Here is a 115527-nt window from a genome sequence, read left to right on the forward strand (position 1 = left end):
CTTTGAACTCAGTACTACGTCCACCCTGGCCGGCTCTTACCTACTGTTACCCAGTTGAAACATGTCAGTTAAAGTGAGACCACTACGGTACATCGACTGATAATGGTCACGTGCTGTAGGTGTTAAAACCAAGTAACCAATGATATTCCCTATTAATTGCATGCTAATTCTACCTGTTTATTCCCACCTTATTCTGCATTGGTGTTCACACAGTCACACATACATAATAAAACAAACAGTATGTTTTCACACTCTTTTAAACTTTGCCATTTGTAACACTTCTATTTTGATGTTTCTTTGGTCTTCTTGTGAACAAAAGATTTGTTCAAAGGTGAAAATTCACACATTCGTTTACATTACTCTTTCAAGTTTTGCACCTTTCCCTCCATTTTGCAATATGAAAAATGGTGCCAGTACGTCGTATTGGTGCGTATAGTTTTAAAAAAGCCCTGAAACTACACATTACTGTTTCAGCTAGTTTCACTAAATGGTGTGTAATTTGAAGAATTTTTTTTAAACTTCAGTTAATAGTGATGTTATCTCTAGGAATGCACAATTATTCTTTCTAAAAATTTTCCCTATAGAGGTTTTGCGTGAACCTATTAGTGTCACGTGACCACAACGAGGTTTGTAAACATACCGCCATATTGGGTGGCAAGTGTCCCTCATGACTGAACGAGTTAACAACTGCTGTATTCACTACTATTCACATGTAAATGGCTGCCGCTGGCTTTTCATCACTTGTAGCACACCTGACAGGTGCTGATAAGGCCAGGTGTGATGAAAAGTGAAGAAACTGGGTGTAGGAGACCCGTATATGCTCCCGCCACGTGTATTTACGCCAGTAATATCCAGCCAAGACAACGTTGCTCAGAGTCAGACTGTTGCCGGAGTAGATCTGCCAAATATTACATATGGTGACATTTATATATATTTAAATATAAACAGGACTTCCACCTATACAAATGAAAGTCTAAAAGGTTACAAAAGCCTTGATGCGTACAAGTACTTTGTAGCAGGATTTGTACAGATAACCAGGGCAACGTCGGATAAAGTCATCATTACAGCAAAGGTTTGTACATCATGTTATATTACATACATGTATCATGTACTCTGTATGATAGATTTAACTACATTTTAGACGAAGACTAGATACTGAAGTAAAGTAGGGCCCCCATTTTAATAAATGGTTCAATATTATTGTACTACATGTGTACTGACTGTTTGTTGTCAAAGCTCTAGCCTAGGAGCACTTCTATACATGTTTGTATAATGATATTAAGACACCTAATTGTCTAGGCTGTTTCAAAACTTAATTTTTGATTTATGATTAATTTTTGGTAAGGAATCAATATATAGATAATAAATAGTACAAGTAGACATAGACCGTTAAAGCTGGTCAATAGCCATGTTAGGTTTCTGTAAAAATAATTTAATATTTAACTGTTCTATTATTTTGCTATACTTTTATAGTGGAGGACTTCATTCCGCAACTGTTGGCATTCAGATTCAAGTCTAACTAAGTCTGTGAATGATATTTCCGTCTGCATACATGTCTCAGTTGTATATTGTGATGTACACAAGTCAAAATTATCACATGTAGCTTCAAGTTCATCAGCAGAATCAGTACAGCTGCTGTCAGTGGCAGCAGATTCTATGAAAGCAAGGTCAAGCAGCCCAGCAGCAGCTTCATGTCTCTTTTGTTGTTCTTTTCTCCTTTTGGTCACTTCTTTCTTGTTTTCATATTTACACAATTTAGCAGCTTTCCTTCTCTTCAGGGGAGAACGTGTAAAATGAAATATGGAAGATACATAGTCAGGTGATATGGGATCATCACTCTTCGTCCCTGAAACAGAGTACAATAATTTAGTTAAGATATAGATCTACAGGCATCATCAGATAATATTTATATATATAACAGATACACTGTACACTTTTAACTGAATATATATATATATATATATACTGAATATGCTGAACATTGTTTAACAACTGAATGTACAGCCAACAAAGTAATTATTTGCACACTTTTTAATCTTGTGCCAGTTGTGGTTTTCTGATGAATCACTTAAATTGGTCCTTTAAGAGATATTAACATTTTGTCTTAATGTACAAATGGCTATATAACCTATTCATCATGGATGATATCGTTCCTTTAGTAAATTTACTATTCAGTTATTTAAAAGTAAAAGAAAAGTGTGCAAAACATTTCTTTGACTGGTGCTGCAGTGTGTTCTGCTATACATATATCATGCATGTAAGTTTCAATTTATTCAGCCTGGCTATAGATGAATTATAGATACCTGATACAAAATGTTTATTACAAAGTCTGGTGTGCTCTGTGGGTGTCCAGTTTTTCCTATTGACAGCTGCAATCCATCGTCTTCTTCGGTTGGGATCTTTAGGAAATCTCTAGTATGACACATTTTCCACCTGTCCATGTCGATTTGAACAGTTAAATGCACAACATCACGCACTTTTGACTATGAATCAAACTCAAACTAACGTGGCAGGGGGTTTAGTTTAGAGAGAGAGAAATCAGAAGAGTTCTCTCTCCAACTGGGGTGTTCAGGAACGTTATGGTTCCTCTTCTTCCCCTTTCGTGAATTGTTATCAGGAATAAGTTGTTTTTTTGTTTTTGTTTTTTAAATTAATTATTATTATTTTTAACTCTTTGGGTGGAGGATGTCTCTCTAAATGTTGTCATGGGTGGAGGCAAAGGCAGCACCGGAAAGAAAGGCCGAGACCTGTCCCGAAAGAAAGAAGTCAAGCAAATGTGAACATGAATACAATTCATGAATAGAATTCAAATCAAATCAAACGGCGCGATTCAGGGTCTGGCAATAAAGTTACCTGGGATCTAGAAATCCAATGCCTAAGTTTTTTGCTGTGGGGGGAAACGGGAGTGCCCCGAGAAAACCCACTTTCACAGGACAGGCGCCGAAAGTTTTGCCTGTCGTGTGCCCGGTATCTGAAAAAAAAAGGAATACATGTTAATGACATGGATTTATTTATTTACATTCTTTGTTGAGTAATTTGTGATTCTTGAAATATGTTGTAAGGTGAAATGTATTTTGTTGGTGCACTGGATAATTTGTGTAGTGATGCCGTTAGTTTGTTTCTATTTTCTGCTTTTAGATAATATTTAAGTGATATTTCCGTTATTCTATCTCTTATTGTTGGTAAATTGCTAATTTGATGTATATAATTCGTTGGCGTGAATGATGGTAGGCTGAATGCAGATTTTAATATTCTGTTCTTTTGAACTTGGATTTTCTGGAGTGTGTTGTTTGACATATTGTATGTTACTTGACATCCGTACTCTATTAGTGGACGGATGTAAGCCTTGTATATTTGTATAATGGTGTTTGGTGAGCATTTCGATTGTTTACCGGTTATAGTCATTAGATGTGAAATCCTTTTTTCTGATTGATGAGTGTATATTGTTTATATGTTTTTTCCATGTTAGTTTTGTGTCAAAAGTGATGCCAAGGAATGTGATGTTTTTGCTCATGTTAATGGTTGTGTTTCCGAGTGATAGTTTTATTTTTTCTAGATTTTTTCTTTGCTTCTTTAATTTCCTATAGAAATTGATTGCTTGTGTTTTCGTTGGATTTAACACGACTCTCCACTTGTTGCTCCATGTTGAGACGTTATTTAGTGATTCTTGTATGCGAGACATGGCCATTACTGGATTTCTGGAAGTGCTCCAGATAGCGATGTCGTCTGCGTATTGTGAATTGTGTGTGTATGTTAGATTTGGAAAAGGTATGTCACTGACGAAAATTATGTATAGAAGTGGAGAGAGGACTGATCCTTGGGGCACTCCTGCAGTTATATTAAATGATTTGAATATATTTTTATTGACTTTTACTTGTGCTGTTCTATTGGTTAAGAAATTTGAAATCCATTTAATTATCGTGGGATTTTTTTGCAGGTGATTTAGTTTGTATTTGATGGCATTGTGCTATACGCTGTCGAATGCTTTTTTGACATCTAGGAATACCCCAATGGTTACTTGATTGTTGTTGAAAGTTTTGTAGATTGATTCAGTGAGTCGTGTGAGGTGATCTGTTGTTTGCCTATTTTTTTCTGGAGGCATTTTGAGATTCTGGAAGGATGTTATTCGATTCGCAAAAATGGAGGAGACGGTTGGAGATAATTCTCTTCATCAGTTTGCCAAGGCAGCTTAACAGACTGATGGGGCGGAAATTATCTGGATTTGTTCTATTAGTTTGTTTCTTAGGGATCGTTGTTATGATGGCTTTTTTCCACTTTTCAGGGTAGTATCCGGTCGCTAGTGAAATGTTCATGATATTTGTGAGGTGTTGTAATAGGAGAGTGGAGCTTTTTTTCAGAATAGTATTTGGTAATGTCCGGGGGAAGTGTTCTTCAAGTTTTTGATATTAATTTTTAGTTCGGTTATGGTTATTTTTCTATTGATTGAACTTGAGTATGCTTCTAGTGTCTCGCCAGGGAATCCTGGTATGAAGTTGTTGACATGATGTTGGTGTTGTGTGTCGAAATCTACTGAGTTTAGGTCGCTAAATGAGGATTTGTAGTCAGCTAATAGTCAGCTTTCTCTACGTCTGTCCTTGCGATTTTATTGTTGTGTGTGATGTGTTGTAGCATATGATTTGTGTTTTTGTCTGAAGCAATACTCTTGAATTTTTTCCAGAATTCTTTTGGATTGTTCTTGGTTTTTTCTAAGTTTTCACAGAAGTTTTGCCAATTGTTTTATCTTGCTTTTTTAATTTCTTGTTTAATTTTTGTATTTGTTCTATTGATTTCTGTTTTAATGTGTGGATCGCGTGTAACGTAGTGTGTTCGTCTTAATTGTCTGCGTTTGATTATTAGTGCGTGAATTTCTGGTGTTAGAGTCCATTGAATAAGTGATTGCTTTTTATTTGTTTTAGGAATTGTGTTTTTTATGGCTTTCTTTATGGCTTCTGTAATTTGATCAACATAATTGTCTAGTTCTGTTTTGTTGTTAGCATGTTCAATTGGATGGGGTAGGTATGAGTCCAGAGAGGCATTAAAAGTGAGCCAGTCTGTTTTAGTGTAGGTGTATGCGGAGGGAGTCACGTACGCCACGGCAGGGTGGCGCGTGTGAATCATACATGACATGGGGAAGTGGTCACTAGTGATTTCATCAAGTACTTTAAAGTTAGATATTCTGTTTACCATGTCCTTGGGTGCGATGATGAAATCGAGTACATCGTATGAGCCGTTGGCGGCTGAGAAGTGTGTAGGTGTATGGTCATTAATTAGGTGCATTTTATTACTAGAGATAAAATTTTTTATGCACGATCCTCTGCGTGTGTCTCTGTTACCCCTTAATTCTGTAAGCGGTGAATTAAAAACCCCAATAATAATTGGTTTGGGTTTACGATTAACACATTTGTGAAGGAAGTTATTGTCGATATCTTTGGTTGGTGAGCAATATATGGCTAGAATCGGAATAGTTAGCCGGTTGTTAAAGTGTATATTACAAAAAATGGTTTCATTAATGTTAGATTTAAAGGAATCTTCTATCGAGATTAAATGCGATATTTTCGTACTAAAGTAAGCTATTATACCTCTGTTGTTTTCTGAGTGAGGTATGCTGTGCGTGATGAATCCGGGGATTGTGGTGTTTTGTTTCTCTGTGCAAAGTGTTTCTGAAACGATGATTATGTTGGCGTTTATATGTTTGTTTATGTTTAATATTTCTATCCTTTTGTGTTTGAGATTTCCTTGGCAGTTGATGTGTAAGATTTTAATGTGTTGTATCATTGTGTTGTTTTATTTCCCTTGCATGAATTTTGAGTGAAAGGTGGTGTGGTTTGAGGTGAGGAAGGTTAAAATAATAACTTTCAAGGCTACAAACAACCTTGAGTGACTCGTGCCTCGATTCGAATGAGGGGAGATCACTCAATTCTATTAGCATTGCTAGTAAGTTTGTGGTGAAATCTGTGGGGTTGAATGCTTGTGTTGTTTTCGAGCATGTTACGTCCGCGTAAGTACGTGTTGGTTGAGGTTGAGAGTGTTTGATTTGCGAGTCTGCTGGAGTTTGTAGTAAAGGTTGTTTGGTGATGTGGGTGCCGTGGGATTGATTTTTATTGTTCGTGGTTTTGAAAATAAATCTATTACGTATTTGGGGCAGCCTTTGTAACTGGCTGCGTGAGGGCCCTGACAGTTTGCGCATCTCACTTGGTTACGCTCGTTGACTATGAATCACCCTTGTGTTGGAATATAAACACGCCGAGAGTGCCACCCATCATGGCGGTCAGCAGTAACTAGGTCAAGAGTGACGTCACACGCAAAATCTCTATACAGTTGGTCAAACTGATCAATCTAACTTTCTGGTTTATTTGTTGATTTTCTTCCTTTGAAAACAAAAGAAGGTTTGCTTGCTTCCAAGAAGCTGGTCCCTCGATATATCTGTGAACTCAAATTGTGAGACACCCGGTTTCGATACCGGTGATGGGAAGAGCACAGATAGCCTATTTGTGTAACTTTGCGCATAATTCCAAATAAATAGTCGACCAAAATGCTGGGATATAACTTGAATTTAAGAATACGTTACACAATGCTGTTAAATGAGCAGAAAATTGACGAGTGCCTTCTTAAAAAAGAGATTAGCTTATTTGTTTCTTTTGAATTTCGCGTAAAGCTACATGAGGGTTATCTGCGCTGACCATTCCTAATTTAGCAGTGACAAACAAGATGGAAGGCACCTAGTCATCATCACTCATCGCGAACTCTTGGGCTACTCTTTTACCAACGGATAGTGGTATTGATCATCACATTATAATGCCACCACGGCTGAACGGGCAAGTATGTTTGTTGTGATGGAGATTCGAGACGTTGACCTTCAGATAACGAGTCGAGCGCCCTAACCACTTGCCCATCCCGGCAAAAATTAGTTTGTATCTTAATTTCGCCTGGTGTTTTCTTTTATGTGTATATTTTACTGATATAATTGCTTCTATTTGAGTGATTGTTTTTATAATTGCAGTTGCCAAAATATTATTATTTGTTTGTTGTGAATTTTGATAGAATAATCAGAAAAGTTGGAGTGTGAATGTATTTGTTGAACTCAATGAATTGATCTACTACATTAAAATAATGGGTGTTCGTGTCTGGTTCATCATATGTTTTACCTGTTTTCCTCAATTGTTTTTTTTTTGAAAATTTCTGCTACCCTTAGCTCGTTTGCTTGATTTTGAATTTCGCGCAAAGATACTCGAGGGCTATCTGCACTAGCCGTCCCTAATTTAGCAGTGTAAGACTAGAGGGAAGGCAACTAGTCATCATCACCCACCGCCAACTTTTGGGCTATTCTTTTACCAACGAATAGTGGGATTGACCGTTACATTATAACGCCCTCACGGCTAAAATGGGCGAGCATGTTTGGCGCGACGGGGATACCCTTAGCTAAGCGTTTGATGTGTTTGTCTTGAATTGTCCCACCTCATCAGCGAATTGCGGCTCTTTGTACGAGTCTGGAATACCTCCAACGATTACAGTGAACTTAGGAAGTTCTTTACTTTTACTGCTTTGTGTTATTATTTTTATTAGTGTTTTACGTTGTTTTTTATAGACCACTATTATAAAACCATACGTCCTTTGTTTTTGTCTTGTGGTTTCTGTGTATGTTCTTCATTCAAAGTAGCGTTATTTTTTTTCTCGTTTCTTATATTAAGGTCCTGATATATTTTTCTGTTATTATCACTATAATATACTTTTTAGTTTTCCACTTTGTTTTAGTTATTGTTTTGCCACAACTAACAAGATGTCTAAAGTAGGTCTTAAGTCTAATTTAGAATTTTCATCACTATTACTGGTGCCACCTATACTAGACTACTGTAAATTGGCCTTGAATTTGAAGGTGCTGAACAGAAGAATCGTTGTTGTTTTTTGTTTAGTTTCCGAAGGCGTGATGTTGTCGTGCAAAACTTCTAACACGCACCACACCGTATATTTATGTCGTAACGTATAAGAGGGCTGCAGAAAATGCCCATGGTTTTCCTCTAGACTTAAATGGATTAACGATGTTTTAGCGGTTTTCAGAGAGAAGAAAACTATACGTCTTACTTTTTCTGAAGGCAGAGCGCGATCTGCTTTCAATTGTTTTCCTTCATTTGGTCGTTGTTTGATCATGTGATCCTGGAGGATCAGGTACATTTGCACCTCTACCCCTCCTATTTGATTATCGGTTTGGTTCTTGAGTGTTAGATGAGGTACACATTAATTCTCCAGTGGAAACTGTCCGGTAAGTAAGGAAAACACGTTCGTACATCCTGCACTCGCTGCATGCGCATAGTGATGTTTATTCGCACACGGGTGTAACGCTAATCGTATCATGCACATGAATGTATGACGTGAATATTTAGTTTTTGTGATATACACTTTTTTTTTCTTTGCCAACATAAAGTTTTGTTTACACAAACAGTTCCATAAATATAAATTTGCAAATATATAACATTAATTCTGTTTTCACACAAATAAACCCTTTTAAAATAAAATTAGCACTATATCTAATTACGGGTTTTCTACGGTGTATGTGGTCGTAGGTTACATGAGGCGTTTGCTCGATGTACTGGTAAGACCTATTATCATCATTTATGATAAAGGTTTCCAATATTTGTAGTAATTTACTTTGTTAGATTTTTTACGAAAGTAATCTATTGAAATATGACTTACAACATAGGGAATGCTTGCATAATTGTATAAGGTTGTGTATGAGCTGTGCATGTTTTAGTGATTATTGAATTTTGTTTTGTTTGTATCTTATGTGTGATTTGGTTACAATTCACTATGCAAAGCAGATATATGTTTTATATATTTTGAGCATGTTTTCTGCTGTTATTGCCAGTCATAGATCGCGAGTAATTCGCTCTTTGCCAGATTTTATATCTTATTTCATGTATGTGTTAGTCCAATTTAATTTCGAGTAGTAGATTAAATACAGGAATTTGGCTTATGTGGCTACCTGTACAAGTGTTCCATAATAAGGTAGTTTTGAGAAGTTTTGTGTGTGTGTGTGTGTGAATAATATAATTTGTATTACAGGGGGTTTATCCTGATTTTCCATTTATTACACCATTTTTCAGTTTCATTTAACCATGATTGTAGATTTGTCGCTGCTATAGTTAGAGTGTAGAAGCTCTTCCAGATAGCCACATCATAAGCAAAGTGAAAGCAGAAGTATAAATTTGAATGAAACATTGATGAATAGGGCTAACTATCCCTCCTTGCGGGACATCTGCCTTCGGGGTAAAATATACCATAGAAGATGCCTTGATATATTAATTCTAGCTTTACTGTTGTCAAGAAAGTTGGAGACCCAAAGAATAATACCTTGTGTTTAGTTCATTTGTGAAAATCATTATATTCGTTTATTATGACATACAGTGTCGAAGGCATTAATTTTGATTAAAACTGTCAACTGTTGTTTTCGTTAGTCTTACTATATGGTAATTTTTTTTGTCTGGTTTTCCTAAATACATTTTGTATTTCCGAAAATTTGAATGTCAGCTAGAGATATGTCAAAAGTCTTTATCTTATGATGTTTCCTAATAATTTTCAAGCAGTCAGTATGTATCCACATTTTAGGGACAGAATAAATATAAAAGCTAAATGTTCATACAGTCTCGATGTGCCTTTTTATAAGTATATGTTGTATCTTGTCATGTTCAAGATCCCTGCTTTTAGTTATGTTGAGAATGTCTTGTGTTGCTGGCACTGTTATTAGCTTTTTCAGTTGTTGAATTGCGTTTTCTTTTTCATGATCGTTACTGTTTCCTGATTGGGCCTCTAACGGATCCGATAGGAAGGAAATTGAGTATGAGATTTTGTTTCTTTGTGTTAAAATAGTTATCAACTTTGTTGTATTGCGATACGTTCACTGTAGATTCGTATTGTGTTTTATAAGTGTTTTCTAAACGTTTCTGCTTATTGTATTTTGTCTTGGTAGCGATGTTAATATACTTTAGCGTGGGATATGTGTTTGCGTTGTTTATGGTAAATCTTTAAATTAAACTAAAATCTTTTGGGGTCAGTGTGTATTTCGTTTTGAGCAATTTTCTTCCGAACTACCTATTGTAAAGGATATAATGTTATTTAATATGTCTGTTTGTTTCAATGTGATATATATTTAGGTGTGTTGTATTGTTTAACGCTCGGCAGTTTTGTAACTTTGTAGAAGATTCTCGAGTGTAAGAATCAGTAAAGAATCCTCTAAAAGGTATAAAAGTTAGTCATCGCAACACGCGGAGAGAGTTTTAAAATATTGATTGGTCTCTACAGTCAGTATACTATAAGTTTCGTAATCAGTATTTTTTTTTTTTTTAATTTCGCGCAAAGCTACACGAGGGCTATTTGCGTTAGCCGTTTTCAGCTAACCGTTCGTGTCTGGTTCATCATATGTTTTACCTGTTTTCCTCAATTGTTTTTTTTTTGAAAATTTCTGCTACCCTTAGCTCGTTTGCTTGTTTTTGAATTTCGCGCACTAGCCGTCCCTAATTTAGCGGTGTAAGACTAGAGGGAAGGCAACTAGTCATCATCACCCACCGCCAACTTTTGGGCTACTCTTTTACCAACGAATAGTGGGATTGACCGTCACATTATAACGCCCTCACGGCTAAAATGGGCGAGCATGTTTGGTGCGATAAGGATTCGAACCTGCGACCCTCGGATCACGAGTCGAGTGCCTTAACTACGTGGCCATGCCGGGCCTGTTGGTATATTAAAATATATTCGTGTTAAGAAAAAAATATCTGTGTATCAATCTTGTTGATAAATATATTTAATACATCTCGACATTTACTTAACTTCTAAATTAAAATGAAGTTTTCCGGCTATTTGAAATAGGCGGTCCGGCATTGCCAGGTGGGTTACGGCTATCGACTCGCAACCTGAGAGTTCCGTGTTCGAATCCCGTCACACCAAATATGCTCGCCGTTTCAGCAGTGGGGGCGTTATAATGTGACGGTGAATTACACTATTCGTTGGTAAAAGAGTAGCACAAGAGTTGGCGGCGGGTCGTGATGACTGCTGCCTTCCCCCTAGCTTTACACTGCTAAATTATGGACTGTTAGCGTAGATAGCCCTCGTGTAGCTTTGCACGAAATTCAAAACAAACAAACAAAAAGCCCTTTTCCCTATCACCAGTACACGCCCACAAGGATGAGCTGTACAGTTTGAAAAACATTGCTCTTAATGAAATCAGTTTTAACTGATAATATCACAAAAGTATAGCTAAAAAAATTCATAAACGTTAAACTAAATATAATTAAAATATAAAATAGAATTGCTACCTCACGAATTTGTAATGATTTGTATAAATTTAATTTTTATCATTAATATAAACTATTTTTGAATTTTCTGTTAAAAAATGAGTATGCAACAAATGGACTCTTCTCAAATAAGTATTATTTTTCAATGTAAATGCTTCCCAGTATCTCAGCGTCAAGTCTGGTGGCTTACAACACTGAAAATCGAGCTTCAATACCCGTTGTAAGCACACCACATACAGCCCATTGTATAGCCTTGTGCTCAGTTAACATTAAACCAAAGTACTAATTAAACTTTTTTCAGATTAAAATAAATACTTATGTGCTTTCATATGGTATTTATTCTATTTGTGAAATCACGTGTTTTGTTTGTAATAAAAAATTGTTTTTGAAAAGAGAAACTGTTGGAGGAAAGAGATGATTTGACGACAGTATGGTAAACATTTAATTCGTTTAATGTGAAAGGTTACAATTACGCGTGAAGCAGGAGTATAAAAGCAAGTACCTAAAATTCTGTCAACCAAATAGAGTAAAGGTAATAAGTTTATTTTACGTTTTAATTTATTTATAATATAAATTTTAATATACATAAATTATTAAATAATAATTTAATATTTATTAATGTAAAAGTTGAAACTGAAAGTAAATTATTAGTACTAGTAAAGAAAAATTTACTTCAATGCAGTTGCAAGGTCCGATGATTAAAACATGTTTAACTTGGGTAAAAACGCTAGACACTTAGAATTTTTTTTTTAATTTTTGGCAACTAGTAAAGTTGTTATAACCTGTTGGGCAGATTGTGAGGAAGACTAAAAAAAAGTTACTCAATTAGGTTATGCTATCCAGGGGCTGGGGTGGAGAGCTAATGATATAGTGAAGAGTGCCGGTAGTTGTAGGGAATTAATCTTTCCAGTTCACATAGGGGCGAATGATGTAGGAAAAACTAGATTAGAGAAGTGAATATTTATTTGGGTTCTGTTAACGGTTATAAGGAGATCAGGTTTCTTGTTAGAATTTCTGACATACCATGAGGCGAAACTGATGAAGGCAACGAAAAACTAGAGGAAAATAAAGAATTCAACTGTAAATTAAATTATAATTATGTGATCTTCTGATTTCAGACATGTAAATTGGGAAATGTTAAAAGTAAAATCATGAGGCAGATAGATTTTTATAAACTGCTCAGGATAGTTTTATTCAACAGCTGGGTAGGAAATCTGTTAGGAACAGTGTAATTATGTATTTATTGTTAAATTCTAATCATAGAGTCAATAGACAATATGTGTGGATAGCCGAGATGCTCAGTAGACATAATATAAATATGCACACTGAAAAAACAACAGTTTTACTTTAAAAAACTGAATGCCACTCATTTTCTTTTGTTTCTTTACCCAAAAAGGTAAAACCAATGCCAAGATACTGGACCAGAAACTGATCAACCCACTAATTTATTTATCTTTCTTCTTGTTTCAATAAAAATAACCCTATCACTAATAGCAATTTAACCCTAAATCTGCTTTATGTTTTCTTGGGCAGTGCACAATGTTGTACTTGATTGTAATATCTACAATAAAACTTGCCTAAGGCTTAGACTGTGAACATGCGTTTCCTTAATTATATATAATGTTTGAGCAGAACGTTACACTTACTTGACTCAGACGTTTGTGAATAAAGTAATTATACTGTTTATACTATATTTATTAGAATAAGAAGAAAAAATAGACATTCAAAATATACATAACTGCAAAAAAATCTGAAATTTATTTGAAGAAAGTGTCAAATTTCAACCGTTTCGTTTTTTTAATGGCTTTCTCATGGAGTTGAAAGACAACGCCAATCCTAGGGCCTATTCATGAAGTTCATTTTTTCATACAATTTGGTATCGTTAATATAACTTAACACTTGCGATGAAGTAGGAATTAATACTTCCATTTTGTTCATCTTCTGAATCTTTTATACTGCTACCATCTTGTCATTCTATTATAGATTTCATATCGATTTCATCAATTTCTGTTAAAACATTCTTGTCAACGTTCACGAAACTTTCCATGTTCACAGAATCATTTGCATCAATCTTCTCAATCATAGTTTGGATTTCACTAGAATCGTCATAACAAACAACTTCAAAAAAATGAGGGTATTTAGTAGCTTTTTTAAAAAAAATGAGGGTAGTAAGTAAATTTTCCCTACATTTTAAAATTATGGAAGATAGGAATTTATTTTTTCATGATAATTATTTAAAGAGAATTTTGCAATTAAAAAGATAAGTATATTTCTACAAATCATGAATCTTATTTATCTGTAAAAATAGTGACGGCAGAAAAAGAACAGAATATATTTAACCAATACTTACTGTAACAAAATGTCAAGAATTTATTAATATTTAAACAAATTATTAATTAAACAAGAATTTATTAATATTTAAAGAAATTATTAATTAAATAAGAAATTAATATTTAATCAAAAACATTTTTTCCGCCTAACGTTCTAATCTACTTATTGTGGCACGGCATGGCCAAGCGTGTTAAGGCGTGCGACTCGTAATCTGAGGGTCGCGGGTTCGCATCCCCGTCGCACCAAACATGCTCGCCCTTTCTATCCCACTATTCGTTGGTAAAAGAGTAGCCCAAGAGTTGGCGGTGGGTGGTGATGACTAGCTGCCTTCCCTCTAGTCTTACACTACTAAATTAGGGACGGCTAGCACAGATAGCTCTCGAGTAGCTTTGGGCGAAATTCAAAAACATACAAACAAACAAATGTACTTATTGATTGATAAGGTAGGTGAAAGATAGTTTTCGTTCGCGTTACGTTGGTTCTGCCTTATAGAGGGCCTTTTATAAGAGAAATCTCAAGATAGTAATGCAAATTTTGATATTTCTGACGTGTACAGGTTTACGCCAGATTGCACTTTCCGGTTTAGACAGGTTTTATTGTAGTACTGTGTTTCTCCGATAATAAGACCTACCCATAAAATAAGACCTAGTGTGATTTTTGGGGATAGTTTTAATATAAGCCCTACCCTTAAAATAAGCCCTAGTTAAGAGTGGTAGGAAGAGGAAAGAAATTTAAAAAAAAATATTAATTAGTTTAATAGTTAGTTAATTAGTTTGTTTAAGTATTAATCAGTTAGTTTAATAGTTTAATAATAGTTTATTTTAAATGGTTAGTTTAATAGTTTTACTTTGTAACTTCATTTTTTTAATATATCAAAATAAGACATCCCCGGAAAATAAGTCCTAGTGTCATATTTTGGAGTGAAAATTAATATAAGCCCTGTCTTATTTTCGGAGAAACACTGTAGTAATCCGAAATAAATGAAAAATCACGATTCGAGTGTAAATGATGTTAATACCAACCATTGAAGGTAGCTTTGTTACAGAATTCAGTGTTCCTTTAAATAAATAACTGTAATCGCCATCTAATAATAGATGAACATCCGATGACTGTAGCATGTAGAATATACTCAGTGATTTTTATGATGTATAATAAGGTGTGTGTAGAGAGCTAACCCAAATCTATTACGCATGAAGTGAAGAAGAAGAAAGGAAATCAGTATACGTAATATTAAATTTTATTACACGCAGTCACAGAATACATTAACTTTCAGCTGGGGGGATCACAAACTTAGTAATAAAAAAACAATTGTAAATGTAAAAATAATGTAGGGATGGCAGTGCAAAAATGAATATAGGGATGATACAGCGGTACGTATATAATCCTTACATGACTTTCAATATTAAAATTTAATGTTATTCCTTAAAATGCATACTTGACTTTAGCACTACTGCTGCAGTTTAAAGTTATGTGTATATTCCTGATCGTTGGTATGTAGTTTGTTTATCATAATATCATGGTCATCATGGTAGGTGACACTGCAGTGGAATTGAAGGTTTAGGATGTGTGTAAAAAGAAAACACAGATGAGTCAAAAGCTGTCTTGTTTATTACAGACCATCTATACAAGGTTTATCAAATTGACCTACCTCATAACCATTCAGTACTCTTATATTTTACACTGTAATACTAAATTTCAATACTGAAAGTCATGTAGGGGCTACTTTTTTATAGCTTTATCATCCCTGTATCATGCTTTTTTATTATTACTGCCATCTCGACATCATTTTAATCTTATAAAATATTTCTATTACTTATATAGAAATTGTTGATAGGGTAAAGGTTTAGGAATATCTGGGTGCAAGTAATCATTACTGAATTAGATATTTTTTTGTATATGGAGTTAAGGAATAATAAGATTAAAAAAAGCAAAATTGGAAGAGATGAGACATTAAATTCATTGCATTCAACTTGTAATCTGAGTGTCACACCAATCATGCTTGCCCTTTCAGCCATGGGAGTATTATAATGTTATGATTAATCCAACTATTTGTTGGTAAAAAAAGTAGCCCAAGAGTTGGCAGTGGGTGGTGATGACTAGCTGCCTTCCCTCTAGTCTTACACTGCTAAATTAGGGATGGCTAGTGCAGATAGCTCTCATGTAGTTTTTCACAAAATTCAAAAACAAACAAACCTTAAATTCACCACAATGATAGGAGAGTTTAAGGATTGTGTAAGATTAAGAGAGTTGGTTAAATGAAAAATTGGGAAATTAAAAACTATATCAGAAACGACTTGCTGAAAACGTAAAAATAAATAGTAAGGATTTCTTCAAATACATTAAAGGAACCAAATGTTCGGCTTATACTTGACGATTGTGAAATAGCTGGGTTTTTAATTTAAGCAATATTTTTCAGCATAAACACCTGCTGGATGGAAACAAGGTTGCACAAGACAGTCACATAAATTCTGAGCTATTTAAAAACAGTTGTGAAGTTTAGAGAATGATAAAGCACCTGAGCCAAATAATAATTTCCTAAGGGTTTTGAAAATGGAAGCAGTTTGTAATTTATGAAATAGTGTGGAGTTGCTAGCAGATCAGAAGTTGGCTAATGTTACTCCTCTTTTCAAGGGAAATGATTAAAATTGTTCCAGTAATTACAGACTTAGTCATATGTTGAGTGGTGAGCAAAGGTTTATAAAGGCTAATAAAAGATGCTTTGTAAAATAATTTAATAAAGTTTAAACTTTTATGGATAGTGAACATAGTTTCACTGGGAGAAAATCTAGCTTTACTAATCTCATGACATTCTTTGAAGAGGTTAGTTACTTCTTATGTTGATGATGGTATGGATGTGTATCTAGATCTTCAGAAAGGATTTGACAATTTGTCATATAAACAACGTTAAAAATTATCTTTTTAGTTATGGCTTGTTGAACAAAAACTGAACAGATGGAAGAAAGAAGAGGGTTATTATTAAGGGAGTTCAGTAAACTATATTAATATTACATATGATTTACCTCAAGATTCAGTGTTAGCATCTATGTTCTGCCTTAAATCAATGACAAAGGTGAAGGAAGGGTTAATAGATTATATACGTTAGCTGATGACATCAAAGAATTGAGCATTGCCGTCTGTTTAAAAAATGTCACTACTTTACAAAAATGATGTGGATTATTGGGCGAGTTGGGAAGCTAAATGGTAGTTGACTTTTAATTATAATAAATGAAAGTGATGCATGTAGGATATGATAATTTTAATTTTATGGGAGTTACCTTGGTGCAGTTAGGGAATTATAGAAATATCTCAGTGTTCTGTTTGATCAATTTCTTAAGCCATCCAAATGATGTGCTATTTCTAGTAACAGGCTAAGTAGGATTTTAGGTTATATCTGTGGGAATATTTAGCACAAGTCAAAAGAAGTCATTGTTTAAGTTATTGGTCAGGCCACATTTGGAATATAATGATCAGTCTTGGGCTTCTTGCTTCAGGAACAACATTGAATTGCTGGAAAGGGTTCAGAGGAGGGTAACTAGGATGGAAATGTTATAGAAGGATAGGCTAAATCATTGAACTTGTCTTCTATTGAAAAAAAAATGTGAGAGGGGATCTAATTGCAGTATTTAAAATTGTTAAGGAAATTGATAGTGTTGATGCATTATCTTTTATCATAGTTAATAATGAGAATGATAAGACTAGAGGACAAAATTATAAATTTTGGTAGAGAAGTCATTATCTTTAGCTGAGACGTTTTATTCTTCTAACAAGTGTTTAGCCTTTTTAACAGGTTGCCTTCAGATGCAGTTGATGCAGTTAATTTAAGGGAGTCTTGATAAATATTTGAATGATAAGGACAAGGACTGGCTTTTTGTGTGTGTGTGTGTGGTTTAATTTACTTGATAGGATAGCATGGTTGGAACACAAGGCTACTTGTCTTTTAATAGTAAGTTATGTTATAATAAAGTAAAATTCTGTGGCCTAAGGTACAGTATTATTTTTCTTTATTTTTTCAAGCATTTATATAAAATTTTGAGGTTTATAAATGGTTTGATTAAAGAGAGACCTAAGAACTAATGATGACAACCAGAGGATAGATTAAACTTTGGATAGTTTGACTGAGAAATATTAAGTTGTGTAAATTAAAGATAAGAACAGTTTAATGCATTTGATAATACGAATATATCAAAACTATTAAACTAGAAACAAAAAACAAGAGTAATAAAATAAAATTTGGCTGTATAATTTTACTTTATACTGTTGTAACTTTTAACATCTGTGCACAATTGTAATAAATAAACCTGATTATAACAAAATATAATAATAAGTTGGCAACCAACAATTTTTAAGCATACTGAAGTGATTTATTTTGGAGAGAGTATGCAACTTGTTTTTAACAGAACATTGTTCTGTTTTCTGGTATGTTCTTTATCTAAGTTGTTGAGCTGGGTAACTAAATGGTAGATGGCTTTTAATTATAATAAATGTAAGATAATGCATGTGGGATATCACAATTTGAATTAGGAGTACATGTTCTGTGAGAGTAACCTTAACAGAGTTATGGAATTAAAGGTCTTGGTGTTCTATATGATCAGTCTCTTAAGCTATCCAAGCCTAATTTGCTTAACATGGAAAGAAAACGAGTGGCCATAGTTGGAGCAGGAATTATTGGGGTTACTTCAGCAGTGAGAGCCATTGAAACAGTACCAAATATAGAGGCTACAATAATTTCTGACAAGTTCACTCCAAATACTACAGGGGATGGTGCTGCAGGGTTTTGGAATCCCTATTTTCTACAAGGGTGTTCACCTGAAAAAGTTAAGTAAGTGGATTTATAACTATTATTCATGTAAAAAAATGCATGTGCAATGTAATTCTGGTTTTCTCTTAAGCTAGTTAAATGATTTCTGAAAATAGACAACACTTTTGTCCATGCTTATTTTGTACAGTTTTAATTCTAGATCACTGTAAAGGGTGTTAGTTATGTATAGGAACTTGTGTATTTGTTTGGTCACAGAGATTTTGAAGGCATTTAAGTCAACAGTGACATTTTTTATATATTTTCAGAGAGCAATAATTTAACAAGAGACAGGTAAAGTATGTGATAGGATGTAATGTCGGTAGGGTTTACAGCTATTTTATGTGAAATACATTTGTGTGATTTTTAAAAGTATTGGAGAAAGTAATGAAAGTATTTACTATGAGCTATTGTGGGTTTATATTTTTTACTAGTGTATTCCCATATGTCTGTGATGTGTGATTTCATTCTTAGCTCAGATATTTTTTCTGCCACGCGAAGTTCACACAATGAATGCCACGTGAAGTTCACACAATGAATGTCATGTGAAGTTCACACAATGAATGCCACGTGAAGTTCACACAATGAATGCCACGTGAAGTTCACACAAACTTAAGATCCCTAAAACTGTGGACATAAAGTAATAAATGTTTAGAGGCTTTAGTTTTCAGTTAGCTTTACTGTAGCTGATGACATATATTCATATGAAAGAAGTAATGATAGGTTTGTATTTTAGCTCATTCTTTTCAAACAAGCATGTTACTGGCACATATTGTAACAGTTTTACTTGTTTTTCAGTTTTTGGTGTGAAGAGACTTTCTCTTACTTGCTAAACCTTTTGCGGTCACCAGATTCAAGCACTTACGGTATAGGACTAGTTTCTGGCTATATTTTGTCCAAACAATTCATTGTAAGTCATAATCTAAAATAGCATAATTAACTAAAAATGTTGTTTGTGTAATTTTTCATTACATTTGTAACTGAGTAAGCAAAATGCTGCTATAACTAGTTAAAAACAAAACAAAAAAAGAGTCAAACAGTTAAAAACACTGTGATTGTATTTTAATGTAGGTGATGTAGAATTATAAGTTAAAAATTACAACCAAGTCATTTTTCGATAGTTTGCTTTGACCCAGCTCTGGAAACTTCTAAAGTCAGTCCAACAGCCAGCTTTTGCAGTTGATTGGTTGAAAAATTGGGTCAGAAGCAAGTGATGTCATTCAAGATTAAAAAAAGGTGGTCTCAATTGGCTTCTCTTTTGTGCTCCATTTTGTGTGTGGAAGATGGTCACTTTGTTTACATAAAATTATTAGGTTTTTCTAAACAGATTCCATTAGACAGTTATTTTGAATATGGTTAATTGTGAGTTGTTCCAGGACATAAGCAGCTATGGTTTTTTACTGTGTTGTTTATGGAGATGAGATAAGAAGATGAGATGTTTCTGCATACCTAAGTCATACAGAAAATAACACATGGCCTGGAGAAAGTTTGTATCAAAATCATGTATTCAGGAAACACTTTTTTTTCAATCAGACTTATAAAATAAACTAGAATTTAATATAGGATTTGCAGATATACTGATTCTAAAGAAAGATGCAGGCCCCAATGCTCACAGAGTGATAATTGTGATGATAGTCATGTTTGATTGGTTGTTCGAAAATGAGAAGCATACAGGATAAGCTCGAGTTTCAGTTAATGTTTTAACCACAAACGGAATTTTCAACAATCATTTAGGTGTTATAAACACACCAGGAGATGTGCTTAAACAAAGAATGTTGATGAAATTTCACTTTCAGCTATTATTTACCAAAAAAAAAATGGCATGGACAAACAGTTGTTTGTTTTATTTATTTATCATATTTATAGTGTTTTTTTAATGAAATTTCATTGGAAATGTGTTAAGATACAACATAAATAAGGCTAGACCTACAATATTTATTACTGAAATATGACCCAATCTATACTTGTTTTTTAGTTCTGATGTATACTTAGTCATTTGTATACAAGCTAGAGCATATGCAGAATACAGTATCAGGAGTCTTTCAGCTGATATTAGATCTGCATTTGGATAAAAATCCATCACTTGAAAAAATAAGTATTGATTAAAATTCACTTTTACATTTGGTACATTACTGCCTATGTGACCATACTGATGATTGTAAATTTCATCCCATTTTCATAACATTAACAGTGTAAACTAGTTTCTTATAACATTATTACATGCATCTGTTGAAACATTTCCATACTAAGAAAGATCAGACAATCACCAGCCTTCATTCACTTTATACCACATGCCAGCATTTACACATGAAATTATCTGCAACCTCTGATTCAAAAATATACAGTATGATTGACACATTATATCAATCTTCTTCTTCACCCACTGTCACAATATTTGTTTATTTTATGTGATGTACATTTGTCTTTCCAGTTTGGTAGTCTTTTTGGTCTAATTTGGTCTTAATGGATTTTATGTCTTAAGTTCTTGATGTTTTACCTTTATTCCATGAACAATCCTTCCAATCATTGGTTTTACCACACTTCCATGATATTGGGGTTTTTGTTGATCCATTGGCCTTGCAGTTACATGAGGGGACTTCTGCTTATTTTGCTTTTTAGTAACATCTTGCTGTCTATTCAGTTTCAGGTCAACAGTTGTTTAGTTACTTTTACCTATTTGGAGAAGGGGTCAGCTACCAAATTATATGTCTTATCTTCCACAAACCCTGTATTCTTGCTTGCTTCTTACTTTTACCAATTTCTAATGGCGTTTTTTTATATACATTTCTCTCTGAGGCTCTCTACGGAAATCCTATGGGATTTCTAGAGATACCCTTGTCCTTTTCTCTTCCACTTCAGTCAACATCTTGTCCTTGGCTCTGGCATTTAGTATGTGGTTTCCTTTGTTAAGACCTCATAGGTTGTGATACCATATTGGTTCAGGTCTGTTTACTATTGATTTTCCTTAGGGTTTTATGTATGGCTCCAATTCTGGAACATTATATATTGATACTGTTTTGGGTGTTATTGAACCCTAGGTTGACATTGGTTCACCGACATTCTTCCTTTCCACATATTGTAGTCTTTTGATTTCCATCAGAGCCTCATGTACCTACTATTCCCATTTTATCTCCACCTTTGGTTTCTCTTTCCTATGAGATCTCAGCATCTATTAGAATTGGTTCAAGTATTGCTCTTATATCTGACAGTTGTACTTACTCCCCATACTTCATGAGGTTTTATTCTTGTGTTTTTCATTGTCTCCAAGAAACCCTAAAATTTGTAACTGGCAGTTGATTAATTTTGCCTTAGCATCCTCATTTCACATTTCAGTTCCCAATTTAGCATGTAGTGTTTTTTCACCTTGAGATGAGCATATTCTTCTGGGTTGTGGATGATATCGAGGTATGACCTCAAATTTAATTACATGCACAGCTATTATCTCAGTCTTGTTCTTATCTTCATTTAGTACATCTCATGGTGATTTAACAGTTTTGGGCCCTTCCCTTTGGATTTGCCTTGTAACCTTACATGTTTGTTTGTTTTTTTGAATTATCCAAGCTTTTGCAAAGAATTTCTATATTCATGGACTGTGATTTCATTTTTGTATGGATTGCTAACTTTATTTGACTCATTCCTAAGAAGAATCTTGGCATCTATTTTCTGCAGTGGTTTGGGTGAGTTGGTGGTTCAACTTGGAGAAGTCCTTTCATGGACCCACTCAACACCTTGTCTGTTGGTGGCAGGATCCATTTCAACATGAAGATCAGTTAAGTAGTATCTTCTCCTTATGATCCAGTTCAAAGGAACTTTTGGTTCATGATACCTTTTTGGCTCCAACACATCATTTACTGCTTCTGTGATTTCATTGTCTTGGGAGATGTGGTTTTTCATGACATCACTAGACCTTCTTGACCATGACCATATGAGATCCCTTAAGTGGGCACTTCATGGAGTATGAGATCTTGATCAGGATCTTCTCCCTTCAATTTTCTTCCTATTTTCATGAGCAAAGATCTGCATTGGTGGCTAAACTAAGCCCATATTTATGCTGGGGAGCCTCTTCCTTCCCTGTGTCTGTGTCTATATCTTTTCATGGACACATTCTTTTGGAGATGGAGACCATGAATTGATACCTTTGTACCTTTGATCTGCAGACAAAAGTGATTTATGTAGCACTGTTCTTGAACTTCTGTATGTATATTGGGCCTTATGTTATTTTATTCTTCTCACCCAACATTGTCTGTGGCTAATTCCTTTGTCTGTTTCTATGGTGGTAGCACACACTGCATATTTAGGGTGAACCTGGTCTAGAGGTCCAAGTTTCTGGATGTTGGTTCTCTTATTCTGGAAGAAAGCACATCACATTCACCTTATTTCAGGTCATGTGCAGACTACTTTTAATCTATCTATAGATTGACTTTCACACTCAAATCTCATATATATCAAAGAATAAACAATCCAGCTCCTTGTTTTTTAGCATCTTTCAGTCAGTAGGCTCTCACCAAAGAGATGCTTTTGCTATGGGCCTGAACACTAAGTTGTCTCTCTTTCAGTCACTTGTGCCTCAGCCATTGTCTCTAGCAGTCAGTGCCTTCAATATGGATTGATCACACATCTTTATGTATGCACATGCATCAACTGCTTGCACCATTGCTCATCTTTTTCTTCCTCCCTTCTTTGTCAATTTTGATTACGTGTCCTACATCACAACCTTCACATTCTGCTTCTTCACATCTGACCTTCATACAGTCTTTGGAGAGAAGATCAGATTTCACACATTGAGCTACTTCCTTTCAGTTAGTTCCATCCATACATCTTCCATACAATAACGTTTTGCAACTTTTTCCAAATACTATTCTGATTATTTATAAGTTGTATTGTTTGTACTGTTTAATGAGTTTTCATTGATCATGAGATGCTTTTAGTGAGGTTTATGGAAATTTATTCTTGTATACTGATGTTTATGTTCAATATTTCTGCTTTTGTTATTTCTATTATTATACTTTTATTATAGAGTTTGTTTTGCATTGTAAATATATGAGTTTTATATTTATTTACTTAGGACCATCTTAAATTGCATAAGTTGGCCAAGTATTGTGAAAATATATTGGGTTTATGGCTGAAAACATTGTTAACAGTGAAGGTACTAAAAAGTACTGATGAAACAATAATTTAATCATTATTCTAAGTTTTATAGATAAGAATGTAATGAAAGTGTCTTATAGATTAGTTTTTAGTTTTGTATTGGTAATTTACTTTAATCAGAATTTAATATTACAAATTGGTGATAAAGAATTGTACTTTCACTAGAATGAAATGTAATATCATAAAAATATTGAACAATCTTTGTCTTCCAGGGAGGCCTTCTTATGCTCATGTTTTTCTGGAATATCGTGATTTGACAAAAAATGAACTGGAAATGTTTCCAAATAAATACAAGTAAGGTTTTTAATGTATCTCCTTGTCCTCTGGAGTTTGTAAATATATAAAAAATGCATTAAATTTTGTTTACTTGGTAATTTGCATAATATTAAAATAATACAGTGCTAAAACAGATACAGTTAAAACATTTTTAATACAGGTCAATTTACGGCCTTTAAAAAGTTGACTACATTTTTGACATTTAACTGCCATCATCAAAGCTTCCTATGTTATTTAGGGAATAAATATTAAATAAAACAAAATTTTAAAATCTATAAACAGTTAAAAATACTTTTTATTCAGGCCAATGTATAAGGAGAGTCAGCTTTTTGGAGGCTATAACTTAACCTGAATTTGAAATGTTCAGAAATTAATTTTTGTATTTAATTTCATTACCAGATATATGTTTCTAATTTATTAAAAAGTATAATATTTGGGACTTATTTTTCAAAATGTTGGTGTGTGTGTGTGTGTAATGATTTCCCCAAAAGTACTGAAACAAAATCTTTATAATCTTTTTACTTTTTATCCATTTTTCTCTCTCATAACTACAAGAAATATAAGAATGTAAACACAGATGTATTATATAGAGAATTATTATTAGTGGAGAAAACTGCTGTGAACACATTAGTAAAGATGCCTTGACAAGGAAAGAAAAATAGTTCAATTATGCTGCTGTACATCTGTACATGCAATAAAACATTTTTCTATAAATCACCATCTGAGTGACGTAAAATCTTATTTTTTAAACTGCTCTAGAAGATTCACACACACAGATATCTGGAGAATACCTTTTCTATAGTATTTCTCATGAATCACAAGTGCTATTACATTTTTTTATGTTTTCAAGTGTTATTGTGTTTCCTTGTGTTGTCTGTATTTAATTGTATGGTTTCTGTAACATGTAACTTCATGGTTTCTGATAGTGTATATTACCTCTTTTCTGAAAAATAGCTATTCTAGTTCAGTGCTGCCATCTGTATGCAAAAAATTACACATGTCATAAGCCTTTAATCTCAATCTCAGTTGAAAATGTCTTATTCCAGTATGTCTCATGCTAATAATCAGGCAACAACTGTTCACCAGTAAGGATGTGACATACTCTCTTGGTGCATGTGACTCACTGTGTTCAGCTTTGCTGAACTATTACTTCTTATTTGATAGTGCTCTTACTCTAACATTTATTTTGCACTCTATTTGAGTATTTTATTTAATTTTTCTCCCCATATCATTGTATTAATTTCTTTTAACAAGTTTATGTATTATACAGCAGTGATATTTGTAATTTGCCCAGTTGTTCCAAAATGGAATTATTTTATATTTCTACCTGGTTATAGAATTTATTACTTCATTATAAAACGTTTGTTTCTGTCAACATAGTTGTGTTTGGTTATTTGTTTCGTACTATGAATTCTATGTTACCACTTCAAATGTTATATGTTCCATTAGCACATTTACACAAGCTTCAGGGTGTAGTACTCTCTACAAGACTTTTAACTTTGTCAGGAGATTGGTTATGCTCTGTGATATCCTTTGTTCTGTATTGCTCAATTAGGCTTCACAGCTATTTTATTTTTGGCTTACTCATAGTTTTACTTATGGGTTAATTGATAATTAGATTAGGTAGCTTTTATTCAACACAAAATTATAGACATTGTTTATTTCACAATTTCTTAACAATTTCACTATAATAGCTACTTAACTCATCATTCTCTATAGTCTGTACTTCTTGTGATTAATTTCATTTAGTTTATAATTTATACATTTTACTATTAATTTTGTTTAATTTATAGTTTATGCTTACCATTAATTGCAAAACATATTTACCATCCATTGACACTATAACTACTTCTAGATCTTCAGGTTTCCAACTCTTTGCCCAGTTGAATACCTTAAGCAGTTCTAATTTGCAAATTTCTCCACCAGCTTCATTGCACCCTCTATTTAAGTACTATACATAAACACCTCATCCTGCTAATCACTTTTCATCAGCAGGGCATTTGGTATGGATTTCTAACAAAAGGAGTGTTGTGATTATTACTATTTACATTGTGATTTAGAATGTTGTTGGCCTTTTCAGGTTATCTTTTTGTTTATATTCGTACATTACTTAATAAACAAAATCCTTAATGATAGGTATGAATTTTCAACTTAACGTTTCTACTGCAGAGGTCAACCAGACCTCTTTTCTTTCACTTCTGCTATTTGGTGTGTGTTTATCAACAGCTAGGGGAGTGGTCACTTTCAGTCAAAGCTGCCTGTGATACGATCTGCTGTGAGATAGAGACAAGAAAACCAAGAGTATCTTTTGGGGGGTTCTGAGGCCACTTTTGCAAAGACTCTGGAATGACTGGCAAGAATGTATACTCTCTTTCTCCAGCTTTCTCTTTTTATGTCATCCTCAAATGAGGACTATTTTGATCAGCTATCCCCAATTATTTGACTTCAGTAGGTTACTCAGGTTTGTAAGGTTTTGAGGGTCTCTCCTATTGCATTTTACCCTACTCCTTCCTTCTTAGCAGAAACGATCAGAACTGACTACTTGTATGTTTTCTTTTCCTCCTAATATTGCTATTGATACTGGCAGATTTGCTGCTCAGTTACATGACAGGATTGCTGTGCATTATCTCCCACATTTATCAGATCAGCATACTTTTACTTATCACCACCAAGAGGAGACCTATTAAGATTCTTAAAGGATGGACCCAATTTTGGACTTGTGGGGATCTAGATTGAACATTATGATCACTTTAAACAGATCATAGTTTTCAGTGATGTTGAGAAAACCCACTTGTAGAGAAATATGTATACAAAAACAGCTCGTTTGAGTTGAGAAAATATTTTACGTAGAAGAGCAAAAAACGTTTTGACCTTCTTTGGTCATCGTCATGTTCGTTTTGTCTGAAGCTTATCACTGTTTCTCTCAGATATTTGAGTATTATGCTGACGTCTACCTCAGTCAGATTGTTGTTTTCTATTTTTTTGTATGTGATTTCGGCTAGTTTGTTGTTGGGATTTACTGGGCAGAGATGCTTTGTCAGAGAGTCTTCATTTACTATTTTCTATGCTCAGTGAGTTTTGGGTAAGCACCAGGGATCTATGGGTACTACTTGTTCTGGTTATAGGATTGATAATTCAGTTTGCATCACCTCCATCATTGTCTATTCAACTTGTTGCCTTTTCACCTCAAACAGATCCACAGCAAGTGGAAATTTGTTTCCAGGCCAAAAGAAAGCTATTATTAAAAAAGGCAGTAGAGAGAACTGATTCCATCCTTTGAGGTTTTATTCTTGTTTATTCACAATACTGAAGAAGATAGGATGTTATCATCCAATTTTTGATCTATCTTGTCTAAACCAGTGTTTAGATCCTCCCTGCTTCACAATTGAATTATTTCCCAACATATGATGGCACTTTTAACTATGGCTCTAGATGTAGCAGAATATTCCTGAAGGTTTGTGCACAAGGATTGGGTACTACATTTCTGGGCTCTACCTTTTTATCTTACATCAGCATCTTTTGTCTTTTGCAGAATTCTTCAATTTTATTCTCAGAACCATCATTTTTTTTAGGCCTGTTCACATTTTATATGGATGACTGGCTCCATCCTGTCAATTAGCAGAAGCCACAAGTGGGCTTCTTTATTACATTGGAGAAGTCTGTTTTTCTGCCAGTGTTTTTTAATGCTTACTTCAGTCATGCTAACCAATCCCTATCAAGCTATAAGCCATGGAAAGAGCCACAAGGCTTTTATTTTTGTCTGTCTCTTTTTCTTACCATGTGAATGTGATTATTCCTAGAGGCTCTCATTCTTTTGTGATGAGTAAATATGAGATCCCTTCACTGGTCACTGTGGAACAAATGGATCATCCTTTCTCAATACCTAGGAGCAATATTGTTGATTGAAGTAACACTACTATTGGGGTACCCATTTCACCACCTTATCCCAAGATCAATCTGCTCACAAACATATTTTTTCATGGATGGGGAGTTTATCTTCAAGCCAAGAAGTTCCAGAGTACCTGAACAAATGTCAAATCTACCCTATACATCAATATTTTCAAATTTATTGAAGTACATCAGGCAGTGATTCAAGGTCTGTCTCTTTTGAGAGTTAAAATTGTCATGATACATTCTGACACTTCCATGGCTCTATCTCACATTTGTTATTGAGGAGACACACATTTTCAAGACCTTTTGTTTTTTTTACATTATATCTTCTCTACTGGGCTCATTCTCATCATATTGTCCTTTAGCATTTCATATTCCAAGAGATATGAATTTAATTGCAGATCACTTGCCTCGATGTAACCAAATTCTTCCAATGCAATGGTTGCTACATTATGAAGTTCTTTAGTGGATTTGCTGTCAGTTGGTTTTTCAGTGTTTGATGCCTTTGTAACTCACTGGAATTCTCAACTGCAATTGTTTTGGTCTTTCAAGTGTTAACAGAATGTGCATTCAGTCTGGACTTGGCAGGTTTACATCTGTATGTCTTTCTCCTGATTTAACTATTGCCTTGGATTTTGATTATGGTTTGCTCTACTCCTGTCAAGTTCACCTGGTTGCACTTTATTGTATAGCTCAAGCATGGTTTATGCTTCTTCAAGTATCTGCAGGAATATTTACCTCTTCCAAATTGGCAGTTTCTGTTAAGACAACCTTGATCAGGCATTATCTACCCAAATGTTTGGAAACATGGTGTTTATGCTTGGAAGTTGTATGGTCCATTGCCTACCATAAGGGTTTAACTTCTAAGGTTTATCTGTATTTAATTAAATATCTGAGGGACAACCATGATTGTTTATCAAAAAAAATTGAATATTTATTGTCAGTGGTATATTAGTAGGAATTTAAACCCTCTTCATCCAGAAGTTGTTATCATATCCCATTTTTTAACTTGGATACTTGAGAAGGGCCTTGCTTATGAAAGATATCTTTATTTACTATTTTTAAGTGCTGGAAGGTTTTTGAATCTTCAGTTCTATCAGGTATATTGAAGTCTTTTTGTATTCTTCAGCCCTAAAACTTTCATATCTCATTTCTAACATGATGTGTCAATTTTCTCTTTTGAGAGTTTTTGACTACCTCCTGTAGCTATTTTTACCACCTCTGTTAGGTTATAACCAGTGATGAGTATTTTCCTCAACACATACTCTTTTATTTCCAGAGCCCCTTTATTTTTCACTGTATCCCACTCTGTGGGGAGTGTTACCCAAGCAGGTATACTTTCTCTTCTCAGTTTCATGCTAGTAACCACTTTCACTATAATTATCACAGGTTTCAACAGATTTGAAAATATAGGGTAATTGATTCACCTATTGTACAGCTTCCAGAGCACTGTTCCTTAGGAATTCCCAATGTGTCCATCACCCACCCCCACCTCCAGATACTACTAATGGAGCGTGGGAGTCCTTATCACTCCCTAGTTTTCATTCACTGGGGTGGTGGACAGAGGCTTTTTCTCCAGAGTGTTTGAGCATGTTCCTTCACTCTTGAAGAAGATGGCAAAGTTCAGGACTTTCCTACTGGGGCCCCTGGATGTTTCTCCCAGATGTCAGTAGGAGTGGCACCAGCCTCTGTGTTAAGTTACTCATAATTCTTGTTCAGGTCTGACACAAAGCTATCTGGGTTATGAGGTGTATGACTCTTCTCTTTTATCAATGTCAGTTTTGTATATTGTTCATGGAAGGTGGTCCACTATCTCCTCATAATTTGAACATGAAGTAGTCCTATCCTAGGTCCTTGATTGAACACAGTTTCCACATTCTCTCCATAATACAAGAGGAATGTCCATAATTCCAGACTGAATAAGTTCTGTTCCTTTGGTTGAGTATGGCTTACACAATCTGTCATTCCAAGCCTAGGGTATTGCCTTTTGGACTTCATCAAGTGGAGGAGAAAGTTTATCCACTTTACTAGTGCTTACTTTTTCATTGTGATCCAGTGTGTGTGTATGTATATGTATGCACATTTTCAATTTAGGAAAATGCTAACTTTCATTTATGAGAGCTTCTGGGGGCTGGGGTTCACCCTACCTTCTCCAAGTAGTGCTTTCTTTCCCCTTGTAATGGCTGAATCCATTTCCAGATGATCTAGTTTTTGTTTTAGCTTTATTTTACTCTATCAGTGGTACTAAAGTTGGTGTTTACTTTCCATCTCCTTTCTTTGTTGTTCCACTTGTATTTAGGGATTTTTGTGGGAGACCTCCTCCTTCTTCCCTCTATGCTGAGATGTGTGTCAGCTTTAGCTCATTCTATCCACATTTGGCTTTTTTGTTTTTAATATCTTCTAAGATAGTACACTGCTGTTTGTTTACTATCCACTTGATATAAGGTTTTACAGTTACTTCTTCATTGGTCTTTTTCTCAGGGGCTGTTCTTGTACATTTAGTGTCAAGTGTGGTATTTCCAATGCTATATTAAAATATTTTAGCTGTTTTTTTGTATTATTCTAAGATCTCACCTTTATTCATTTTATACATTTGGCACCTGCTCATCCTTTATCTGTGTTATCTGTGGGTTTTCTTCATTATTCTTGTTTGCTCAATGCTGATTGAGGTTCTGGATCAATTGGCCCCACCTCAGTTACTTCTTGGGTTTTCCCTGTTTTTTTAATATTTCATCTTTAATCTTATTTGGATAGGCTGTTTCTGTGAGGCTTTGAATGCTCATGGAACATTTTCTTAACTTGGATTTTTTTTCACTATATGATTAAGTACCACTTTCATGTTTTGATGTTTGGACTTGTTTTGGTTTCATATGTCTTTTATTGAGTAGTCTGTGTTTTACTTGACTTATACATTTTAGGAGATTTTATGGACACCATTCATTAGATGCCAATTTCGTTAACTTCTTTCAACTGGGGATAGTCTTTACATACAGGCTTGTGTAGTTAACATTTTCAGTTGTATGAGTTTTTTTCTGCTACATCACATTCTAGTCTCTTTGGGGTGTTTACTTTTAAGCATCCCCTTCAATCAAGACCATCCATTCTAAGATGTTTTCTGTTACCTGAGCTTTTACTTTGGGGTTTTCTCTTAATTTTCATCCTTTCTTCTTCATATGTATGTGTTGGTTCAACATGTATCCCTTAAGATGTCTAGTATGCTACTTCCTCTCCCTTTTCTGGATTGTTTCTCTTTCATGCTCATCTCCAGAGACAGAAGTGTGATTCTATCAGTGAAAGACTTCAAGATAATTGTCTTATTTCCTTCATACCTATACTCTTCTCCCATTCCAGGGTGCTTTAGTTTACATTCTTCTTCATGCATGGTTTGACTGGTCCTGTTTCATTTTGACTTTTAGACAATGGTAGCTTATATCACTAGCCAAATGGATGCTCCTTGTTCCTTTTGAGGTAAACAGTAGCTTTCCTTTTTTATAAACCATGCATGATATACATCTCCTGGAGGGTCATGTATCAAGTGCTTTGTCCTTGTTGTTAATTTGTTTTCCAGTTCTGATACTTTCTCCCAAGAAGTGACCTCTCAGTCCTAATGTTTGATGGTTCTGCTCCTTGTGGGGTACTCTTTTGTTTATAGTCTTTGGTTCATCACCCACTTAACCTGGCTGTTTTTTCTCATTCCATCAGTCTTTTTCTCAAATTTTGTGGACTCCAGTCCAAGTCTTTCTGAATGATCTTTCCTGGCCAACACTGCTTTGTTTTCTCAGCTGTTTGGGCTCAAGTTGTTTCTTTTGTTCTGCATTAATTTTATTAACCTACATTTTAGCATCTCATGTGGTATATTTTTTCCAACTTTTTGTTTCTTACCATCTTCCACATTTCTTATAAGAAGGATCCAGATGACATTCTCTGTCTGATACACATTGTGGGATTTTTCATTGTTTTCTTTGCTTCTTTCCCTTAAATACATTTGCTACATTTCCTCCCATTACTGCACTTTGTTTTTTCTCTTCCTTGTTTTCCCAGTGGGTTTGGATTGGCCTTGTCTCCTTCTTCTTAACACCACTTCCTGGTGTCTTCATGCTATTCATATATCATCCTTTGGATTGGCCTTGTCTCCTTCTTAACACCACTTCCTGGTGTCTTCATGCTATTCATATATCATCCTTTGGATTGGCCTTGTCTCCTTCTTCTTAACACCACTTCCTGGTGTCTTCATGCTATTTATATATCATCCTTTTTTAAAATAAGACTGACCACATGGTTAAAGCAGTAGAAATAGGTGGCCATCCCTACTGTGCCATGTAATGTATAAATTGGCATGGTCTGCTTTTCAAAATGGGTTTTGACCAATGTCAGGTGTTGTCATTCCTCCAGACTCTCCATCGTGCTCCCCCTTACTTACACACTTTTTCTTTTAGTAGAGGTTGAGAGTTCTTACCACTTTCCGTTTCCAAGCTGTGTGGGTGGTGAACCATTTTATCAACAAGTGCTGCATCTTGTGGTCCACTGTTTACGTCTTTTTGAAGTTTCCATTCTGTTATCTTTTTGAATTATCGTTATATCCAGTTTTAATGTTGCAGCAGCTGATGTTTAAGATTTTCTATACTATTCTATGAGCAAATTTATTATTACTCCTTGCTTGATTTTGAACCATGATTTTGTTCATTTTTTATGTATATTATCAAAACATATATAAAATCCACCTGTAGGTATGACTGACAAAACAATGGAATATCAGAGTATTCTTTTTTTTATTTCTTATTAATTTCTTCAATCAGTTTTGTGACTTCAAAAGTTAATCTTCAGGATATAATGTTATGGAAAATCTGTAAGGAAAACATTCAGTTACAATTTTTCCAACCAAGAAAATGGAAAAATTACAGTTTTAAGTTGGGTTAACTGACATCTGTTTAGTTAGGTTAATAAGCTAGATAGAATGTTATCCAGTTTAGTGGATTTTGTATGTCTTCAGATGAGAGAGACAGCTAGGTATAAATTTTATTTGCACAGTTTGTATATTTTATTTAAAAAGTTTGGTTGATCAAGGTTTCCAGTTTCATTTAATAATTTTTCTTTCTTTGTTTTTTAACTCAGTTTATTGCTTGAAATATTAGCTCTTATTTACTTCCCATTGGATGTAGTATTCTATAGTATCTGTTTTTAGAAAATGATATCCATGTTGTTGTAATGATGAATAACTTTCATAAAATACCAGCTTTTTATACCACAGTTATGTTTCACTGGCTTAGATTTGGTCCTCTTGTGAGTGCTTATATAAACTGAAAAGCTAATACACTGTTGCACTAGGCCATGTGACCTCATTGATCTTGACATATAAAGTCTGGTATTGTTTCTGTATACTGTTCACCATTTTTCTTTAAATGTTTCTCCTAAATTGATGTATGAGAATAATAGGACTGGACTATTTAAGCTCTTAAGCTATGTAGGAGGCTGAATATGAATTGTACCTAAATAAGTAATTATCATGTCTGTCTATTTTTGGACCGTGGAACTGTCATTGGGACTTCATACACTGTTTGTTTGTTTGTTTTCTGTCTTCTGTCTGTTCCTTGCATCTGAAACAGTTCCTTTGATTTTGTGTAGCCTGTTTCTTTATTTCAAGTTTCTCTGCTAGAGGTGGATCATTGTTCTATTTGTGTTGCTTATATTTTTTGTTTCAGCAAGGTTGGCATATAATATAAAAACAGTTTGATACTTGTTATTGATGAACTGAACTTTTTATAATTGTTCAAAAGTGATAGTTTACAAGACACATTATAGAATGATGACTAAAAAGGGATAAAGGAAAAGTACTATGTTTCAGTTCAACCAGAGATATGCAAGTAATTTTAATTTTAATTCTAAAAATGTAATCTATAATTTATCATTATAGTAGTAACCAGTTGGATTTCTGTTGTTTTACTGATTGCTGTTCTAGTTTATTCTCATTTCATATTTAATAGATACGGTGTGTTTGTAACATCAGTCTATGTTGAGTGCTCCAAGCTGCTACCCCAGTTAATGAAGAGGTAAGTAATAATTTCCCTGAGGTTAAGCACTTGAGTATTCTGTAGTTATGTTGAAACTTCTACACTATAGATGTAATAGCTTAAGATGTTTACTTCCATGGGCTGTAATTCAGACTTAGGATTCCTGACTTTAAACTGTAAGTTATCAATAACAATAACTGCATATGTTTGTGTGTCTATATGTATGTATATATTTTAAATTAACAAAACAGATTCAAACAATACAAAACTACATTAACCTGTTCAGTGCCGTAGACGAGATAACTTGTCCAAGCTGATCAGTAACACAGTGCCACAGACGAGTTATTGTTTCATGTTTTGTACATATTTCTTCATTTTGTGTATTACTATAAGTTGGGCTTAGAGAAAAAATAGTACTTGTTGCTTATTTCCTTTGTTTTAAAAATTACTCAATTTTGCTGAAAAAAACCCGTCTTAGGAGCTGCCATAGCAGCTAAAATACTTGGCAGTCAACAGGTTAAAGACACTGAATAAAGTAATAGGATTACCAGAGCTCAAGCTATAATGTGCCTTGAAATTTGGAGATTACTGGAACTAGGAGTCTTAACATCCATTCTTCATTCTCACATGTTAAACTAAAAAATTAATGTTAATACATGCATGAAAATAGTGCCAAGGTTTCTTGTTTAAAAAAAAAGAAAGATTTGAATTTTTTTCAAATTCTTACATCTGGATATTTTTGGGATATATTTTTATACTTGTTACAAAATATTTTGATAAGTTTATTTAATATTTGTGTATGAAGGCCATTAAGTTTTAATTTTTATATCAACAGTAGTAGAAAATACAACTTATTCCAGTTTTATAAAATCTGAGCAGTTGTCATGTTATAGTGCTTATTAAAAAAAAACAGAAAACAACAACAAATGTGGAACATTACCACTAGGAGTGGGGAAAGCTGTATATTAAAAGGAAGAATTTTTCTGTTTCTCAAATATATTTCAGTTGATGTCATTATTAAGTACATAATTTCCAGATGTAAATAATGTGCTTCTAATGTATAAATTGAAGTATTAACAACTTCTAATTTGATTGGATAAGTAGGGTTAATAAAATGAATTATTTCTGAATTACTTGTGCTAATTAAGTTGTCAGTATATCTAAGTTAAAGCAAAATCATCAGAATGTATAGATCTGACTCACATAAATGGATTGACATTTTTGTTGCTTTGTACCACTAAAATAAATTGCATTTTTCAACATAAAGGTATGAATTATTGAAATATAAACTCTTTCCCCCATTCAGCAAAGAAAGAGTAAGTAATAATAGTAGTTATGCCTGTATGCTACAGTAAATGATATAATTTTGTTGAGTTTACATTTGCCAAGTTTCTTATTGGCATTGTATAGATATATAATTAAAGTTATATCCCTATGAAAGACAAAAAATGTTAATATAAATATATACATTAGGTTATACATATATATATTATTCTTACTGTTTTTTAGTTTTCAAGCGAAGGGTGGTAAAGTGGTTCAAAGAAAGATAAATAAGTTAATTGAGGTAAGGAACATGTTCTTCTAGTTTTAGTATTTGTGTCTAAAGTTTTTTTATTTACAAAAATTTTGTTTTGGCTGTTTTTTTCCTCCCACAAAATTGTGGATACACCTTACACTTTTAAACAAGAAATGTGTGGAAACAACAAGGTTTTCCTCCTTTAACCTGCTGAAAGCTGGTTTGAATGTTAACCAATCATCACTATCATCATAGGTGATCTGGCTCTTAACTTCTGTGTTTATTGCATACATGTTGTAACTGGTCCATTCACTTATTTGTTAAAGTTTACTGCTTTTGGAACAACATTTTGTTTAGATGTGTTAATGCTAAAAGCAATATTCCATATTGGAAAGTTGTTAGTCAAGTCCAAAATTATTATTACTTACTCTAACCTTGTAGTATTAGTTTAAAAACTAAGTCATTACTTTTAAATATAAAATTTCAATGAGATCTAATGAATCTTTAGTTACTGTAAAAATAGAAAAGTGGTATCCTGGGGTATAACTCCTCTATTTATGTTTTTCAAATTGTGGCCAAAAGTCAAACTTACTCTTGGAATATTTGTTCATTTTATGTTGACCACCTGGGTAATTAAGTAAGAGAGAGAAGAGAATGGGTTTCAACATTGCATTAATCTTGTAATTAGACTTTGAATAATTTTATTGAAAAACCTGCATGCACACACACACACACACACACACACACACACACACACACACACACATATATATATATAACACTATCAATAATTTGTGGTAATATCTCAGAATGGCTGGTATTGGTATTAACACTTTTATTGATTAGAAGAGTACAATGTTTCAACCTTTCTAGGTCATCTTCAGGTTAAGAAAGAGAGAGTTCGAAAGTGACTGTTGCTGGACACGTCTTAGGGATGAGCGTATAAATGGGTTTGGGATTGTAGGGGTGTTGCAGATGCATTTTGAAAATATTCAGTTACTGAGTTTGTCCATTTCAAAGTATTGTTTATAATCTACAATTGAGTAGGATTTCTTTATTTGATTGCAAATTCTATTTTTTATTCAAGCATTGGTTGTGTAAGTCAACTTTTTGAATACACTATTAAGGCCACAATAACTGCCAATCGTAATCATATGTATATGTTATACCACTATTCACCTATAATACACCTTGTATAATGGAAGCATTACTGGTGGCTACTCTCTGGATTAAGATCTTGTGTGAGTCAGGCTTGCTAGTTTCTTAAAAGCATTAAGTCTTTTTAATACTGAACCTTGAGTCATTTGAGTTTTGCTGGGAGGACTCTTCTTCATTTTCCTCATTGCCTCAGTCCACAATGGAATCATGATTATCTCTCAGATGGGCCTTTCTTCCATAGCTTTGAATGATAAGTTTGACATGTCTGATGGCTACCTTCACATCCTTATTGCTAGGACCTCATGTCATTTTCTGTATTTCATTTATGAGGATCGTGTTTATAAATTTCATCAATTTGTGAATGACTGGCTCCATCCTTTGCAGAATCTCCTGTGTTCAATTCATATTTTATGGTGCTTTTTCATGGTTGTTTCATAAGGATCTGTCCATTTTAACTGTTGTGGGCTGTCGGGAGGCCTTGTTGTTTGCCTTTAATTTTCATATGCACTTTTCTCTACAATTATTTCCTCTCCTTTCATATACCATATTTACTTCTGTTTTTATCTGGTATGTCTCTTGTGTTCAATCCATGCTTTGTGGTATAGCATGTTGTGCCACAGCACCCTTCTGTAGCTCTTGCTATCTTTTGTTTTTCCATTGAATTCTGTCCAATGTTTAATATGATTCTCCTGTCACCCTTACTGGCTGCATTCATCAGGTTATGCTTACTATGTGTTCTTCTCTTTATCTTAAATCTTGCCACTTGTTCTGTATATCCCTTCTGATCTGTCATCTCCCAATATCCTTGGCTTCTTTGAAGGAGATTATCCAGGCTGCCATGTGGATAATTTTCTACACCTTTATATCTCACTGCTTGTATCATCTGGCAGTTTCCTACTCTACTAGATTGTCTTCTTGGAGCTATTCCCTGTACATTGGTATAACTTTGAGTAAGTAAGTTTCTGTTTGTTTCCAGAGTCCTACATAGCATATTATGGATTCCACACTGGTGAGTGACTTATCCAGGTATTCTAGGGTCCCAAATATACACCATGTGATATTTAAGGTCTGTCATGCTCACTGTTGAGATGGGGTGTTCCACACTGTCACTTTTAGGTTCTTCCTTATGGTATATTCCATCATACATATATTTGAGTAAAGTAGAAAGAGATTGCTGCCCTTTAGTGATATTCTCTAGATTGTCAGAATTGGAAATGGCCTGCTATTTGAAATAGGATTTCATGGTCACACATTGTACTTTTTCAGGTCTCTCCATTGCATTTCTTCCCTCTTTCTCTTATATGTGAGGAATGATGATAGACAGTGATATAGATGCTGGGTATGGAGACTGTTATAATGTGAAGTTATAGAACTCTCATATCTGAGGAATCAGGACATATAGTAGTATAGATACTAGGTATGGAGAATGTGATGTGAGGTTATAGAACACTCATGTGAGGAATCAAGACATGTATTAGTAGGTGTGAAGACTGTTATGTGATATAAGTGGAATCCTACTGAGTGTGCAAAGCTCTATTCAGATGAAAACCATGTGATTATGTTCTGATTGTATAGAAGGTGTGACTGTCTTCTTGCCACAGGTCTGTCGTTTTATTTGAGATGTCACCATTTTTGACTGGATTTTTCCATTTCTTTTGCATATTGACTCCTGGCTAGGAACTCTCTCTCCTACCACTGGCTAAATGTCAGTTCCTAGGTGACTGGTTTTTGTTGGAGCTGAAACAATTAACATAAATCCTTATATTTAAATGGGCTAGGAACTTCCTTCTACTCTGGACTGGAGGTTATATCCCCAACTCCAACTGCAATTGACCCTCCATGTTGCATTTCTACCTTCCAGCCATTGTCCAGATGTATATTTCTGGGGTTTATTTTTCAGGTTGTGTAGGATTTGCACATATGTTGGTTAAATTTTCCAGAATGGGGGCTTCTTTTCCCTTCTGTTTCATGCAGTTAATATGAATGGCTTAGGACTCTTCTTTTTCCAAGGACCAGTTGAGTTACTGATGGGTTTTACTGATTTGGACTGGAATTAATCTCCCTATTATGGTCTTATACATCCTATCCACTTTACATTTTCCTCCTCTTTTTGGATTTAGAATGGATCACTTGTTCTGCTCTCTGATTATGACATAACACCAGTTGGCTCCACTTGGATGAAGACTGTCTGGTTCAGATGTGGTGCAGTCTCTCTTGGGTGTGTTTCCTATACATAGAGGTGGCATGCTCAATGGGTGCTCTGCAGATAGTTTTGAAATGTGTTTCTCTAGTAATTTTACACTGGTTTCTCCATCTGATCACTTTGGGATTATAGCTGTAAATGTGAGGAGATGTAAGTAACCATATTGGTAGTTAATATTTTCCTGCACTTAAAATATATTTTCAATAGATGTTTACCTTTTTCCACACTTCTTACCTTTACATGATGTTTTAAATCATTTATATATCACATATTTATACAAGAAGTGAATGGGATGTCACTGACTCTGTAAGAATGTGTGGAAGTGATCAAATTGTGAGATTTGAAAATGTGGTAGTGCTCAATATTTGCACTATTCTGTATGGCAGAAAAGAAGACTCACAAAAATATAGCTTTTATATTTATCTCTGTTCTTTTAAACACTTGGCTGCTGAGTAATACAGAAAAATAAATTAGTATCATAAGTGTTACGTATTATTCAATTTCTATGTAAATATAGGTTCACAAAAGTTAACAAAAGGCAACTCAAAATACTGATAAAAATATTGTATAAGAGGGCTTTATAATGTATTGTAGATAAAAGGGTTGTGTCATGTGAGGTTTAAACTGTGAGTCACAGAACCCTATCCTTTGTAGCTCACGGAGAAGTAATATAATGTATAAGGTGTGTATTTTAGGTGAATAAGGTTATGAGATATTTATGACCTTAAGAGGTTGTTTGAAAGGTAAGACAATCAAATATTTATGCACATAAAGTGTGAAGTCTAGTTTTATGTGTGTTACCTAAGCACATCAATTTCTTATGTAATTGGACTGTATCATATTTGTAAGTGAAAAGACTGGTATATTCTTCAAGCAATGTTAATCGGACATACTGGTATATTCTTCAAGCAATGTTAATCGGACATACTAAGGGAAGTATAATGAATGTGAGGAAAAATGACAGACAGTGGTGTAGGTACTAGGTATGGGGACTGATGTAAAGTTAGCAAACTCCTGTATATGAAGAATGACAGCAGACAGTGATATAGGTACTACATATGGGGACTGTGATGTGAGGTTAAAGAACTTTTGTATATGAGGAATAAGAACAGACACTGGTATAGGTACTAGATATGGGGACTGTGTGAGATTAGGTGACTCAATTAGCTGTAACATTCAGGGGGGGGTATTAAAATTTGATTCAACAGCATAAAAGGAGTTGGCTGCAACAGGGATTTGTGTTGCACTCCTATTGATAGAGGGTTGTTGCATGCTAATTTGCATACAGTTGAACTACTATATAGGTACTGGGTATGGGGGCTGTGATGTGAGGTTAAATGGCAGTTATATATGAGGAGTGAGGACAGACAATGGTGTGGGTGCCAGGTAAGGGGACTGAGATACATGATGTGAGAGGACTTCCATGTTTGAGGTATGAGCTTGGTGATCTGTATGCTGGCTGTGGAGACTATGATAATTGCAAATGTGTAGCATTATGAAGTGAAAACAGTATAGCATATTTGTTAGCTACATAAATATTTTTGCAAGTAAATGTACTGTATGTGGTAATTTATATTTATTGTAAATTGGCCTAGCTTGCTGAAGAATATGACATTGTAATCAACTGCACTGGTGTGGAGGCTGCACATGTTGTTCCAGATCCTGACATTCAGCCAGTCAGGGGCCAGGTGTTCAGGGTACTGTATCTTATTAATTTATTTATTTTCTTCAGTTTGTCAGCACTTTTTTCTTAACTGAAGGAAATCCTTCTTTATACTTGGATAGTTAACAAAAGTTAACTTTTTGTTGAAATAATTGTTGTTGAAAAAATGATTAAAAATACACAAGTATTAAAAACTTATAATTATTATTCCCTGTAATATGTTAATGTATTATCAGTAAGGGATTTGTTGTGTGTTGTGTTAAAAGCTAAGAAATTACATTTTATTTAAATTCTGTAATTTGAATTCTTAAAATGTCAAATTCATCTTTTAAAAGTTAAAAATATGAAATCCATACAAGAAAAATAATACTTTATAGTATTTTCTATTCGTCTGTGAATTCATTAAGAATTTTTCATGTTTATTTAACTATCTTACAACCTTAAACATTTGTCACAGACATTAATCTGTATATCCTTATCAATAAATTGTAATTATCATAATAAACTTCTGTCATTGCAATTTATTATTCATTTTATATTCACTTTCTTTTTTGGGAGCTCTTTCAAAATAACAACCTCTCCATGCAAAATGATATAAGTCTACTCTCATTTTTTAAAATTGCTTTCATGTTCAACATTTTTATGATATTTGCATGTGAACTTTATGATTTTTGCATGTTATATATTTAAGACCATCTTAAATATATTTTTTAATATATTTTACAATTAATGTTTCTGGATTTTTTTTCAGTTCCTGTTTGTTTATTTACTTCTGGTAGCATTCTTTATTTTTTTTTGTATAATGTACAAGCTTATCCAATGTGGTCACAAGCATAAGGGTTCTTCACCTAAATTAAATGAAATTGATGAGGTTTTCATTCTAATTTGGATGACATTAAGGTGTTGATTGATTCCTATAATCCAATGTGTGTCTCTTCTTACAGGAAATATTCCTGCAGAAGCTGTTACCTTTTGACAGTTGTGTGGTGGATTAGTATATAGAGGGATAGCACTGCTGGTTGACCTACATATTGTATGTGCTACTCTAATTCCTGGGTAGCTGTAGCCCTCTTTAGCTCTAGAGGTTATACCATTACTGTTTGTTCTCTTTATCTGTCTTCCAGAGAGACTTGGAATCAACCAGACCTTGAAGCTCTCATAGAACAATTGCTGTGCCCCTTTTTATTCTTAGGAGACTTTAACTCTTTCAATGTGGGCTTGGTCAAATTGACCAATTGTGTGACCTCTTTGTACTCATTTAAAATCTTTATAGTTTTAATACTTATAATTTTCAATGCATTTTGTATATCTTGCAAAATCTGGCAGTCTTTCAGTTACATTATTAGTCTTTCACATACAAAAAAAAGTGAAGAATTTTAGCAAGCTAAAATAATGATTCGTCCATGAATATATTGAGTACTTGTTTCAAATAGTCCATGTGCAAAGTAATATTGATATTAAAATTAAAAATAATTTCTCTCATCTCAAAAATCTCATTTTTCTTTACGTAGTCCCTAAAAGCTTCTAAATGCACTTCAAACACGCTTTATTTTTTTAGAAAATTTTACAGTGTATCTCTTATTTTCTCTACCCTATCTCAAAATGGAATCAGTCAATTTTACTGACCTCATAACCATAAAAAAATCTAAATAAATCTAAATTACTCTTTTTCCTTTTTTTCTTTCTAGATTGACTTCAAATTGTAACAGGAAACTACATTTGTGGCTCTAAGTTTGTAAGATATACATCTATTTGCAATTACATTTTATTGCCCTATGAACCATGTATAACTACTATCCACATACCATCATTATAAGTTGTAAATCACTAAGGGAATGTTCAGCTTGTGTTTTGCTAAAGAATTATATTACCCATAAGTTACTACAAGATGCTTGCATGTATCTGGTGGAAGTTCTTATTTAGGCTACTTGTGGCTTTTATGACACTCAAGTCTCAGTTCCTGGTGTTTTACTTTTTTGCTATCCATAAAAGTATGAGATGTGGCACCATTTTATACATTTATTATCTAACTGTGTATCCCTCATGTTTGATAGTGTAATTTGTGACAGTAACACTGTCCAACTTGTTTTTGGCCATTGGCCTTTTAACTTCTATTTTGATTTTCGCACAATTTTTGGGCATTGTTTCATTTTTTAACTTAACTCATTTTTACTCTTTTCTGTTTTACTGGTTGTTTGGTGCAGATAGTCTGGTTGCCTTGCATCAGCAAATGCCAGATAATGAACCAATCAACTATAGAAACGTTTATGTAATTCAGCTACATAATAATTCCCTTCCTCTGTAACTCTGGATTTGTTGTCAGAAAAAATAATTTAAGAATGATAGTGGATGTGACTGTCATCCTAAGCTTATTTAAATAAATCACTGACAGATTTTAGAGACATTGTCTCACTCAGGTTAGGTTAGGTATGACACTCAAAATATTGCTGAAATTTATTTATACATTTATGAGATAGAGAACATGACCCTTATATGTATTAATCAACTAAAAATTGTTGTTCACTTTTATGCTGTTTAAGTGAGATTCTTTAAGGTTTTTAAAACTTCTAGGTTAAAGCTCCATGGGTCAAGCATATTTATATTGGAGGGAGTGAATTCTACATTTTACCAAAGTAAGTGTTTTTGTAAAAAGTAATATACCATTGCTAGTTGTATCTTAATCCTTTTAAATTGTCCCTGTGTGTTTTATTATTTAGTTCTAGTAGTAAATAACTATCTTGGCATTGTGAAATACAATACAAATATAATTAATTTAGCTTATTCCTGAGTGCAGTTTTGTTGTTTGTAGGTGATGATAGTTAGTGTGATCAGTTAAGACAAGTTAGCTTATATGATGTAATTTAATGATTATTGTAATAAACTATTAATAAATACAGTGTTCTAATTTAGAACCATTGGAATGTTCCCCAAGATTTGAATGCACATTTTATCAAATTGTTTGACCAAATTTCTAGTAATTTAAAAAGGCTTCCAAGAATGATCCTGAAAGAGGTATGAATGCCTTTTTTGTATATGTATATGTATATTAATAGTTAAATTATAAGTTGTATACATTTATACATGTATATAAGTTATATACATTTATATACAGTTAAGAATTCTCAGTTGATGACTTAGATTAGCTAGTCTTAGCATCTCACTCAACAACCTTGACTTTCTTTAATTCTAGTATTCATATTTGTGTGTAGATTTCATTGGTTTTATACTTACTCTAACCACTATAAAGCATATTTCAGTGCATTTGTCAAAATGTGTTCATCGAGTATATGCAGTATTAAATAAATGTTCGTAGAATATTTGTTTGGCATTCATTAAACATTAGGAAAGTAGCAAACCATAACATTTGATCAAGACGTTACTTTTGCTGCAATAGGCTACAACTCTTTATTAGGTTGTTGTAGTAATGGGTGAAATAATTAAATATTAGTATTACTCTGTGTGATATTAATGTTGAATGTCATTTACTTCAGATGTCTTACATCCTAAAAACAGTTAGTAATTTCTGAATATTGTACATTGGAAAGTAGACTTTATTTTATCATGTTTAACAAGGATTTAAATAAGTATTATTGTTTAAACTAGTGGTTTTCAAACTTTTGTGACCCAGAGGCTCCTTTTAATTAATTGTTTTCTGCAGACCCCCAAACCTGCTTGTTTTTTATTTTAAAAAATATATTCCATTTAATGTTATAAAAATCTTTTTTATTCTATAAATCATTTTTAAAATTATTTTTATGAAATTTAACACTATTTTCTGAAATGCTGTGTCTAAACTGTATTTTTTCTACTATGGTAAATGATATACAATATGATTGTATCCGAGCATGTTACAATTCAAATTTATCTAAAGAAATAAAAATTATTAATGAAAGTAAACAATCGTTAACACAGTAATAATGCACTGTGTATTAAGACCTTAAGTTTATTATTATTAAAACTTTTTTATTAGATGTGACTTAGTCAGTATCCCCAGTAGCACAGCAATATGTCTGCAGACTTAGATACAGGTGGTAGGCAGAGCACACAGATAGCCCATTGTGTTACTTTATCTTTATTGCAAGCAAGCAAAAACCATCATTCAGTAAAATACTACAATATTTTAAATGAAGGTGTTAAAATTTCCCAAAACAAACAGTTCTGAAAAGCCTCATGTGAAATATGGTAGGGGTGAGACAATAATATGAAAATTACTAAAAATAATCTATAATATCTTATTTTTATTGCAAAATTTTTGTATTTGTGAATAAAGAGTTAAATTCTAAAAATATTTAATGCACAACTGGTATAGCTATGTCACTGTGTATATAATTAGTGGAACTAATGTTTAGTGCAGACACAGTTGTTCTTGGAGGTTCTAGTCAGGTTGGAGACTGGAACAAAGATATTTACCCAGAGGACAGTCAGAGAATTTGGAAAGGCTGTTGTGAACTGTTGCCTAGCCTACAGGTACAGTGGATTTAAATTTTTAAAGACATTTTAAAACTACTCTTTATTTAACCCTTCATTAGTATCCCCGAGAGTAATTATTTTTTATAATATTTGTATATCTTTACAAAATTATGCAGGATATTTATAAACATTACACAGCTTTCGTACACAAAATATGAGGGTTCTAAATTAAGTGTTAACATTTTTTAATTAAAGATTTTCTCAGAAAAATTTCTCTTTCAGAATGTTGACTATCCAACATGCAAAGTAATTTTGATTTTAAGATTAAAAGTACTTTTTTGCATGGGAATTTTCAAATTTCACATGCAAAATCTGTATCACCTCTAGATAATTATAAAAAGTTTTAATGAAAAAAACTATTTTATCTGTTATTTTCTCTACTTTATATCTGTATGAGTTGGTTCAATTGACCAACTTTGTAACCTCAATAAATAAATTAGGAAATTAATATAAATTATGCTTTTTAGGTTCTAGAATGACTACATATTATAAAATTAAAACACAAATGTTTAGCCTAAAAACTTAAATTTCATAACATATATATTTATATTTAAATTTATTTTTATTTTTGGCCTTTTAGTCATGCCTGGCTAACATCACAGAAATTGCAGTGATGCAGCTTATGTGAACTCTTGTTACTGTATCCAAGAATATTAAACTGACTTTTACAAAGTGACCTGTATTGTGTAAAATACAATCACATTTCAGTTTGAATGGATTTTATATGTATATACATTATTACTGTTTAAAATAAGTTCTTAAATTCTAGTTATTTTTAAAACATAGAACAGTAAATACAGAATTACCAAAAATAATTATCTCTTCTAGTTATGAACTTTAAACTGATTTGCTAAGCCTTATTAAATTTCATATGTGGATCATGTGAAACAAACTACTTTATTTTTGGTTTTATGTATACATTTTGACATAACCAAAAGCATAAATTACTTTATCAATACTGCAGAATTCCACTAATGTGCCAAGCTTAGTAATTAAACTGTATTGGATTCTAAAAAAATATGAAATTTTGAACTCACTACAGACTTATCATTTGAAATCTGCCATGAAAAGAAAGTGTTTCTCATGTAAGTACTTTGCAAAGCCTTGGAGAACTATGTGGAGGACATTCTAAGCTTTCAGTTGGTTATTCACGTGTCATGGACAGAAGTAGGTGTACGTAAACAAATTATTTCAAAAATGGAAGGCAGGACCACTGTATTTGATTCAGCACATTTAGTGATATCTCAGCAAATAGAAGATATTGGAGGTTCTTATTTTACTTTCTAACTTGTCAATGTTGGCAATTTGAATTCCTAAATATGGACTTCAGTGTCTCAGGAAAGTATGTTGAATGCAGCATCGGTTCCAATCAGATGATGTGATGTCTAATACAAAGTCCATAGTTTCTTAGGAATTAGGAATTCAAATTGTATGTATGTTTCTTCCATACAAGATTGAAGGTCAAGTCCCTACTATTGTGAGATGGTTCTTAGAAACTAGAGTCAAACTTTAGTTTCTTTAGGCACAAGCAGATAAGAATGGTGATCCCTTTTCTCTGTATGGGAAACTGGAATAATACAGGTTAACTTCTTAGATAAAAGAAATAAATGGGGTAAAATGTTTTGTTCAAGGTCACAAGCAAAAGTAGAACTCACAACCATCTGATTACAACTCCAAACTGAGAAGGCACCTACCCATTACTCATTATGACCATGGTAGGTGCATAACTTACTGCCAACAGTTGATAAGGTAGTCAGTTGAAAAATGCTACACTAGTTCTGGATCTATGCAATCAGCCAAAAGTTATTCAGAGTTACCATGCTTTGAGAACAGATAATTTGCATGCCTGTTGCCTTATTTGGATATCATAACCATTTTTCTGGCTTCCTCTTCAAAATGTATCCCTGATACCTTTAAAAGGCTGTTAAAACTACTGAGTTTTATCTGACAACGATAAGTATTGCATTGTAATGTGGGTTATAAACATCTTACTAAATATAACAGTGACTAGAGAAATTTTGAATTGGTAGACGTTGATATACATTTAGTTCTGGGGATTAAGTTAATTATTTTCTATAAATACAACTGTGTCTAAGAGATTAATAATGTGAATACTTTAGATGCATCTCCAATGTACAATTGGACAATAAAAGTAACAGCATAAGCCACTTCACTTGTTATATATAGAAGAGACTAACATTATCATTTGTATTTAATGTCATTTTGTGCACAACATTATTTTTACAGGAAATTATTCAGTGAATCAAATTTATTTCGATTTGGTAAAATGAAAATTTGTGTGTCACTATCATTATTAAATGTTTGTCGCTGCACTTCATAAAAGCTATATTGCAGTAACAGCCTTGTTTATGCATGATCAATAACAGAGTATGTTTTTATAATATTTTATAAAATATAAAGTATGATATGTTTTATAAAGTTTCACACGTATGTTGGATTTTGTTACCTAAAATAAAAATGAGATACAAGTTTTTGTTATTTTTATTTATTGATACTTTGTTTGTATATTGAAAATATATAAATAAATTAACACTTGTAGTTTATTATATTTCAATGGTTGTGGGTTTTACTACATAGCCATCAAACATTTTTGGGTTTGTAGCCACTGGGGTGTTACATTTGGTTTTTTGTTTTTCAAATATACCAAAGCTGTCTGTTACTGTTCCAAAATTTAAACTGCTAATTATAGGGAAGGCAACTAGCAAACAACATCCACTACCATCACTTGTTAATTATATAGGATTTAAATAGATGCTATTATTATCTAGATTTTTGATAACATAAATTCATTTGTTATAGTTACAGTAATGATACAGAAATTTCAGTAGATGTCATACATTGTTTTCTAGTATACTGGTATTGTTAGGCATAGAATTCTTAATTGATGTCATTATTTCCTATCTTACTGGTACTGTATGTTCATTTATTATTTTTAGCTTGATATAGAACTTGAATAGATGTCATTTGTTCTCTAGCATACTGCTATTATAATTTCGTATGTTATTGTTAAGTTAATGATATGGAATTTGGAATAGATTTCATTCTTTTCTAACTTACTAGTTTTGTAAATTTTATTTCCTTGAATTATAACAAATGAACCTGCTGGAATTTTGTTTTTATTTCTAGCATTTTAATGAAGTTTTAACTTTGTTCAGAAGTAACATTGTTTTTTTTAAATTAAAGTGGACTGATTAATATTATGGTAGCATGCTGAAATTGTTAAAGAATGGGTCGGCTTGCGTCCAGGATGTTCCAAAGGTCCTAAAGTAAACAGAGAAGTTATTGTTGGAAGTAATGGGAAGAAATTGCAGGTAATACAAAGTATCTTACATTTTTTAATGTTATTTTACTTCTCTTTAAATAAAAATGTTACATTTTCTATAGCATTTAGGTTGAAGTTTTTGTTTCAGTCATATGCACTGGGGAAACATTTTTTAAGTGTAAACTGGAATTGGAAGTAATGAAACAAAGAGCTCAACGTAGCATATAACTTACTCCTTTGGGTACCCAAAAAATTTTGGAATCATGGGGGATTTAGAACTTGCCTTACTTTTTCATGATTAGTGACACCTTGTCAGGATCTTGGATTGTTTAATAAATAGTAATTGTCTTAATATTTTATAAGTACAATATTTTTGGCTCTTGAATAATATTTCTGAAAGAAGTCTTGCTTTCATCATTTTAAAACAATGACTGATGTATTAATATTAACTAGTCATTAATTACCAGGATTGCATTAATGTGTGTGTTTGCATTTGAAACCCTTGTTTGTGCTTTATTTGGAAACTTTCCAATAAATTCAGTTGTATCAGGATGTCTAATTACACTGCACAACAATTTTTTTTGAAAAATTTTTGCTTCCTGAAAAGTTTTTGCTGATTGTGAAAGGTACTTGGTGGGTATGTACAAATATAGTTTTGGTTTTGCTTCATCATGTAGGAACTCTGAGGAATAGACAGTTAACTGTTTACCAGCAATAACGTATTTAATTGCGTTTATGTTTCTAATACACTATTAAGTTCAACATAATTAAAAGTATTTTGCTCCTGATTTTCGTTTGTATTCAATTTCCGGTGCATCACGTTGCAGTGTCCAACAGTAGTCAATGCTTGCCAGTTGCCCTGATATCGTTTTCCATTGTAGTAATGTCCTAGTGAAACTGAAGATTTCCATGAAACGGTACGTGATGGGTAAATTTGGATGTGATTTTCGTGATCAGCAGCCAAAAATCTGTACGGAACACCCAACAGTGTTCAAGAAGCAAAAACTTTGTTGTGCAGTGTTATAAAGGGTTTTTCAAACTTTATTTTTCATACATAGGAAATTTTTCAGTTGTTAGTAGGATGATCCCATAATATTTTGCTTAAATGGTAGTATTCAAGAAATATCATTAATGTTTATTTATTGAGAAATTATAAATTTAACTTTTATTAACTTCTGTTTTCTCATTTATATATATAAATTTCAGAGTTTATGTTGCTAAAATTCAAAGTCACATCTTTACACATCTCTTAAATTGTGATTTGATTTCCCCATGTTTATCAGAGTGAAGGTGATTACAGTCATACAAATGTAGCACTGTGATACCTAGATATGTCAAACATTTTCTTGCATATTTTGTGACAGTATCTCTTGGTTCATTTTAGGACCTTGATTGTGATATAGGTAGAACATCAAGATGATAAGCATATTCTTGTGTAAACATATCTCTACCTTTACATTATTCTTTATTTCTTTAAAGGTTATTCACAACTATGGCCATGGAGGATCTGGTATTACATTATTTTGGGGAACTGCTGGAGATGTTGTGAAACAGCTATATGAAGCTGTTAATGAATTTGGGCCAATTTTTAGAGCTCGGCTTTAAGTTTAGTCATGAGTGCAATGCAATGTGATCGAAAGAGCTATTGAAATGATATGTAGGTTTAATATCTTTAACAACTTCTAACTCTGTTTTGCTTCTCTCTTTTTTTTTTACTGTCTACTATGATTTGCCAATTAGCTGCTTTTCTGTGTTCAGACTGTAGTTTATGTGTAACCCAGGTAAAGGTGTATTTCTTTCACTTGAATCTTCTTACATTGTTTGAAAGAAAACAGTGTTTTAAGTTGCTTTGCTTTGAAAATATAAGGATAGTTTGTAATGTTGCTCTTGAAATAATCTAATACTTTGTGTTGGAAGTAATTTAATGTTTTAACTTGAAAATCAATTGTTTAACACGAAATTACCAAATGTTATATGAGGAAAAATCATGATAAACAACTGTTTTAGTTGTGCCATATTTAGCCTTTATTGAAGTGCATTTTATAAAGTTTTAAAAGCTACTTCAACATTATATTATAATGTTGTTGTTTTTTTCAGATAAATATTAAATATTTTTGCATGACTTATTTCATTGGCTGTGACATTTGTTATATTTAGCCAATACGAGAATTGGAAGACATAATAAAGAAAAGTAGTGTATATTAAATGACTTCTGCTCTTCACCATATATTTCTTTACGTTAAATAGGCTTTAAGTTTAGTCATGAGTGCAATGCAATGTGATCGAAAGAGCTATTGAAATGATATGTAGGTTTAATATCTTTAACAACTTCTAACTCTGTTTTGCTTCTCTCTTTTTTTTTTACTGTCTACTATGATTTGCCAATTAGCTGCTTTTCTGTGTTCAGACTGTAGTTTATGTGTAACCCAGGTAAAGGTGTATTTCTTTCACTTGAATCTTCTTACATTGTTTGAAAGAAAACAGTGTTTTAAGTTGCTTTGCTTTGAAAATATAAGGATAGTTTGTAATGTTGCTCTTGAAATAATCTAATACTTTGTGTTGGAAGTAATTTAATGTTTTAACTTGAAAATCAATTGTTTAACACGAAATTACCAAATGTTATATGAGGAAAAATCATGATAAACAACTGTTTTAGTTGTGCCATATTTAGCCTTTATTGAAGTGCATTTTATAAAGTTTTAAAAGCTACTTCAACATTATATTATAATGTTGTTGTTTTTTTCAGATAAATATTAAATATTTTTGCATGACTTATTTCATTGGCTGTGACATTTGTTATATTTAGCCAATACGAGAATTGGAAGACATAATAAAGAAAAGTAGTGTATATTAAATGACTTCTGCTCTTCACCATATATTTCTTTACGTTACACAGCTAGACTACTCAGACTTAAATAAATAATATCAAACAATAAGAGTACTGAACTTGTAAATTTTTCATCTCTGCTAGGAACATACAAATCCATATAATCTAAGTACACACTAAATTTTATCTAATTTATGATACCAGATTAGGTCAAAAGTTTCAAACTTATTCAGAAAAATATTGGTTCAGTGTCAAATATCAAATATGTTTGTGTAAAGTTTTGTTGTTATTTCTTCATAACAGTTTTGTATGCTGGAGTTCTTCATTAATCAATGATTCCACTATTGACACAGAAGCCGTTATTAGAGCATAATGCTATTAAAATACAATTTATTTTCTATATATTAGAAACTGTTAACTCAACTGATTTTTACTAACAATTCAGCAATTATTTTATGAATACGCCACATTTCATGAATGAACTTAATTTTGAATGACTCACAAAGGGATTTACTGACGTTTGACTGCCTCTACTGCACTTTTCAGCTCTTTTGTTGGTTGAGGTTGATTTCGCAAAACTAATTCATTCAGTCAACTATAATATATGAAGTTAGGGTACACTATGAGGTGGAATACTAGTACTTGCCCAATCATTTTTCATGGGCATAGAAACCAACTGACAACGAATTGTGTCCAGTGTTGAAGTGGAAAACGAAGTTTTCAAAGATCATCCCCAATCTCAGCTTCTAGAATTTCATCTCTGGCTTAAGTTAATAATGTATTCAAACAGCAGACTTCGAATTTTGTTAGTGGTTGTCTCTTTTAAATTGGTAAAGTTATATAACTTTATATAACAGAAAAATTATATATTAAGAATGACAGAATTATGTGAATTAATTCTTATTGTGTTTTTCCTACCCCTAAGTAGCGAGCTATCGTCGGGTTGCTTTTACAGATATACAGAAAATATTTTGAACTAATTTACTCAGCAATATGTATTGAGAATGAATAAAAAAGTAACAATTGTTTAGTTTCCACAATGACATATAAGCCTTTTCCATTTATTTATAATAATTGTGTATTTATAATGAGTGTGTGTTTTCTAATAGCAAAGCCACATCGGACTATCTGCCGAGACAGTCGATGGGAATCGAACTCCTGATTTTAGCGTTGTAAATCCGTAGATTTACCGTTGTACCAGCAGGGGACATTTATAATAAAACACACATCTGAACTGTTACGATAAACTAAACTAAAAGTTTATTTATACTGGTTATTTTTTTATTTATTCTAATCACTAATGTGAGTGTTGCAACTTATTTACATGTTTACTGATTTATGTACGATAAATGACTGAATTATTTTCAAGCAAGAATATTTTAATATTAAGGAAAGATCGGTTGAATTAATTAATATCGTTCAAACACTACCCTAAACAACGTCACCTATTAGTGAAAATGCAAGATATAGTTATAAAGAAGAATAAAAATCGTAATGTTTCAGAGTAATCTATTTAAAAGCTTGTCAAACATACATTTTACAAAACTTATAAATACCGAACAGCGCTATTAATTTCAAACTTGTATTTACCGTCATTTTAATGTTTTTTAAGAATAATTCTCTTAGAGATGAAATCACTGCTCTAAGTAATAAGTTATTTTGTCACCTTTAAACATTTTTTTTTCTAAATTTCGCGCAAAGCCACTAGCCGTCCCTGTTAGCCAGGTGGTTGAGGTACTAGACTCGTAATCCGAGGGTCGCGTATTCGAATCCTCGTCACACCAAACATGCTCGTCCTTTAAGTCGTGGGTGCGTTATAATGTGACGGTCAATCCCACTATTCGTTGGTAAAAAGAGTAGCCCAAAAGTTGGCGGTGGGTGGTGATGACTAGCTGCTTTCTCTCTTGTCTTACACTGCTAAATTTGGGACGGCTAGCACAGATAACCCTCGTGTAGCTTAGCGCGAAAATCAAAACAAACCAATCTATTCTACTGTACTTAAACAACTTCCAGCTAAGAAGTTATTCGTTTCTACTTAGCTTACGACTATGAAGAGTTTCTACTCTACTTACACGATTTAAAGCTAAGAAATAACTTAGTTCAACCTAATTGATACGACTTACTGCTGAGAAGTATTTCGGTTCTATTTGCTTACACGACATAAACTAAGCAACTCTGTAAAATGCATTAAAATTTCTAATGGTTCTAGAAAATCGGTGTTTCGCATATTTTTACGTTTCATGCGCGCTGTAAAATTGTTCATAAACAATTCTTGTGGTAGCGATAATCAGTATCTTGCTTTTGTTCTTTTTAATTTCTGATTTTTTTTTCCGAGACATATTTCATGAGCACTGACCTGGAAAGAACCTGTATCTTGTAGGTCAAGGTTAGATCGAGTTGAAAGAGCAGTCACGCATAATGACGGCACACAATTATCTAGTTTTAATGTCGTTTCTCGGCACTTGATGGGTTCTCAGTGAGAAAACCAGAACGTAATTTACAATCTAATTATAGGTAGCTCAATGATAAAAAGCGATGTGAAACGTATTCAGTAAAATAGTCTTGAATGATGACAAACATTTAAACTTAAGTGGTTTAAAATATAGATAATGAATCATTTTATTCCGAAATTCTTTCGGCTGAGAATAAACAAATATAAACGAAAACATTCCATTAAGTGTGAAAACAAAACAAAAAGAAAGTCACAAAAAAGTTATTTTGACAGTTGCAATAACATTGTGAAAGGGGGCCAAATGCCGCGTAACAGGATGACCTGTTTTTACACACTTGCACCAGATTACAGTAGTGTGGTGTCTGTCAGTCCATCAGTAGATACTGAAATGATGTTACATAAGAGATCCTTAAGGTTTCAGTTTGTATTTTCGTGACCTCAATACAACGTGCGTATGTTATGAATCACGAGAAGAATTATGAATTCTGTAAGCTACAACATGACATGAAATTCAAAAGCAATAAATAAAAATATTTGTTACTCGTAATTTTTATTTAATTGACTTTCAGAAACCCTGCGTATATACATCCAGTTTAATTTATTTTTTTAATGCTCGAACTTTTAATACTTCTATTGTAAGCGCGGTTCATCGATGTTTACTTGCAAATACACAGATATTTCCTTATACCTTTCGTTAACTTTCACTCCCATCGGTACACACATATATGTGAGGCTCACTATTATAATCTTTGTCTTAGTTTTGCAAACCATACGTAAATTTGAACTTTTGTACCATCACGAAGAGAACTTTCCAAAGTTTCCCGGTTTCAAATTCCAGATAAGTAACAAAATAAATTGCTGTTTTTTGTATGTGTATCCAAAATAAACTTGGCACTTTGAGGGCTGTATTTTGTAAAAGTGCCTATGAAGGAGTTAATGTGTCACCATGTGTGGCTTGGCTTCGAATTACAGCGATTTTCTGAACTCGTTTTATCTGTCAGCGTTAAAATAGATCAAAGAAGCAGGTAAAGAATTTTTTCTTTCTAAAATTGAAATCGTCTTCCGATTATTCGAATTCACAGCTCTGTTAGTCGTACGTTTGCTTTAGCCTGAAAACAGAAAGAAAGGGGAAAAACTTCCATATACTCTTTGTTCTCGCTTCCAGTTTACATTTTGTTGGTACTGGGGCAGAATTCGACATAAATGTTGAACAGAGTCACTACTTCAAATCTCATTTTTCATATCTTTAGAAACCACGTAATCGAAATATATCAAGAAAGCTTAATACTGCCAACTTGCGGCATAAATGATATAATTATTATAGATAGGAACTAATTTTGTGCAAAAATATCAACTTCGTGATAAATGTTTACTTGAAATGAAGTAAAAAACACGGTAATTGGCTAGTTGTGCTGTGTCCACGACGGGTATCAAAACCCGATTTTTAGCGTTATAACCCTCAAGACTTACCGCTGAGCCATTGGGGGCCACACGATAAAATAAAATTAGATGTCTGGGAGTCATGGGTTCACATCCCTGTCATACAAACTTGCTCGCTCTTTCAGCCGTTGGAGCGTTATAATGTTAAGATCCCTCTATTCTTTGGTAAAAGAGTTGGCGGTGGGTAGTGATAACTAGTTGCCTTCTCTCTAGTCTTACACTGCAAAATTAGGGGCGGCTAGCGCATATGTCCCTCATGTATATTTGCGTGAAATTCAAACAAAACATTCATACTTCAATAATATTTATTTAAAGTTTTCTTTTTTTAAAGGTTCAACTGCTGAACAAAACAAGAAAAAACACGTTTGAATTCAGTTTTCTAAATTCGTCGATCTAATTTTCAACCACATGCTTCCAATCTTTACAATATAATTCATATTCTGATCGGGTGTGGACATGTCAGCGAAAATAAAGAAATATCTGTTAAGCACGGCCGCAGCCACCTATCGGTGCGAATGATAAATAAAGCATGCCAATTTGTCTATTTCTCTTGAATGAGTAAAGTAAACATAACTGATATCAATAGATAACTAGTGTTCAGATAAATAAGTAATATTGTGCTGTTACTCCTAATCTCAATTCTGATTTATAAATGACATATAAACTTGATGAAAAACGCCCTACTAACGTATGCAGGTTGACATCCTGACTCTTGTTTATGCAATTTGATAATACAAATAGCGTCTCAACCTCTACTGTGTTTGTCTTATACCAGCAAGACTGACGAGCATTATTGGTATTGAGCGAAAAGCTTCTTCGGCAAGTTATATGATAAATGTTGCATAGTTCTCGTGTTTTATGCATTCGTTTTTATTTTTGCTCGTCTAGTCTAGGTATTAATAGTTAGATTAAGTGTATAAGTCCCGAACCCCAACCCCTTGGTGGTTAAGGGCCTTCGTGTGAGTTTGATCTCTGAGCCCTATCACGTATAGCTGCATTACTACTGATAAGTTTACCAGGAGGGAGATTATTATATATTTTTCAAAGGGGTGGGTAGGAGTTGATACTAAATTAACACTGCTTTGTGTTTTTTGTTTTTTTAATTTTCCCATGTCTATGGTAGTTTGCGCAGGGTACTTATTATGTAACATTTCCTAATATGTACTTAATGGCGAAGATTCTCTTTGAATGAGGGATAGATATTTATATAAAACTTCTGTAAAACATTTCAGTTGTTCTAAATTAAATATTCACAGTTAAAATGGCAAATAAGGTATCCTTCCCCAAGTTGAAATGTGGTCCTCCGCCTACGAACATGATCATATAATTCTTATCATTGTGGGTATCATTTTATTAAACCATAGGTAACTAAACACACACACACACACACACACACACAGAATTTTCAAGGCTGAGAAAGAAACGTTTATAAAGACATGCACTGCAGATCCAATTTGAAAATTATAATTCTACGTCACTGAATCAAAGCACAATAATCGTCTTGTTAACTTTTTTTTCATTGTTCAGTGTATTATTTGTTGTCATAGAAACAAGTATAACTGCAAGCAAAGGATGAGTGATTTTAAGTGTGAGCTTTGTGCTGACGCTGTTTATTAACATTTAGTTCAAAGTTCAAGGAAGCTGGGAATATAATTATTAAAATTCTTGCGTAGATATCAACAGTAAGACGTCTAAGTTTAAAATTTTTTTTTAATACACATTGATTTAAAGAATAAGGTCACGATGTCTGGGCAAATTACCTGCGCGGCGAAATGCCGCAACCAGACATGTAGAGAAAAAATTATAAATAGAAACAAACTGTGAGAAACTAACACCAACGAAAATTTAGAATCTGCAAGCATGAAAGGCAGAACTAGGCTTAACTGAGTAAAAATAACACTAACAATGAGATCATTAAATTAAAGAGAAATAATCCAGAAAATAGAATTAGACAGTATTATATAAAAAAGATTAAATTATAGAGATAATTGCATAGTTTTTGTTATTAAGCGCAAAGATATACAATGGGCTATCTGTGCTGTGCCTACCACGTGTATCGAAACCTAGTTTTTAGCGTTATGAGCCTCAGATTTACTATTGTACCACTAGCGGACTAATTACATAGATATATCGAAGTAAGTAGAGTAACCACAGAAAGGATGAAGAAACCAAACTTAATACTAACCAAACAGCAATGTCGAGTAAACAGTAAGACCAAACTTCATACTAACCAAACAGCAATGTCGAGTAAACAGTAAGACCAAACTTAATACTAACCAAACAGCAATGTCGAGTAAACAGTAAGACCAAACTTAATACTAACCAAACAGCAATGTCGAGTAAACAGTAAGACCAAACTTAATACTATCCAAACAGCAATGTCGAGTAAACAGTAAGACCAAACTTAATACTATCCAAACAGCAATGTCGAGTAAACAGTAAGACCAAACTTAATAACATCGAGACAGAGGAAGAGAAGACGGTGAGATAGAATAGAGAAAATGGAAGCGAATCATTAATATCAAATAGCTTGAATATAATTCTTTCAGCAGGTGGTAGGACAACCAGAATTACTAAATAAGTAGTTTGAAACTCAATGAATTTGTTTGTTTCTTGTTAAGCACAAAGCTATACAATGTACTTCTGCCCACTCTGGGTTTCGAAACCTGACTCTTAGCGTTATAAGCCTTCAGACATACCGTTGAACCGCTAGGGTACTTATATCCAGTGAAACGTTTATGTGAAACATATACATATAATTCTATAAGTAGCGGTTAATAGAGTCACCTGCTATATAGGACGACACTCATTGACCGCGAACTCCAGTGACAATTCGTACGTGGATTTTCCAACCTAATAATGCGAAAGGAAAGATTCATGTATATACCTTCTTGATAATTTTCTCTTCCATAATGAAGTTCTGAAACCTTATAATATTGAAACTAACACGGTTTTCCAAAAGAAAAAACAGACAGTTGACTTCTTGAAGATGGAAACTCTGAACAATTACTGAAAGTATTGAGAGTTAAGTCTGAAAAAGCGGAACCGTGACTGTTTACTTTTCCTTCAGACAAATTAAGATATTCTTATAACGTCGTAATTACACACATAACAGGCCATATGGAGATTTTCAGATGACTAGAGCAAGGTCCTGATTTGGCCTTGTTAAGAAAGCGGGAAATATCAAGAGAAGCAATGACCAAGTTATATTTTCTAGATCAGACTATTATGATGTTCACTGATAACAAGTTGTTGGAGAGTTTGCTTCTACAGTCGAATTGACACCAGTAATTAGAAGAAAAAAATCCTGCTTTGCTGTTATTTTTTTATATCGTGGATCATCAAAGTAACTCACGAATCTTGGATGTTTGCTAAATTTAGTTCATGAATGAAAGAACAGTGAGCCTTCATCTTGGTGAAAGCTAAGTGAAAATGCTCTGTAGAACGATATATAGTGGGGAGAAGTATCCAATAGTGTACCTGTTTTCTTGAATGTTTTGTTCTATAGTTATATCGTCATTTGCTGTTTTCAGTCACAAAACGTCTACTTTTAATAATGCCCCCTAGAGAACTTTTAATGATAGAAACCGGGTTTTGATACCCATGGTGTACAGAGCACAGATGGCCCCTTGTGTAGTTTTGTGCTTAGTAATAAACAAATAAATACACAACGACCTCTCCAGTGGGTGTTGTTTCTTGTCTTGATTTTAAATAAATTCTGGCTTTTTATACTTTTTACTATTGTTTTCCATATGGCAAACTCACGAACAGTAACAACCTTGGATTTCAGCATATCTAGTGCGTAGTTTATTTTAAAAAGTCGTCTTATTTTTCAATTTTCTTAAGGTAACTATTACCAGTAATGTAAACTGATACAGTTCTATGTATTCTATTCTTACATAGAGATTTTACTTTACAATAGATGGCAGCACAAACAAATAAGCGCCAAAGTTTGCTGAAGAAGGTTATGATTTTTTTAAAGCATAAAACTACATAAGAACTGTATGTGTTCTGTCCACTGTGTGAAATCGACTCCTCGATTTTAGTGTTATAAGTACGTAAACTTATTGCTTAGCCATCGTGGAACCGTTTCATGAAGAGGTTTTATTCATTTTTTAAATAAAAATATTAATCCAGACTGAATTCAGTAACAAACAAACTTGGAGAATGATGAGTTATTTTTAATTCTATTTCATCAAAACAAATTAAATTTTTTATTACCCCACTAATTTTTATTATTCGTTCTACGTCTTATTGATTTGTGAATTAATACCAATAACCAAGCAAAATATTTGAAGTATATGTTAATATGTTAAGTGCATTGCAAGCAGTCTTTCTTGTAGCACCTCACTAAACTCAGTGCTGTAATGCTAATTTTAAATCATATCAAGTGTCTTTAAACTGAGGCTCACAGTGGCACAGCAATATGCCTGCGAACTTACAACGCTAAAAACCGGGTTTTGATATCTCCGATGGGCAAAGCACAAATAGTCCTTTATGCAGCTTTGTGTTTGATAACAAACAAACCGTAAACTGCCTTGTAAGGTCCGGACCGATTTTAAGTTGTATTTTTCGCAGTATTTCCAGATTAAGGGGTAGAAAGTGTTTTTTGTCTCATATTTTCAATCTTAAAGGCATCTTATGTAACATATGGATTAAGTTTGTTTGTTTTGGAATTTCGCACAAAGCTACTCGAGGGTTATCTGTGCTAGCCGTCCCTAATTTAGTAGTGTAAGACTAGAGGGAAGGCAGCTAGTCATCAGCACCCACCTCCAACTCTTGGGCTACTCTTTTACCAACGAATAGTGGGATTGACCGTCACATTATAACGCCCCCACGGCTGGGAGAGCGAGCATGTTTGGCACGACGCGGGCGCGAACCCGCGACCCTCGGATTACGAGTCGCACGCCTTACGCGTTTGGTCATGCCAGGCCCAACATATGGATTAAACAACTTTATTGAGTCTAGTTTCTCAAAAAGTTGAAGTGCTATTATTTGGACTATATTTCTGATCACCAGTAATATGCAGCTTGGTTGAGTCTGTCTGTAAACATTACTTGAATATTGTTAAAGTTCTATTTGTGATCAACCACTAATATGCAGTTTGGTCGAGTCCGACTATAATTCTGTTATTTGAGAACTGCTGTCTAAGTTATATTTTTGATAAATTTAGATAATAAACCAGTATTCTTTGTAGGATCTAACTACATAATTGTGATATCTTTATTGTTGTATTCATGATATTATTGAGTTATCATCTCTAAGTCCCTCGACGAGACAGAAGTAGACCTACAGACTAACAACACTTAAGTCCGAGGTTCGATTTCCCGTGGTAGATATAGAAAATAGTCCAATGTAACTTCACTTCAAGTCATATAAATCCTTTATATCTGGCATAATGTGGGTACAAAATGGTGCGTGTAAGTTTCTGACATTGTATTTTCCACTGGGCATAATGTGGTTATGAAGTGGTTTCCATACATTGTTAATACTACTTTATTCACTGGGCATAATAAGAAATAATACTTCACAAATGTTTTATGAAATAAATGAATGAATATTTCAAAAACATTTCAAAACTGGAAGGAGGGAGAAACCGTGAGAGTTAAAATATTATTGAATGTAATTCTAGGAATCTTTTGTTGTTGTTGTCGTTGAATAAAATACTTGCTAGTTAAAACTCCACGTGTCGAAATATTCTTTGGAATAAATGAAAACAAACGTTTTTCACAATAACAAGTAAGCCTATAAATGAATACAATGGAATGTTGCTGAAATCACGGGCTCAAGCATGAGAAAGGTATTTTTATTTGATTCATTAAGGGTAATGTTTTGGGATGGTCCTTATAATTTTAAGCATTTTGAGGGGCTAATATCCATCATAAAGGTAAACGTCAAATAGTTACCGTTGAATAAGTTTTTAATTGCTTAATAGTTTCCTAAGACTAAACATGAAACTTAGACGTTTATGTAACAAAGAAAAGACGATATATGTGAGTGAACATTTATACCCTTATACGACGCCCAAAATTTAACGGACTTTATTTATAAACCTCTTAAGTTCATTAAGCATATATTTTCGAAAGTTTATATTTTTCTTACCCAGTAAAGTATACCTTTGTATTTAAAGCAAGGGACCAAGAGCGGAACTAGGACACGAGATTCGTCTTCCGCAGACTTTATAACATCTGTCAGGTGCTGTAAGAAACCGTTCGTACACTATTTATCCATTTATTTGTCTCTGACATTTTACTTAAGAAATTTCCTAATGCAATTAACACGTTAAAGAATGAAATTACTTTCAGTTTCCTTCTTCTATTTGTAGAAGATTGTTTTGGTTTTTAATTTCGCGCAAAGCTACTCGAAAGCTATCTGCGCTAGCCGTCCCTAATTTAGCAGTGTAAGACTAGAGGGAAGGCAACTAGTCATCACCACGCGCCGCCAACCTTTGGGCTACTATTTTACCAACGAATAGTGGGATTGACTGTCACGTTATAACGCTCCCACGGCTGAAAGGGCAAACGTATTTAGTGTGAATGGGACTCGAACAAGCGACTCTCAGATTACGAGTCGATTGTTTTAACCACATGGCTATGACGAGCTTTTAGAAGATAATTGCTGGGAAGACATAATTAACTCAACAATAGGAACACACTTAATTACTTCATTCAGCACTTTGAACGTAGTCACTTTGAACATTATTTAAAAATTTCATATTATAAAATTCTCTTACTTCAGTCAGGTTAAAGGTGCATTAAATGCAAATGAGAAATCAAAGCTTAACTTTCTTTTCTTCTTACTCTGAAAGTGTTTAGGTTTAAATTGAGCTATAATCGTATCATATAAGATTAGAAATAAGCCCGATCTAACTCTTGTTCCTCCACTTCAGTGGAAGTCAAGTATTTGATGCCAGCGCCATTCTCATGAACTTAAAAGAGCTTTATACATTCCGCTATTTTATATTTGAGTTTGATTGGAAACTTCACAAGATACTTTTTTGTGCTTTGCCAACCACGAATCTCAAAATCTGAATTTAACGATGAGAGTTGTAAACCTGCAGACTTACTGTCAAGTAACGATACAGATTTACTAGAACGTAGGCAACGACCAGTACACGTGTCTGACTTTGTAAATATAAATTTGTAGGCCATCTCATTTGGTTCCGGAAAGTATTCAAATGATATAATATATTCAATGTAGTCGACATCCTACAGCTTTAACGTATTCACTGCCGAGACTAATAACTCGCTGGTGGCCCGACATGGCCAGGTGAATAAGGTGACTCGTAATCTGAGTGTCCCCGTCATACCAAACATGTTTGCCTTTTCAGCCGGGGAAGGGGATATAATGGTCGGTTAATCCCACTATTCGTTGGTAAAAGAGTAGCTAAAGAGTTGGCGATGGGTGGTGATGACTAGTTACCTTCCCTCTAGTCTTACACTGCAAAATTAGGGACTGCTAGTGCAGATAACCATCATGAAACTTTGCGCAAAATTCAAAACAAACCAAAAACTCATAGGTTTTATCATGATAATATGACAGTATATTTTTAAATAAAAGCTGTACAAAATGCATCATATATTGCAGCAGACACGCACACGCAAGTAAGTAGTTAAAATGCTGTAAATTTTCCGTTATAAATTAATGCAGCCTTTTTCAAGCTTTAATAAATACAGTTTCTTAAGACGAAAGAGTGAGATAAGTGATGAGATGTAACACACATTAAAATGCTAGATATGTCCCAGTAATTACTAACTACTTTATTTAATAAAAATGAGAAAAAAAAACACGTTTAATTTTGCATTAGTTAGTTTAGTTGTTAGTTATCACCATTAGATTCCATCTAGGAACATAGGGCCGCAATCGCTTGCGGATTCTTCCACAAGTATTTAAGTGAGTAGGTTGTTAGCCCACTGCACCAAGCCCTCCCTAATTTAGCAGTGTAAGACTAGAGGGAAGGCAGCTAGTCATCACCACCCACCGCCAACTCTTGGGCTATTCTTTTACCAACGAATAGTGGGATTGACCGTAACATTATAACGCCCCCACGACCGGGAGGGCAAGCATGTTTGGCGCGACGCAAACCTGCGACCCTCGGATTACGAGTCGCACGCCTTACACGCTTGGCCATGCCAGGCCACAATTCTGCATTACTACTTTTCTTATTGCAACCCTAATCGTTCGTGTCTCCTAATAAATCATTTGCATCCCCACACTTTGGGAAACGCTGAGTTAATGAATGATAATAAGGACTGGCAATAAAAATAGTTATTTTATTTTTTTAAGGTTAGAATCTCTTGACAGACATTTTGGTTTTGGTTTATGTTTTATATATAAAAATATATGTAGATATTTTGAGTAAAAAGTTTTCACCACAATACGCGGCTCAGAACTTTAAATTTCAACTTTGACGAAGCAGTTACTTTGTGTGTTACCCTGCTTGAGTGACATTGCTGTGTAAAGTAACTTTGTTGATATCTTATTTGTTTTGTTTTCCCTGTGTGGAAAACCAATGGTCGTCGAAAGGGTTTATTCTAGCTCATATTATGGGTCCAAAATGGGGAATCCACATGTTTTGTTGAAAATTTTACCAAATTATGTTACACGTCACTGTTATTATGAAATAAGATAATACTTTACAAAATGCTTTTGATGATGGTGCTACGAAACGTTCTGTAAAAACTAATATCGCAACGTTATTTCTTTTGTTTGTTTGCGTTTTTTTTAGCAAGTGCTCAGTAGTAAGTTGTTTGTACTTAGAATTTCGAATAAAGCTACACAAGAGTTATCTGCATGCAGCCATCTTTAATTTTGAACTCATAGTCTAGAGGAAAATAAGCTTATCAACAGCATCCACCACCAAATCTTTTGATGCTCTTGCCTGACCTAGCGCCCTAAACAGCGGTAAAAGGACGCGAACCATGAATTTTCGGATTCACAATTTGAGTATATTAACTAAAAGACCAAACCTTCTATCGAATACATAAAAGAAAAAATATGGCTTCAATCGCTGTTATACATTTTCACTTTCATTATAGAAACCATATATGTATCTTAAGTGTTAACTGAAATAACGGGGTTCCAGACGTTGTCCAAAATTACAGCTTTTGTTTGTTTTAGCAAGTGACTTGATAATTGAAAATTTGAAGTCCTACGTATAGAAGGAACAGCGTGGAATGGAATTCTTGCTCCAAGGTCTTTTACTATAAAACGAAGATGAACGTCGACGAACTAATCCTGTAAATCTCTCGCGCCACACACAGTCTGTGTCTTTACAAGCATCTAGCGTAGAATATCAACTAGTTAACTTCTGTAGACACGTCTTACTATATATGATCTAAAATAATGTTTCCCATGAAGATGCAGATACAAATGAAGTCGATATCGTTGAATAGTTGAAATAAATAACAACATTTGTTTCTCGACGTTAGTTCATGATGTTTTCAAAACAGGTTCGTTAATTGCAGATATGTTTGTTTATATAATTCTGTTTCTTTCTTTGTTTTAGCTACATAATACGCTAGCTGCGCTCTGTTCACTGCGAACCTGGGATTTTAGTGTTATAACTAAATAAACTTATTAATGACTCTCCAGTGGAACTGGTAAAATAATTAAAATACGTATCACCAAATCAGTACTCCACAGAAATATTGTCGAGGTATTTGTTTTACTTTCAAACTTTAATACATGAACAGTTAGATAAAAACAACAATATCTATATACACAGTACACAGAAAATATTCCAGTCTTTAATTATTATTTTCCCATTTCTTATTCTTTAAAATACTTTGTGGGATTTAGAGGAAGATCTGTAACCAAGTTTAACCTTCATATTGGAGTAGAAAGATGTACGTTCAAATGCTTACAATAACATTAAAAACACTCATGATGAAAGGCACAGGATGTAACAGTTTCTAGTTGTAGCAAGGAACCACAAAATTGAAATGAGAGACTTGAGACAGAGGGTAATCAGTGAACAATATCCAATGTCAACTATTAAACTTCTCTTGTCAGTCTAGATAGCGGAATCTGAACGTCGTTCTTATTGTGCAATCACAGCCCCCGAATAAACCATAAACCTCTAGTTCACAGTCCGAGAACTCTAGCTGCCATGCGACGTCCATGTTCTATATCATCTTATTACTGTAACGAACATCAGTTTTCATGTATTTTTTAAGTGTATTTATTGTCTTTTTAACTTAACTTCGGCTTAACTGCTTTAGTTGTCAGTCTGTTGGCTAAAAGACCACTTTTCTTTATTAGTGGTGAGCATAGCACAAATAACCCATTATGTAGCCTGGTGCTTAACAACAAATAAATAAATTTCTTAATTTTTGGAAAGTAATTTTGGTGTTCTTGTAGGTAATTATTTAGCTAATTAATATTTCATCTGATAGTTGGAAACGTTTTAATTAAGGTTTAACCCGTTTTCTAAAGATATATATGAGGATTTTTTTCATTTTTAATTCACTGCATGATAAAACAAGTTTGAGTTTTGACACTTACCGGCTTATATATTCGATATTCTCGTTTTATTACAATAAAATTTACCTGATGAAATTAACACAATGTATAAGCAAAATTGCGTCAAATGTATATAAAAAAATTAAGGTTGTTTAGGCTAAATACGGTGTTGTTGTTTCTATATTAGTGAAGGATATGCGATTGTTATTCCCTAAAAAGAGCGGTTTGGTTTGTTTGTTTTGTTCTGAATTTCGAGCAGAACTACACAAGAGCTATTTGCGCTAGCCGTCCCTGATTTAGCAAAGTAAATTTAGAGAGAAGGCAACTAGTCATTATCACCCACCGCCAACTCTTATACTACTCTTTTACCAACGAGTAGTAGGATTGACGGTCACTTTATAATGCCCCCAAAGCTGAAAGAGTGAACATGTTTCGGTGGGACCACTTAAAAGGAATAACATAAATATTCAATGCACTTTATTATGCGACATTGTTGTTTTAATGTAAAGCTACACAATGGATTGTATAAACTCTGTCAGCCGCAGGGAATCGAAATCCAGATTTTAGCATTGCAATATGTCGCGTATGCAGTATACTAACAAAAGTTCTGGAACAGAAAAATTCTTTGAGAAGAACAATATTATGTCTCGTTACTTAACTTTATTATAGGGAGTGGGTTCACGTTTTGCGTTAATCAAAGTCTGGAATGAACTTTTACCATCTCTTTTCAAATATATTTAAATGTTTTACTGTGTGGTAAAATATCGCCAGTCTTTTCTGTCCCTCAAAATATCCTAACTTGGTATAACCACTTAACAGATCACAACAGATTCAATTTATTACTCGATTCAACCCACTGCTAGACATGACGTGTAGTATGTCATGGTACATTATTATGCTGAAAGAGGCATAGCACTTCTTACGAATTTCATCAACTACGGAGTTGTACAGATTCCTATAATACAATAACGGATTCGTGGGTTTCTTAGCTCATACCAGATAACCAGAGTTATCTAGTTTCCATAACGTTTCAGGCTCCGTATGTCGAGGTGGTTAGGGCGCTCAACTCGTAATCTGAGGGTTGCGGGTTCGAATCTCCGTCATCCCAAACATGATCACCCCTTTCAACCGTGAAGGCATTATAATGTTACGATCAATCCATCAATTGCACTGATAAATTAAGGACGGCTATCACAGATAGCCCTCGTGTAGCTTTTTGCGAAACTCAAAGGAAACAAACAAATGGATAAACCATATCTCTTAACACTTGGGAAGATACTGCAGTATTAAAATCGTGTTTTAGATTTCTGAAGAAGTAATGACCAGCGGGATTCATTGCTTCTATTGGCATTTTCACACTTCTTCAGGATAGGTGCGCACCAGGACTAGCGAAATATGAGGTTCAAAGCTATCCACATGAAACTCCTCTCTCACAATGTCTGCAGTCTTCAATTCTTATTAAAGACCTAGAAGATGAATTTCCTGCCAAACGTGCAATTTGTTTTTGGATCAAGAAATAATTAATTTTTCACGGCTGGACCACATAAGTACATACAATGACCTTCCATTACTTCAGTGCTTTATCAACATTTGATTTGTCTATAAAATGGCTGGTTGAAATGTCTCAGGCATTTACAAAATAAATGCTACGTCTAACAAACATTTTCTATGAAAGTTAACAATCTCCTTTCCAAGTGACATCCTGATTCTCACCGATAGCTTTTAATTATTTCCTCTGTAACACCTGCTTGTGACCTTTCTGAACCATACGTAGCATTACATCATAGAAGTATCGTGCTTATTTACTGGAGAAAGTCCTATCACTGAAAAGAGCATTGTCTCAGCGAGTTTACTGATAACATTTAATCAGACCATAAGTGAATTGAATGTTCGTCTTTTCTTTTCTCGGTATACTTACGCTACGCATAAGCAACTAAACTGGAACGTGAGAAGAGACGCAATATTTGACAGTTTTTTAAGACTTTCACCAGCGGGACGTTTTCAAAAATTCAGGAAATTCGTGAAGAACTTTTCATTATAGATGGACTGAAAACAAAACATTATGCAACACGTTAGACTAATAACATAAGTTATATTAACTGTATATCAGAATACCTTAATATTATTACCAAACAAGTTCAATCACTTTGACTGCGTAACACATTATATTGTTTAAATTATGCAATAGAAAACATTATTTTAATTATGCAACTGGCTGAATTAGTTTAATTGCGAATAAGGTTATGTTACTGCAATTATACAGCAGGTTATGTTTCTTTAGCTGGCACGTTTTCTAAAATTAATAATAACAAAAGTGCATATGTTTTGAAATCGTTGTCTAACACCATTTAACAATTTGAACTACAATACAGTTAATACTGAACAGAAAAGAATAACTAGTTTAACAAAAGTTTCATACTTTAACTAGGGTGGTTACCTCAGCATGGTGCCTTCCATTCTATTGTTATGATTATTATTAATGCTTATACATACATATAACAGATACTCTGACGCTTCTTGATGTATAACAAAAGTATTTAGGCCCGACCTTCCAGATCTGTGGTCAATTATTCATTAAGAGGAAGAAAGTATAAACAGAATAATGTATATAAAGTTAATACACAGCAAGCAGAGTGGTTTCACTCCTCTTGTTCTGAAGGAACTTTGTTAAAAATTTACAAGACATACGTTACTTCTATTATACCTTCTCATCTTTTCACGAAGGACAGTTCATTAATTCAAAAGATAGGACCTGAATAACTATATTCTTTTGTTTCTATAAACAAAATAGAGTGGAATTATAAAGAAATACTTTAAATATTTTTCCTACTTGAAATTAATTGTCCAGCCCTTCTATAAGACTTATTTTTGTAAGATATTGTACACCTAAATGTCAGAATCATCCTCTGAATTCCTGGCAGTGATCTGCAACAATAGGAGGTCATGCTTCTGGGGTTGTTCGTGAATCTGAAGCACAACTATTAGTTATGTATTCAGAATAACTTTACCTGTTAGTAGGTGTTAATGGAATCGGGACACGGCTGCAGGTGGTTATATTAGTAGAGCGCTGTGTTAACTGTTTATTTGTATAAAGGCCATACTCAACTGTAGGTGTTCAAACCGGCAAAAAGTACTTGTAGACATAGACACTGAGTTGTGTTACTGTAGGAGGGATGCTGATGTATGTAACCTTGCTGGATAGGTTGTGTGCAAGCAAAGCAGTATTCGTGTCTAGACTACTAAAGCTGTTAACAGAACAAATTATATCTCTAATTCTATAAGTAAGAAGCTGTTCGTTTTGGATATTCACATAAAGAGTTGTATGTGTTAGCTTCCCATACTTTTAACTGATAGGCTAAAGGGAATGCAGTTCATCAACAGCATTCTAATCGAATAGCGGCAATTGACCTTCGCTCTTATAAATTGACCGTTTGTTTCTTTGTTTTTGAATTTCGCGCAAAGCTACATGAGAGCAATCTGCGCTAGTCGTCCCTTATTTAGCAGTGTAAGACAAGAGGGAAGGCAGCTAGTCATCACCACCCATCGCCAACTCTTGGGCTTCTCTTTTACCAAAGAATAGTGAGATTGACTGTCACATTACAAAGCTCCCACGATTGAAAGGGCAAACATATTAGGCGGGACAGGGATTCAAACCCGCGACCCTCGGATTACGAGTCGAGTGCCTTAACTACCTGACCAAATATATAACTAACCGAGGGACTCAAAGCCTGAAGCACAATATGTTTATCGTAACGAAACGTGAACAAGAGACTCTCGGATATTCACACGTGAGCTTGTGTCGACATGCTAAGGTGCTTTGTTACTCTCTCTTCTCTATGTCGGGTTTTTGGTCATATGGATCAGGGAGGGTGAGGTTTGCTTGGTCCTTTTCCTCCAAATTAAAAACATGCAACTCTTTACTTATAGATCTGCCCCTTTAAATATTGTGAGCGAGGGGGGATGAATATTTAGGCGAAGTCAGCGCCTTTGATGGCGGTTACCAGTATGAATAATTTCGGCATTATTTGTTAAATTTTTTACTTACAAAATACTTTAAAAAGTTTCTTCCCTTGAAAAAAAAAAAGATTTTGTGTAACGTCAATTATGAAGGATCCTGCTGGGTACTGTGTTTTTATTTTTTGTGGGTGTTAGTTCTTTGTAGCACCCACTGAGTCGGCACCTGTGGTTCTGGACGTTCATGGCAATAACCCGTACGAGTAAATGATCATACAAGAAAAGTGCTATTTTAAATGTCATTAAAAATACTCTTTCAGAAAAATACTACTTCTAATATTTGAAAGTAGGTGATTATTTCCGGACCTTATTCACATAAACTAAATACATAAGTATATCGCATGTAGCTGTCTAGACAAACTTGTTAAGTTAGATTCCACGAGTGAAACAGGTTTTTCGAGACTAAAGAGGTTGAAGGTATAATTAAAGGAACCTTTTTGCAGTTTATGAGGTTTTTAATATTCCTGTCGTTTTTATGGCTTTTACTATCAAAAGTAAGCAGATTATTTCAGTTATTCTACGTTACAAATGCTAATAAGTTTGAATTCGGAATACTTATTACAACAGTATGCATTTCCGAGCTAACTTGCATTTTTGAACACGTTTCAGTATAGATGAAATTAGCTGCGGCATTAATTAGATTTTGTTACTGGACAATCAGTAGAATTAATCACTTTAATGATCCCTCATTCAAAACTAAAACTACAAACTAAGTAATTGATCTCATGACGTCACAAACGAACATAGGATCAGAAAACAGTGTTTTATCCTTTCCGATGTGAAAATTTTATGTCAAACTAATAATGTTTCTTGCATTTATTTTGCCTCTCCTGTTATGCACGTGGAATTAATATAATCTGTATTAACACTTGCGTATTGATGAAATTAACTAGAGATACTTTAACTTAATTTCAATGGCAGTTTATATTCCACTTTCTTGTTGTTGTTCTTTTTGAAATAAGTACAAAGCTACACAATGGGCTATCTGTGCTCTGCCTACCACGGGCATCGAAACCCGGTTTTTGGCGTTGTAAGTCCGCAGACATACCGCTAAGCCACTGGGGGGCATTCCACTTTCTACCTACGCTGTTCTTTCCCTTGGGTTCATCGTGAGCCCGTTGTACATACTATCCCATATTGTAGTTTGTTTATTCATTCATCGCGGGCTCATTCTGCAAAGTTTCTTGCACTGTTTTTGCAGTATTCTGGTCCGTCATGGGGCTTGTTTTGCATATTATCTCGTATCGATGCATATCGCTGTTTGCTTATCACCAGAATCTTTCTTTTAATATTAGTTCTTCATGCTCATGTTATATTACATAACTCTACAGTGAGTTACACCAATAGGGTTAAGACTCAGCGACTTTACCTTAAAATGTACCTCACATTTCAATCTCTCACCCTTAATGTACCTTACATTTCTCCTGTTTCTATCTCTCCCTCTTTCGGCCCGGCATGGCCAGGTGTGTTAAGGAGTTCGACTCGTAATCCGAGGGTCGCGGGTTCGAATTCCCGTCACACCAAACATGCTCGCCCTTTCAGCCGTAGGGGCATTATAATGATACAGTCAATCCTACTCTTCTTCTTCTTCATGTGTCAAATCTGCGGCAGACATCGACGACCATGGCATGCCAGACTTTTCTGTTGTCAATCCTCCTTATCAACTCGATGTTGCTCATTGAGTTCTTGGTGACATAGTTATTGAGGCTGTCGATATATTTAGTTCTTTGACACCCTCTGCTTTTCCTCCCTTTTATTTTTCCACAATCCTACTATTCGTTGGTAAAAGAGTAGCCCAAGAGTTGGCGGTGGGTGGTGATGACTAGCTGCCTTCCCTCTAGTCTTACACTGCTAAATTAGGGACGGCTAGCGTAGATAGCCCTTGAGTAGCTTTGTGCGAAACTAAAAGAAACAACAAAAACTCTACCTCTTTCGTCACCATGTAGGACAGCGGCAAGTCTTCAGATTTACAACGCTGAATTCTGTGGGTCGGTTCTCCATGGTCCGGAGTGGCTTTGCTACAGGGTAAAACACTGTCTTTCATTTCGTCCTTTTCTTCTTATATAGCAAAGGGAATTTTCATGACATTTCATATTAGCTAAAATTATTTTACGAAAATCAGTGATGTCGAGAAAACCCACTTGTAGAGAAAAATATATATATGTAAAAACGGCTCGTTTGGGCTGAGAAATGCTTTCTTTGTGAGCCTGACGATGACCGAAGAAGATCGAAACGTTGTTCGCTCCTCTACGTAAAAATTCTTCTCAACCCAAACGAGCCGTTTTTACATGTTTTTACGCAAACAATCTACCTAAGTTGCTCACTCTATGTAATTATGAAGACATTTCTGAATTCTTAGTAACTGTTTGTAGCTGTGTTACAAGGAAAAGTGAAAGTGTTAAAATTAGGTTTGTTCTATCTTTGACTGAGTTGTATACGCACTTGGGATATCATGTTTTAATGACGTCATTATTATTTAAACACAGGCTCTTTTTGTCAAATCGTATTTCATCTTCCTTTTTGTGTTTTTGTTGTCAAATGTAGAATCTAGAAATGCTTATTTTTGTTGTCTAAAGGTCGAATATCAAGGTTTCTTTATGTCAATATTTATAAAACTTCAACTGAACAGTAACAGCAGTTGCTATTAACTACACCTGGTCTAGACATCTTAAGGAATTGTTGTTGTTTTGTTTTACTATAAATTGATTAAGCTGTGCTGCCAGTTGTCCCCAACCTAAATACAGTGTTAGTGTCATGACGAGAAATGTTCCCGTTAGTGCTTCAAACAAAGATCGTTCATTCAAAGGATGACCCTAGAATCGCACGTGCAAATGATTTAATTGATTCAATTTCAGAAGTAATGCATATAAATTTCTCTCGCAAATAATAAGTTTCATAACGTGTTGAAATGTTGTGGTATTAGCATAATATCACGCACATGAACACACAAAACAACACAATCTATGATTAAACACACAGAAATTACATCATCTAAGGTCACACATACACAAAACAACACAATCTATGATTATACACACAAGAATTACATCATCTAAGATTACACACACAGAGAACAACACAATTTATGATTAAAAACACAAAAATCACATCCGCTAAGACTATACAAACAAAAACATTATCATCACTTAAGACTACACAAACAAAAACATTATCATCACTTACGACTACACAAACAAAAATATTATTATCACTAAAGACTACACACACAAACATTATTATCATTTAAGGCTACACACACAAACATTATTATCACTTAAGGCTACACACGCAAAAATATTATTATCACTAAAGACTACACACACAAACATTATTATCACTTAAGGCTACACACACACACAAATATTATCATTACTTAAGAGTACACACAAAAAATCAACAACATAATTCATCGTTTTATGTGCACTGTAATTACTATTGAGAATTGTAGGAATAAAATCGTGGAGGTGTTTAGTTGAAGCACGTTAAATTCCGGGTTTCAATACCCATGGTGGGCACGTCACAGATAGGCTTTGTGCTTAAGTTCAACCAGACAGGTAGGTAAACATTTCTTGTAAAGCTGAATAACTGGCGTCCTCTCTCACTCAAACAGGCATACATAAAATCCTACATTGCTTCACGTGCTCCAACAAACAACAGCCATACTTTGTATTGATATTTTCACATAGTCATCTGACACTTTCATTTAATAAAACTGACTCGTCTGGATAAGCCGTAGAAAAATGCTTAATTTTTTCAAGTACGTGTGTGTGTTTTTTTGGTTTTGTAAAGTATTTCACCTTTTTAATAACGTTAGCACTGTTAATTTTTCTTCGAGATTTTGTTTTTATCAGATTAATCCATACTATTGCTAGCTTTTATGCCGGCCACCTGGTGGTTCACTGGTAAACATAATGAAACGACTTATAGAACTTAAATTCGGGGCTCGATTCTATGGTGGGCATAGAAAGTCTGTTGTGTAGCTTTTCTCTTAGAATAAAATAAACAAAGGAAAACAAGCTTTCAGAACCATTGTCAGTAATAATTAAAATATTGAATTTCAAATTGTACCTGCTAGGTGCCTTTACCACAAGGGAAGCGTGAAATTTATTTGTTTTATAATATATCGTTTAAAACAGAATAAAATTTTGTCGAGGGCACTGCGCAGTGGCTCAAACATTCCACTTTAAACTGCACTGAAATAAATATGATTTTGCTTCTGATTTGTAAACCAAAAAGAAAAGAAGAATAGTTTGATGAAAAGTTGTTCTAAAACTTATATTTGATACTCAACTAACACCAAGTTCTGCAGAACAAATCTGTTATTCGCTATAAATTCATAAACGATATTGAAATTATACGTACTTTTCACATTTCCGTTTCCACTATCATGATAATAGTATTTGTTTTTCATTGTATCTTTATTAATATTGTAAGTGTTTTTATTGGCTGAGACTAGCTTAAATGGGTTTCACTGAGAACATTTTGAACGTACCTAACCGGTTCATAAATCTTGGAAGTGCACGTTTACTGTAATATTACTTGTTTATATAATATATCTCAGTGATTGCATATTTTACGCGAAAAATACTGAAGATAACTCACTCGCTAAAAACCTGTGTACTAAACTAGAAGCAAGTGTTCTGATTATAATGAAGATTATTACATGATGACGAATAATCTTCTTAAAATTTTTAAGCACGCTGAACTTAATTTAGTGGATAAACACGACGTGGTAACCTTAATGCAAGCGCGAGTCGCATGAATATAGACCTACGCTATCAGAGATCACGACTTTAAAAGTTAAAGTTAATATTAGTCTAATATAAGCTGACGCGTGTGCAATAGAACGAAAATAAAACCGACCGCAAAGGCTCATGGGCAGGCCAGCACTGGTTAGGCTATCCGTTTGGTCTGGCTACGTTTCTCGTCCTACGGACAGAAAAAAAAATCTAAACTTTGATATGTAGCTAAACAAGCGTTAACAGCAAACAGTTTAAAACTACAGAGATCTATAAAAATTGTTTAAATAAATTTTTATACATATAAACATGGAGAGAAAGAGAGAGAAAAATGGTAACGAAACTTTCCTACAATAACAATTTCACACTTACATTTAAAATTTCCCACTGTAAGACTTCATACGATGACAATGCACCCTAATACGGCAAATAACAAGTTAAAGTTTATTTACCTCAAATAATTTAGTTAATACTGCGAGACAAAAAAGGGGCGTCTTTTTTTTTAACTGTTCAACAGAACGTCCTTTATCTAACGTGTAGGACACTACATTAGCTAATACTTGTACTAGTATTGATATTTTAATGTTATTCACAAAACACAACGGTTAAATATGTATATTCATATACGTATATAACCTCTAGCATACAATAACTGTCACACCACATCGAAAATCATACATTTATTGATTTGTTTGTTTGTTTGGGAATTTCGCACAAAGCTACTCGAGGGCTATCTGTGCTAGCCGTCCCTAATTTAGCAGTGTAAGACTAGAGGGAAGGCAGCTAGTCATCACCACCCACCGCCAACTATTGGGCTACTCTTTACCAACGAATAGTGGGATTGACCGTCACATTATACACCCCCACGGCTGGGAGGGCGAGCATGTTCAGCGCGACGCGGGCGCGAACCCGCAACACCTCGGATTACGAGTCGCACGCCTTACGCGCTAGGCCATGCAGGGCCATACATTTATTGAGCACGAAATCTCCCCAAATGAGACATCGAGAAAAATTACGAATTTATAACACTAAAATTCGGGGCTCGATTCTTCATGGCTAACACAGCACAGATATCCCAGTGTGTAGCTTTGCGCTAACTTCCATCTTCAGGTGCTTATGATCCACAACAAAAAATCTTTTTTTTTTTAATGTGTGTGTGTGTGCTTGTGTGATTTTTGTAAAGCTGGAGAAGAGCAACTGACTCAAAACTTTTTGCTAGTAATAATAGTAAACTATAAACTATAAAATGTGTTATTCATATTTGATGTTCATATTTACCATTCAAGGTTTGGTTTCGTTTGCATTTCACGCTAAGTTACTCGAGAGTTAAGTGTGCTAGCTATCTGTAATTAGTAATAGGCTAAAAGGAAGGCACCTAATCAACAACACTCCCCCCAACAACGCTTGAAATACCCCTTTACCAACGAATAGCGGGATTGACTGTCACATTTAACGGTGAGTGTGTTCGGTGACGGGGATTCGAACACGCGACCTGCAGATTGCGAGAAAAATTTACTGTTCAAAAATATGAAAGAAGATTTAAACTTCCTTTCACATATCTATAAGAGCGACCCAACTAACTTATTGATATAGTTTATTTATTGTTATGTGTAATATTTCATATTCACACTCATATAGCAGTACATACAAACATTTCAATCATGCAGAATTACCTTGTTTGATCTTTAAGCCCTTTACTTCCACTTATAAATTTTAACACCTGCATAATTTGATAACTCGAAAAATACGATCTGGTCAGATATACTTTTAGTATGCAAAGAAGATACAGCTACTAAACTGAATGGAAACGATAAACATTCATTTGTTACGTATCATTCTGATGTGAGATGTTCATATGTTGACTGACCAAAAGTTTAGTTTAGACATTTATCACTACTAATGGGTGAAAATGTGGCTAGAAATTTACTCTACAGTCTTAGTGTGTGTGTATTTCTTCTATGTTTTCTCTTAAAGAAGACCAGAACTACGTGTTACAGTTGTGTTTAGGGTTAGTGTGGGTATACTGTTTTCTCTTAATGAAGACCAGAACTACGTGTTACAGTTGTGTTTAGGGTTAGTGTGGGTATACTGTTTTCTCTTAATGAAGACCAGAACTACGTGTTACAGTTGTGTTTAGGGTTAGTGTGGGTATACTGTTTTCTCTTAATGAAGACCAGAACTACGTGTTACAGTTGTGTTTAGGGTTAGTGTGGGTATACTGTTTTCTCTTAAAGAAGACCAGAACTACGTGTTACAGTTGTGTTCAGGGTTAGTGTGGGTATACTGTTTTCTCTTAATGAAGACCAGAACTACGTGTTACAGTTGTGTTTAGGGTTAGTGTGGGTATACTGTTTTCTCTTGTGTGTTTATTATTTATTCATGACGCTTTCGGGTCTTTCGGGTCCATTATTTTAACAGTACAATTTTTAACAGGAAAAACTTAATGATAAAGGTTGTTTAACTGATATTTTTTCTCACAAAAAATAGCTTTAAGTCCTTGACGTTGCGAGCATTTAAAAAATTTATATATCAACATTCTAGGTTATACATTTACACAGTATCTAGATATTTATCTCTCTGATGGTCTATTTCCTTCCAAAGAAACTCGCGTATATATTTTTTTCTTTTATATATATGTTCACACTATTCAACCGTTGCATGTTCAGTTAGTGTGTGCTTTTAGATGAAAGTTGCTTGATTACCTCGCTGCGAGCGTTGTTTGTTTCTATAAAATCAAGTAAATCTCTAACGAAACTGTATTGAGCCAATATTTGTCTTTTAGACAATAGTTATTTTGAATGACTCACTTTCTCATCTTCTTGAAGAAATCTTAGGAAGAAAATTCTCATTATAAATTCAGTTGAATTTCTAGTTTTCTAGTAATCCTGGTCTGGTGCGTGGGTTTGACTAAATGCTGAAAGACTTGGAACCAAGGTTAAACAACACTTGACAACTGCTGTATAAGACCTGTTATAGAAATTAAATAACCACCCGGATGAAGGCTACGTTAATAACAAGACCTCAAGGTAAGCTTCGTTTTTACATGAGACTATATACGGCGGCTGCAGTTTTGTATACCTTTCGACGTATACGTCACTACTCAATAACAAAAGAATTATCTCCTCACCAACTAGGTCACTGGTATCTAAGATTAACAAACGCTTTGTCAGTATGATTTTTGTGTTTATATACTGGCTACAAAATACTGTTGTTACAGAAAAGGTGGCTAAGCTTATCATAACAAGCAATACCACGTTAGGGTTAACTATTTTTGTAGCAAAATCTTTTATCGAAACTTATCATTTGCGTGTTAGTACTTCTTTCTTCTGCGTCAAAGAGGTTCTGTAGTCTTCACCTTGTATACAAAAGTGTATATGTACTTCCTCCAAACAGTATCTTTTGTTAGATTATGTACTCATCGCTATTTGTGGTTTGTTAACGTGAAAACAGTATCTTTTGTTAGATTATGTACTCATCGCTATTTGTGGTTTGTTAACGTGAAAACAGTCTTTTGCTATTTGTGGTTTGTTAACGTGAAAACAGAAGATTATGTACTCATCGCTATTTGTGGTTTGTTAACGTGAAAACAGAACTGAATAAAGTAACCATGTAGGCTTAAGTACATATCATTGTGTACATGTATGTGTTAGTGTGCATATTCACGTGAGCGTGTATATACATTTCAGGACAGTTTTTTGATCACGAATACATAAAAGACAAAAGTGTAACTTAGGAGAACCTCCTTTGGAAAACATAAAAAAAGTTGTAGACGAATAAACTGGAAACAAAGAGCGTCAAACATACAGCAGTTGAGTACATTATACTAAAGTGACTTGGAGCTTCACCACATTATTAAAGTCCATATTGCAATGTCTAGTAATGTTCTGTCTGACGACCGTGCATCTTTACAACACCTTGAACCGTAGTTTCTATTATAACACGCTCGTTCGTAAGGATGTCATGACCAATACACACAACGCCTCACTACTAACTTTCCATAATCTTTCTAGTGTAGAAGGATGGCAGTTTCCCAGCGCCTGATTTAACAGTCTTGTCACACAGGAATCTACAAGTATGGTTTCTTATGAAGTACTATGAACACTCGTTTTATGTTCCATTTACTTAAGTGACGGTTGAATGGAAACGTCTTGGAAGCACTTTTACATATGTGACTTGTAACACTTTTAAAAACAGAGATAATTTTCGATTATGTTGCGTTTTGTATTTCGGGACACATGGAAAGCTTTTAACAAAGACTTTTATGTTCATAGATTGTCACACGTTATTTACGCCATACTTTACGTACCACGACTGTGATACGATTTTTTGCATGTCTCTCTATGGATGGTCCTGGCAGCCCAAATTGATCCATATTTCTTTATTTTACAATACCAAAATATATCCCTGTATTATAAATTATAAATCCCAAATCTGGACATGTCTTTATGATATGAGTGTATGAATATTTTGCTTTGGGAAGGACTGTCCCTTTCCAAAACCGATCATTTAATTCTGATATATATCATTTAATCGCGTTTTTTTTTGTTGGCTATGGAAATGTCACATGACTGGCTGGTTTTAGTTTTCAAAGCCACTTTAGTATTACGTACTAAACCCCATATACAATTAAGGTAAGGACCACAATGTGGAAAAGTAAAAGTGCTTTAGTAAGAGATGCAGCTTCAGAAGTACAACCCACGCAGGAAAAGAGGTTCATTGTCTATTAGATTTAATATGTATTCGCAAGTTAAATTGACTTAAAAGTAATAACTCAATTAGATATTATGAACAGCTTACAAAATCTCATATCTCGGACTACTTATCAAATTCTCTTGCTACTTTCTGATGAAAAAAAAAAAGAGCAAAGAAGGGAACCAACATTAATAACTACAATTATTACTACAATCTATCTCCTGAAGTCCCATACAGAGATATCCTGCTGTCTTCTTCCAAAACATGTTACAAAACATCAGTAGGAGAATATGTAGTTCAACCATCAGCATATAAGTATACTACTTTTATATAGTCATGTAAAAAAGTTATGACACCCTATGAAAGCCTGTGTATTTTTGTAACATTTTTGGATATATAGATATTTAATCTCAATTTTAACAATACTGAGAGATTATAGGAATATAACTAAACAATTAACTGAAGAAAAAACTTTTCAAGATCTTCTGTAAATGTAATTCTACAAAAATGCATATTCTAACTGAGGAAAAAGTTAGGACACCCTACCCCTTAATAGCTAGTGTTAACCCCTTTGGCTGAAATAACTGCAGTGAGACGCTTCTTGTAGTCATCTACCAGTTTCTGACATCGGTCTGAAGAAAGTTTGCCCCACTCTTCAATGCAGAATTCTTTCAGCTGTGAGATGTTTGAAGGGTTTCTTGCATATACAGCTCGTTTCAAGTCACCCCACAGCATCTTAATGGGATTAAGATCTGGGCTTTGACTCGGCCATACCACAACTCTCCATTTCTTAGTTTTCAGCCAGTTCTTGGTGGATTTACTGGTATGTTTTGGGTCATTGTCGTATTACAGGATACGGTTCCGCTTCAGCTTTAATTTTCGTACAGATGGTCTCACATGATCCTTAAGCACCCTCTGATACACGGTAGAATTCATGGTGAATTCTATGATTGTGAGCTGTCCAGGTCCTGCTACAGCAAAGCAAAACATGACACTTCCACCTCCATGCTTCACAGTTGGTATGAGGTTCTTTTCCTGGAATGCTGTATTTGGTTTATGCCAAACATGTCCCCTGTTCTGGTGTCCAAATAATTCAATTTTGGACTCATCTGTCCAAAGAACATTATTCCAGAAGTCCTGGTCTTTGTCTACATTCTCTCTGGCAAACTTCAGTGTGGCCTTGATGTTTCTCTTAGAGAGCAAAGGTTTCCTCCTTGCACACCTCCCATGCAAGTTAAACTTGTGCAGTCTCTTTCTGATTGTAGAGGCATGCGCTTTCACATCAACAGTAGCCAGAGCCTGCTGTAGGTCTCGTGATGACATGTTAAAGTGTTTGGAGATCTCTTTTAGCATCTTGCGGTCTGCTCTCGGGGTGAACTTGCTTGGACGACGAGACTTGGGCATGTGGCAGTTGTTTTGAAAGCCCTCCACTTGTTGACTATTTTCCGGACAGTGGAATGGCTGATTTTAAAATCTTTTGGGATCTTTTTAAATATCTTACCAGACACATATGTTGCTACAGTTTTCTTTCTGAAGACCTCAGACAGCTCTTTTGCTCTCACCATGGTGCTCACTCTCACTTCGACAGTCAGGAGCATACCAAACTAAATGTCTGAGGTTTAAATAGGGCAAGCCTCATTCACAATGCTGAGTAACGATCTTCTAATCATGTGCACCTGGTGTGATACACGTGTGTGTGAGTTGAGCCATTTTAAGTGGGAATAAATGTGGGGGTGTCGTAACTTTTTCCTCAATTAGAATAAGCATTTTTGTAGAATTACATTTACAGAAGATTTTGAAAAGTCTTTTCTTCAGGTTTAATTGTTTAGTTACATTCCTATAATCTCTCAGTATTGTTAAAATTGATATTAAATATCTCTATATCCAAAAATGTTACAAAAATACACAGGCTTTCATAGGGTGTCCTAACTTTTTCACATGACTGTATGTACTTTGATTTTGTAACCCTGTAGTAGTCTAAAAGAAGATCTGTGAGATTAGATTTTGTTAACACCATGTGCCAAATGTATTTTGCTATGTTTAAAAAGTAGTTTTAATGATGAGTTACTCAGTGTCACTTTGCTACTTTCTATACCCACTCTAGTTGCATTTCCAGCAAATGATTTGAAAACAAGCAAAGCTTTATTAGTTAATCTGATACATTTTTTCAACTCTTATGCTTGTTTGTAGTAAGATCATAGCATCTGCTGTTCGGGCTGTTGTGGAAATGAAATTAAAGGTTTTACGTTCTTCTTAAGAAGAATTTGATTTTGAACATTGTGCCATCTGCAGATGTCAGTGTTAAGATGTCTTTTCTGTGAAATAATTAATAGGGTAGCAAACAATTTTCGGTTAGCTTAGATTACTACATTTTTATTTGTGGAATTTGTTTTTCATGTGGATAGTAAAGGGTTTTAGTAGAAGATTGGGCTTATAGCATTGAAAATGGTACTTCTTTCTACAAGCATCCTCTGTAGGAACAAAGGAATCCTTTGTTAAAACAACATTTCTATTTGTCTTGGCACTGAAATGTCTTCCTTAGCATTTGAATCAGCTGCTTGCCCTGTATCAGGAGTGGCTAGAGACTCTGATTGTTCAAAGGGGCTGGTCCAGATATTAATTGCATCTGTACCTTTTATTCATTTTCCCCAACTTTAGTCTTGAACCTTCTTTTGGAATTTGATCATATTAAATATTTCATTACAACCGTCTCTCAGCACTTACCTGCTATCCCAGGACGTGCATAAAATGTATTAATGCATATTGTAATAGCAGTGCCTTTTTGATGATAAAATTAACGATTTCATCTTTGAGATCTGGTTAAGTGCTTGCTCTATTGTCAGCTATATCTGGTATTTCTTAGGACCCCAAAGTTTCCAAATATGAATTTTTTTCAACTGAGAGTGTCTGTAATTAAACATAATCATTTTCGGGAACAAACTACAAAATGAAAGCTATAAAGTATTTATTTTAAGCAAAATAAAGTTAGTACAATATACTAGATTTTCCTGACTATGTATTCAAACTTTAAAGAATAAAACATTTTAACTCGATAATAAAAGTTATAATGAGGATACAATATATACCCGGTGAAAATAAAATAAAATACATTCCATATGTTATGGTTGTTTACAACTAAGGGTAACGTTATATTGAGATTTTGTATTTTATAAATAGTGAAATAATACTGTAATGATTCATATGTTTATTATCGTCTCTAAATGACAGTTACGCTCAGTGATAATAAAACTTTACATTTTGGCGAAACGTTTCGGGTATCACAGGCAGTGTGGTATGCGAAATGTTAAATCAGAAATTGTTCAATCCAGGTAACACAGTGGTCATTCAGACCCTTTTTCCCATTAAAGTGTAAAAGTTCAGGGTAGAAATAAATACTTTCTGATCCTTAATCTTTTCTTGATAGAAAAAATATCTTTTCTTCGGGAAGTAAATCCGTTAGAGATTTTGGCTCATGAACTAACAGACCAGACTAAATTATGCAGGTAATAGAAGAAACCTTTTTTCTCAGCTTTAGCTACTTTGAAATAGTTCTCAAGTAAATCAGTTTTTGACTGTGTACATATGAAGTCTGATATAGTCAGGTGGTTAGGTCATTCAAATCGCAATTTGAGGGTTATGGGTTCGCATCTCGTTCTCAAACATGCTCGATCTGCCAATCGGGAGGTATCCTAAAGTAACAGTAAATCCCACTGTTCATTGGTAAAGAGTAGCTCAAGAGATGGCGGAGGGTGTTGTTGACTAGATGCCTTTCCGCTAGTCTATTACTTCAAAGTTAGGACGTCTAGAGCACATTGCTCTGCACAAAATTCATAACAAACAAAATATACATATCAAAAGTTCGATCGAGTATATGCGTGGGAATCAAACTTAAGATTTTGACGTAGACTTTCCGCTATCGTATCGGTGGGACTTGATCTGCTATACATAAAACACCTATTTCAAACGTACGCAGTCATTTGATACAAAAATAAGATGGTTGTTTTTAAACCTCTTTAAAAGCTTTTTTTTTCTCAGTTTTGCAAACGATTTTATATTTTATAGAACTACTTGAAGATGTAATAAAAATGATGTATTGTTGGAAAACCCAGTTTAAAGTTTTTACATCTTCGATGAATCACCGAGTAATATTTCACAATGTTTTCATTTAACACAAGTGTTTTTTTAAGGTTTAGATATCATATTCAAACCAGTTTTATTTTTTCAGAAAAAATCAATTTGAGTTCATGATTCACGGTATTTTCGGACATGAAAAGTGCATTGTAAACATGTCAGTATTACAAAGTCCCGTTTTGTTCTTCAAGCGTGAACGCAGTGTATGAATATACATGGAACAAAACAGGTGGAAACTTGTATATTACACGTTTTTTTTTTTATTAGGCGTGGTTCTTGCATGTCCCAATGAACAATGAAATGTGTGCCTACGCCCTTTTAGCTAGGACTACAAGTCCTCCAAATTGTTTAATTTGAAGGTTTTATCTATTATAATTATCGTTGCAATCGATTTTCGTTATGCTATCTTTATGACAAGGCACATGAACGTGAACAACAGCATATACATATATGTATATACCTCATAACAGAAATCAACGACACGTGAATGTGAAAAACAGCATATATATATACATAACAGAAACCAACAGTTCACAGTACAGAATGCATCATTAGTTTTACCTAAATACAAATTCTAAATAATAGTTTCGCCCTAAATTAATCATGTCGAATAACAGGGAGCAAGAATAAACATATGTGTTTCTATGTAGGTTAATTAACCTCGGAATAATATACTTTATAAATCCTTTCACTTCAAAAATTCGCGACTTTCTTCTCCCAGACAACACTCAATGTCTTCCCGTCTACTTCTGTATCAAATCAGGTCCTTGATTCAGTTAATTTTTGCTTCAAAGAGAAAAACATCAGTAGAAATGCTAAATATTATTTTAAAAATACTAGTTTCTTTCATATATTTTTGTAAAGTACAAAGGTAAATATCTTTCGCTCGGTACAGCTGAGTATAAAGAGTGTGGTACAGGTGCTTTCACACATGTGCTACACAAATGAAGCCATGTCTTTGGGGTAACTACACGAAACAAGAAAAACATTCTGTCTGTCTGGAGACGCATCTCCTTCTAAATGACTTGATCAGTCCAGCCCATACTTGGTACGCTAACTATATTTGTATTAAACTTTCCCATACATTCAAAAATAAAAACACTTTATAGAATAAATCTTATATCGTTATTGTAATAGTAGTTGTAGTTAGTTGAGTTGGAACAAAAATCACACAATAACAAAATTCTAGTGCAATTTTCAGCACTTTGGCTGTTTTCCATGATAACCAAAATATACAGTAATAAAATATCCAGCTGCAACGCGGATAATAAAGATATCGCTGCTTTTTAAGATTCCCGCTCTTTTCTGATTCATGCTGATTGTATAATTCTTGACCACGTCTCTACAGTAAAATAAGCTGCTTTGAAAAGGAAGTGACACAACTCCTTTGCCATTTCTACTAAGTTTCTGGATTCCAATTCTACATCTCCTTATATCCCCTGTGTTGCAAACATTTTCTTCAACAATAAATGTAAGTGAAACTTCTCGCAGAGATTTTGCTCATTTTTAGCAAATGTGTTCGTGTTACCCGCATTTTGAAGAGAAGAAAGAAGCCGGAAGAGTGTAGTCTCCTCAAAATAACCTATAAGACTTGTAAGGTAAGACATTAATGTGTATCACAAGATCTTCAAAAAGAAAGCTAATTACGAACAGAAAGTTCAGTTTTATTTCTAGACCTTCACCAGATCTGTCGGGCCTTCACCAAGGGCAGAGTTACAAAATTAGTCAAATTGCACATCTACTTAATTATATGTATAGGTATCACATTATTAATACTATACTTAGTCATCATCAAACTCGTATGGAAAATGCTTTATCTCTATTTATGTTTATAGTCTCTACACCAATATTTTCAAGTCACTTTGTTTTCAGTTAAAGTACAAAGCTACATAGTGAGTTTTCTGTGCTGTGTTCACCATGGATATCGAAACCCAGACTTGAGCGTATAAGTCCCGTGACTTATCACTGAGCTACAAGGAGGTACTTGTACGTTGCAGCGACTTAACAATATAAAACTGTCTCTCGGCGCGTCGGATTTTGAACCTCAAAGCGAGGTTCTCGAAGTTTCACTTGGCTTTCGTAAGACGTATTGTTTCTTACACTCGAGAATCTTCTACAAATTTAGAGAATAGGCGGGAATTTCGCAATACACATTTAACAATATAAGTTACACGCATTTCTAAATGAAATTTAACTAATACGATAATTTTTATTCCTCTATCAAGAGTAAGAAGCTGCATTAGGTTTTCTCCTGTAAAAAAACAAACAAACGCGGAGATGATCGAATACATTAACTAAAGAGTTTTTTTATTGTCAAAAAATAAAAGTTCAGAAGTAATACCAGCGTTTGGTTCAACCACAAAAGAGGTGGCTATTTATGTTTCATATTTCATGCGTTCTGTTAACGTTTGAATGCCAGACTGGACTATTTTGGTGCGGTTGACCCTGTATTGTAGCGGCAAAGCTTTTTCTCATTTGTGGTATTCTGACTGTAAACAGTGACCGTGACACGACTGTATAGGCTTAGTGTTGTTCAGAACAATGGATATGCCCTTGTAGTGGTTCAAAAAGAGACCTTGGGTTTAAATTTAGATCCTCAACACTCGCTGCTGAACTTTCTCAAACTTTTGTTATTTGTTAATCCTTTATTAATTACACAAGACAGAAAAAATTACATTTATCTTAGATTGTTAGATGGAGAAAGTTATAGTTATCTTAGATTACTGACGATAGAAAAGTTCTAGTTATTTAGATTACCGAGTTAGAGAAAATTCTACATGTAGTTATCTTAGATTACTGAAGCTAGAAAAAGGTTTTTTCTTCTTAGTTGTAATGTTCAAGTTAAAGGTTTGAACTCAAAGAAATGTTTATAAACAAAGACTGTTTGCTGCCTTGTTTGATAGTCTTACGTCATGTTTTGATAAGAATACTATTTTGGTGGTTGAAACTAAAACCTTCAGACTCAGCGATTATGAAATTGAGTGACCCAGGCGTGCCCTTGCGGTTAGCGTGCTTGGCTGCTTATCAGAAAGTCCGAGATTTGAACAACGATATGCGTCTGAACACAATGTCCGCACACTTAGTAATATTTGTGGTATTGAATCCTATTATACGGTGGATGCTGCTTAATGGGTCTTCTCTCTCTAATAATCAGTTTTAAATTAAGTTTGGTTATGCTTAAACATAAGGATCTCTGATTGGCTAAGTGGTCAGAAAGAGTGTCATCCAGGTTGAAAGTAATAAATACTTAAATGTTATAGAAAGTTGAAATAGTATTTAATAAAATATTTGCATTTTTACGTTTACGCATCTATTAATAAATAAACTCTAACGCCTGTGGTTTCTTATCTGTTGAACGACACTTTAATTGAATCTTAAAGCAACCATCCACACAGTGCTTTACTCTATATACGTTACTATTTATCTACCTCATGTTAACTGAAACTAACCTCATACCTCATTTAACACGTGGCGCAAAAGAAATATGATTTTAACACGATTAGTGTAGTTCTGCAGGAACAAGCAATAAGCAGAAACATTTAAGAATTCACATAAACATCAATTTTTCCCCAAAATACATGTGGTAAGACATTGCTTCGGCAACTTAGTGTTAGACAAAAGCGAAAATTAAGATGCTCAATTGAATCATCTAATATACTATATTTTCTCTATCCTTGAATTAAACCAAATACACGAATAAAAGAAGTTTTGTTGATGAAAAATATGAAAATATCGGCTGTGGAAAGTTTAAATTATAGTGACATAAGTCTTAATTAGAGGTTTTGTTCAGGCTACAATTAACTTTTTAAACATTTTTTACCACTTGTTAACATTCGATTGAGATACAAATATTGGTATTTCAACTTGAATGGCGCCTTATACGCTCAAACTTAAACGGCCATGCCAAAGACTCCAAGGATTCAGTTACAGCTTCTATAGGCCTACAATGTTTAGCAAGTGGACATCGATTCTGCAGCATCACCGCCACAACGGTTTTGGATCGAATAAAAGGACTGAATTTTGTCTTCTCTAAAACCATCCCCAGACGATAATTTTGTCTTCTCTGAAACCATCCACAGATGATAGTACAAAGTGAGTTCAAGAGCATCGCAACTTTCTGGTATGCTAACCACAGCTACCCTATAAAAACGATACTTGGACTCCACGATGACGAGAAACCCACTTGAAGTAAAAATGTATTTTCAAGGCGACTGGTATGGGTATTAAAACTTTAATTAAAATATAGTAGAGAACAACGTTTCGACCGTCTTAGGCCATCTTCAAGTCAACAAAGAGAGTTTTCAACTCACCATTGTTGGGAACATGTCTTAGGGACAAGAGAAGGAATAGGTACGAGATTGTAGGTGGCGTTGCAGTTAGATGTTAGGTTATTAATTAATATAGGTATAAAAGTGTTCTTTATATTGGCTTAATTTTGTTTTGAGTCTCTTGTACAAGTAGGGTTTCTTTGATTTTGCATTTGTTTCCCTGCTTAGTATGTTGGTGTTTTCTATGTTTATGTTATGCTTATTTGGTTTTCAGTTATTCAAAACTTTACGAATGTGTTTTTTGTGTTCTTTGAATCTGATATTCGTTTTTCTGTTTGTTATCCGATATAGAAATCGTGGCAGTTGGTGCATTGTATTTTATAAATAATGTTGGTGTTTGTTTATAAGTACAGCTTTTACATAGTACGGAGTTTTTAAGTGTTTTGGTGACTATAAAAAAGCATTAAAATGTTTGTTTGTTTTAAATTTCGCGCAAAGCTAACCGTCCCTAATTTAGCAATGTAAGACTAGAGGGAAGGCAGCTAGTCATCACCACCCACCGCCAACTCTTGGACCACTCTTTTACCAACGAATAGTAGGATTGACCGTCACTATATAACGTACCCACGGTTGAAAGGGTGAGCATGTTTGATGTGACGTGGATTCGAACCCCTCGACCCTCGGATTACGAGTCGAACGCCTTGACCCCCCTGACCATGCCGGGTCCCTTGTCAGGGAATCAACAACAATGTAAAAAGGAAAGATCTAGTACTCTTTAAACCACCATCAATCTACAATGCATGAAATAGTTCTTTCGGAAAGCTTACATTGTACATCATATTCACAAAAGCTATAACTGCATTTATTGCAACTGCAAAATGCCCATCAATGTATTCCATTTTTTGCCATCCTTGGTTTCAGTGTGCACAAAGGATTTCAATTGAATATTATGTTTTGCATGAATTAAAAGCATACAGAATAATATAATTATATTCTGATAACATTTTGCATTACTTGAATGGACGTAAATTTTTGTAATATGAGGCAAATCATGTTCTATCTGCATCATAGTACCCTCGTGAATGGAAAGAGCTGCAAACCAGTTCTGATTTGAATCCCGGGATGACAGGTGGTCATAATGGTTGACCGGATATCTAGGAACATCATCTCCATCTCTATTATCATTCCTATCATTCGTATGTCCTCATTCACTTCTAGTCTATACCATGATATACTTTTCTTTCCATAGTGTTAAAGTGTCTTCTCTCGAAAGTATAGTGGCTCATATTTCATCTTGTAGTCAATTACTACTAAAGCCTCAACTGCCTGAAGAGTTTCATATATTTGAGTGATATGATCCTTCTGGATTTTTACTCTCGCTCATTGGTTCTTGGAGCCCGGCATGGCCAAGCGTGTTAAGGCGTGCGACTCTTAATCTGAGGGTCGCGGGTTCGCATCCCCTTCGCGCCAAACATGCTGGCCCTTTCAGCCGTGGGGGCGTTATAATGTGACGGTCAATATCACTATTCGTTGGTAAAAGAGTAGCCCAAGAGTTGGCGGTGGGTGGTGATTACTAGCTGCATTCTCTCTAGTCTTATACTGCTAAATTATGGACGGCCAGCACAGTTAGCCCTCGAGTAGCTTTGTGCGAAATTCAAAACAAACAAAACAAACAATGGTTCATGTACAACTTCAATCTGTAGTCATCTACAAGGGAATGGGAATCAAAAGATAATTTTTTTTTAAATGGACAATTTTGAATGGTATTTGCCAACAATCGCAAAATATATGAGAACTGCCACTTGAATTACTATTCAAAACGTAATCAAAATACTGATTTTTGCAATTTTTTCGTCATTATTATGGTCAAATTCATATTTGAGAAAATTCTCAAACACTTCTAGAGATCTTATTGCAATATCTTTTACATTTTATTGTGAATAGTAAAAGTTACGCGTTATCATAGCGAAGAATCAATGGCCTTTATAGCCTTTTGATCAAACGACGTAAGACAACTGATTATTTTGGAAACGACCAATGTGAAATTTTATCAGGCGCAGTCTCTAAATAGTACCTGTGCATATATATATGTATGTATATATATATATATATATATACTTCTCTATTCTTTTAAGATAAAATCACGTTAAGCTTAAATTCATTCCATTAATTGTAATATTCTGCATTCTCCATAATAAAGATTTCACAATTTGAGGTGACAGGAAAAAATTCAACAATCTTTTGAAGAATTGGTAAGTTGTATCGCTGAACTATTCTCTTTATTGATGCATAACAGCTCTTTCTAGCTGATTTACAGTTTCTTACCATCTGTTTGAATTATGAGTTAGAATAATCACTTGCATCTTTATCATGTCCTTTGTGCAATCAGATTTTTCACAATCGAGAATTCTTTGAGCTACAGTTCTCAATAATCCCTTTGGATTTTGAGGCAAACTTGCATAAAATTTGAAAAGTACGTCCTCACAGAAATGAGTGGCCCCATTTTACTCTATTGAATCAGAAGACGTAGCATTTTCTTGTCGTTCTTAACTTTCACCAAATCCAAATAATTTTTGAATACCATGAATGGTATTTTTGGACATACCATAAGTTTTGTCTTTGGACCTTGTTTTTGATCTTATTGGACAACCTTAGTGGGATTCTATAAATTCAAAACCACATTAAAGAAGTGATCACTTGTCTCCACGCAGCTAACGACATTTTCTTTACGTTTTCTCAATCATATAGGGTTTGCTAGTTGCTTTTCACCTGATTTATGAGCTGACTTTGATGCCGGAGACAGTCTATCGCAGAAACAACTACAACTACAAGCTAAACACATTTTGCATCTGAGCCTTTTATATCTACATGATATCTTTGGACCATTTATCTTGTGATTAATTAATGGTACTGTAAGTGCCTTAATCCTTAAATGTCAAGCACTAAAAAGAATAAAATAAATTATATCAATAGACTCATATTTAATCAGTAAATTATACGATTCAGTGTAGAAAATGTACTTATCAAAAACTATCTCGACAAGATGTATATGACAAAAGGTATTCACAAATCAACGTGAGGACACAGATTGTAAAATTACAAATAAAAACAACTGGACAAAAGCCACAACCAGTTAGAAATACCTCGTCACCAGATACGTTTCTTAAATTTTAATGTGTGTATTTGTTATTTCTTCTTTCATCAAACTGATTTCAGTTTGCAATTTTTCTGCAAATGTTATAACTCATTCTTGTCATTCGCCTCTTGAATTTATTTTTTATTTTTTAAATATTTCCGTTTCTTTCTTCTTGATCTTTAAGGTTTGTATTTCTTTTTATTTCCGTTCTTCATTTACATTTATTTCCATCTTTTCTTCGTCTCTTTGTTTCCAATGTTTCATCATTTCAATTAAGTTTGCAATCTGATTTTGGACCTCCCATAGCCAGGTGGTTAGAGTGCTGGACTCGCAATCTGTGGGTCATGGGCTTGAATCCTCGTACCATCAAACATGCTTGCACTTTCAGCCGTGGGGGGAGGTTATAATATGACGGTCAATCCAACTATTCGTTAGTAACAGAGTAGCCCAAAAGTTAGCAGTGAGTGGTGATGACTAGTTTGCTTTCCCACTGGTTTCACAGCACTAACTTAGGGACGGTTAGCTTACTTAGTTCTTGTGTAACTTTGCGCGAAATTCAAAACAAACCAATCTGGTTTTGAACACGTGTTGCAACGTTGCTGCTTAGTTTACACTATTTCATCTTTACCAAACATATTCTCGCAAATTATGTATTGTAACGGTTTCCATTTCTGAGACTATTATAATTATTCGGGAAAATGAATAACGGAAATTCCTCTCCATTTAATTATAACGAAAACGTTTATTTCTTCAACTACAAGTTCTACAAATTGACTTTACCAGTGCTCACTGATAAGATTATATTCAGAACAGTTGATAATAAAACATCTTCACTCACTCCCTAATTTCCTCGTACTACGATTTTCGTACTTTGTTGAGACATCAAATGAATGTTCATAAAACTGATTGACGGCAACAAAGAACCTGACAAACAAAATCTGTAACTCAATAACTAACCATCATTTACTCTTGTATAACTCACATCTCCACACTACTCATATTGTTTCCTGACTTTCAACGTAGTTACAGTTACTAGTTAACTTACGGCCATCACGTACTTTATTAAAGAAGAGTACAAAAGCCCAAATAAAACAAACAAAAGAAAAACATAGCCTGCAACAGTATCTTTGAAATATCAGAATGATATTATGTGGTAAAACCTTACAGATTGAACTTTGTTATTGTATTTGCGTCATACATTAGGATAAGACAATGTCAAGTTGATGAATTTCGTTACGTTGCTTTCATAAACATTTCTTAGTCATACTATAACTATACTCATAACTGACTAGAAAGGGAAATATTATAATTCCATTCTTATGTTTTAATCGATGCTAACAACATATGTTTTGCCTAATCCAGCACAACGCTCTTGCCATCCCAAGCTAACAGTATCAACTCATAGGGAGATGCCCAACTTATTCGTGTAGTTGTTGTTACTTGTTATCCAAATAACTAAAGCATGTTAAGTTAATAGTGGTGTGAAAAGGACAATCTTGCTTGGAAAGGTAGTTATTATCATCGTATGATTCTACTGTATCTCGGAGAATTTTATTTAAATAACGTATTAACTTTATTTTTATTATAATTGATCGAATTCTAAATCCTCTTAAGTTCTTCAAAATAATTAACAGCGATAAAAATTTCAAAAAAATTGAAACATTCTACTGAACTGAAAATAATTTAAGATTTTAATTTCTCACTGAAAGTGTGATATATTTTAGAATTAAAGTGAACAAAATAAAACAGCATGAATACAAATAAAGGAAGGAAAGTGTTGTTATGATCATCAGCTGTTTGTTTATTTTTCAACTTTTTGTCAGTTTGTTTTAGCACATATACTACACAATGGGTTATAAACCACTTACTTGGTCCCCCGCTAGTACAGCGGTATGTCTCCGGATTTGCAACGCTAAAATCAGGAATTCGATTCCCCTCGGTGGGCTGAGCAGATAGCCTGATGTGGCTTTGTTATAAGAAAAACAAACAAACCCACTTACTGGAAACCGAACCCTGATTTTAGAATTGCAAGCCTGTAAATTTCCCGTCGATACAAAGGAGAAGGCAGATTCTTGAAGATAATGGAATGATCATATATATCTCGTATATTCTGAATCTTAGTAAACCTTTTGTTAATTTTAAACGTTATTAAATTGTCTATGTAAATGTACCTCCGTCCTAGTCATAATATCTAACTTTGCTGATAATAATGAATTAAAATATTAGAGTGATGATTCATAAACTTCTTTATTAAAATATTTGCAGTTTTCGACTTTGTTTGGCCTTATCCAATTATTATTATTTTTGAGTAATCTATTACGCTAGAACTAATGCTAAGCACTGAATTTTCTCCATCTATTACGCTAGATGCTATTACACTAGATTTATGTTTTATCTACCACGCTTCAAGAGTTGTGAATATGCTTTCAGGTTAACTAGTTTAGTATGCTTTAAAAGTGTTATATCTTTTAAATAGTGTTAAAGAAATTATATAACGTACTATGATCCATTTCAAAATTGAAGTAACTGAAAACTTATCATAACTTGCTTTCTATATTCTAACATGGTACGTGTAATCATAATAATACATACTTTCCTTCGAAATGGATGTATGATAAATTGTTCTGTCACCAACAAGTTTTGTTTAAACAGCTAACAGTAAAAGCAATAACCCTGAACTAATGTCATGTAAGAGAAATGTAAGACTAATATTTCTTTATATATTGTTTCTTGTAAAGTTAATTAGTTGTTTTTTAAAATACATGTAGGCGATTTTGTAATTTTTAGTTTATTTTCCTTCATTTATTGATATATGAGTAATTAATACTGTGTTTTGATCAATGTATGTTACCTACATGGATCAGAATTTTAAAAAAATCCACCTAGTGACGAGAATAACTAATTAAATACATCGTTCTTACTTTAAAATGTTATAATTCGTTATTTCCTTAGGTTGGTAGCTTCTTTCTTAGTGACATTTCAGATCTTAATCCTAATAGTATATCATGAGATTAAGTCAACTTAAGATAGTTAAGCTAGTCTTAAATACATAAACTAAGCAAACAGTGCAAAGTAATCTTTATGATAAACATATAATAGTAACACAGTAGTAGAAACATTAGAAAAAAACAAAATAGACATACTAAACAGTAGTGTTATTGAAACTAGCATTAAAAATACAGAGCATAACATACTGAGCGATGTTTTTCACGCTTTATCGTAGGTTTAATGTTTCTAGTGAATGGGTCTTAGTAAATACTTGCCTGGTAGTTTCACAAATATAAATAGCCTGCTAACCTGGTGTTTTAAAACTTTCTGCTGACGAACAGTTGTTTTTTAATTTTATTTTTAACCAATCATTAATGACACCTGGTAGACCAGCTTTTATTACGCCAGAAGCACATGTCGGTATTCACAAACACGTCATTGCTAATAGGGGTACATCATTACGTTTTTGAAAGGTTAAACTACTGTGAAAAGGTCAAATTACTTTCGTGATTTTTGTATCCTAATTATCTCCGAATCTAGGCTTAATTTAGTAGATTTTTACCTTCTACACCATTTAGTTCGTGAGCACAGCTGTATCATCATTCGTTTCATTTATTTATTTTAATTTATGTGTTAACTGTTAAGTTCTGTTGATAGCGTGATTACCAAAATTTTTGTTACAACCACTATGACACGAGGAATATTTTTCCTCGTACGTTAACGAATGGATTCTCCATGACGTAGATCAGGAGAAGATGACGTAAACTGTTCATTTCCTACTAAAATTCCGTTTATGCAACTGAATTGTGGCTAAAAGATCAGCTGTCATGACCGTGAGATATTTCTACGGAAATACATCTTTCACGATACTGACTTCACAATATGGTCTTGTGGTATCATATCTTGAACTTGAGACATGATTGAGAAAAGCCAAATGAGACACAATTTGTGGACAAAGTTTAACCAGAATTTATCCAATTAAACTTTAGTAGAAAAAAGTTCCTTATATAATCTGGAAAAAAGTTCAGGTTTAATTAGTTTTAAATTGGACTGTACAATAAATGTTATGGCACGACTAATTTGATCACCATTCACTACATAAACATAACAATATAAAAAAAATACTCAAAAAATATATTTTGTGCTCGTTTCATACTTGAAATAAGTAATTTAATTAGATGTATTTTTTTTTAGCTTTAATACACTGAGAAAATTTGACAAGTTTACACTTTTTGATGTTCTTATACATGCGTTATTTAATTCTATCAAACTAAAAATGGTTCAAAGATTTCAATGGGCGTTCGTAACTAAAACCCATTTAAGAAAAATAAATAAGACTTGTCCTAAACTGCGATAGAAACAGCTAGTTTTGATAAGGGTGAATATTACTCATACCAGCATACAGTTCCTGACTACTGTCAATCGATTCTATAAAATATTTGAAATGTTCTAACAACGGTACCGACACCATGGGCACTATCTGTCTAATTAAATACGCTAATCGACATTGACAGCAATCCTTATACAATAGTTGAATTATCTTAACCATTTTTACATTGTTACTTCTCGAAACCGATCTAACTTGGAGGAATGTGGTGACTTCAACCATAGACAGGTCCTCACGATCCTCTTCCGCCAAGATGCAACCATCTTTAAAGGTCAATATCAATGTTACTTACTTGTGCATGGTGGTTAGAAGGACAATCTAAGTTGTTGTTTATTGTGGAGGAAAAAAATCGCTGGAATACAGAAAAAGGGTTGCTGTCTCAAAAGTTTTCTAATTTATTAATAAATCTAGATTGATTCGGCGACTGTTTCACTTTGGTTTACCTATTGTTAGAGAATAGACAAGACTTCATGATTCTCCTCTCCTCAGCTTACCCATGTTTAGTGATGAAAACGACAACCTTGTAAAAAAAAACGTCTTCAGAACAATACCCGGGAATTAATTAATGTTTCCTGCTCTTCAAATACACAACATTATTGTAGGCTACTTGTCGTGAGTAGAGGGCACCACAATCACTTTCCGCACAGATATTCAAAGCACTTCTTGTCATTTTGTCCACATTGGCTGAAAACCATCACACATATTTTCAAAGTATTTTTTACGGTTTATTCACACTGGCTTATGGCCATGACAGAGAAATCCAAGTTATTCTTGCTTATCAGTTTATCTATACTGGCTTAGAACCATACACGTATATTCAAATTACTTCCTGACAGTGTATTCTCACTGGCTGATAGTCATACACAGATTTCCAAAATATTTCTTGACACTTTATCCATAGTGGCTTACAGTCACACAGAGATATCCAAAGCACTTCTTGACAGTGTATTTACACTGGCTTTCATAAAATCTTACATGTATATCTAAAGCACATCCAACCATTCTATCCATACTAAAGTACATATTGTAATAACTACAAAAAAGACGATATGGAATTTCTTCCGGGATGCATATCGTATAAAAATTTTTTTATAAAAACAATAGCTATTCCTTGAACTTGTATCTGCGGTAATAGTCCATTAATATATTAGAGGGTTTTTGTGAACAACATACCAATATCAAAGGAACATTTTAATTCACATCTCAATCTATGGTTCAGTGTAGAAGTTAAACTTTGACCTCGATGTATAAAGTGATTGCCAGATTTGAGCTTTGCTCACTTTATAGTAGTAGCCTTGCATTTTATGTTACGGAAAAAAATACTCTTCTACAATAAGTTTTTTAAGGGAAGAAAGTTTGATCGTAGTGGATATTTTATAAAACTATTTTTATATTAAACTGGACCTTTTACTATTAATGTGTTGGAGGAAAAAAATGTATTTTTAAGTGTGTATGTTTCTTCTTATAGCAAAACCACCTTGGGACTATCTGCTGAGTCCACGAAATGGAATCGAATCCCTGATTTTAACGTTGTAAATCCGTAAACGTACCGCTGTACCAGCAGGTGACCGAATGAGGGAAGTATTTTTAAGTTCATTTACTTGGGTTCGATAAAATCAGGAAAAGCTAACTGGCAAAGGTGTTGTAGAAAAACTTTAAAAAAGAATCGGCTCACTAAATTATAGATAAAATTACAACAAAACAATACTGATGAAATTTGGCCTTTATCTCAAATAACGTATCTATGTTTAAATAATTTTAATTTTATCTAATTTTTCTAATTCAGACGTTTTTGGCAGACTGCCACGTTTTTAGCTGGTTGATGTCTTGTAAAACAGTAACGTAATATAATTTGTCCACACACAAGTCACAAGCACAAGTAAGAAATAAGGTCGGAAAGTAAATATGCAAATTAGAACGAGGTCACATTTTCCAAGGGTAAGTGTAGATAATAAATTATGAAAATTCTATTCTTTTGAGAACATGACGTTTTTTCTCGGCAGTTTTTCATAATTACCTATCTGAAACTCGACTCTCAAGGCCATATGATCTGTTCTGAACAGACATAACTGTGTTCATAGTCCCATCAAAATAGTCTATATCTAGTACTTATCAGATTATAGTACTACTGTTTTCTAAGTAAGCTTTAACTTAGTAAATATAATCTATATCTATCTGCTATTAGAACATAATACTTCATTTCTCAAGTTTTAGTCTCAACTTAGTAGCAATAATCTACATCTAATTACTTTTATATTGTTTGTTTGTTCGAGAACAATCACATTAGGCTATTTGTTGTGTCCAGCGCTGTAAGTTCGTTGGATGTTACTATTAGAACATACTACATTGTTTGTCTGATTAAAGTATAAGTTACGTAGTAATAATCTATATATGTAGTTATTATTATTACGTAATACGTTTTTAACTTAACTGTAGTCTAGATTTAGTTGTGATATCCATATGTAGTTACTGCTAGAACAAAATACATGTACATTATCTAGCTGCAGTCTAAAATTAGTAGAAATTATCTATAATCACTTACTATTAGAATACGGTTTGTTGTTTATTGTGTTACAGCACAAATATAGTACTAATAATTTATATCTAGTAACTGAGCATGGTATTTAAACAGTAAGATACACTTCCATTTTAGTAAGTATTGTGTGAGCTACAGATTCACCATAGTTTTATTTGTTTAACCGCAACTACAACATAACAATTATATTGCATTATAATTACATTCGCAACTAAGTGGTTATTTGTCTTGAAATAGGTTGATATGTTAGTTATTTAGGTATATACACTATAGTTAGTTTTAATAAAGAATCGTGGTAGTGTGTCGTGTGGTCAAAACACCCTCGTGGTAACAGAAGTGAAGAGTTTTCCACCGCCTGTGATAATACAAATTACCACATATTTTCAGTTAATATGCCTTACTGGATCCTTACTTCACAAACCAAATTTCAAGGCAATCAATTACAAAATACACGAGATATGAAATATCAAAATTTAATTGAATTTCTTCCTATTTTTCTTTCTTCGCGTAGAAAATATGGAAACTTTATTTTATAGAAAAACATACGTAACTTTCATGGCTTTTTTTACAAATTCTGTATCCCAATAGAACTTTACGATCTGCAATTAGGTTTTTTTTAAACGTAAATCACATGTGAAAAGTTATCTAATGTTTGAAATTTCGCACAAAGCTACTCGAGGGCTATCTGTGCTAGCCGTCCCTAATTTAGCAGTGTAAGACTAGAGGGAAGGCAGCTAGTCATCACCACCCACCGCCAACTCTTGGGCTACTCTTTTACCAACGAATAGCGAGATTGATTGTCACATTATAACGTCCTCACGGCTGGGAGGGCGAGCATGTTTGGCGCGACTCGGGCGCGAACCAGCGACCCTCAGATTACGAAGCGCACGCCTTAACGCGCTAGGCCATGCCATCTAATAAATACTGCTCAGATTTGACCAAAATGTTTGCGTACTCCTACGCAAAAAAGTCACGTGAGCCATACGTCTAACATTTTAAATACAGCTTCACCTAAAAGTGAAAGTGGACTGTGTTTAATTTTACTTAGGTGGCTGATTTTGATCAACAAAACTATAACGTGAAAGGAAGTGCAGATACATAAGTACTGGTTAGGCCAGACAAAATAGACTGGCAATTCGTGATGATGAGAAACTCAGTTGAAGTAAAAATATATTCTCAAGACGGCTGGCATATTATTAAAACTTTTAATTAAAATAAAATACAGAAAAACGTTTCGACCTTGTTAAATCATCTTCAGGTTTGCAACTCTCTTTGTTAACTTGAAGATCACCTAAGAAGGTCGAAACGATGTTCTGTACTTTATTTTAATTAAAGTTTTAATATCCATATCAGCTGTCTTGAGAATATATTTAAACCAGATTAGCAGTTTTTTAGCTCAAGTTTTCAAAAGAATCATACGGTTGGGTGGTTATTCATTGCCAACCTATAAGCACAAATTTAGTAAATGTCAAGCAGTTCTTCTAATTTAAGAGCGTTAGCGTCACGTGATATTAGCTTGAGCAATCATCATAAATAATAATGCTAGATACGGCTATACCGTGTGCATGCAGGTGAGACAAGAAACTGTTAATCTAGATTTCATGACGTAACTCTATAAAGTTATTAACACTGTTTTGGAGATGGAAAGCACTACTATATTTTTTAAAGAATCTGGTTGGTTCTGTAAAGTAAAGGTCTGTTCTGAATAACAGCATTGCTAATGGGGATTACTATTGACTGTCACTTTATTACTTGCTGTAGTTTGTTGGTGTGTATTGACAAAAAGTCACGTTAACTAATGAAAAACACCTTAGTTTGAAAAAAAGGTGTGGCAAAAAAATGATTGAGCTGTGCTTTGAGAAATGAAATCAAAATTAGCAACCAAAGTAGTAGCTACATTTACAGCATAGATAAAAATATCGTAGTAAATATTCATTCATTTGTTAACTAGGCTGCGTGTTTTTTTACCCACCATCAAGCACCAAGTTGAACAAAAAAATACGATGTGGTTAACTAATGAAAAAACATTTGCTGTGCTACTCTTAACAACGTTATAAGTGTAGCTGCCAGTTTTGATTCCATTCCTTTAAGTCGAATGCTCACTCCTAATCTTTATTTGGCACCAACCTTCCTCACAACTAAGGTGTTTTTTCATTAGATCTAGCTCTCCTCAACACATCAATTCTTTACCCATTTTCCGATTCAGAATGATAGTTACAGCCACAAACTAGCTCGTGTTTTCCTCGCAATAACCTAATGCAGTACCTACTGTCTAGCAACAACATTGTTCTATATCTAACCCTCACCTTAGATTTTTATTCCACTTTCTATAACTATGCTCTAGGTGACTGTTGTTTGAACAAGAGCCTTCACATCAAAGTTTAATGTGGTATTCACTTTACTAATCTATCCTTTCTAAACGTTCTTCAAAGTATTAAAGTATTTCCTATATATCTTTATATAGAAAGTTCCATAAAGTGTTTGATACAACATTTAAGCCATTATTTGACAAAGTTCTGTGTATGTCTACTTATTTATATTTGTCGAATCTTGCATGTTACCTCATTCGTCCCAGAGAATGACGTAAGGGAATCGGCTTTCGGATTTGACCCATATTATTACTCGCAGGAACCGTTCATGTCTTACCCGTTCGTTGAACGGGTGCGTCAGCTGGTAACCCTTATTTTGAATCACATATTCCGTGATATTAGTTGAAGAGATCAAATTAGTTACAAAAATGTAAATCTGTACTCACTGTTCCCCGAAACCGATCGAATAACTTTCGTAATTTCTTTCATGGCTTAGTGATTATACTGCCTGGGTGCAAACTGGAAGATACTAGGTTTGATCATGAGTTTTACAGAGATATACGTTCTCCACTTTCAGTTATGGTTTCACTATAAAATTGACAGCATGTAGTGGCGAGAGTTATAAATTAAGACAGGCTGTGCCGAGAATTAAACTTATAAATTCCTCTGTGCAACAAATTTAACACATCCTTTTTTCCTCACGAAAAACTTCTAAGGCATTTGGATTTAATAATCCCAGCAGTGGCATTGGATTTATAGATTCCAACCACCCTGTGACCGTGATCATAGAAAGTTTATTATTATATGGTTTGTTGTCCGTTAGTTGCCTTGCTTCTTATTAACGACGTCATCGGCCTTGGTCTTCTCTCTACTCTAAAACCCTCTGGCCATGTGTATCTCCATTCTCCAACGTGAAAACTTTAAAGTCGCTAGAAGACAACATATGACCCTCTAGCTAAAATTAAATAATTTACGAATGTAACGTATACATTATCACGAGCGGGGCAAAGGGGGATACTATTGTCCCTGAACCTCCCAGTCTAGGAAAGTTTCTTTCCTTTAGAAACGAAATTCCTGCTATGAAATTCTTTTTTCTGTATCACATACTCAAACATATGTCGATTATGTGATAAACACTTTGAAAACTCGCTCATGTACTGTAAGAAAAATCTACGTAATGAGCAACTTATAAAGATATATCATACAAGATGGTCAACATGCGAAGTACATCTCGCCATTAAAGAAACTAACTAACACGATTAAAACAAAATTTTCCCGATACATTTTTAACTTTGTTTTACAAAGAGGTTTATTTTATATAGACTAAAATAAATTTATTTGGATATATTACACGATTACTGCAATGGACAATGATGCAAAACTTTGTACAAATATGCACCAGCGATTTGTGTGTAATTATGTAAAAAATAATTATATCAGCCCATAATGTAAACAAGGCCTTGAGAGGGCAATGCCAAATGTTATTTGTAGACGTTAAGAAAATAAATCTGGAATTATGCGACTATGGAAAGAATCACACGAAAAATTCTATATGGATTAAATAAAACCTCAGAAATCTGAACACAACATAATTTGCGTGAAGCCCGTAGAGACATCTTGCGGTGTAAACTCGACCAAGCTGCAATATCAAAAAACAGAAGTTTTAACCAATGAAAGTTTAAAAAACCGCTTCAGAAGGAAAACAAATTAAACGTGAAATCTGAAACATGTGATACAGCAAAACAATAAAAGTGGAATCTGCACTCGACTCTCCCAGGTCTAACAAAATCGAACTTGTAATTTTGATGTAGTGAATGAACTTGAGTCTTTGACTTGGCCGTTTAGTTCACCTATGACAAATAGATGCCGTTAAGGCTGAATATGACCATACCTATGTTTTAGATATATTCTAACATTTGCAAAAATGTTTTGTGAGGCAACAAAAACAAAGGATAAAGCTCAAATAACACTATGTCAAAAGTTTTACTCTTCCTTGTTCCTGGGCAGTAAGTGTTATTTTCCAAATGCTTATGCCTAAAGTAAATATAAAAGACCTACTTTTCTCTTCGAACTTTGCTTTTGTGACCTGAGTAATGAAATTTTCAAATTTATCCATTTTCCAGAACATTCCAGGTAGATTCAGTGCTGAGTAGTTGATGAAGAATTTTCGAGAATGTTGTAGAAAAAATAAACTTAGAATTTTCTAGAACATTCCATAGTAATATATATACAGAGGCTCACCACTCACCACTTCAGTTTAGTTTAGTAAGTGAACACACAGACCTATCTGATTTTATCAGAGATGGCATCAAGAAGCTAAAAGCATTTTCCAAACGCATTCTACTATGTATGTGGCCAATTTATCAAGACAAGAGCGAAAAAGTACTCTGTTACAGCATCTGCTAAAATGTGTGAAGCCTACAAGGTATGTTTCGGCATGCCTATCGGGGATCAAGACAAACCCTGGGTACCTCATTTTACCTGTAAGCACTGCAAAAAAACAACAACAAAAAAAAACACTAGAAGGTAAGACGGACAATGTTTGCTTGCTTGAATAGTAAGATTTTATATTATAAAAATTTAGACCTCTTAAAATTTAATTATCTTTTAATTTATTTTTTAATATCCAATAGTATAGAAAAAATATCACATTTAAAATATTTTGCATGAATCTCTCACACATTAGTTGTGAATGAAATAAATGTATTCTTCATAATAACAATTTTATTTTGCTCTTTTGCAGGATGGTACAGAGGTGAAAAGAGAGCCATGAAGTTTGCTATTTCAAGAATTTGGCGTGAACCTACTGACCACTTAAGCAATTGCTACTTCTGCATGGTGGACCCTTCCAAACGTCGGGCTGGCAAGAATGCATCTGCTATCATGTATCCGGACCTTCCACCATCCATTGCTCCCGTGCCACATTGTCCTGAGATTCCTGTACCTACTCCGCCAGAGAGAAAGCAGCTATTCTCAGAAGAGAACAGCAACTCAGAAGAAGAAGAAAAGGTAGACGTTGTAGATCCAGATTACAATTTCAGAGGTGCAGCTTGTGAGATAAACCCATACAACCCCAACCAAAGAGACCTCAATGACTTGATCAGAGATCTTGGTCTAACAAAGTCGAATGCCGAGCTTTTAATATCAAACAGGTACAATGACCGAATCATAATTGTATGCTAAATTCGTCAAGTTCAGTATTTCGGTGCTGCTCAATCTCGTTAGGATGAGGCCCGTTATGGCCAGGTGGTTAAGGCACTAGACTTGTAATCCGCGGGCTCGAATCTCAGTCGCACCAAACATGCTCGCCCTTCCAACCGTGGGGGTGTTAGAAAGTAAAAGAATAGCCCAAGAGTTGGCGGTGGGTGGTGATGCCTTCCCTCTAGTCTTACACTGCAAAATTAGGGACGGCTAGCGCAGATAGCCCTTAAGTAGCTTTGCACGAAATTAAAAAACAACAAACAAAAACAAACAATCACATTTTTTCGCATGTTAGAATAAAGAGCTATTTTTAATACGTTTTCCCTAAATAATTTTAAGTTGAATTTGAAATATTATCATCAATATATCTTGGGAATGTTTCTTAATCATAATTATAATTTATTATTTCTCAGTAAGTAAGCATTAATGCATAACTAAATAAAGCTGTAATTGAAATACCTCCTATTTCCAATATCATTTTGATGACACTAGTAAACATGGAATTTACCAAAACAAAACGTAATTGAGTCACCTGTTTCAGAATTTACATGATACCTCAATTCTATTATCCTTAGTTGGTGTCTTTTTCAACATTAAACCAGTTTAAAACAAAACGTAGTTGGGCAACCTATCACATTACGAGATGCCACCTTATACCACCCTTAATAGGTGGTGCCGTTATTTAACGTGGAGTATTTCTAAAATAAAACTTCAAGTTAAATAAAGTAAAAGGAAAGAGTTTCATCTCTTAAACCACAACATCGTCAAAATGTTTATTTCTTAACAGTCAGCTTGTTTTCATTTATTATTATGTCAATGTTGAATTGTCAGATGATAAGAAATATGTTAATCAACTACATATTTACTAAAGTAATAAGTCTACTCCAAGTATTTTTATTTTAAGATAAAGCTTTAATGTATCGTGAAAAGGGGTATTGTTAGCATTATTAAGCTTTTGTTTGTTTGTTTGTTTTGAGTTTCGTGCAAAGATGCACATGTGCTATCTGCGCTAGTTGTCCTTAATTTAGCAGTGATAAACCAGAAAGTAGACAGCTAGTTGACACCACCCATCGCCTACTCTTGGGGTATTTTCCCAACGAATAATGGGACTGACCGTACCTGATAACGCCCCCAATTCTGAAAGAGCAAGCATATTCGGTGACAGGGAGTCGAACCCGCTACTCTCAGGTTGCGAGTCGAGGGTCCTAGCCACCAGATCATTTGATTTTGATAAACTCTTTGATTTATCACATTTTAACCAACACTTTAAACTGTTCACTTGATTCAGGATATGCACAAAGTTTATCTATGAACAGTGCATCGAATAAGTTAAGTGAAGAAAGGACTAAGCTACAAAAAGAACTGAAGCGACAGAACAGGTTGAATGTAGTCATTACATCATCATATCTGTGGGAACAATTGAATTCTGAGAAATAAGTATGAAAGAAACCGGACTCAAGGACATTACTGTATAATGGTACAAAGATTTTTACAAAACCAGCCACAGTTATTCAGTTAAATGTATATGTTTTTGTACGTATTTAACAGACAGTTTGTACCAAGCTATATTTCTAATAGATAATACATCGGAATGATTATGAAGCACTGATCTCGATACTAAACTTGATTCTGTTTTGGCTAGAGTAACTGTATCGACACTTGACATAAAACAGCAGCCATATTGTTGTTCCCTAAATTATAACCGCGTTAATGGGAAAGATACCCAACTAATGCTTTTTAATTAGTTGAATATTAATGTAGAGAACGTTTTCTTACTTTTTTCACCTACAACGTTTGCAGATTATTTTTTAGCAAGTTGGTACACTCATATTTTTTATATGACAATTATTTAAATACTTTATTAAACTGTAAACATGCCTATATTCTTCTGTGCAATCAACTCTGTCCATGAGAACCAGTGAAAACTTCATTCGAAAAAGAAACGATCCAATAATAACAGTACTTACTTGAAAACGTTCATGATTTTGTTACTTCAAACACTTTTCTGTTGTCTGACATACGTTAATTACATTTCCTGATGTCTTTACTAAACCACCTTTAGTTGTCCTGGTTGCAAAATTGATAAGTTTCAAGAAATTTCATCTATTAGGATTTTCACTCTCAATAATCTGTACATTGTATATTTTGTATGTGCCACTTCGGCTACTTACTCAGCCATTTATCCTACAGCTGTTTTCTTATAGGAAGAAATAGGAGTGCAGTTTTGTATATCATCGTAATCATTGACATCCTACATAGGCTTACACACTTTAGAATAATATCTGGATACCACACACGTTTAAAACATGTACAAAACCACTCTATCTTCTGTAACATGTAAAATTAATGTTTCTTCCTGGGGAGTGCATTTTTCTGCTGCTTTTAGTTCATGACTCATTAGTAATCTTTTAAACGCAGTTGAATACTGTAGAACATTAAGGTTGCTATTAAACGTTTAAGATGACCAAAGAGCAGCAAAATCAAAATAGAGTTCCAAGTGATTGTGGCTTTATTTATTCGTCAAAAGATCCTTCAAGGGGAATTAAAGTGATGACACTGGAGTTTCATATCAATGCTACACAGATATGATTAATTAAAAACATAATAAAATTGTTCTTTAAGTCCAATTGTATACATTTTTTGGCTGGTGATGTATATGCTAAGTGAAAAATAAAATGATCTGTTTCTACTAGAAGAGGTTTTCAAAATGACTCATTCAACTATTCTAATTCGTAGTTAATAAACTTCTAGAATCTATCAAATGCTTTTATAAATTTAACTGTGAGCTCACTTCTCTTAAAGCTAATTAAGTTCAAGTCTATGATGCAAAATTTTATGTCATCTGCAACACATGAACTTAAAGTTTTTGTTCCAGAGTTGAGTTTAATGTTTTTTTTGTCTGCTATTTATTGGAAATTGGTCATGATGTATATCCTAAATGCAAGTTTTCTTGTTCTAAAATTCTGTGAATCAGTAACGAACTATCGTTTAATATATTTATTTTTTTCTATTTTTAAAATTTTTCTTTAACATGAACTTTAACATCTGGCATATTAAATTTGACATAAATCTTGCATTTTTATTGCCAGAGTAAAAAAAAACGTATTTGTAAATATTCTGGTAAAATATTAGCATCTACATCTTTCAACATAAAGAAGTGGCAGCTTGGACCGTTACAAATAAATGCCACAGTTGTAATCTCAACATGTGTCAAATTTTGCTCGCTCTTATCATGTAGTTCAAATTTTGCTTTAGAATTTTTAAGTCCCATGAGGACTTATACATCACTGGTAAGAGGAGCTCACCATATTATTTTTTACAGCAATATCAATAGAGCCAGGGAATTTCTTTCCATCCCACTCCACGATTTTTTTATGGCCATTCTATTTAGTATTAATAATAATTTTACTGGTTTCTACTTTTTTATTTGCTTCTGGTTGTAGTACGTTTAATGCCTCTTGTATAAAGCATGGTGTCCTATTAATGCTTTGATACCATTTTCGAATAAGAGATGATTGTAGTACAGCGAGATTCTCTTATAAAGTTGGAGGCTTTAATGATAAAAACTATGCCTAACACATTAAGCTACAAAATGAAGGACATGATTTGCGAGTCAGTTTTGTTTCTTGTGTTAATAAGCAACTTCATTTTAAAGATTTTTAAAGGGGAATCATAAAATATACTAATACCATATAAAATTCTCCAATTTTATCTTTAAGAGCTTGCAGTCACCATTAATGAAGTAATATTTTATTTCAAATTCCTGTTCGTTTGTTGTGAAACTCACTTTTTCTAGCTATGTTCAACTGATAAACTGTTCTGTCCATTTTTCTTTTAAATGTTGCAGGATTATTACTCACGTGGTAACTATGATCTAGAAGTAGTGATTTTTAGCATTTCTTTGTATAGATGATGTGCCTGACGTGAGGTAACTGGATCTGAAACAACAGTGTTTGAAATGATGTATATTTGTACTGACGTCCTCTTTTTGACAAACTATAAATTATATACGTATAATTGAATCAATAATTTACTAAAGCCATTTTCTCCTTTTTAATAAGTAGTTCATTTCATGGATAACCTGCTTTATTACATTATTGTAATGACACAGGCCTGCAACTTAAAACTTTATAAAAGTTACTTTGGTTTTAATAACAGGTTTCCTATAATCCAGCTAACCATATTTCGAAAATAATATCTTTTTTTTCTAATCACCGAAGAGTTTTTAACAAATTTGAAAGAAAAATTCTTACTTAGCAACAAATTATTATTTCGCTGACCACGATGAACAAAAATACAAACAAACTGAAGAAAAATGGAAGAACACCGTAGTTGTTCTTAGACGTATATTGACGCAAAGCATCTGAGGTATTTGTGCAAAACAATAGGTGAAAAACGTAAAAGGTAAAACATTATAAACTGCATAAATAAATGGAGTTAAAGCGATACAAGGGATAAATAGAATTTAAAAAGCCAATTGCTCGTAAAAAGTTAAAATCACAAGTTGAACAGTGTCATCATTGCCAATGACATTTCTAAAATGGTGTCATCACTTGCGATCGTAATGGCATGAGAGAAAAATATGGACTATTTTGACTAGATTGTTACAAAGGCCACACATTGATGGATCAGTTCCAGATAAAAGAAAAAAAAAGATGAGTTTAAAAAAACTGTGACCAAATCATTGCCTGTTTAGGACAACTTCCTCCTTACGGAAACAAGATGGTCAAAGAGCAATAGAAGGTATGATCTCAAAAAGCTTCTTACAATGTTGCTAACTACAAGTCCACTGCGAACTGATACGAAGCCAAACCTTAAATACAAGACTGTAGTTTTATATGATAGGCATGGCTGTGGCGGCACCAGATCAGGCGGACGTAGCTTTGGTGCCAGCGAGCTCGTTCCCGTGAATATCGACGTGGGTAGGTATCCAAAAGTTAGAAAAAAATTGGCCAGCTATTGTTTAATATCAATGAGAACAGGATGAGAACTAATGCTAAATGATTCCAGTGCCAGTAAAGAGTTAAGAACTAAGAGAGTCGGTGAAGGTAGTACAATCTGTGTACCTTATACCTTTTACCTGATCCAGGGCAAGAAAAATGGTGTACACCTTGGCAGTCAACACAGACACTGTAAAGGGGTTCCTTTCAGCAGTTTATGAGTCACAACAAAGCATGACAACTCCCACAGAATCACCTGATTTCGAATCATCTGTATAAATAGGAATGGAAGAATAGCCTGAAAGATGTTTGACAAAAGAGAATACGATACTTCCATTCGGGAGTATCCGCCTTCCGCAGCTGACGCAAAGAAAGGTCACAAGTAGGGATGGTTATAAGCCATGGTACAATGGGTTAACCATTGCAGACAGCAACGTCATTCAAGGACAGACCCAATTCAGCCAGCTGTATTTGAATACGAAGGCCAAAGGAAAGAATGACAGACCAACTATTCCAAAAGAGCATAGTCCACTGAGGAAGGAAAGCACAACCCCAGCTGAGAAAGTGTGGTAAGGATCAAAGTTTTGAAGCCTACTGTAAAGAAAGTTGCAAGCGCTGAAGGTGAAGAGGACGTTCAAGGGACTCGGTGTACAAACTCTGGACTGGAGACGTGCGGAAAGTCCCCGTTCAGAGCCAAAGCCCATATTGTAAATGGGTTACAAAAGCTTCAAGTGCTAGGTTTTGTCAGAACCAGAGATCCATAGTCCAGTTTGGGTTGAATGAAAGCATGATAGATGCTTTCTACTACTCTCCAGACGGTAGAAAGGAGGACAAATGTTTAGTGCCTTTGTACACTTGACACGTAGCTGCTTGATGTGAGGAATGAAAGTTAGCTTACAGTCAAAGATAAACCCCAAGAACTTTGCTTCAGGGACCATGGGAAGAACAATATCACCGAGACGGAGCTCAGGATTAGGATTAGGATTACCCGTTGGTGGTAAAAGTGCCCGCAAATGGTTTTGGAGAAAGAAAAGGTAAAACTGTTTACTTAGTTCACTTCAACAAACGACTGAGTGCTGTGTTAAACTGCCACTCAATAAACTTCGTGCTCAACGATCGACAGAGCCCGTTTGCGACAGTAGGAGGAAGTTGCGCAATGATAGTATTATTCCTAACACTGAAAAGTGTGACACTCAAGAAACAGTTTTGAGGGAATCCAAGTACCTGTAGAAAAGTCAGGGAAAGTGTCGAGCCCACACGTACTTGGAATCGTTGGTTAATTAAAAAGTTTTGGACAACGTGAGTAAATGACCACACAACGCACATGAATGGAGGTCTTGCAAGTGCCGTATCTCCACGAGGTATCGCATGCCTTCTTAAGGTCAAAGAACACATAAACATGATGTTCTCTTTTGAGGATGGCCTTCCTTATAGATGTTTGAAGTCGAATTAGGTGGATTACAGTGGAATGCTGCCGTTGGAACCCGCACTGATTGGGTAAGAGGAGGTTAACTTGATTTGAGGAGCCAAGCAGGACGAGCATTAACCATCCTCTCTAAGGCCTTACAGAGAGAGCTCGTCAATGCATTTGGATGATAGTTGGAAGGAATCTTGGGATTCTGCGTAGGCTCAAAGAAAATGAAGACAATAGCTCAGGACAAAGCATCAGGAAAACATTATCCTGCCAAATATGAATAAAACAACTAGAATAATAGCAAGAGAGATAGGAGAGATATGGTGCAACGTCTCTCAGTGAACATCATGAGTTCCAACCATGCTCTGTCAGACTTGTGAAGAGCAAGTTTGAGCTACTTCAGTGTAAACAGGCGATTATAGTCGTAGACACGATCGGCCCGATAGGAAAGAGGTGATCACTCTGCCCAACTCTTTATGGCCAAAAAGGCAGGAAAAGTTGCTGATGCCTCGAGCATCACCGATACTTTTGGCCAGCGTTTTTCTCCTCCATCTAGCAACTTCCAGGCCATTGAAGAGCCCAATGATCTTCCGAATCTTGTTCTATATGATTTAGAACTGGTAGTAGAAGAGATGATAACTGTGAACATAATTCAAGATTACTTCTGGGTTTGACGTCATATTTGCCGAGCATGAACACGGGCCTACTGAAAAGCATTTTAGAGTCTCCCATGCCTTTTGGCAGGCAAGAATCCACCACGGACGAGGATACCATAGAAAACGTGTCAAGGTTTTAGGAATATACAAGCAGCTACCTTGACAATACAGTCAATCATTGCTACCATACAGTTGTCTATCGATGATATACAGACAACGACAAGAAAAAGTTTCGAAAGAGGAGTAAAAGAAGGCCATTTGGCATGTTCCAACTTCCGCCAAAGCACGCGCATCGGTTGTTATCGATCACGGCCAGTCTCACTCAGAATGATATAAAAATCATCACTACCTCTTGGGTCACTGTGACTCCCTCAAGAAAAGTAAGATAAAAGTGAAGAGCAGATAAAGAGATCAACAGCAGTAAAAGGCTTAAAAGATGCATGAAAACAAGTATAAGAAGAGAGACAGTTTGTGATCCAAAAGCATACACTCTACAGATCGACCCTTTCCATCAATATCAGCACCACCCCAGAGAATATTATGTCCATTATAGATCCCCCAAGCTTAAAAAGGGATATAGTAACTGCTCAGTGAGAGTACAAGGCCTAACTGACCTTAAGGAGACAGGTAGATAGACAAATAGTGATGGTACAAGTGTGTTTATCGTAGATTATAGAAAGATCGATAAGACTATCACGTCTCGATTGGTCTAGAGAAATCTCAAATCCTGTGACTGTCAAGATTTCAAGCATAACAAAATGTGACTCGATTTTAATGAAAATGATTCACTTATGTAAAATTACCTATGATGTTTTGTATTAATCTATAAGCGACTGAGAAAAATGGATATCACTTCCGAACTTAGCGTACGTGAATTATTTTAGAAGAGATAAAAATTACAAGATAAAAAAGCGTTAAGGGCCATATTTCTTATTAACTTCTAAATAAATGCCATAGTAAAACACAATAAAATATCTTAATAGGCAGGCAGAAAACGAGCACCATTGTTTTGACTTACATGTAAATATGAATCTTCTGAAAAATAGTAATGGATTCATATCAGCTTAGTAAATTTAAATATATTCTCGTTGATTTCATTTGCTCATTTAATGTTAATACAATAAACTTGATCTAGTGAAATACTTTGATAGTTGATAAACTTTATGTAATAACGAACTGACTGATACAGCTTAATATCTGCAGAAGTATATATTCTCAGGATAAAAACTTAATTCAATTTTTTCACATTTTAAACGAAGATATATAAATAATTAGCGAAATATACTCTTATGCCATGAAATGCTCAAGAAGTTGTTAATCCAGTAAGAACAAGATAAAACTTGCATGACATTCAGATGAGCAGGAAATTATTAATGTAATAAGAAGAAATTGTATTTTATTGGTAATTTAGATGACACAGAAGTTGTTAACCCGATAAGAACAACGTGTGTATTGTCAGGCATTTAGATAATGATGAAAGTGTTAGTTTAATAAAAACAGTATGTATTTTGTTGGACATTTAGATGACCAAGAATATAGTAGTCCAATTAACATGACCGAGAAGTTTGGTTTACTTTGTTTTGAATTTCGCGCAAAGCTACACGAGAGGTATCTGCGCCAGCCGTCCTTAATTTAGCAGCGTAAGACTAGAGGGAAAACAGCTAGTCATCACCACCCACCGCCAACTCTTGGGCTACTCTTTTACCATCGAATAGTGAGATTGACCGTCACATTATAATGCCCCCGCGGCTGAAAGAGCGAGCATTTAGCTGATGAAGAAATTTACCCATTAAGAACAATGTGTTTTACAGAACGTTTAGATGACCACAAAGTTATTAACCCAATAAGAGTAACGTGTATTTTGTGGAACATTTTGATGACGAAGAAATTGCTAATCCAATAAAAACAAGTTAGGTGTTGCAGGACGTCTAGATGACCAACAACATTTTAACCCAATAAGAACAGTACATGTTTTATAGGACATTTAGACGGCCAGAAAGTTGTTAGTCCAATAATAACAGATTGTGTTTTGCAGGGCATTTAGCTGTCCAAGAAGTTGTTAACAGTAAGAACAGGTGACCAAGAAATTATTAACAGAAAAATAAAAGGATTTCTTCTATAAGATAATTTATATTACCTAAACATTGTTAACTAAATAAGAAAAAAAAAGGTTGTTTTATGAGACAAAACTGTGAGAAAAGAGATCAAATCCAAAGATAATGAAGGGAATCTGTGAGTGATAATATGGGTCAGATCTGAAAGTTGAGCCACTTACGTCACTCTCTAGGGCGTTTAAGCGAACGAGCCAGGTTTGATGACAATCGGTCAGCAGTTTGACGGTTATAAGTGGGCACACACACAAACATTGCCAAATAAAGTGTTAGATGTTAAAATATAAAAAAAAGGATAACATTCTGCAATAAACTTTATTTTAAAATATAGACAAACACAACACAACAATTTTTAAGAAAATTAAAAATGATGATATGTTTTGGTTAACCAAAGAAGGTCGAAACGTTCTTCTCTACTTCATTCTAAAAGAAGTAATAAAAGTTTTAATACTCATACCAGCCGTTTGGAAACACATTTTTACTTCAAATGATGGCCCGATAGTGGCGGCGCCAGAATATTTTCGTTGGGAGGGGGGGGGCTGAGGTAAACTGTGGAGGGGCTTTCCAAAATGCCATCAATATGAAGTATAGATGGTAAATTATAATAATGTAAGTACCAAGATACATTTCAGAAAGGTGTGTTATTTTGAACTGCGTTTTCAATGCAGTTTTCATTGAAAACTCATACTCTGATTAATAATTCATCATTAGAAATTAGAAATAATCTGTTTATGAAAATATACGTATATGTAAAAGAGGAAGCTCACCTAAATTCCACCCAAGGTAATACATAATAATAAAGAAAATCAAGATTACCTTAGATTAAACATTTAATATACCATTAAGAGTAAAGCTACGAATGAAAAGAAATATAACATAAAGACATAGTTTACATAGCAGAAACGAATTATCTCATGTGAAGTCAATACACTGAGGAAAAGTAAAGTCACTATCAGGCTAACTATCTTAATATAATATAAAAGTGAAGAAAGAAGAGAATCCATTACAGTAAATGAGTTTAATAACAGATAATATATTGAAAGTTTGTGTGGTAAGTGCAAATTAAAGAATCGTTTGTTAAATAAAGATGAAGGATTGGCTGGAGTTAGTGCTGAATTTTGAAGGGAAATATTGTGTTCATATGCGCAGTATTCATGTCTTCTCAGTGAATTACAGTGAGTGAAACCCTTCTTTTATAAAAACCTACTTTTCACTCATGATGAAAGCGGAAGAAACACACAAAATATTCAATTTTAATTAAATTATTTCCTTAATTTTTGTTTTTTATTTTCGCACCGAAAGCACGAAAACTTTATTTGATAGAAAAATATACTTACCTTTTATCAAATTTTATACACTTATAGATCGTTACAACCCACAATTAGATATCAAATGTCGTGTAAGCCATTTGTATAAAATTATTCAACGAAAACTGCTCATATTTGATCAGAATGTTTGCGTATGTCTATGGAAAAATGTCTGATATTTTAACTACAACTTCATCTAAGAGTAAAAGTTGAACGTTTTAATGTGTTTTTTTTTGTCATTCAAATTAAAATATGTTGTTTTAGAGCAGCAAAACTACAGAGTGAAAGCACTTTCAGATGCGTAAATACTTGTTAGGCCAAGCAAATTAAATTAGCAGTTTTTAGTCAAATTTTTGAAAGAATCATACAGTTGGATGGTTATTCATTGGCAACCTATAAGCATAAATTTGCTATATTTTATGTAAGTCTCCTAATTAAAGAGTGTGAGTGTCACGTGATATTAGCTTGAGCAATTAGCATAAATAAAAATGCTAGATACAGCTATACCGTGTGCATGCAGGTGAGACAAGAAACTGTTAATCTAGATTTCATGACGTAACTCTATAAAGTTATTAACGCTGTTTTGGAGATGGAAAGCACTACTATATATTTTAAAGAATCTGGTTGGTTCTGTAAAGTAAAGGTCTGTTCTGAATAACAGCATTGCTAATGGGGATTACTATTGACTGTCACTTTATTACTTGCTATAGTTTGTTGGTGTGTATTGACAAAAAGTCACGTTAACTAATGAAAAACATCTTAGTTGTGAAAAAAGGTGTGGCAAAAAAATGATTGAGTGTGCGACTTAAGGAAATGAAGTCAAAGTTAGCGACCAAACTGGTAGCCACATTTGTAGTATTCTTAAGAATTTCACAACAAATATTTATTCACTATTTAGCTTTGAGCTGCATATTTGTTTTATCCACTATCATGCCCCAATTTGAAAACAAAGCGGCTTGACTAATGAATGAACATTTATTGTAAACGTTTTATCAGTGTTTTAAGTGTAACTGCTAGTTTGGCCGCTAGTTTTGGTTTTATTCCCTTCAGACGCATGCTCGATCGTTTTTTAGCTACATCTTTTTCCATAACTAAGGTATTTTTAATTAGATTGATATTATGCAAATACTAGTACATATTTTTGGAAAATGTTATAAACGTTTCTTTTCGAGCTTTAGAAACGCTGCAAAAGAGTTTTTGCATAATCTTTCATTATTTTGAGCCGATAAACTAGATATCAAAGTAGTTAGTGAGCAGCATTCCTCGTCAACTCTGGGATTTCTTGTCTGATCGAGTAGTGAAATTTGATGATCACTATTGTAGCGTACATACATGTATATATACCCAAGGTTCCAAGGTGCAAACCATGAACCCTCAAACTCTAATTTTGAGTATGTTATTCTCTGGTCCATGTTAGGCTGATATCGTTAGTTTTGAATCTATTTAAAACTATTTTGGATTAGAAAGAGTGTTAGAGTGTTGTAAGTACAGGGACCAACAGTAAATATGTGTCTAAATCTTCATTCTTGTTGTTCTGAATGGAAGTCAGGTTTTGCATACATTTATTTTAATGTATTTTTGACTTCGGATATTTGAAGTCTTTCAGAAATTTGTGTGATTCTTTGATTCAACATTCAATCCTTTTGAAAATATTATCGTAAGATGTATTGAATTTAAAATGTAATTTGTTTTATCAACTTAAACGTTGCTATTGCCTGGACATGGAAATGGTGAGTGTGTGTATGGTTCAGGAAATAAAAAAATATAAGCGGTGGAAAAGGTGATACTTTTACATTTACAAGTATATTTCAATACAGAAATCAAGAGATATGTATTTAAATTAACCTTGAGTGCGCGTAAATACACCCATGTTAATGTGCACTTTTCACGAACTGACTCAGACTACAGGCCTTAACATACTTCTCCACCTCATGAAGATTCGTAGTGATCCATCGAAACAACCGAGTTTTTCTGTTCGAATATATAAATACAGGAATTTCGGATTTTTCAAATTTTCCAAGATTCAGCGTTTAAAGGAAGTCTATACCCCATCCTTCCAACTTTACACACTCGGAAGATCCTCCTTTCGCCATTCGGCACCTTCACATTCTTAAGTCAAAATATCCTCTTACACTGATGCACTTCTTAGATTATTGTTAACAAGAATATACTTTAACAAAAAGAAATATTTAGAAAACTGATCAGTCTGGTCGAATAATTTAATAGCTTCAGAAAAGACTTGTGGATGGCATAACAAGGGCAAAAAAAGATTTAAAAAATTAAAAACGTTTGTTATAGTTTTAAGTCTTAATTTTACATGGTTTCCAATGTAACGTGACACGAATCCTAAGTCACAAACACCTACAAATACGAAGAAGAAACCAACGCACACCTCCACATTGTGAGAGAAAATGGAACAAGAGAACCAGTTTATTATCTTGATATCAACACGTAGGCAAGATTTTTGGAAGCCTCTTCCATGTAAGGTCGT

The 115527-nt window shown here is 34.0% G+C and overlaps 2 protein-coding genes across 16 annotated transcripts; both read left to right on the forward strand.

The window, feature by feature from the left end:
* Positions 1-682: 682 nt before the first annotated feature.
* Positions 683-51894, forward strand: LOC143255709 (D-amino-acid oxidase-like). Of its 13 annotated transcripts, none has more exons than XM_076511794.1 (12): positions 14753-14837; positions 16030-16296; positions 18206-18432; positions 19207-19318; positions 23768-23850; positions 33705-33770; positions 35241-35295; positions 40204-40305; positions 42843-42904; positions 44621-44738; positions 47969-48073; positions 49504-51894. In XM_076511794.1, the coding sequence occupies exons 3-12, from the start codon at positions 18239-18241 to the stop codon at positions 49627-49629; spliced, it is 1023 nt and encodes a 340-aa protein (XP_076367909.1). In that variant the 5' UTR covers positions 14753-14837; positions 16030-16296; positions 18206-18238; the 3' UTR covers positions 49630-51894. The 13 variants fall into 13 exon arrangements, 12 of the variants coding, with proteins under 12 accessions (XP_076367900.1, XP_076367911.1, XP_076367905.1 ...); XM_076511793.1 differs by having other exon boundaries at positions 14831-14983; XR_013030801.1 differs by lacking the exons at positions 14753-14837; positions 16030-16296 and adding an exon at positions 683-1072 and having other exon boundaries at positions 47946-48073.
* Positions 51895-76624: 24730 nt separating this feature from the next.
* LOC143255711 (uncharacterized) lies at positions 76625-105303 on the forward strand. 3 transcript variants are annotated; one of them, XM_076511799.1, is made up of 3 exons: positions 76625-76986; positions 96031-96500; positions 102151-105303. In XM_076511799.1, the coding sequence occupies exon 3, from the start codon at positions 102177-102179 to the stop codon at positions 102588-102590; it is 414 nt and encodes a 137-aa protein (XP_076367914.1). In that variant the 5' UTR covers positions 76625-76986; positions 96031-96500; positions 102151-102176; the 3' UTR covers positions 102591-105303. The 3 variants fall into 3 exon arrangements, with proteins under 3 accessions (XP_076367914.1, XP_076367915.1, XP_076367912.1); XM_076511800.1 differs by having other exon boundaries at positions 96031-96137; positions 102149-105303; XM_076511797.1 differs by lacking the exon at positions 96031-96500.
* Positions 105304-115527: the final 10224 nt, after the last annotated feature.

Source organism: Tachypleus tridentatus, chromosome 7 (genome assembly GCF_004210375.1).
Source record: "Tachypleus tridentatus isolate NWPU-2018 chromosome 7, ASM421037v1, whole genome shotgun sequence".
Lineage (NCBI taxonomy): Eukaryota > Metazoa > Arthropoda > Merostomata > Xiphosura > Limulidae > Tachypleus > Tachypleus tridentatus.

Coding starts and splice junctions, on each gene's coding strand:
- LOC143255709 (XM_076511785.1), top strand. CDS start 818: ATGCTCCCGCCACGTGTATTTACGCCAGTAATATCCAGCCAAGACAAC. Junction 42,905..44,620: donor GAATTCTACATTTTACCAAA/GTAAGTGTTTTT, acceptor ACTAATGTTTAG/TGCAGACACAGTTGTTCTTG. Junction 44,739..47,968: donor AACTGTTGCCTAGCCTACAG/GTACAGTGGATT, acceptor ATATTATGGTAG/CATGCTGAAATTGTTAAAGA.
- LOC143255711 (XM_076511797.1), top strand. CDS start 76,956: ATGAAGGCTACGTTAATAACAAGACCTCAAG. Junction 76,987..102,150: donor GTTAATAACAAGACCTCAAG/GTAAGCTTCGTT, acceptor GCTCTTTTGCAG/GATGGTACAGAGGTGAAAAG.